We start from the raw sequence: 132,057 nt of genomic DNA, 5'->3' as shown, positions 1-132,057 counted from the left end.
CCATCGTATCCCAACCGATTTAGACCATCAGCAATGGTAACTTGCTGCCTTACGGATGGATGAATGGACCCCCACAAAGCACTCTCAGCTGTGCAGTGCACTTTTCATGTCTGGTAAGTCTTGTCACAGTTTGCGACCTAGCTATGTTTTGTGTTGTAAATCATCAACTTCATTAAATTCAACTTGTTCGACATTGTTACTGTCATCAGTTAGCCACAATTGCTTTCTGATCACCTGCCTAACATTAGCCAGCTAGCCATCTTTACATGACGACGGACACCTGAGGAAAGCATGAGGGAATGACGACAAAAGCTTCACACTGGCTACAGCCTAAATGAGGGCCATCCATATGTTTTTATCTACTATATATTTGCATTTTAATGAAATAACCTGCAAATCTATCTCTATTTTAAGAGTGGAGATTGGAGTTGATCTTTTGATTTCACTGCTAGCCTGCTAGCTACAGCAGTCTTGCAACTATTAAACTTACTCTGAACTAATTGCTATAAGAATAACAGGAAGCAGACTACATTTAGCTGATGCCAACTTCTGAATCTTTTCACAAGGAAAAGTGATAGTCCACTGAGCCCAGACTACGTGCCATCTGTCTTCGCCCACCTTACATCCCATTAGAAAGACACCTGTGACTACATCCTAAGCAAATTTGAAACCAGACAGGAGATGAAGAGGAAAACGAAAAGGGTAAAGGCTCCACTAGAGGCAGAGGAGGAGGCAGACGTCACAGGAGATCGACATGGAGGCGGGTGTCACAACAATGCCCGTGGATTTGGGTACACAGGGAGCTTGGAGGAAGAGGTTGTTAAACCCCAAAACTCGAGCAAAACTACTCCAATTACAAACATCACAACACAGGGAAGTACCTCATCTCTATCACCCCACTGGGAGTAATCTCTTTTGTTTCCAGAGGTGGAGTGGAAGGACCAGCGGCTAACAAATAACTGAGAACTCTGGGTTTATTGACAAACTGTCCCCAGAAGATGTTGTGCTGGCAGACAAAAGGCTTCACTGTGAGGGAGTCAGTGGGTTTGGTAAATGCCCATCTAAAGATACCTGCCCATCTAAAGTTACAACTGTTTCCTGCAGAAGTGGAATTCACCAGGGTGTCTTGCTGCTGTTAGAATACATGCGGAGAGAGTGATAGGACTTGTGAGGAACAAGTACACAATCCTCCAAGGAACGACGCCAATTTTAACCTGGACAAGATTGTTCAGGTGTGTTTAAATCAAATTGTATTGGTCGCGTACACAGTTTAGCAGGTATTACGGGAGGTGAAGAGAATTGCTTATGTTCCTAGTTCCTATCAATCAATGCACTAAATGTCAACAAGCATATAATAATCCAATATTTTAGTACAGAATAGATATACTGAGTGCACAAAACATTAAAAGCCTCAATTCGTCGGGGCATGGACTCTACAAGGTGTTGAAAGCGTTCCACAGGAATGCTGGCCCATGTTGACTCCAATTTATTTATTTATATTTTTACCTTTATTTAACTAGGCGAGTCACTTAAGAACAAATTCTTATTTACAATGACAGCCTACCAAAAGGCAAAAGGCCTCCTGCAGGGACAGGAACTTTGTATATTTTGTTTTAAAGAACAAAAATAAAATATAGGACAAAACATTCATCATGACAAGAAAAACAACAGAACACTACATAAAAAGAGACCTAAACAACACAACATGACAACAACATGGTAGAAACACAACATGGTAGTAGCACACCATGGTAGCAGCACAAAAACACCACACACAAAACATTATTGGGCAGCACAAAGGGCAAGAAGGTGGAGACAACAATACATCACGCAAAGCAGCCACAACTGTCAGTAAGTGTTCATAATTGAGTCTTTGAAGGAAGAGATTGAGATAAAACTGTCCAGTTTGAGTGTTTGTTGCAGCTCGTTCCAGTTGCTAGCTGCAGTGAATTGAAAAGAGGAGCGACCCAGGGATGTGTGTGCTTTGGGGACCTTTAACAGAATGTGATTGGCAGAACAGGTGTTGTATGTGGAGGATGAGGGCTGCAGTAAATATCTCAGATAGGGGGGAGTGAGGCCTAAGAGGGTTTTATAAATAAGCATCAACCAGTGGGTCTTGCTACGGGTATACAGAGATGATGAGTCTCAATCCATGTCTCAATTGTTTCAAGGCTTAAAAATCTTTCTTTAACCTGTCTCCTCCCCTTCTACACTGACTGAAGCAGACTTAACAAGTGACATAGCATTCACCTGCATTCACCTGGTCAGTCTATGTCATGGAAAAAGCAGGCGTTCATAATCTTTTGTACACTCAGGGTATAAATAGTATGTAAACATTATTAAAGTAACCAGCGGCTAATAACTATGTACATTACGTAGGGCATCAGTCCCTAAGGACACATCACTGCACTCTATACTCCTCTGTAAACTGGTCATCTCTGTATACCCGTCGCAAGACCCACTGGTTGATGCTTATTTATAAAACTCTCTTAGACCTCACTCCCTCCTATCTGAGATATCTACTGCAGCACTCGTCCTCCACATACAACACCTGTTCTGCCAGTCACATTCTGTTAAAGGTCCCCAAAGCACACACATTCCTGGGTCGCTCCCCTTTTCAGTCCGCTGCAGCTAGCGACTGGAACGAGCTGCAACAAACACTCAAACTGGACAGTTTTATCTCAATCTCTTCATTCAAAGACTCAATCATGGACACTCTTACTGAAAGTTGTGGCTGTTTTGTGTGATGTATTGTTGTCTCCATCTTCTTGACCTTTGTGCTGTTACCATGTTGTGTTGCTAGCATGTACTGTATTTAAGAATATTTATAAGTATAAATGAATTGTCTGTAAATAGCTTTGTTGTATCTTTCCTATATATATATATACATATACTGTATATAAATAATTATTTGTTATATCTTATGTTGTTCTTGTCTATTACTGTTCTGTACTTTGTCATGTATTTTTACGTTTTATGTGTACTAATAAACTTCTGGTGATGGCTGTTTAACAGTCTGAATCCCTGGGAATAGAAGCTGTTTATCAGTCTTTCGGTTTGCGGATGGTGCAATTGACGTACCAGGCTGTGATACAGCCCAACAGGATGCTCTCAATGGTGCATCTGTAGTTCGTGAGGGTCTTAGGGTCTTAGGTGCCAAAACAAATTTCTTCAGCTTCCTGAGGCTGAGCTTCTTCGTTTTGTTGACGTTGAGGGAGAGGTTATTTTCCTGGCACCACTCTGGCAAGGCACTCACATCCTCCCTGTGGGTTGTCTGTTGGAGATGTGCGTGGCCACACAGTCATGGTTGAACAGGGAGTACAGGAGGGTGCTGAGCAAGCACCCCCGTGTTGAGGATCAGAGTGGCAGAGGTGTTGGTGCCTACCTTCAACACCTGTGGTCAGCCTGTCAGGAATACCAGGACCCAGTTGCACAGGGAGGGGTTCAGACCCTGAGCCCTGAGCTTAGGAATGAGCTTGGAGGGCACTATGGTGTTGAAGGCTGTGCTGTAGACGATGAACAGCATTCTTACATAAGTATTCCTCTGGTCCAGGTGGGATAGGGCAGTGTGCAGTGCAATGGCGATTGCGTCATCTGTGGATCTGTTGGGGCTATGTGCAAATTGTAATGGGTCTAGGGCAGTGGTTCCCAAACGTTTTATTGTCCCTTACTCCTTCAAACATTCAACCTCCAGCTGCGTACCCCCTCTAGCACTTGGGTCAGCACACTCTCAAATGTTTTTTTTTTACAATACATTTATTAAACATAAGAATGAGTGTGAGTTTTTGTCTCAACCCGCCGCGTGGGAAGTGACAAAGAGCTCTTATAGGACCAGGGCACAAATAATAATAGAATAATCATTTTGCTCTTTATTTAGCCATCTTACATATAAAACCTTATTTGTTCATCAAAAAATGTGAATAACTCACCACAGGCTAACGAGGAGGGTGTGTTTGAAAGGATGCACATAACTCTGCAATGTTGAGTTGTACTAGAGAGAGTCTCAGTCTTAAATCATTTTCCACACACAGTCTGTGCCTGTATTTAGTTTTCATGCTAGTGAGGGCCGAGAATCCACTCTCACATAGATACGTGGCTGCAAAGGGCATCAGTGTCTTATCAGCTCGATTTTCCAAGGCAGGATACTCTGAGCGCAGCCCAATCCAGAAATCTGGCAGTGGCTTCTGATTAAATAAAAATTTCACAGAACCGCTTCTTGCAATTTCGATGAGGCTCTCTTGTTCAGATATTGGTAAGTGGACTGGAGGCATGGCATGAAAGGGATAACGAATCCAGTTGTTTGTGTCATACGTTTCGGGAAAGTACCTGGTAATTGTGCACCCAGCTCACTCAGGTGCTTCTCTATATCCCATTTGACATTGTCCGTAAGCTTGAGTTCATTTGCACACAAAAAAATCATATTAAATGATGGAAAGACCTGTGTGTTGTCCTTGTTAATGCAGACAGAGAAGAGCTCCAACTTCTGAATCATAACCTCAATTTTGTCCCGCACATTGAATATAGTTGCGGAGAGTCCCTGTAGTCCTAGATTCAGATCATTCAGGCAAGAAAAAACATCACCCAGATAGGCCAGTCGTGTGAGAAACGTGTCATCATACAAGCGGTCAGACAAGTGAAAATTATGGTCAGCAAAGAAAACTTTAAGCTCGTCTCTCAATTTCAAAAAACTTGTTAATACTTTGCCCCTTGATAACCAGTGCACTTCTGTATTTTGTAAAAGCGTTAAATGGTTGCTGCCAATATCATTGCATACAGTAATGCAGAAAATACACGTGAGTTCAGTGGCCTTGCTTCCACAAAGTCACTGTAGTGTCCAAACCGTCTTTCAAGTTGTCAGGCATTCCCTTGGCAGCAAGAGCCACACGCGTTACCACTCCACTATGTCTTCCTGTCATGGCTTTTGCACCATCATTACACCATCAGTACAGATCGCTTTGATGTTACAAAGCTGTTAAGTACTTAAAAAATATCCTCTCCTGTTGTCCTGGTTTCCAATGGTTTGCAGAAGAGGATGTCTTCCTTAATTGACCCCTTGTAAACATAACGGACATATACCAGGAGCTGTGCCAGGCCCGCCACGTCTGTTGATTCATCCAGCTGTAACAATTTTCACTGTAGTGTCCATACCGTCTTTCAAGCTGTCAGGCATTCCCTTGGCAGCAAGAGCCACTCGGTGGAATTCACTTCCTTGTATGCGAATCAGTAATTGTTTCGAAACATCTCCTGCCATGTTACTGATGCATCGTGAAAGAGTGTTGTTTGATGAAGGCATTGTCTTTATAGCATTTTGGGCCTTTCCCCCCAGCATTGTCCCAGCCATATCCGCGGCAGCAGGAAGAATTAAGCTCACCATATAAGACTCTTCTAGCCCTTTCTCATTAATGGTATCTGTTGCTTTTATACATGTCTTACTACTCGAAGTCATCTTAGTTCTCGTTCCAAAAACACATTTTTCTAATTGTCATGTTTTATTTATAAATGTCTGCACAAGAGTGAAGGTTTCCCGCAAGAGAGTAACGGTTAATGTGATCGGATGTTAATGTTGGATGTTGTTATTTCACTGAACACTAACTAGATGGCAAAATGTTATTTTTGGCAGTGAAACGAGGCTACACAGGTGAGGAAAAAAACATCACCCAAATGTATAGCGCCATTGTAAAATTGAAATGGACTGTTTGAAAATGTGAATCACATTTTTATTTGGCGTACCTCCGACGGTATTGCACGTACCCCTGTTTGGGGATAGCTGGTCTAGGGTATGGAGTTGGTATGGTATAGCTGGGAATTGGTATAGCCTCTCAAAGCACTTTATGATTAGTAATTTAGTTCAGTTACCTTGCTTTAATTCGGGGCCGGCAGCTTTGCGAGGTTTATCGAGCTTAAATGTCTTATTCACGCCGGCCATGGAGATCGGGAGCACTCTGTCCTCATAAGCGGAGGGGGCCCACATCAGTGGCTCTGTGTCATTTTCCTCAAACCAGATTCTGTGTGGACAAATTACTTACAGTATTACATTGTTGTAACAAAATCATCTACCTGTGTGTTACATAATTTTTTTATTCCATGTTCACATTTTTGTTATTTAGCAGGCAGTCTTACCAGAGTGACTAAGGTTAAGTGCCTTGCTCAAGGGAACATTGGCAGATGTTGTCACCTAGTGGACTTGAACCAGCAACCTTTCAGTTACTAGCACAACGCTGTTAACCGCTAGACTACCTGCCACCCTTGTCTTGTGCTAACAGATTTCATGCTGTAGGCTTCCTAATTTCCAATCATAAATCCGAAAATGTAAGAAATATGGCTGATTAACTTTTTCCTTGTGGAAATAGTCCCATTATTTCGAGTTAATCGAGTAGAAAGAGAACGTTTTAGTCAAATGCCAACTCTGGAAAGGCAGCATTGATCTGTTTGTCCAGAAACACCACATCAAACATGAAAAGGCATCTGGAGGTTGTGTACAAAGGCACAAAGCTAGTTGCCAAAAGCTAATTCCCAAATCCATGAAAGAGTAGAAATCTATACACATTTGTGACAATAAACAGAAGCATCAATAATATTTCCAAGTGTAATTAAAAACGGCAATAATTCACATACTCTCAGTGTTCAAAGCACTAGGAACACCTGTGAAAGGTACGATCCCTTATTGATGTCACTTGTTACATCCACTTCAATCAGTGTAGTTGAAGTGGAGGAGACAGGTTAAAGAATTTTAAGCCTTGAGACAATTGAGACTGGGTTTTTCATGCTCATCGGTGCCCCCTGTGTATCAAGAACGGTCCACCACCCAACTTTCAACACCATGTCGAGTCCATGCCCCGATGAATTAAGGTTGTTCTGAGGGCTAAAGGGGGCTGTGCAACTTGGTATTAGGAAGGTGTTCCTAATAGTTGGTATAGTCAGTGTGTGTGTGCCATTCAGAGGGTGAATGGGCAAGACAAAAGATTTAAGTGCCTTTGAACGGGGTATGGTAGTAGGTGCCAGGCGCACCAGTTTGAATGTGTCAAAAACAGCAACGTTGCTGGGTTTTCACGCTGAACAGTTTCCCATATCAAGAATGGTCCACCACCATAAAGGACATCCAGCCAAGTTGATACAACTGTGGGAAGTATTGAAGTCAACATGGGCCAGCATCCCTGTGGAAGGCTTTCGACACCTTGCACAATTCATTCCCCGACAAGTTGAGGCTGTTCTGAGGGCAAACTCAATATTATGAAAGTGTTCCTAATGTTTTGAACACTCAGTGTATATTGCTATGAATGTGAGTAGGGTGACTCCCCTAGCAGGTACTGAACCCAGGCCACCACAACGAGGCCACCAGCATCTTTAGCTGACTCCATCAAGATGATTTAGCAATATGCAAGAGACTATGGTTGAATTACAGGAATTGGAAGGTCAAGAAATGTCTGAGAATGGAATTCTAAATGCAGGTGTATTTAATTAATATTATAAAAGGTATGTATTCACATACAATACATAAAGCTTAGGTTACAAAGCATTAACACGCATTACAGGGCATTATTTCATGCATGATCAGAGATGGAAAGAGAGAAAAATAACCCATGGCACCCAAAGCGTTTGGGGGAGAGAGAGAAAGAACGCGAAAGAGAGAGAGTGACCACAGCAGGTCAGGAACAATAAGAGAGTGAGAGACAATCAACCCTTTTATATCCATTTGACCAGGTTTAGATTCTAGATCTGAGCTGTTGCATTACTGTTAACTTCCAATCAGACATCAGACCTACGGGATGTTATCACAACAGAGATAGCACAGAGAGAATTCCTGAGAAGACAATTAAACCTCTTGCATAGAGTGTTGATAAGAGTCACTTCCAACATTAGACAACTATACAGATAGCCCTTACATAGCCCTTACATTACAATGAGTCAATAAAATCAATGATGAGAGAATAGTCAGATTAACTAATGCCAGACATGGACATGGACATGGTCACAGTCACGTAGCAGGAAGATTGGAGTACTGTGAACTAAGAAGTTGTGAGTTCAAATCCCAGGGGGAGACATGTTGAATAATAATTACTGAATAAATGAACATGCACAATGTAATCAAGGTGTGTCAAATATGTAAAGTAAGTTGAAATCACTGTGTGTGTGAGTATTTCTAGTCTTGCCAACAGACAAAGAGCTATCAATGGTTCACCAATCAGGGCCTTTATTGGCTTGGCAACAGTAACAAGACTTGATGTGTAAAGTTTTTTTTACACATAAATGTTCTTGCAACGTTCCAATGAAACATGTCTTGAACATTTTATGTTCCGTGTATGTTTGGTGGGACGTTGATGGAATATTCTCCTAACCCACAGAAAACTGGACAGATTAATGTTTTTGCCATGTTCCCATGAAACATGTCTAGAACATTAATATCTTATATTCAGAGAACATGGTAACCACGCTCTGGGTAAATTCTATTTGAAATTAGTGAACGGTCTCTTGGAGACATGCCCTAGACATCACAGGAACATTCCTATGAAAACGTTAGTTAATGACCTAATGAGAATCTTAAGGGAACGTTCTCTAAAGTTGTGGGAACGTTTGTTGTTAACTGGGGAGAGAGCCGTAAAGAAACTTTGTCTCATGAAGACGATACAGCTGCCCACTGGGTTCTATCACACCGCTTAACCACTTAACAACAGGAGACAAACAGAATAAAGGATCAAATAAAATAGCAAAGCTCACAAACAAACAACCAAAACACAGAGAAATAAATTTTCCAAAAACAAAAAATCAGATTCAGCTGTGTTTAACAATCGTTGGCATTAAACATACACTGGTTGATATATGCCTACCGCATTGAGAAATAGCTTTTATGATATCCAAAACCTTGCTTCAGTGGTTTTCCTCTCTCGAAAGTGTGTGGCTTTTGGAGGAAAACAAAATGGCCACTCCCTCCAGGAGACATAGGGTCAGAGAGGAATGCTCTTTGGAAACCACAATGTGAGTCCCTTCTAGAATGCTCCAGGGCTGAATCTCATTTTCAAAGAGAGAAAGAGAGACAGAGAAACAACAAAATGTAAAAGATGTTTGGTTCCGATTATGCCACGCTCCCGGTCCCATTCTTGCAGGTCACGGGATGGGATTTAGAGGTGGGCATGCACAGAAATTTAACATTGGCGTCTGTCACGGCACTGGAAATAGCATCTGGAGGATGGCCAGACCATTCCAGTATCTGCTGGTGTGGATCCATTTAGGCTTTAGCCGGTGGTCAAACTTGTGGGAAGAACACAATGGCTTTTGGAATATGTCAAGTTCAACATTGAAGTCATGCCATATTTCCTCCAATGATGGATAAACAATATTTGTATATCTATGGTTTTCTCTGTTAAGGCACCCAATGGCTCTCTTGGGCCTCACAGTGGCTGATAAATCAAATCAAATGTTATTTGTCACATGCGCCAAATACAACAGGTGTAGTAGACCTTACGTGAAATGCTGATTGAGTCTGTAATACCAACATGTTTCAAGCAGACCACCATAGTTCCTGTACCCAATAACACAAAGGCAACCTGCCTAAATGACTACCGACCTGTAGCACTCACGTCTGTATCCATGAAGTGCTTTAAAAGGCTGGTAATGGCTCACATCAACACCATTATCCCAGAAACCGAAGACCCACTCCAATTTGCATACCGCCCAAACAGATCCACAGATGATGCAATCTCTATTGCACTCCACTCTGCCCTTTCCCACCTGGACAAAATTAACACTTATGTGAGAATGCTATTCATTGACTACAGCTCAGCGTTCAACCCCATAGTAGCCACAAAGCTCATCACTAAGCCTTGGATCCTGGGATAAAACACGTCCCTCTGCAACTGGATCCTGGACTTCCTGATGGGCCGCCCCCAGGTGGTGAGGGTAGGTAGCAACACATCTGCCACGCTGATCCTCAACACTGGAGCCCCCCAGGGGTACGTGCTCAGTCCCCTCCTGTACTCCCTGTTCACCCATGACTGCATGGCCAGGCACGACTCCAACACCATCATTAAGTTTGCAGACGACACAACAGTGGTAGGCCTGATCACAGACAGCGACGAGACAGCCTATTGGAAGGAGGTCAGAGAACTGGCCAGGTGGCGCCAGATTAACAACCTGTCCCTCAATGTAACCAAGACTAAGGAGATGAATGTGGACTACAGGAAAAGGAGGACCGTGCACACCCCCATTCTCATCGACGGGGCTGTAGTGGAGCAGGTTGAGAGCTTCAATTTCCTTGGTGTCGACATCACCAACATACTAGAACGGTCCAAACACACTAAGACAGGCGTGAAGATGGCACGACAAAGCCTATTCCTCCTCAGGAAACTAAAAAGATTTGGCATGGGTCCTGAGATCCTCAAAAGGTTCTACAGTTCCAACATCGAGAGCATGGTTGCATCCCTGCCTGGAACGGCAATTGCTCGACCTCCGACAGCAAGGCACTACAGAGGTCTAGTGCGTACGGCCCATTACATGACTGGGGCTAAGCTGACTGCCACCCAGGACCTCTACACCAGGCGGTGTCAGAGGAAGGCCCTAAAAATTGTCAAAGACCCCAGCCACCCCAGTCATAGACTTTTCTCTCTACTACCGCATGGCAAGCGGTACCGGAGTGCCAAGTCTAGGACAAAAAGGCTTCTCAACAGTTTTTACCCACAAGCCATAAGACTCCTGAACAGGTAATCAATTGGCTTCCTGGACTATTTGCATTGTGTGCCCCCCAAACCCCTCTTTTACAATGCTGCTACTCTCTGTTTATCATATATGCATTGTCACTTTAACTATACATTCATGTACATATGTACATACTACCTCAATTGGCCCGACCAACCAGTGCTCCAACCAGTGAGGCACGACATTCGCCCTAAGGAGCGTGTCCTCAGTTTAATGCCACCTGAGTCAGCTCTCCATACTCGGCCTGAGAAGCGTGCTAGCCATCTGGTGAAGACTGTACCGGCTCCATGCACCAGGTCTCCAGTACGCCTCCCCAGCCCTGCACGTCCTGTGCCAGCTCTCCACACTCGCTTTGAGGAGCGTGTTATCATTCCGGTACAATGTGTGCCGGTTCTAAGCACCGTGTCTCCAGTGCGCCTCCACAACCCGGTACGTCCTGTGCCAGCTCCCCGCACTTGCCATGCGAAGGTTGTCATCTGTCCAGGACATGTTGTGCCAGCTACATGCTCCAGTCCTCCTGTGCGTCTCCCCAGCCATGTACGTCATGTGCCAGCTCCACGCACCAGGCCTCCTGTGCGTCTACCCAGCCCGGTACGTCCTTTGCCGGCTCCCCGCTCCAGGCCTCCTGTGCGTCTCCCCAGCCCGGTACGTCCTGTGCCGGCTCCATGCAACCGGCCTCCAGTGCATCTCCCCAGCCCAGTACGCCCTGTGTCGGCTCCATGCTCCAGGCCTCCTGTGCGTCTCCCCAGCCCGGTACGTCCTGTGCCAGAAGCCTCCAGTGATGACCCGAAGCCTCCAGTGATGATACATGGCCCGAAGCCTCCAGTGATGATCCATGGCCCGGCGACGATCTACAGTCCGGAGTCCCCGGTGACAATCTACGGTCCGGAGTCCCCGTCAACGATCTACGGTCTGGAGTCCCCGGTGACGATCCACGATCCGGAATCCCCGGCGACAATCCACGGTCCGGTTCCTCCGGCGACGATCCCCGCACCAGAGGCACTACCGAAGCTGGCAGATCCGTGAGCGGAGCGCGGTCTACGTCCCGCAACGGAGCCGCCACCGAGGCTAGATGCCCACCCGGACCCTCCCCCATTGAGTCAGGTTTTGCGGCCGGAATCCGCAGATTTGGGGGGGTACTGTCACGCCCTGACCTTAAAGAACCTTTTATTTCTCTAGTTTTGGTTAGGTCAGGGTGTGACTAGGGTGGGGTAGTCTAGTTTTTTCTTTTCTATGTTGGCCTGGTAATGTTCCCAATCAGAGGCAGCTGTCTATCGTTGTCTCTGATTGGGGATCATATTTAGGCAGCCTTTTCCCACCTGTTGTTTGTGGGATCTTGATTTTGTATGGTTGCTTTTTAGCCCTACAAAGCTGTACGTTTCGTTTGTTACTCTTTCTTTCCAGTACCACTTGCTGTGTGGTAGCAGAGAGAACAGTCCATGAATAGGGTGGCTGGAGTCTTTGACAATTTTTAGGGCCTTCTTCTGACACCACCTGGTATAGAGGTCCTGGATGGCAGGAAGCTTGGCACCGGTGATGCACTGGGCCGTACGCATTACCGTCTGTAGTGCCTTGAGGTCGGAGGCCGAGCAGTTGCCATACCAGGCAGTGATGCAACCTGTCAGGATGCTCTTGATGGTGCAGCTGTAAAACCTTTTGAGGATCTGAGGACCTATGCCAAATCTTCCCTTTGTAGTCTGTAATAGTTTGCAAGCCCTGCCACATCTGACGAGTGTTGGAGCTATGGTAGTACCATTCGATCTTAGTCCTGTACTGTACTTTGCCTGATTGATGGTTCGTTGTTGTGTAGACCCCAGATGTGTAGGGCTCTGAGCCTATTCTAACCAAACCAAATCATTCTGAATCTGATCAGTGCTAAATTAGTCCAATTGGAGAGCAGAAAAATGGTGGATGAAAGAGGCCAAAGCCAGAGACCACAACCTCAATGAGGAGGGAGGAGGTCACATTTCTGGGTCTCGAGTCAACATGATAAGAAATTGGAGGAAGAAAAATCATCCTAAAAAATTTGATGAAAGATGAATCTTCCTTCAACTATTATAAACCTCAGTTCACAGTGATATGCAGTAAAATGTTGATTTTCCTCTAATAATCCAAAGTCTATTTTCCATCCTAATGTTAGGTCTTATAAAATGTTGTAAAAGTGACACCTCTTCAATTCACACTCTATAAAGATAATTGAATAGATCAATGGACACTACTGTGTGGTCCTGTAGTTTACGTTGCTGGAGTGGCGCTCGACCTGCAACTGTAACCAAGGAGACATTAGTTTCAGCTGACTGGAGTTGTTTACAGTAGTTGCCCCAGGCCTCTCCATGGCACTAAGTGGAAACTGTCGTCATTGAAGTGAGACATTGCTCTCCCTATCTCTTTCTTGCCTGAGGCAACCGAGGTGCACCCCCTGAAGACTTCTTCAGCATTTGATAGGTCACATTTTCCTAACTGAACTACAGGGTATTAACAAAATACAGATGCCTATTTGAGAGAGGAAGAGTGTAAGGCAAAAAGATCATGACACTGCAGAACATTTTCCAAAGTGCTTTCAGTTGGTATGAAAAAAAATAGAAGATCTGTTATGAATGAGGATGTTGGACTAGGTAGACCAATTGTGTTCCCATTTCATATTGAATGCAACTTGCTGTGACTTGATGACTGAATCAAAATGTGCTGCGTTCTTTAATGGGGTAATTGAAATCTGTAAGACAAAAAGCTATTGTGTAAGTGTGAATTTGTTTACATCTGAAATACAGGCATTTTGCCTACAGTTAGCCTGCAAAAAAACTTTTAATAGAAATTGGCTGCAAAAGTACATTGTGTTTGTGATCCTTCTAGTATTTCACGCAGAGGATTAAAATTCAACACAACACCATGTAGCTTATCAGAATAATGTGTACTATACACTCGCATTAAACACACTCAAAAAATACTTCAGCACACTCACACACAAGCCACTTCTGTTGGCTGGTGAAGAGAAAATAAACAGGATGGTTGTGGTTTGTAATTGTCAAGCAGCAAAACAATAGCATTAATAAACCTCATATTGCTGAGTGGGACAGGAAAGACAGAAAAGAATCAGCAGGGAGCAGCAGTGATTCATACACTCTGAAAGTACAAAAACGCACATTTACATCTGCTATTTCTACATTCATTTCAAGATATGTGTCACGCCCTGACCTTAGAGATCCTTTTTATGACTCTATTTTGGTTTGGTCAGGGCGTGAGTTGGGGTGGGCATTCTATGTTGTTTTTCTATGTTTTCTTTTCTATGCGTTTGGCCTGGTATGGTTCCCAATCAGAGGCAGCTGTCTATCGTTGTCTCTGATTAAGAACCATACTTAGGTAGCCTTTTCCCAACTGGTGTTTGTGGGTAATTGTTTTCTGTTTTTGTGTCTGCGCCAGACAGAACTGTTTTGGTTTCATTTCGGTCTCTTTGTTGTTTTTGTCTTTCAGTGCTCTGTTCTATTAAATAATCATGGACACTTATCATGCTGCGTTTTGGTCCGATCCTTCCTACTCCTCATCCGATGAAGACAAAAATCGTTACAATATTCAAGATATAGTATACAAATTGATTATGGAAGATTATAACTTATAAATGCCTCAGGAGCTTGGTTCAACTGTCTTACCCCACCAGAATGCAAAATATAAGCTTGTAAACAAACGAATCGTTAACAAACCCTGCATAGCCTAAAAATATAGTTTAAACTGTAATTTTGATCTTATGGATGGTCAGTCCTTGCATCCATAGCTCTGTCTATGAATTTGAGAGTGGTTACATTTCTCCAGCCCCATCCCTCAGCTATTTACCAGATGAGTGGTGGAGTAACTGCTTTGTTAATGTTGCAACTGCAGATTGCTTTAAATTTTGGCAAAAAACAATTACATCGATTTTGTGATTGTTGATGGCACTACAAGCTCTTGACCAGTATAGCTGATAGAGATAGCATTCTAGTCTGGAATTGATTAGAAAAACACTGTATATCTTTTCAGGTGCACAAGGGTCTTTAAGGACAGCAGGGTAGGGGAACGTAAAGTGAAAGAGAAATTCGCTTTGGTTAGGAATTCTCATGAACAATCACCGGACGCAAAGCCAGTTCCTGTCTAGGTAGCTGTCGATATGGAGCAGCTACCTCTAATCCTGGAGGTCGTCCGACCCTGTGCCGCGAGAGCCAAAGCAACCCATCTGGCTTTGATTCCGCACCACATTTGGTTACTTAAGACAAACATTATGAATAGGATCAGCAGATACACTCCTAACACCTGACGTGAGGTCAGTTTTGCATTTTCTCGCCCTAATGGTGAAGGTTAGAATTGTGGGAGTGTAAGCTGATCCTAGACCTCACTGGTGGCTACTTACTTCTATGGGACTTTCTGTCAGTTTTCATCAGCCAACCATCTTAACTTCCATGAACAAATTCCTAATCCTCTAGACCAGGGATTCCCAAACACTCAGGCACCCCTTCCAGAAAAATTTGCAGGTTTAAAGCTTATTTCTTGCAAATCTACACATTTTGTCAATGGGTGCAGAGAAATTGTTGCTGTTTTAAAGCTAATTCTTGCAATGCCATGTCTTACACTTATGTATGTGACTCAAACATTACAACACAATTGATGGGCAAAAAAATATCGCAAAAAATTATACTATTACAACTTTCAATAGTAAGTCGAAAGCCGGACTGAGTTCCTAAAGTTTGCGAACCACCGCTTTAGACAGCTGAACCACCGCACACACAACTGTTCTGAAATGAAATCTAGCTGTGGGCCATCTGTTGAAAGTCTTTTCAGAGTAGTATTCATACTCAGAAGAGGCCATGCCGCTTACATACCCTCCAGTCTACACCATATCTCACATTGATGCATCACCATCGCTGCTTCCACTAAATCCCATTCAGTTATGCAAGAAATTTGGAGAAGGAACCAAAAGTATTCACTTTGGTGATCTATTCTTTTAATCCTGGAGGTCGTCCGACCCTGGGCCGCGAGAGCCAAAGCAACCCATCTGGCTTTGATTCCGCACCACATTTGGTTACTTAACTAAAGATAATCATATAATTATTTCCCACAGGCCTGCAGCTCAGAATAGAGCCTGTACTAAAAACCTAATAAGGTAGCCATTCGCATCAGATTTTGTGTTAGTAACATCCCCCACCCCCCCATCTGTCCGTCAAAGTGGTCCGGTCCAATTATCACCTCGTTTGGCAGTTGGTGCTGTGGAGGCCATAGAGCCTTGGCGTTCAGGGTTTGATGAGTGCATTCAAAATGTTCAGTTCAGAGTCTTAGCTACAGTGCGTACCGGTGCAGTTGTACCAAACAACCGCTGTTTCTCTACACATGGCCAGCGATAGGGAGGGAGGGATGGAGCAGAGGGATGGGGGTCAAAGGGGAATCAGACTCATAGGAAGGGATTTATTCTTCCACTCCGCTACCCAGATGAAAACAGTTCATGTTTCCTGCACTTCTGAAATGAAACAACCCAACGAGAAGCGAATAAGGCTCACGGTGCTATTTGCGTACAACCGAAAAAGAGACCAACATTTTTCTCTCTCTCTTGTCCCCATAGCTACACCATTGCCGTGAGGCAAAACTGAACTGTAAGACACAATAACCACTGCTGTGCTGCTGTTTTGGAAAGGAAAATACATTCTTTTGCATTTTTTTCTCATTTTCGCTTGATGTTTTTTTGACTGTGGAAAAAAAATGGTGGTCTCATTTTATACAATTTCCGAATACTGCCAGGAGAAATGCTTGGTTTGAATAGACCCACTGTTCTGCTCTGCTTGGCTCTGTTCTGTGCACAGTTTCACTCCCACTAGGAGTCTGTGATGCTGGGTCCATGAGCTCTACTCTTGTGGCTCTTGGGCGCAGTCCAAAGTTAAGTTAAGCAGCATTACCCCCTTTCCTCACCTCTGCTCCATGGTGTAGACACATGTACTGTAAATGCACTCTCCGTGACACACATTCTGTATAGTGCAGACAGAAATGTTCACATGCACACACACTCACTACCCCTACACGTACGTGCATACCCACACCCAAATGTGTGCACATGCAAGTAAGCGCGAATGCACACACAGACAGAGACAGATAGGCAGACACACAGACACACATTACAGACACACATATTAAAGTTTCACCTCACTGTATACATTTGCATGTAAACTCACTTCCGCACACTTAAAAACATCGTTTTGACAGCTCCATTCCTTAGACGGGCGACCATCCAGGAGCCAGATTGAGAGGGCAAGTTTTCTATCAACGAGACAGAGGGCTCAAAGACTCTTGGCCTTCATAAAGTAGCTGTGCCGACGTGACACCGTTGTAAACTCGCCAGGCACTCTTAAAATCTTCCCTCTCATAAGTGGCTTTTAAGGTCTGAACGATGAAATAGTATACTCTACATCTGCTTCAATCTAAGGCCAGATATACAGTATTTTATCTCTTTTAATTTGTCTCTATCACATACTCATATGCTGGCGAACACACACACACACACACACACACACACACACACACACACACACACACACACACACACACACACACACACACACACACTGCTTTCCTTTTCAATCCCATATCTACATCTCATACCTTTGAGTCATCATGGCCATTGTATATTATATTAATTCAACCACACAGCCAAGCCTTGGTTCTTTATAGACTACCACATACAATCATGCACTGAACCACACACAGTACTCTTTGTCAGCAACATCCCACACATGCAACTACCCACTAACAACATCTGCACTCCACAGCTGAGTCATATTGCTAGCTTAACCATCTGAGTAGAACTGAAAGATCTGGCAACGAAGATGTTGAAGAACACAACACTACATGAATCTGCTCTTCCTCCAGTTTGCATAATGTTAGACTAATGTTACCCCAGTCCCTTGATCCTACTAAAAGACAAGATGTTGCGCAAGTTGGACATCTCTCTGGTTTCACAATCATCTTTAGGCAGGCTGATTCCTTATACTAGTGATATGGAGAGTTTTACTACCATCATGTGCAAAGATCTTTGGCTTTGCATGGGTATGTTGTATGACAGATGTAGGATATTCATTTGATCACCCTTTGCAGGAGAACTTTCATGTGATGCAGGAAATGTAAAGCTTGTATTGTAATTGACGTTTAAAAAGACTTCCAAAGTGTGTAATTTCCACTTTGAAATTTCAGACTTGAAACTTGAACCCCTACAAAAATTTCCATTAATTATAATCCACATAATAATTCACATTTCCAGCGGCTGCAGGATTATTTTCCTGCTGTTGCTAACTGGCTCAAATTAAGATCCTACATCTGTATTATGTGACTGTCCTGGAGATACAGTAGGTGGACTTGTAGATTACGGGCCGGTTCTCATCCATTCTCTCCAGTCTGACTTCCTGAGTCCCAATGCCTGTGGAGATTGCCTCTCCCTATAGAATACTGATTTGGTTCCTCTCACACCAGATGAGGAACACATGTCTAGAAATCCGGTCGTTCTCTCTTCCCAGTTCTTTTCTCCCTATCTTTTTATGGAAAAGACAAACAGAGGAAGGAGCATTCTCCCATGGTCATTTAAATAGGCTCCTGGACAGAACGAGGCCCATGAACTTAAACTTAAGCAGGTTTTATTGATTTTGGTACAAGGTGTCATGTGAGTGGCAATGGCCTGAAATGGCCTGCTCTTAGTTTTGCCCTGCTGAGCCTGGTCCTTTAGAATGACAAATGGCCTTAAGACTTCCAGTACTGTGGTCCTTGTTGACCTTTTTACGTGCAGTAAAGTCTATTGCCACAAGATATTCTCACCAGTATACATTACAAGTTGTCTATTACAGAGCACTTTTTTCTCCTTCTATAATTTATTCCATCTTTATTTAGCCAGGGGAGTTGGTTAAATACTTTTTTAAGTTAAAGGGATACTTCAGAATTTTGGCAATGAGGCCTTTTATCTAATTCCCTAGAGTCAGATGAACTCGTGGATACCATTTTTATGTCTCTGTGTGCAGTTTGAAGGAAGATGCTAACTACAGCTAGCGCAATTGCCAACTAGCATTAGCACAATGACTGGAGGTCTATGGGTATATGCTAGCATGCTAGTAGATACCCATAGACTTCCCGTTTTATGCTAATGGTAGTTAGCATTGGATCGCAAAACTACCTCTAACTTCATACTGGACACAGAGACGTAAAACTCTGGGGAAGTAGATAAAAGGCCAAAATCCGGAAGTATCCCTTTAAGTCGATCAAAAAGCATCGATGATGTTTGGGTGGTAGATCAAGAAGTGAGACGTTTCCAAGAAGGCAGAGGGATGGGGAGAGTGGAATACTGTGACCCAAAAGGGTAGACGGTTTGTGTGCTATGTCTTTTCATGATTGTAGGTTAGGTGTGTTTTCCGGCGCCGACAGAGATGGCCGCCTCGCTTCGCGTTCCTAGGAAACTATGCAGTTTTTTGTTTTTTTACGTGTTATTTCTTACATTAGTACCCCAGGTCATCTTAGGTTTCATTACATACAGTCGAGAAGAACTACTGAATATAAGATCAGCGTCAACTCACCATCAGTACGACCAAGAATATGTTTTTCGCGACGCGGATCCTGTGTTCTGCCTTACAAACAGGACAACGGAGTGGATTCCATGCAGCGACCCAAAAAAACAACTCCGAAAAAGAGGGAAACGAGGCGGTCTTCTGGTCAGACTCCGGAGACGGGCACACCGTGCACCACCCCCTAGCATTCTTCTTGCCAATGTCCAGTCTATTGACAACAAGGTTGATGAAATCCGAGCAAGGGTAGCATTCCAGAGGGAGATCAGAGACTGTAACGTTCTTTGCTTCACGGAAATATGGCTCACTGGAGAGACGCTATCCGAGGCGGTGCAGCCAACGGGTTTCTCCATGCATCGCGCCGACAGAAACAAACATCTTTCTGGTAAGAAGAAGGGCGGGGGCGTATGCCTTATGGCTAACGTGACATGGTGTGATGAAAGAAACATACAGGAACTCAAATCCTTCTGTTCACCTGATTTAGAATTCCTCACAATCAAATGTAGACCGCATTATCTACCAAGAGGATTCTCTTCGATTATAATCACAGCCGTATATATCCCCCAAGCAGACACATCGATGGCTCTAACGAACTTTATTTAACTCTCTGCAAACTGGAAACGATTTATCCGGAGGCTGCATTCATTGTAGCTGGGGATTTTAACAAGGCTAATCTGAAAACAAGACTCCCTAAATTTTATCAGCATATCGATTGCGCAACCAGGGGTGGAAAGACCTTGGATCATTGTTACTCTAACTTCCGCGACGCATATAAGGCCCTGCCCCGCCCCCTTTCGGAAAAGCTGACCACGACTCCATTTTGTTGATCCCTGCCTACAGACAGAAACTAAAACAAGAGGTTCCCACGCTGAGGTCTGTCCAACGCTGGTCCGACCAAGCTGACTCCACACTCCAAGACTGCTTCCATCACGTGGACTGGGACATGTTTCGTATTGCGTCAGATAACAATATTGACGAATACGCTGATTCGGTGTGCGAGTTCATTAGAACGTGCGTTGAAGATGTCGTTCCCATAGCAACGATTAAAACATTCCCTAACCAGAAACCGTGGATTGATGGCAGCATTCGTGTGAAACTGAAAGTGCGAACCACTGCTTTTAATCAGGGCAAGGTGTCTGGTAACATGACCGAATACAAACAGTGCAGCTATTCCCTCCGCAAGGCTATCAAACAAGCTAAGCGTCAGTACAGAGACAAAGTAGAATCTCAATTCAACGGCTCAGACACAAGAGGCATGTGGCAGGGTCTACAGTCAATCACGGACTACAGGAAGAAATCCAGCCCAGTCACGGACCAGGATGTCTTGCTCCCAGGCAGACTAAATAACTTTTTTGCCCGCTTTGAGGACAATACAGTGCCACTGACACGGCCTGCAATGAAAACATGCGGTCTCTCCTTCACTGCAGCCGAGGTGAGTAACACATTTAAACGTGTTAACCCTCGCAAGGCTGCAGGCCCAGACGGCATCCCCAGCCGCGCCCTCAGAGCATGCGCAGACCAGCTGGCCGGTGTGTTTACGGACATATTCAATCAATCCCTATACCAGTCTGCTGTTCCCACATGCTTCAAGAGGGCCACCATTGTTCCTGTTCCCAAGAAAGCTAAGGTAACTGAGCTAAACGACTACCGCCCCGTAGCACTCACATCCGTCATCATGAAGTGCTTTGAGAGACTAGTCAAGGACCATATCACCTCCACCCTACCTGACACCCTAGACCCACTCCAATTTGCTTACCGCCCAAATAGGTCCACAGACGATGCAATCTCAACCACACTGCACACTGCCCTAACCCATCTGGACAAGAGGAATACCTATGTGAGAATGCTGTTCATCGACTACAGCTCGGCATTCAACCCCATAGTACCCTCCAAGCTCGTCATCAAGCTCGAGACCCTGGGTCTCGACCCCGCCCTGTGCAACTGGGTACTGGACTTCCTGACGGGCCGCCCCCAGGTGGTGAGGGTAGGCAACAACATCTCCTCCCCGCTGATCCTCAACACTGGGGCCCCACAAGGGTGCGTTCTGAGCCCTCTCCTGTACTCCCTGTTCACCCACGACTGGGTGGCCACGCACGCCTCCAACTCAATCATCAAGTTTGCGGACGACACAACAGTGGTAGGCTTGATTACCAACAACGACGAGACGGCCTACAGGGAGGAGGTGAGGGCCCTCGGAGTGTGGTGTCAGGAAAATAACCTCACACTCAACGTCAACAAAACTAAGGAGATGATTGTGGACTTCAGGAAACAGCAGAGGGAACACCCCCCTATCCACATCGATGGAACAGTTTTAAGTTCCTCGGCATACACATCACAGACAAACTGAATTGGTCCACTCACACAGACAGCATCGTGAAGAAGGCGCAGCAGCGCCTCTTCAACCTCAGGAGGCTGAAGAAATTCGGCTTGTCACCAAAAGCACTCACAAACTTCTACAGATGCACAATCGAGAGCATCCTGGCGGGCTGTATCACCGCCTGGTACGGCAACTGCTCCGCCCTCAACCGTAAGGCTCTCCAGAGGGTAGTGAGGTCTGCACAACGCATCACCGGGGGCAAACTACCTGCCCTCCAGGACACCTACACCACCCGATGTTACAGGAAGGCCATAAAGATCATCAAGGACATCAACCACCCGAGCCACTGCCTGTTCACCCCGCTATCATCCAGAAGGCGAGGTCAGTACAGGTGCATCAAAGCTGGGACCGAGAGACTGAAAAACAGCTTCTATCTCAAGGCCATCAGACTGTTAAACAGCCACCACTAACATTGAGTGGCTGCTGCCAACACACTGACAATGACACTGACTCAACTCCAGCCACTTTAATAATGGGAATTGATGGGAAATTATGTAAATATATCACTAGCCACTTTAAACAATGCTACCTTATATAATGTTACTTACCCTACATTATTTATCTCATATGCATACGTATATACTGTACTCTATATCATCGACTGCATCCTTATGTAATACATGTATCACTAGCCACTTTAACTATGCCACTTTGTTTACATACTCATCTCATATGTATATACTGTACTCGATATCATCTACTGTATCTTGCCTATGCTGCACTGTACCATCACTCATTCATATATCCTTATGTACATATTCTTTATCCCCTTACACTGTGTATAAGACAGTAGTTTTGGAATTGTTAGTTAGATTACTTGTTGGTTATTACTGCATTGTCGGAACTAGAAGCACAAGCATTTCGCTACACTCGCATTAACATCTGCTAACCATGTGTATGTGACAAATAAAATTTGATTTGATTTGATTTGATTTGATTTGGTGGACAGTGACATGTGGTGTGAAAGAACAAATTCTTATTTACAATGACAGTATGGCTAAACTGTTCAAGTCTCCAACACACTCAAGCAGAATGCGACACAGCCGAGACAACAACACTCTCATAACCTATAATCAAACCCCCTCTGTTTTCTCCAGATTGATCTCTTTTGTTATTCAGTTGGTGTTTGCTACATAAGGGGAACCAGATCCACTTGGGAACACATTGTACTGCTCCTCTGTATGTCTGATATGAACTGCCCCGCTTCTCCTGAACAATGTGTCCTATCCGCTTACAACCCTCCTTTACTATATTTACAGATGATCTTCCTAACATCAAGACCAATAGGCCATGCCAAAGGCCACATGTGTGAATGTGTGTGTTCTATGTGTGTATCAGTGGAGGCTGGTGCGCGGAGCTATAGGAGGATGGGCTCATTGTAATGGCTGAAATGGAATCCAAGCTGGAATGAAGTCAAACGTGGTTTCCATATGTTTGATATCGTTCCTTTTATTCCATTCCAGCTAATACAATGAGTATGTCCTCCGATAGCGCCTCCCACCAGCCTCCACTGGTGTGTATGTGTGTGTATGTCTGTTCATATGTGAATGCATGACGCAGCGTGTATGTGTGTGTGCATGTGAGTATGAATGTGTGTATTTGTATCCCATCCTTCCATGCTTATCACCCAGCTTGGCAGCACAAGAGGCTTCTAGACGATTAAATTGAACTAAATCAAGTCCAGACAGCCAGGCAGCAAGAGGGTCCACAATATCCAATGCCAACCAAACTGCTTTATTCACGCCAACCATCGGCAGCTATTTATTAGCTTGGCAAAATTTAGCAGTAGAACAGCTCCACTTTAAACCATAGGAGTCTGGAGCCTATTTGTGATGCAAATGTTCTGCTCACAACTTCTAGGCAGTGTACAGCATCCGTATTAGGGTCCCTGTATTGCTTCCAATGTGGGTGTACAAAAGAAGTCAGTTGGAATATTTTGAACCTGTAAGTACATCTGTGATATTACTGAGCCAGACACAACAAACTGAGAAAATAAAATGGAGGGTGGTGCTGAGAGAAGTAGGGGGGAAATAGCTGAAATATGGGGGGGGTTGCTGACTACTAATGGCATTTCTATGAAAACACAAGCTTCATCCAATGTATACTTTTCCCAATGTATACTACTTACTAGTGTATCCGAAAGAAGAACACCTTCAGTTCTTAGCCCTGTGGGGAAACTTGACTTCTGTCCCCAGGACTCGCCACCTCTGGGAGTGTACAGCCTGCCCTGAAATGGTTTATTTTTAATTAAGTGGGGCCCTCCAACTAGGGGGAGTAAAATGGACCAAGGGGTACTGTCTAGATATGGATGGGATCCATTGACAAGCTTTACTAGGTTGCCATAAGGTTATCTGAGGCACTTTGGTGGTTCAATTCTCTACCATTGGATTTGGACTCCACCTCATAGATTTAAAAGCATTGGAATGATCTGAGCATGGGTTAGAGGGAGTTTCCACCATATTTCCTACACCAATCGCATGCATTTAAATCTATGAGATGGAGTGAACGAATGCACTATATTCAAACCGCAACCAGTGTTTAGACGTTTAGTGCCAAAGGTTTACCTGATAAGGACACTCAGCAGCTGGACCCTAATGAGAGATAGATGGGAGAACTGGGGGGAACCAGTATAAGACACCATGTGTTTTTGCATGTGAAAATTCCACTCTGCACTGTGTCTAGGTGATGTGGGATGTGTTCATATATGGTAATGTTAGAGTTTGCTACATTTTAAGTCCATTTGGGTTCAATTGTCACGCGCTGACCTGAGAGAGACGTTTTATGTCTCTATTTTGGTTTGGTCAGGGTGTGATTTGGGTGGGCATTCTATGTTTTGTTTTCAATGTTTCTTTATTTCTATGTTTTGGCCTGGTATGGTTCTCAATCAGGGACAGCTGTCTATCGTTGTCTCTGATTGGGAATCATACTTAGGTAGCCCTTTTTCCCCTCCTTTCAGTGTGGGTAGAGGCATTATAGCCAAAGTTAAGCATCAAGTTAAGCCGTCCTTGGTTTGCTGGCTACATTTTCTATAAATAAAAGGAATATGTACCCACCACGCGGCACTTTGGTCCACTTTATACGACACCCGTGACATAAATGTGAGGGAACAAGGGTGCTGTATTTTTTACTTTAAGGAGTGAGGTTAATTCTAAATTCAAACTCATGCTACTTATAGTATTATTACCCTGACCTGCTGCAGACATACAGTGTATCTGCCAGTCATTTATTCCAGTTGGCAAAGCAAATTAAGATACAGGAGAAGATGAAAGCCATAAAGTGTCCATACATTTATAATTTAAAATCCAACAACTAAATTATCATCTGCAATAGAAACATACACTGTATATTTTTCCAGTTATGATGTAGCCATGTAGCGTTACCAAAAATGTATGTTGCATCAGAGGCCAATCAGAAAGGCCAATCAGAGAGGCAAATTAGAGAGGCCAATCTGTGAAGCCGGATGCCCCAGAATCAGATACAGTAGTGCAGCTCATTGAGGTTGTGCAATATAACACTCTGGTTACTGATATGAAACATGATATACTATATGCTTGAGAGAGTTCTCACTGCACATTTCTGCCACACTAATCCCATTCACTCTTAATAACCTCTTAAAATGGTATTAACATACCGAACATTAAGAAGATCAAATGCAAATTAATCTAATTGAAAGAAATCGACCGGTCTGCAATCTAGAGACACTTTCATGTCCAATCATGTGCAAATGTTGCTTATGTAATAATATATTTTCTCTCAGAATCAGATTTGGCCAAAGAAGGACAATGTGGCAGTCAGTGACAATAAATATTTTTCTGTACGAAGGCCATATGTAAGGACGGCCATGTCACACCAAATACCCAGACCAGCAGACAGCCAGCCCATGTCTCTTTGGTGAGATGACTCCCTTTCCAATCACACGTCAGAGAGAGAGAAAGAGAGGGAGAGAGAGAGAGAGAGAGAGAGAGAGAGAGAGAGAATGCAAGGGGCACTATCCATTTTTAAGAGCTAGAACCATCTGTGTCTCACTTCCCTTTGGGAGACGGTGCAGACCGTAAATTACGAAGGAGAGAGAGGGGAGAAAGACTTTTCCATGGACCGGTGGAGAAAATTACAGGCCGGGGGAGGAGTCTTTCTGATTTTTTACCCTGAATGTCCCTCTTTTGTTTCTGTTTTTATGGAAATGTATTCCTATGGAAATGCATCCACATTGGACAACAACAACCAATGAAACATTCAACTGAATGGACGAACAGACAAATACACTGATTTGGTGACTGAGTTTATCAGGAAGTGTATAGGAGATGTTGTACCCACTGGGACAATTAAAACCTACCCTAACAGGAAACCGTGGATAGATGGTAGCATTCGCGCAAAACAGAAAGTGCGAACCACAGCATTTAACCATGCAAGGTGACTGGGAATATGGCAGAATACAAACAGTGTAATTATTCCCTCAGCAAGACAATCAAACAGGCAAAACGTCTGTATAGAGACAAAGTGGAGTCGCAATTCAACGGCTCAGACACTAAACGTTTGTGGCAGGGTCTACCGACAATCACAGACAACAAAGAGAAAACCAGCCACGTCGCAGACACCGACGTCTTGCTTCCAGACAAGCTAAACACTTTCTTTGCACGCTTTGAGGATAACACAGTGCCACCGACGCGGCCCTCTACCAAGGACTGTGGGCTCTCCTTCTCCTTGGCTGATGCGAGTAAGACATTTAAGCGTGTTAACCCTCGCAAGGCTGCCAACCCAGATGGCATTCCTAGCTGCTTCCTCAGAGCATGCTCAGAACAGCTGGCTGGTGTGTTTACGGACATATTCAATCTCTCCCTATCCCAGTCTGCTGTCCCCACATGCTTCAAGATGGACACCACTGTTCCTGTACCCAAGAAAACAAAGTTAACTGAACTAAATGACTATTGCCCCGTAGCACTCATGAAATGCTTTGAGAGACTAGTCAAGGATCACATCACTTCTACCTTACCTATCACCCTAGACCCACTTCAATTTGCTTACTGCCCCAATAGATCCACATATGATGCAATCGCCATCACACTTCACACTGCCCTATCCCATCTAGACAAGAGGAATACATATGTAAGAATGCTGTTCATTAACTATAGTTCAGCATTCAACACCATAGTAACCTCCAAGCTCATCATTAAAATGTAAGCCCTGGGACTGAACCCCACTCTGTGCAACTGGGTCCTGGACTTCCTGACGGCCTGCCCCAAGGTGGTGAAGGTAGGAAACAACACTTCTACTTCGCTGATCCTCAACACTGGCGTCCCACAAGGGTGTGGCTGCGTGGCCAAGCACACCTCCAGCTCAATCATCAAGTTTGCAGATGACACAACAGTAGTAGGCTTGATTACCAACAATGATGAGACAGCCTACAGGGAGGAGGTGAGGGCTCTGGGAGAGTGGTACCAGGAAAATAACCTCTCACTCAACATCAAGAAAACAAAGGAGATGATTGTTGACTTCAGGAAACAGCAGAGGGCGCACCCCCTTATCCACATCGAAGGGACCGCAGTGTAGAAGATGCAAAGCTTCAAGTTCCTTGGTGTACACATCACTGACAAACTGAAATGGTCCACTCACAAGAAGAAAGGAGGCTGAAGAAATGTGGCTTGTCAAATCAAATCAAATCAATCCAATTTTATTGGTCACAAACACATGGTTAGCAGATGTTAATGCGAGTGTAGCGAAATGCTTGTGCTTCTAGTTCCGACCGTACAGTAATATCTAACAAGTAATCTAACAATTTCACAAACACTACCTTATACACAAGTGTAAAGGAATGAATAAGAATATGTACATATAAATATATGGATGAGCGATGGCCGAACGGCATAGGCAAGATGCAGTAGATGGTATAGAGTACAGTATATACATATGAGATGACTAATGTAGGGTATGTAAACATTATATAAAGTGGCATTGTTTAAAGTGACTCGTGATACACTTAATACATCCAATTTAGAATTATTTAAGTGGCTAGAGATTTTGAGTCAGTACGTTGGCAGCAGCCACTCAATGTTAGTGATGGCTGTTTAACAGTCGTATGGCCTTGAGATAGAAGCTGTTCTTCAGTCTCGCAGTCCCAGCTTTGATGCACCTGTACTGACCTCGCCTTCTGGATGATAGCAGGGTGAACAGGCAGTTGCTCGAGTGGTTGTTGTCCTTGATGATCTTTTTAGCCTTCTTGTGACATCGAGTGGTGTAGGTGTCCTGGAGAGCAGGTAGTTTACCCCCGGTGATGCATTGTGCAGACCTCACTACCCTCTGGAGGGCCTTACGGTTGTGGGCGGCTCAGTTGCTGTACCAGGCGGTGATACAGCCCGCTGTTGCGCCTTCTCCACCATGCTGTCTGTGTGGGTGGACCATTTCAGTTGCACTGTCTGAGCTAGAAGCACAAGCATTTCGTTACACCCGCAACAACATCTGCTAAGCACGTGTATGTGACCAATAACATTTGATTTTTTTACATTTTGAAACAGGAATTACATTAAACCTAGGATGACTCTTTGCAATGAACAATTTTCCAAAGTCAGTGGGTGATATAAACAGTTAAAGATGTGATGTAGCGATACCAGTAGTTGCAGAGGAGGTTTTTCGATAATCTTTTAAACTCCATAATCTGTCCCTGTCCCTGTCCTATGGTCCCTGTCCAGGATGGTTTAATGATTACAGTAGACCAGGCCCTGCCAGTGCCAGAGGTGAAAAGGTGATGGTGGCATAGCGTGTGTGTTTGTTGTTCTTCTCATCATTGACCTAGATAGAAGGCTACTTTGGGCCCATTGCAATGAAAAGGCAGAATTTAACACTCAGCTGTATGTTAGCGCTGCATTTCTTAAAAGGTAGGGTGCATTTGTTTCAGCTGGCGTTAGCTACTAGCCATGCAAGCATTTAATAACATTCCAAACCAAGTGTTGACACAAGTGAACTGTTTCACCGACTCTCCCTGACCGGTGAAACGGCTTCTCCGTCTGAGAGCCTCTCCATGGCTCTTTTTTGACAGTGGTAGCTAACTCAGCCGTCAATCGCTCCGTCTCCGCTCTCTCTACTTTATTTCTGCTGGCTTTTTTTGTTGTGTTATGTGGGTTCCTGCCTGTGCTAGATTAGTTCTCTGGTTAGATGGCGTTATGTATTTCCAAAACTTTGGTTTACATTAATGTAAGCTAAGTGTTGATGGCAACTGGCTGACTCACGCAGTGCTAATGTAATGTTAACAAGCGGGTAGGGCTAATGTTAGCAGGCTAGTCGGGTTACAGGCGTTGGTAGTTAACTCAGCCTTCAATCAGTAAGTCTCCACACTCTACTTTATATCTGCTGGATTTTTTTGTTTGTTCTGTGGGTTCCTGCCTGTGCTAGACTAGTTGTTCTCTGGCTTACTACTTAGCTATGTCAACTGTGGTGGTTGGCTAGTAGGCTAAAATAACTAACTTTAGCTGGCTGGCTAAAATAACTGCATATTCCGGTAAGATTCTTTTTTAACTGCTTAGATGGCGTTATGTGTTTCCAAAACGTTGGTGAACAGGCAGCTGCTCGAGTGGTTGTTGTCCTTGATGATCTTTTTGGCCTTCCTGTGTCATCGGGTGGTGTAGGTGTCCTGGAGAGCAGGTAGTTTACCCCCGGTGATGCATTGTGCAGACCTCACTACCCTCTGGAGGGCCTTACGGTTGTGGGCGGCTCAGTTGCTGTACCAGGCGGTGATACAGCCCGCTGTTGCGCCTTCTTCACCATGCTGTCTGTGTGGGTGGACCATTTCAGTTGCACTGTCTGAGCTAGAAGCACAAGCATTTCGCTACACCCGCAACAACATCTGCTAAGCACGTGTATGTGACCAATAACATTAGATTTTTTTACATTCTGAAACAGGAATTACATTAAACCTAGGATGACTCTTTGCAATGAACAATTTTCCAAAGTCAGTGAGTGATATAAACAGTTAAAGATGTGATGTAGCGATACCAGTAGTTGCAGAGGAGGTTTTTCGATAATCTTTTAAACTCCATAATCTGTCCCTGTCCCTGTCCTATGGTCCCTGTCCAGGATGGTTTAATGATTACAGTAGACCAGGCCCTGCCAGTGCCAGAGGTGAAAAGGTGATGGTGGCATAGCGTGTGTGTTTGTTGTTCTTCTCATCATTGACCTAGATAGAAGGCTACTTTGGGCCCATTGCAATGAAAAGGCAGAATTTAACACTCAGCTGTATGTTAGCGCTGCATTTCTTAAAAGGTAGGGTGCATTTGTTTCAGCTGGCGTTAGCTACTAGCCATGCAAGCATTTAATAACATTCCAAACCAAGTGTTGACGCAAGTGAACTGTTTCACCGACTCTCCCTGACCGGTGAAACGGCTTCTCCGTCTGAGAGCCTCTCCATGGCTCTTTTTTGACAGTGGTAGCTAACTCGGCGTTAATCGCTCAGTCTCCGCTCTCTCTACTTTATATCTGCTTGCTTTTTTTGTTGTGTTATGTGGGTTCCTGCCTGTGCTAGATTAGTTCTCTGGTTAGATGGCGTTATGTGTTTCCAAAACTTTGGTTTACTTTAAGCTTGTTGTTGATAGCAACTGGCCGACTAACTTAGTGCTAACGTAATGTTAGCAGGCTGGTAGGTCTAACGTTAGCAGGCTAGTAGGGCTAACGATAGCAGGCTTTGGGCCCTACTTTTGGCCCATCCATACAGTGCCTTGCGAAAGTATTCACCCCCCTTAACATTTTTCCTATTTTGTTGCCTTACAACCTGGAATTAAAATAGATTTTGGGGCAGGGTATATCATTTGATTTACACAACATGCCTACCACTTTGAAGATGCAAAATAGTTTTTATTGTGAAACGAACAAGAAATAAAACTTGAGTGTGCATAACCATTCACCCCCCAAAAGTCAATACTTTGTAGAACCACCTGTTGCAGCAATTACAGCTGCAAGTCTCTTGGGGTATGTCTCCATAAGCTTGGCACATCTAGCCACTGGGATTTTTGCCCATTCTTCAAGGCAAAACTGCTCCAGCTCCTTCAAGTTGGATGAGTTCCTGCTAGTGTACAGCAATCTTTACGTCATTCCACAGATTCTCAATTGGATTGAGGTCTGGGCTTTGACTAGGTCATTCCAAGACATTTAAATGTTTCCCCTTAAACCACTCGAGTGTGGCTTTAGCAGTATGCTTAGGGTCATTGTTCTGCTGGAAGGTCAACCTCTGTCCAAGTCTCAAATCTTTGGAAGTCTGATGCAGGTTTCCCTCAAGAATTTCCCTGTATTTAGCGCCATCCATTTTTCCTTAAATTCTGACCAGTTTCTCAGTCCCTGCCGATGAAAAACATCCCCACAGCATGATGCTGCCACCACCATGCTTCACTGTGGTGTTCTCAGAGTGATGAGAGTTGTTGGGTTTGCGCCAGACATAGCGTTTTCCTTGATGGCCAAAAAGCTCAATTTTAGTCTCATCTGAGCAGAGAATCTTCTTCCATATGTTTGGGGAGTCTCCCATATGCCTTTTGTTCAACACCAAACATATTTGCTTTTATTTTCTTTAAGCAATGGCTTTTTTTCTAGTCACTCTTCTGTAAAGCCCAGCTCTGTGGAGTGTATGGCTTAAAGTGGTCCCTATGGACAGATACTCCAATCTCCACTGTGGAGCTTTGCAGCTCCTTCAGGGTTATCTTTTGTCTCTTTGTTGCCTCTCTGATTAATACCCTCCTTGCCTGGTCTGTGAGTTTTGGTGGGCGGCCCCCTCTTGGCAGGTTTGTTGTGGTGCCATATTCTTTCCATTTTTTAATAATGGATTTAATGGTGCTCCTTGGGATGTTCAAAGTTTCTGATATTTTTTTAGAACCCAAGCCTGATCTGTACTTCTCCACAACTTTGCCCCTGACCTGTTTGGAGAGCTCCTTGGTCTTCAGGGTGCCGCTTGCTTGGTGGTGCCCCTTGCTTAGTGGTGTTGCAGACTCTAGGGCCTTTCAGAACAGGTGAATATATACTGAGATTATGTGACAGATCATGTGACACTTAGATTGCACACAGGTGGACTTTATTTAATGAATGATGTGACTTCTGAAGATAATTTGTTGCACCAGATCTTATTTAGGGGCTTCATAGCAAAGGGGGTGAATGCATATGCACGCACCACTTTTCAGTTTATTTTTTACATTTTTATTAATTTGAAACAGGTAGTTTTTTTTTTCATTTCACTTCACCAATTTGGACTATTTTGTGTATGTCCATTACATGAAATTCAAATACAAATCCATTTAAATTACAGGTTGTAATGCAACAAAATAGAAAAAATGCCAAGGGGGGTGAATACTTTTGTAAGGCACTATTTTACATGTAGTTATGTTTATGCTCCCTACCCTTTAAAATGCTACTAAAAGAAAATGACAAACTTGCTTGCAACAACAAACCCACATGCCTTCTCAAACAGCTACAACTGTACATTAAGTCTTCTCTTGAGTTGGGCACGGGATGGAACTGTTGAACATTTGATCTTGTGGACGTTTGTAGGGGAAGGGTGTGTGTGTGTGTGTGTGTGTGTGTGTGTGTGTGTGTGTGTGTGTGTGTGTGTGTGTGTGTGTGTGTGTATTCCACATCTGTTGCTATGGGGTAATTATGTTAGGGACAATAGAGGATGAATCACAATAATAGTTTTTTTCCAAAATCATAATAGATAATGTACATTTTGTAATGCCAATCCTGGTTATAGGTAACAATCCTTTGCATGAGCTGCCTATATATTTACACATATTACTCATTAAATGTGGAAATAAATTAAGATATGCATTATTTTTCATTATATACTGAACAAAAATATATACGCAACATGTAAAGTGTTGGTCCCATGTTTCATGAGCTGAAATAAAAGATCCCAGTAATGTTTCATACGCACAAAAGCTTATTTCTCTCAATTGTTGTGCATAAATTTGTTTACATCCCTGTGAGTGAACATTTTTCCTTTGGCTAGATAATCCATCCACCTGACAGGTGCTGCATATCAAGAAGCTGATTAAAAAAGCATGCTGATTAAACAGCATGATCGTTACACAGGTGCACCTTGTGCTGGGGACAATAAAAGGCCTCTCTAAAATGTGCAGTTTTGTCACACAACACAATACCACAGAGGTCTCAAGTTTTGAGGGAGTGTGCAATTGGTATACTGACTGCAGGAATGTCCACCAGAGCTGTTGCCAGATCATTTAATATTAATTTCTCTACCATAAGCCGCCTCCAATGTTGTTTTAGAGAATATAGCAGTATGCCCAACCGTCCTCACAAAACGCAGACCATGTGTAACCATGCCAGCCTAGGATCCCCACATCCAGCTTCTTCACCTGCGGGATCGTCTGAGAACAGCCACCCGGACAGCTTCTGTTCTGTGGGTGGCACTGTGTTCTCTTTTTAAAGGCCCTAGGATACTGGTGGACAGGGGTGATCTGCCAGTCACTGGAACGACAATCCAACTTGGGATGGGGGGAGGTTTTAGCGGGCGGAATAGTGGAGAACAATTGGAGGTTTACTCAGCAGCAGTGCAAATAACATGACACAGCTATATGGAGAATCATTGTGGTACTTTTTAATGGTACGTTTCTAAACTTACAATTTGATAAATAGAGTTGAAACTTGTATCTCATAATGGTAAATGGTGAAATAGTATAGCCAGTTATAACTGTAATGACTTAGCAGATAATAAGAAAAGACTATCAGTATTTACCCGGCTAACAGAGGAGGAATATAATTTGTATTGTCTCATGGACTGACAAATACCGCTGTACTGTAGCTCGGCCACCTTCCACCACAGATATCTCTAGCTTTAACAGACGGATTTTGATTGGGATTGTTTTATTATGCCATTTAGTTTTCCACAGGGCCACAGAAATTGACTCAAGAGGGTTAAGGGAGCAGGACATTTTGGAAGCAATAGAGAACATCTGTGTTGTTGATCTTAACACATATTGATGGTTTAAAGATGCACTATGCAGAAATCGCTCCTCCATTTGCTGGTTGCTAAAATTCTAATAGTTTGCCTAATTTGAGTTTGTAACAAAACAAGCAAGTATAGCGTAGAGAATCATTGCACCATCTAAATATATTTTCCATAACCAAACATGTTGTATTTTCAGCTGTTTTAAGCTGGTGTTCAAAACCAAAAGTAAGAAACAAAACTTAAGCACAGGAAGCATAAAACTAGCGCACATTGAACAGATCTACTGCTTCTTAGAATTGCTTTCAATGAGAATGACAGATCTATAACTCACACTTCTATGTGGATTTGGTCACATATTAACTTACATAATGCATCTGAGTCTACTAATGAAACCAAGCATCAATTAAATTAATGAACCCAACATAATAAAGAAATCAAAATCAAAATCTGTCAGTTTATACTAGAGATATCTGCATCAAATGCATCTCAATCCTATGGCGGCCCTACCCATCTGCGGTGGAAGATGGCCAAGGTACAGTGGTGTTTGTCAGACCCTGAGACATCCCCCCCAAAAAAAAATCGTGTTTTTTTTTCTCACAAAATGTCTGTATACATTTGGCCTACAAACTAATATGATCACTCTCTGGAAAGATGAGTCTCTCATGAACACAATGAATTTTGCGGTACCAGTTTAAAAAAATGAATGGAAGTATGGAGGTAGATTTGTGCCTACCCAATAAAAGGGGTTGAATACATCTCTCCTAGAGTTTTAAGAAATGGGCTATAGTAGTAAAGGTCAAATTCAATATTTTATCAAATAATTCATTTAAAAAATAAATTATATCTAAAGGGGTCCTAAAATTTAAAAGCTATCTAAGAAAGCTTTTTTTAAATACATACATTTTTTGGGTCGGCACAGAACCAACTCTATACTTCCATACATTTTTTAAACTGGTACCGGTCACCTTCAGACGAGTCCCGTGATACTTGTCGCAGAGCAAAACAGAGACCACCGTCTTGTTCGTGAGAGTCTCATCTTTCCATAGAGACAGACACTTCAAAACCTTATTCCTTATGATACAATGTTTTACTGTCTTTTTTTGCCATTTATAAATGTGTTATTCAATTAGTTTCTATGAGCTATAGTAGTAAAGCCCCCCCCAACGGCTTAGACTTTGAGGTTAACGAGAGATCACCTCAGGATAGAACTGTGGCTAACATAAGCCCTTCATGTTTTTGGTTCTTGATTTGAAACAGGCCTTCTGAAGGCTTTAACTTTGGCAAACATGGAGTCCAACTAAAATAGCCTGACATTTAAACGGGTATGCTTCGTGAAACAATGAGTTTCAGGCTACTAACAACCCATCTATTTGCAAAAATGTCTAAAAACATGTTTTCACCATGTCATTATGGGGTATTGTGTTTAGATGGGTGAGAATTTTTATTTTTTTTCATTTAGGCTGTAACGCAACAAAATATGGAATAAGTCAAGGGGTATGTATACTTTCTGAAGGCACAGTAGTTAATTATAGTAGCCTTGGTGAGTAACCCCCACACATCAGACATATAATCCACCCGCCCACCCCATCCCTGTCCTTATCACGATCGAATGGTCCCTGTACAGGACTGCTTAATTATTACATTAGACAAAACCCTGCTAGTCCCAGCGGTGAAAAGGTGACGTTGACACAGTGTGTGTGGTTACGGATCATTTCGTCATTGACAGGAATAGGTATCTCAGTTTGGCCTGTTAACAAACACAGGCTGACCCAAATATAGGATCTACCTAAGGTTGCCATTTTTTGGGGTAATTTCTCCAAAATTCCCAAGTTTTCCAGGTGGATGTTTATCAATAGGTCTTGTGATATGTAGGCCTTACAAAATTATGCAAGCACTTGACTGTGCAGATAATGGGGTAAACATGGCAGTTTGGTAATAAGGGACAGTTGGTGATCAGTAAATAGGTACATTATTTCAGCTTGTTTTCAGCTATTTGTTCAGCGTTAGTTGATTGCAATATACTACTGACTGACTGAGGGTGTGTGTGTGTGTGTGCGTGTGCGTGTGTGCGCATGGGTGTGCGCACAGTGAGATGCATTGAGCTGTCTATTGTAATGGGGGTGTTGATGTTGTGCTGACTCACACGACTCATTATGAGATGCACTGAGCTGTCTATTGTAATGGGGGTGTTGATGTTGTGTTGCCTCACACTGACTCATTATGAGATGCACTGAGCTGTCTATTGTAATGTGGGTGTTGACTCACACTAACTCATTATGAGATGCACTGAGCTGTCTATTGTAATGGGGGTGTTGATGTTGTGTTGACTCACACCGACTCATTATGAGATGCACTGAGCTGTCTATTGTAATGGGGGTGTTGATGTTGTGTTGACTCACACTGACTCATTATGAGATGCACTGAGCTGTCTATTGTAATGGGGGTGTTGATGTTGTGTTGACTCACACTGACTCATTATGAGATGCACTGAGCTGTCTATTGTAATGGGGGTGTTGATGTTGTGTTGACTCACACTGACTCATTATGAGATGCACTGAGCTGTCTATTGTAATGGGGGTGTTGATGTTGTGTTGACACACACCGACTCATTATGAGATGCACTGAGCTGTCTATTGTAATGGGGGTGTTGACTCACAGTAACTCATTATGAGATGCACTGAGCTGTCTATTGTAATGGGGGTGTTGACTCACAGTAACTCATTATGAGATGCACTGAGCTGTCTATTGTAATGGGGGTGTTGATGTTGTGTTGACTCACACCGACTCATTATGAGATGCACTGAGCTGTCTATTGTAATGGGGGTGTTGATGTTGTGTTGACACACACCGACTCATTATGAGATGCACTGAGCTGTCTATTGTAATGTGGGTGTTGACTCACACTGACTCATTATGAGATGCACTGAGCTGTCTATTGTAATGGGGGTGATGATGTTGTGTTGACTCACACCGACTCATTATGAGATGCACTGAGCTGTCTATTGTAATGGGGGTCTTGATGTTGTGTTGACACACACCGACTCATTATGAGATGCACTGAGCTGTCTATTGTAATGGGGGTGTTGACTCACACTAACTCATTATGAGATGCACTGAGCTGTCTATTGTAATGGGGGTGTTGATGTTGTGTTGACTCACACCGACTCATTATGAGATGCAGTGAGCTGTCTATTGTAATGTGGGTGTTGACTCACACTAACTCATTATGAGATGCACTGAGCTGTCTATTGTAATGGGGGTGTTGATGTTGTGTTGACTCACACCGACTCATTATGAGATGCACTGAGCTGTCTATTGTAATGGGGGTGTTGATGTTGTGTTGACTCACACTAACTCATTATGAGATGCACTGAGCTGTCTATTGTAATGGGGGTGTTGATGTTGTGTTGACACACACCGACTCATTATGAGATGCACTGAGCTGTCTATTGTAATGTGGGTGTTGACTCACACTGACTCATTATGAGATGCACTGAGCTGTCTATTGTAATGTGGGTGTTGATGTTGTGTTGACACTCATTATGAGATACACTTAGCTCTCCTTGGCATTCATGACGTTTCTGTTGTTTCGACAGTGACTGTATCATACATGACCTGCTGACTTGTCTTGAGACCAGATCTGAGCTAATGGAGTTAGTTAGCTTCGGATTTGATAATAGCACTTCTAAGTCCATTTGCTGATTAATAATATAACTTTTTTTTGTAATTTTGTTTTATTAACCTCTTGAGCTTATGGCTCAATACTGCCCCCGTTGGAGGAAGTGCGTGCCCATAGTAAACTGAAAATATTTTTTTCCAAAATTGCTAATATATGCATATAATAATAATTATTGAATAGAAAACACTCTAAAGTTTCTAAAACCGTTTAAATTATGTCTGTATGTAAAGCAGAACTCTCAGGGCAGCCTTTCTCCCAAACTCTCTTTGTCAAGAGAAAAGTTGGGTCAACTTTGAGCTCATCGCCCCCACCCTTCCCAGGCAGCTACCGATCTGGGAACAGTATGTATTTGTTCAGCGCGATGTCTGCTTTCAATTGGCACGTTCATTGTTTGAATTTCGCGCTCCCTCATCCTTTGGCGGGCGAAAATGCCCGGTTCACTCTCACATACATGCACTCTATTGCGCGCGGCCGATTTGACTTTTCCAATAGACACCAGTTGAAGCCGGTTCGTTTGTTCGCGATGATCATTGTTTTACATGATAAAAACATCATTTTGCTCGATTCTGCACTTAGTTTGACCAGTTTAGTCAACATATAATATGTAATTTTGAAGTTTGATTGCGCAAGAGTGCACCAGAAGGAGCAGAAGTTATTTTGGGTGCATTTCAGCTGAAGCTGTTAGCATATGCTAATACAAAGACGCACAACTTGAAACCAAACGATGTATTGGGTATGACTCCTTCTACGTCTTCTGATCGAAGAACATCAAAGGTAAGGGAATATTTATGTGGTTATTTTGGGTTTCTGTGGACTCCAAACGTAGAGGAGACACTGCTAATATCTGAGCGCCGACTCATAGCATAGACTAGTGAACGAATTCTGTAACGTTAAAAATAAATGTAACACAGCGGTTGTATTAAGAAGAAGTGTATCTTTGTAACTATATGAGAACATGTATATTTAGTCATGTTTATTGCTTGTTATCTGACGTTATCTGTCCGAGCTATCATAATTTCTCCGGACATTTTGAGTAGCATTTTTGAAATGTCGTCATTGTAAACAGAGATTTATGGATATTAATGGCATATTATTGAAAAAAAAAAAATGTACTGTGTAACTGTAATATTACTGTCATCTGATGAAGATTTTCAAAAGGTTAGTGAATTATTTATTTTTTAATCCTACTTTTAAATTTTATATTTTCTGGGACAAAATGGCCGCTTGCATTTTGTTTCGGTGGTGGTCTAATATAAATGTGTGCTATGTTTTCGCCGTAAAACATTTTAGAAATCTGACTTGCTGGGTAGATGAACAAGGTGTTTATCTTTCATTTGAGCTATTGGACTTGTGTAGGTGTGGAGGTTAAATATGTCTAAGAATATTTTCACATTTTGCTGATTAATAGCTTGAGCCGTATCACTTTTTTTTGATAATTTTAGCATTAAGAGGTTAAGTTGTTTGTTTCAGTGGTTTAACATAAATCACAGAGGTTCCATAGGTCCAGTACATTTCCAGCCTGTATATCTCTCTGATAGATATTGTGCTGTTTGTTTTGCTTAACAGTGAACTTTCCAACTAGCATTATCAGGACCGCTGGTTTCCCAACTCTACTGCTGGGAAGTAACACACCCCCTGGGGGAGTCACCACTGGAACTCCTCCCACAGAATGTGCTAACCCTAGACAAGATAAAAGTCAGGGTTGGAGAGTGAAGGCACTATCACAGACCCAAAATCAGTGGTGGAGATGTGGGTCGGCAACTTGCTGTGTCAGGCCGCTCTGGTTGTAGCCCTCTCCTTACCTACCTTATCTGATGGAGCTGCTCTACAAGTGTTGTCAGCTCCTAACCTGCTTCGTGTGGGCAGTAATGAGAACATCTTTGTGGAGTCTCAAGACCATACAGGAGGTCCCCTGAATGTTAAGATCATGGTGAAAAACCACCCTACGCAGAGCAAAGAGCTGGTCTCTAAATCAGTGGTTCTGGATCAAGCAAACAACTTCCAGGCTATGACACAACTGGTCATCCCAGAGGGGGACCACTTTGTGGATGACCCCAAGCAGAAGCAGTATGTGGTCCTGCAGGCCCAGTTCCCTGACCACCTCCTGGAGAAGGTTGTCCTGGTCTCCTTCCAGTCTGGATACATCTTCATCCAGACTGACAAGACCATTTACACACCGGGCAGCCCTGTCTACTACAGAGTGTTCTCTATGACTCCTGGCCTGGAGCCTCTGACCAGGGAGATATTTGAGGACAAAGAAGTTGCCGAGAACAAAGAGATCGCAGTCTCTGTGGAGATCATGACTCCTGAAAACATCACCATCTTCAGGGAGATCGTCAACCCAGATAAGGGAGTAAAATCTGGACAGTTCATTCTCCCTGCGATCGTCAGTTTCGGGACATGGCATGTGGTCACGAGGTTCCAGAGCACTCCTCAGATGACCTTCTCCTCTGACTTTGAAGTCAAGGAGTATGTTCTGCCCAGCTTCGAAGTTAGTCTGACCCCAGGTAAAGCCTTCTTCTACATCGACGACAAAGACTTGACCGTTGACATCACTGCTAGGTATCTATATGGTAAGGAAGTGACAGGGACAGGCTATGTGGTGTTTGGTGTCATCACAACAGAGAATGAAAAAAAGAGCTTCCCCGCCTCTCTGCAGAGAGTAGAGATCAGAGAAGGTAAAGGAGTGGCTTGTCTGAAAAAGGAACACATCACACAGACTTTCGAAAACATCCATAATCTGGTCAGACAATCCATCTTTGTATCAGTCAGCGTGTTAACAGAGGGTGGGGGTGAGATGGTAGAGGCAGAGAAGAGAGGGATCCAGATCGTCACTTCGCCATTCACCATCCTCTTCAAGAGAACTCCCAAATACTTCAAACCTGGCATGCCCTTTGATGTTTCGGTTTACATTACGAATCCCGACAACTCTCCAGCCAATGGAGTGGAGATTGAGGTGGCTCCAGATAATGCTAAAGGGGTGACCAGGGCTAATGGCTTTGCCAAAGTTACACTTAACACCATGGCATCGGCCAAAGAGCTGCCAATCACTGTGAAGACCAAGGTCCCGGGTATCCTCCAAACCAGACAGGCGGAGGCCACTATGAAGGCTCTCCCTTACAGGACTTCCACCGGGAACTTCCTTCATGTTGGGGTTGACTCTAATGAGCTGAAAATAGGAGACCCCATTAAGATCAATCTGAACCTGGGACCCCTCACCATACAAAACCATGACCTTACATACATGTTCCTGAGTAGAGGTCAGCTGGTGAAAGTGGGCAGATTCAGAAGACAGGGCAATGCGCTGGTGACACTGTCAGTGCCCGTCTCCAAGGAAATGCTTCCGTCGTTCCGCATCATAGCGTACTACCATGTGGGAACAGATGACCTGGTGGCAGACTCTGTCTGGGTTGACGTCAAGGTCTCTTGCATGGGCTCGCTGAAAGTGACGTCGACCAGGCACAAGGCATCCTATGAGCCTCGTAAGGCTTTCAGTCTGACCATCACTGGAGACCCGGGAGCTAAAGTAGGACTGGTGGCTGTAGACAAGGGAGTCTACGTTCTCAACAACAAACACCGTCTCACACAGACCAAGATCTGGGACACCATAGAGAAGCATGATACAGGATGTACAGCTGGAGGGGGAGCAGACAATATGGGGGTGTTCTATGATGCTGGTCTGGTATTCGAGACCAACACCGCTAAAGGGACTGGGATCAGAACAGACCCCAGCTGTCCTGTTAGTTCCAGGCGGAAACGAGCAGTGACCATCAGTGACGTCATCACTACTATGGCCAGTAAGTACAATGGTCTGGCCAAGGAGTGTTGTGTGGACGGGATGAGGGACAACACCATGGGGTACACCTGTGACAGACGGGCCCAGTACATCATAGATGGGGATGTCTGCATCAAAGCCTTCCTCGTCTGCTGCAATGAGATGGCCACAAAAAAGGATGAATTCAAACAGGATGCACTGCTGCTCTCACGCAGTGAAGAGGAGGATGATGATGCTTTCATGCGGTCTGAAGACATTGTGTCTCGTAGTCAGTTCCCTGAGAGCTGGATGTGGGAAGACGCCAATCTTCCTGAATGCAACGCCCAAGATAAGCACTGCGAGACCACGTCTATAATAAAGAACAACTTCCTGAAAGATTCCATCACAACCTGGCAGATAACAGCCATCAGCCTGTCTAAAACTCATAGCATCTGTGTGGCAGATCCGTTTGAGATGATAGTTCTAAAGGATTTCTTTATTGACCTAAAGCTGCCCTACTCAGCTGTCCGCAACGAACAGCTGGAGGTCAAAGCAATCCTCCACAACTACAGCGAAGACCCCATCACTGTGCGTGTTGAGCTGATGGAGAATGGCGAGGTGTGCAGCTCGGCAAGCAAGAAGGGTAAGTACAGGCAGGAAGTGAACATGGACGCCATGTCCACCCGGGTTGTCCCCTATGTCATCATCCCTATGAAGCTGGGCCTGCACTCCATTGAGGTCAAGGCATCAGTGAAAAACTCTGGCAGCAATGACGGTGTGAAGAGGGACCTGCGCGTTGTGGCTGAGGGAGTGCTGGTCAAGAAGGAAAACAACGTACTCCTGAACCCGGTTAAACATGGTGGTGAGCAGACGGAACACATACCCAGTGGAGTGCCCCGGAACCAGGTGCCAAACTCTGATGCTGACACACTGATCAGTGTGACAGGTGGAGAGCAGACCAGTGTGCTGGTGGAGCAGGCCATCAGTGGAGACTCTCTGGGCAATCTGATAGTTCAGCCAGTCGGATGTGGGGAACAGAACATGATCTACATGACCCTGCCTGTCATTGCTACACACTACTTGGACAACACCAAAAAGTGGGAGGATATTGGCCTGGACAGAAGGAACACAGCCATCAAGTACATCACCATTGGTTACCAACGTGAGCTGGCCTACCGTAAAGAAGATGGCTCCTACGCTGCCTGGATCCACACAAAGAGCAGCACCTGGCTGACAGCGTATGTAGTCAAGGTGTTTGCCATGTCCAGTACATTGATCAGTGTTCAGGAAAATGTGCTATGTAGTGCTGTCAAGTGGCTGATCTTGAACACACAACAGCCAGACGGCATCTTCAATGAGTTTGCTCCTGTCTACCACTCAGAGATGACGGGTAACGTGAGGGGTTCGGACAGTGATGCATCTATGACAGCCTTTGTTCTCATCGCCATGCAGGAAGCAAGCTCACTGTGTGAGAAGTCTGTCAACAGCCTACCAGGCAGTATGGATAAGGCAGTAGTGTACCTCGAGAAGCGTCTTCCCCACCTCACGAACCCCTATGCTGTAGCTATGACTTCCTATGCTCTGGCCAATGCAGGGAAACTCAAAAAGGAGACCCTACTGAAGTTCGCCTCTCCACAGCTGGACCACTGGCCAGTCCCAGGTGGTCACCAGTACACGCTGGAGGCCACTTCGTATGCCCTGCTTGCCCTGGTCAAGGTGAAGGCCTTCGAAGAGGCCGGCCCAATAGTCAGGTGGCTTAACAATCAGAAGAAAGTGGGAGGGGGATACGGATCCACACAGTCCACCATCATGGTGTTCCAGGCTGTGGCTGAGTATTGGAGCAACGTGAAGGACCTGAAAGACATTGACTTGAACATCAACCTAGAGGTGGCCGGCAGGGCATCAGTCACCAAGTGGTCCATCAACAACAAGAACCAGTTCCACACTCGTACAGACAAGGTCAACTCCATAGACAAGGACTTGACAGTAAAAGCCTCAGGAAATGGTGAGGCGACCTTGTCGGTGGTGACACTGTACTATGCCCTGCCAGAAGAGAAGAACAGTGACTGTGAAAGCTTTGACCTCTCTGTCACCCTCACTAAGATGGACAAAATAAGCCACGAGGATGCCATGGAGTCGTTTATGCTCACTGTTGAGGTGTTGTATCGTAACTCAGAGAGAGATGCGACCATGTCTATCCTGGACATCGGCTTGCTGACCGGCTTCATCGTAGACATAGGTGATCTGAAAATGTTGTCCAAGGGGAGGGAGCGCTACATAGAGAAGTTTGAGATGGACAAAGTTCTGTCTGAAAGAGGATCTCTCATCCTCTATCTGGACAAGGTGTCCCATAAGTTAGCAGACAGAATATCCTTTAAGATTCACAGAGTACAGGAAGTAGGAGTTCTACAGCCTGCTGCCATCTCTGTATACGAATACTACAACCAAAAGCACTGTGTCAAGTTCTACCACCCACAGAGGGAGGGTGGAACTCTGAGCAGACTGTGTCTTGGAGACGTGTGCACGTGTGCTGAAGAGAGCTGCAGTATGCAGAAGAAAGATGAGCCTGATGTCAACCGCATAGACAAAGCCTGCGGCGCGGGACTGGATTATGTTTACAAAGCTACGGTGGTGGACTCTAAGCTGACGACACACGCAGATACATACACCATGAAGATCGATGACGTCGTCAAGCCAGGTACTGATGAGGTAATAGCGGGAAGGAATCGTGACTTCATGGGACTATCTTACTGTAGAGACGCTCTGGGCCTAAAGCAGGGGAAAACATACATGATTATGGGGAAGTCTGAAGACCTGCACAGAGTGGAGGAAAATGGACTGTTGCAGTACAAGTATGTCCTAGGAGAACAGACATGGATAGAGTACTGGCCCTCACAACAAGAGTGCACGTCCAGAGACTACAGAATAGTCTGTCTGGGCATCGATGAGTTCATTAACCAGATCACAACGTTCGGCTGCCCTGTTTAGTTTCTCTTCTTGTTTTGTTAAATTTAAATTTTTGTAACATTTCAATCCAGGTTGCATGCCCTGTCATAACTCATTGTAACCTTGAGAGTGTACGACGATGAGTTTGACCACTTTGAATATATTCTGAAGCTGACCCGTAAATGATGTACACTGTGCACAATAAAGCTGTTTGGGAAATAAAATGAAAAAAGTTAACCTATGATGATGACGACTGCAAATGGCACACTTCCACTTACATTTATATGTGCCATTTGCAGTCATCTTCGTCATAGATTACTATGCCATAGCTACATTTTCTATGCCTTTATTTTAGCACTAAAATGACACCTGCCTGCTATAATAAGCATGAAAGAAATGCATTAAAAAAAACGTTGTCTCATTCCTTTGTGTGCGTACCACCAGTCATTTTGTGGATTTAATTGTTTATTGGTTTTAAACACCAATCAAAGACTACTTCAGTTTAAAGTTGAGTGGGATGATAACTGTTTTTGTTCTCATTCTGGTCCATATGGTAAATCAGTACTATGCATCTTTCAACACTTCATCATTGTTTTTACCAAATGCGATCAGGATTAGCAAACATTTTCTCCTGCCCCATACTTTACTCAGCAAATAAGATGCACTGTATACAAGTAAGTCAGGGTAATAGACACTTTGATCACTGCTTTTACCGATGTGGAAACTTGTTTATAGAAACAAGATGATTTATAATCAGAGGTTAATTTATTATGAGCAAGGTTTTTACATTAGGGGTACAGACAAAGGACACTGACGCTTACCAGGAGGAAGTGTGTCTCTGTGATTGACGGGAGATATGCAGTATGTATTTTAGTAGAAAACAGTTGTAGTGGGATCGCACGCACACACACACACACACACTGATGCGGAACCTTTTATGTAAGCCTTGGGGATGACACAGCCGGAGTGTTTGAAGGACATTGCAGTCTCAATCAGTGAAGATTAAAGACAACAATATCAATAATCACCCCACATTAACCATAGCCCAACATCCTCACTTCCTGAACCCAGATGACAAAGCCTGGTGCTAACATGCGTCCTTTGTCCTGATCTTGTCAACATTCTGATTGTGTCCACATTTTTTGACAGGTGTAGACAATCAAAATACACATTGTGAACTAATTGTAATCATATCTTTCTGACCACATCCGGAGGTAGTCAGGCAAGCAGGCATTTAATTTTTATTTATTTTATTTAACATTTACATAACTAGGCAAGTCAGTTAAGAACCAATTCTTATTTACAATGACAGCCTACACTGCATTGTATCTTACAAGTGTACAGATCTGGTTGGTGAAACAATTTAACTCATTATTATAGCCAAAGTAAAATGATTGACTAAGGATGACATTATTTTGAAACAATATCTCTCTTTAATACATGGAAGGACTAGGAAATATCAGCACAATGCTGAGAGAATGGACAGATAACACATTTCAATACCATTTCATATTTTAACAAACCTAACGCAATGGTCAATCTAAGCGCAGGCAATAGTGCTATAAGTTCAAGGTCCCTCACTGGCCAATCAGAACGTGCTCCAAGGCGAAATATGTAGTTGCTTCAGGTTGTGTATTTACAGTTTTTTATGTATTGCCTTGGAATCAACTCCAATTCCAATGTTAGTCCATTGTAGTTTGTTAAATGGCTTACAGAAACGAAATAACAAACTATAGACCTATCCCATCTTTGCTAAATAGGCTAACTTGAACCCATTTGCAGTCCACATTGTTCTAAATAATTGCATGGCCTCAATCTCATTCACACTGATATAGGGGCTAGGCCTAGTGTAAATTCGTTATGGCGGAGCATGGACATGCCAAACATTGTCAATAGGCAAGATTAAATTCATTATTGATAAGGCCTAAAAAGAGAACAAATAATTCTAATCAAATTCTAAACAAAAGGAAACAAATGGTTTTAAATAGGAAAATGGTATGTTTGAATCAATGTTATTGTTTCGAATCAAATAACATACAAATAACATCAAATAACATACAGTCCCAGTCAAAAGTTTGGACACACCTACTCATTCAAGGGTTTTTCTTTATTTGTACTATTTTCTACATTGTAGAATAATAGTGAAGACATCACAACTATGAAATAACACATGGAATCATGTAGTAAGCAAAAAAGTTTTAAACAAATCCAAATATATTTTATATTTGAGATTCTTCAAAGTAGCCACCATTTGCCTTGATGACAGCTTTGCACGCTCTTGGCATTCTCTCAACCAGCTTCACCTGGAATGCATTTCAAATAACAGGTGTGCCTTGTTGAAAGTTAATTTGTGGAATTTATTTCCTTCATTATGCATTTGAGCCAATCAGTTGTGTTGTGACAAGGTAGGCTTGGTATACAGAAGATAGCCCTATTTGGTAAAAGAACAAGTCCATATTATGGAAGAACAGTTCAAATAAGCAAAGAGAAACGACAGTCCATCATTACTTTAAGACATGAAGGTCAGTCAATCCGGAAAATGTCAAGAACTTTGTGCTGTCGCAAAAACCATCAAGCCCTATGATGAAACTGTCTCTCATGAAGACCGCCACAGGAAAGGAAGACCCAGAGTTACCTCTGCTGCAGAGGATCAGTTCATTAGAGTTACCAGGCTCCGAAATTCCAGCCCAAATAGTTCAACACATCTCAACATTAACTGTTCAGAGGAGACTGCGGGAATCAGGCCTTTATGGCCGAATTGCTGCAAAGAAACCACTACTAAAGGACACCAGTAAGAACAAGAGACTTGCTTGGGCCAAGAAACACGAGCAATGGACATTAGACCAAATTTGAGATTTTTGGTTCCAACCCCTGTGTCTTTGTGAGACGCAGAGTAGGTGAACTGATGATCTGTGCATGTATGGTTACCACCGTGAAGAATGGAGGAGGAGGTGTGATGGTGTGGGGATGCTTTGTTGGTGACACTGTCAGTGATTTATTTAGAATTCAAGGCACACTTAACCAACGTGGCTACCACAGCATTCCGCAGCGATAGACCATCCCATCTGTTTTACGCTTTGTGGGACTATCATTTGTTTTTCAATAGGACAATAACCCAACACACCTCCAGGCAGCGTAAGGGCTATTTGACGAAGAAGGAGAGTGATGGAGTGCTGCATCAGATGACCTGGACTCCACAATCACCCGACCTTGTTACGCAGGGTGGAGCAGGTGAAGACTCAGACGAGGAGACAAGTGTAAGTTAGCCAAGGTATTTATTGAAAAGTGGGGTGGGGGTGGGGGGGTGCAGGCCAGGGGGAGCTCGGGCAGGTAAGCAGGTCCAAAGCGGAATCCAAGGAAGCAGTAGGGCGGGGGTCCAGGGAAGCAGGACTGACGAGACGAGGGACTGACAACAGGGACCAGAGTCAGAGCAGACGGAATGAGCAGAGACTACAATCTGGCAGTGTGGAAGTGGCAGGGCTGAGTATTTGTAGAGGTCTTGATTATGGAACAGGTTGCAGCTGGTGGGGATCTGCTCTGACTCCAGCACACCTGTCTCCACTCACACAATCAGATACACCCACACAGAGAGAGGAATGGAGAGAGCAATGGGGGAGTGGCAGAAGGTTAGGGAGACACAGGATGAGAAGTAGAGGGCGTGGCAGGGGCAGATGTAACATACCTCAACCCAATTGAGATGGTTTGGGATGAGTTGGACCGCAGGGTGAAGGAAAAGCAGACAAGTGCTCAGCATATGTGGGAACTCCTTCAAGACTGTTGGAAAAGCATTCCATGTGAAGCTGGTTGAGAGAATTCCAAGAGTGTACAAATCAATATATTTCGATTTTTTAAAACACTTTACTTTTTAAACACGTTACTATACGATTCCATGTGTGTTATTTCATAGTTTATGTCTTCACTATTAATCTACAATGTAGGAAAAAAAGTACAAATAAAGACAAACCCTTAAATGAGTAAGTGGGTCCAAACTTTTGACTTGTACTGTATGTCTAATTAAATATTAAATTCAGCATAATTTCAACCGCCCAGTATACACTGAGCATACCAAACATTAGGAACACCTTCCTAATGTTGAGTTGCACCCTCCCATTTTGCCCTCAAAACAGCCTCAGTTTGTTGGAGCATGGACTCTACATGGTGTCGAAAGAGTTCCAAAGGAATGCTGGCCCAAGTTGACGCCAATGCCTTCCACAGTTGTGTCAAGTTGTCTGGATATCCTTTGGGTGGTGGACTATTCTTGATACACACAGGAAACTGTTGAGCGTGAAAAGCCCAGCAGCGTTGCAACTCTTGACACAAACTGGTGCACCTGGCACCTTCTACCATACCCTGTTAAAAAGGCACTTAAATCTTTGGTCTTGCCCATTCACCTTCTAAATGGCACACCTAAACAATCCATGTCTCCATTGTCTCAAGGCTTAAAAATCCTTCAATTGAAGAAATTGAAATTGATGGAACAACCTGTTTGTCAGGTTAAGTAAATGTATTTAAGTTTAAGCTTATCCTCATTTCAATGTTTACAACACTGGTTGAAATGAGATGAAAACAGTACCGTTTGATGACCTTTTGTTTTCATCCAATGTATTTCCCACACTGATTCCATGTCACAATACGTTGACAAATTACACTGAAACAATTATGATTCAACCTGTGTGTGCCCAGGTGGGAAGGTCCAGGGGGTCAATCTTTTGTGGTTTAGGAGATAGAAGGTACTTCCAGTTGTGTTGAAATACCTGTCATCAGAGTTGAATATGAGAGAAACAGCATGCCTGCTCACTTTTCAAGTGCTCAACTCTGAGGAAGTACATTTCCTTTGCTGCTCAACTGGAAAAGTAACTTGTGTCAAATATACTGCAAGCCTTGACCACCACTTCTATCACGACTATGATCACTTCCTGTCCCTTTGCTAAGTTTAGGGCAATTCCAGTCCTCGTGGGACTGATTGGTGTCACAGTTTTGCCCCTGCCCCAGCTAACACACCTGACTCCAATAATCACCTAATCATGATCTTCAGTTTAGAATGCAATATGATTAATCAGCTGTGTTTGCTGGGGATGGCGAAAAAGTGTGACACTAATCAGGCCCTCAAGGACTGGAGTTTAACCTGACCCAGTAAGGTGAGCAGCAGGGCAGTGTGGGTAACCAGAAGTGGGTGTCACGCTGTGATTAGATTATTATTTTTGTTTTAATCAGACCAAATGGGAGATAACTCAGAGGCCACTCCCCTACTCCTTCAAACTCTCCTGGGTCCCAGAGCAGCTGCTCTTACTATGATCCGAGAGGTGGGAGTCATTTATATAATCATTTTTCGATGGAGGATAAATTAAGAATGGTAAGATTTAGTGCTGGTCTAGAAACATGAACTGAGCAGGCCACAGGTAGGAAGATGAAATTATACAGTAACATATTGTCTTGAAAATGTAATTATTTAGTTTAAAAACTGAGGGTAATTGAAAGTTCACACCCAGAAAGGTTTTTCAAACCATTTGAAAAATGTTTAAACTACTGGATCATATGGTGTCAACATTCAAACCAGGTTATTTTTCAATTTAAGCGCTAAAGTTGGGTGGGTGGTGGTGGTGATATGAAAAACAACTTGTACCAGTTAAAAGTAGTGTGTTACAGAGCTGCCTTGCATAACCCAGTGGAAAATAAGACACTACAGGTGCAACCCAGACAGCTGTGCAGGGAGTCCGCCTGTACTACTCCACTGAATTATAACCCTTGTACCGAGGGCCTGATTTAGCTAGCCAATAATAACACAGGCTTGTGCTATGGAGGAGCTCCTTTCTACTTTACATGTATCTGGCCATCATATTCTTTCCTTTATTGGAAGGCATCCAAGAGGCAGTGCTACAGCAGCACATTAATACTGTAGCCATAGAAATAGAATGACTAGAACATTACACTTATGGGTGCACTTAACAGTATCGCAATGATTGTACTCTGCTACTGAAGGTGCAATGGGATTACTAGAATGAGTACACTCAATATGAGGTAATTATATTTCTATGACTGTAGATGTCAAGCCTAGTCCTGCTCCCTCCCTCCGGCGCTCAACGTCTCCGGGTCGACTAACCAGCAGTCCTGGCAACCCACATTGCGCACACCTGCTCCCCATCACTAAGCACACCTGGACTTCATCAACACCCTGATTAATCTCCCTTCATTTAGCCCTCACCTACTTGAGTCATCAGGTAGTATTTGTTCTGTTTTCATTTCCAGACGCTGCTCTTGTTTTATTACTCTCTATGTTCATTATTATTAAACTCACGATCTGCACCTGCTTCCTTTCTGCGTCGTCGTTACAGTAGCCTGCTACTAATGTGCAGTGAAATATAGTTGATACCCAGCTATCCCTGCGAACTGAAAATAACCAACACCCTGCAAGCTGGCAAAATTGAAGCCTGAGGCTGTGCTGAGCTAACGGCTGGGGATGTCGTAAACCATGTCCACTGTCAGCGTCAAAATTAAGAGACAAACAGATCCAGCAAATCAAGGCTGTGTCACCGGCCGAATCCGAGACGTGAATATCATGGTATATGGTGCAGTGAGTCAGTGATAACATCGGGCCGGGCTCCACAAGGGGGCTTAGCCCCCTCAGTTGAAACTTGTGCCACCTCAGTTTACATTTACTCTATCTATATAAAAATAGCAACAACAAAAAATCCAATGATTGAGTTGTCACTCAATTGCGTGCGAAATCTGTATCTGTGCTGTATCAGTGTCATGGAGAGTGTGTATGTTTGTGTGTAGGGGGGCTACGGAAAGCCACGGGGTGGTTAGGTATGACGCTGCTCATCTGGGTAGGCTATGTGAATAGTGGAATACACCTCCGCCTGTAATATTTGATTTAGATTTATAAAGACTGGGTCAAGTTTACAGTTCAAGCTGCTTCACTCAACTCTGCCTCACGCCCCACCACTACAGAGTTTAGTAAGCTTCTTAGCCAGCTGTAAAAGCCGTTGGTGTTATTAGCCTATTTCACTCTAACCAGCTAATCTGCCACTACCGCAATGGATATCAGAAATCAAACCACTGAGGCCGCCGCCAAGCCCAGCAGTGATGATGCTTCCCGAGCTCCAGCTAGCCTTCCATTAGTACCGCCAAGATAATGGCTCCACAGCCTGCTCCACCTACAACTGTTCCAGACGATCTTGGAACAGAGGAGCCAGCCCAGGTTAGCCTATAGAATCCTACCCTAGCTGCAGGTTTTCTGTTCAAAAATGTTGTTTTAGTAGCAACTGGTTCATAGGAAGAGAGTGGCTGGAATACTCGGTTACTGCAGATGCGTCACTTCTTGGTCAAAAGCACTCAATGGTCTCAGCATTTGAACTTAAATGTTTATTGTGGTATAGCGTGATATAAGAAGAATTCAGTATAATTTCAATGCAAGAACCCAAATGGGTATAGCTATATATGGGTATGTTTCATCATAGAAATAGCCTACATTCTACTTTTATTTTTAGCCTATTGCTTTTTGTGGTTGTAAATGGAACTGTATGTATTGGAAACGTGTTTTATAGTAGGCCTGCATTGCTTAATTGATTACGAGGGTGGGTCGAATTTGGTCCACCAAAATGTCTTGGGCCTTATTGCAGTATTGCTGAGCTAATGAGCTGCATGATTTTCCATGTTTTAAGCTGTCTGCATCTGGGTCTTATCCTGAGTTCTGATAGTACAAACTGGCCAAGACTGATCCAGCAGACTCCGACCAGCTCCACAATGCTGTCTCCCTGCAAGGAGCCACCATTAGAAGACAAGAGGAGTTACAGCAATGTCCTATGGAGGGACTCCATACCCTGGCAGAACGCCATGACCAGGCATTCGATACATTGCTGGAGCAATTCTGCAGATTCCCTACTTGGCAGCGGGTCACACCCGTAGTCTCCCAGCCTAACCCGGTGTCCCGAGAACCCTGCTTACCTCCAGCTATGCTGGAGATTCAGGAACCTGCCGGGCTTTTCTCTCCCAGTGCTTCATCATTTTCGAGCTGCAGCCTTCTTCGTTCCCCTCAGACGGATCAAGGATAGCGTACATCATAACGCTGATGTCCGGGAGGGCATTCGCCTGGACCACAACGGTGTGGGAGTAACAGTCCGCGTCTGCCTCAGTCTGGAAGAGTTTGTGGCGGAAGTTTGGAGGGTTTATGATTCTCCGTTGTCCGGGAGAGAGGCTGCTCGTAAACTACTCCAGCAGTACTCTGGTGGGCAAAATTGAAGCCTGAGGCTGTGCTGGGCTAACGGCTGGGGATGTCGTAAACCATGTCCACTGTCAGCGTCAAAATTAAGAGACAAACAGATCCAGCAAATCAAGGCTGTGTCACCGGCCGAATCCGAGACGTGAATATCATGGTATATGGTGCAGTGAGTCAGTGACAACATCGGGCCGGTCTCCACAAGGGGGCTTAACCCCCTCAGTTGAAACTTGTGCCACCTCAGTTTACATTTACTCTATCTATATAAGAGGCACTTTTCCTCTCCCCTTATTCGCGTCCATTTCCATGCCATGTTGCTGTCGGGGAGCCAGTCGAAATCTCTCTGGGTTCTCATCGACTGGAGCTGATGAGAGTACTTTGGATGCTACCCTGGCGTCCAAGCTGGGCATCCACACTCAGCCCCTCTCCACTCCCATGGATGTTAAAGCGCTGGACGAATGCTCTATAGGCCGGGTCACTCACAACACCACTCCCATTAACCTACGAGTATCAGGAAACCAAAGCGAGGCAATCCAATTTATGCTGATTAAGTTTCCTCAGGTTCCCGTGGTATTGAGATTCTTGAGGCTCCAGCGACACAATCCCATCACAGACTGGACTGCTGGTGCCATCATGGGCTGGAGCCCGTTCTGCCACACCCATTGTCTGAAGTCAGCGATACACCATCCCATCTGGTTTGCGCATGTGGGACTATCATTTGGTTTTCAACAGGACAATGACCCAACACACCTCCAGGCAGTGTAAGGGCTATTTGGCCAAGAAGGAGAGTGATAGAGAACTGCATCAGATGACCTGGCCTCCACAGTCGCCCATCCTCAATCGAATTGAGATGGCTTGGGATGAGTTGGACCTCCAGAGTGAAGGAAAAGCAGCCAACAAGTGCTCCACATATGTAGGAACTCATTCAAGACTGTTGGAAAATCATTCCAGGTGAAACTGGTTGAGAGAATGCCAAGAGTGTGCAATGCTGTCATCAAGGCAAAGGCTGGCTACTTGGAAGAATATAAAATACATTTTGATTTGTTTAACACTTTTTTGGGTTTCAACATGATTCCATGTGTTATTTCATAGTTTTGATGTCTTCAATTTAATTCTACAATGTAGACAATAGTACAAATAAAGAAAAACCCTTGAATAAGTAGCGGTGTCCAAACATTTGACTGGTACTGTATCTATAAAGCTCAAGCTTCACTTCTCAACAACACCAGTCTGTTCTAACTTAACACCAACATGCTTTTATTCACAATGTCGTGCACCCAAAGTTAACATTTCATTTCTTCAGAGGACTGCAATGTGTGTGCCGGTTGTCACAGACCTAAAGGACCGGAGGGCCCACACCACTCTACATCAACCCAGGGGGACCTCATCAAGGAGTGGCCCAAGGAAATGCCTGAGTGAAAATTAACTCCAAAGGTTGGTCAGAGGCCATAAGAACTCGAGGGTCCACACTCATCAAAGAGTTAATATGCCTGCATGAAAATGAACTCCAAAAGTTGTGACAATGCTCCAGCTGATACCTTTCTAGAGTCAGCTACTCCCCATGGGACGTGGGCTCTAAGACTTCCCTGGAACTTCAAACAGCAACTCCATAACAACAGGCACTGTAGGGAGGTGATAGGTTCTAGTGTGTGTGTGTGTGTGTGTGATGGATTTGGGGCAGCTGTTATAGAAACCCTTGTCTCTCATCAGAGCAGTTGAAGCCAGGTCTGCTTGGAGGTGGAACACCACCTACAGGGATAAAGAAATGGTCTCATTTGGAGTACCTTCCTTTCTGTGGCATGCCATTAATGCATTGCCATCAGATAGCAGCTGTGTAAAGGGGTCCTGTTGTTGTTGCTGAGCAGATAAAGGGTGCAATGTACTGTAAGAGGTGTGTGTGTGTGAGAGCTTGTGTGTGTGAGTGTATGCGTGACTGTGTGTGTGTTTGAACATTAAACAGAAGTTGGTCTCTCTGGTTTTTCATGGTTCAGATGCAGGCATGGCTTGGCCCCTCACTGACCTGTCTACCTCGTTAAATCCGGCAGGCGCAGATGACACGTTTGCGCTTCCACACAGTTTACAAGATTCCACGGGTCAAAAGGTGCAGGGGGTTTACGACAAGAACAACAGCGGACGCAAGTTGTACCACGTCGTGAACGGGAAGTGAGGCAGACTTAGACATAACTGCCAAAGGCATCAGGCTTTTTACAGTAGTTGGATAGGTAATGGGTAGTATAACAGACAACGAAGGTTGATCTTAGAATACCCAGATAAAATGACAAACAAAGTCATATAGTACTGAATTAGCTCTGTTTATTCCTATATTACCGTGCTCTATAAGGCTAACTCCTATGGACTTCTCCACCCTGTGAAGAGGAATGCGATCTAAGAATAGGGTTGATATGGCAACACCTCCAGTACACCTATCAGCAGGCAGGCCGGGCAGCTCTCTGTCCGCCGACGAGGAGATAATAGACCGACAGATCAAAGTGACATTGCCAAATCTGCACCGCCACCAAGCCCTGCTATCGCAGGAGGATGAGTGGCAGGCCCTAACTCTGACCGACAGGCACCTTTATCCTCCTCCATGTCCATCAGAGCCTCGTAAATATAACGAACACACATTCTCTCTCACACACCTCCTCTTCTTTTCACCCTCCATTCTCTGAGAATGAATTCAGCACCTTGGCATTGCCCACTGTCCCTTTCATTACTTGCCTGCTGACATCCTCCTAAAAATAGTGCCCCTCACCCTCTAGGCAGCACTATGGGCAACTGGGTCTTGACTTAGTGGATCAAGAGAGGGAACACACTAAAGCTTGACTACAACTATACCATTTCTATTGACTATTTTATGACTGTCTTTTAGATATGTTTGGGATTTGAATGTGTGAATCGCTATCTCTCTATATGACACACACTGTCTTTCTCTGGTTTCGCCTTTAGGCTCCACCATTGACTAAGAGCAGCCGAGGTTGGCTGGAGGAGCTATAGGAGGACGGGCTCATTGTAATGGCTAAAATGGAATAAATGGAACAGGATCAAACGCATCAAACATATGGAAACCACGTTTGACTGTTCCATTAATTCCATTCCAACCATTACAATGAGCCCGTCCTCCTATAGCTCCTCCCACCAGCCTCCAATGACTGAGAGAGTGAACATGTGTGGGGATATGTGACCTGGGTTTTGACACCTCTGTGTTGCATAGCTGCCCTCTGCTGGGCCGGATGAATACAGCTGTTAAATAGATTTTCTAGTGACTATTCTAATCTAAGCAACTGCGTCAGTCGGCTAGATGTTATCCAGTGAGAAGATTTATACGGTTAGATAATGTGCTCATAAAAATCTAGTTGATACTCTATAGGGACACGTAAACATTCTATCAATATTCACTGATCCAACTACACAGGAGAGGTTAAGTCAATAAGAAAACCATTACGTCATTGTTTCAAGACATGAATCAGGCACTACCCGAGAAACCAAACTAAGTTAGCGAGTCAAAGACAGAGAAGAGATTCTCAAAACTTTAGAGGCATTACAGTGACTTCTCAACACACCAGTAGTGTGGCGAAGGCAACTCTGTGTTTGAAGTAACAAGTCAAACACACTTCTCCCTAGCCAAGTCCATTACTGTCTAGCAATAAGTCATAGACATTATTCATTAGTCTCGCCACAGTGCGTTAGCGGTTCTAAGTCATATTAGTCAAATGAGTTACGTGTGATGAGCGGTACTGCATGCGTTTACGTTGGGGAGCGGAGGGACATAAATCGTGATGGTAATAGAGTCCAGCTGCTTTTTGCAGGGAAAACGAATGACAAACAGCAAATGGCGAACGTTCATCAACATTGTCAGCCCCCCTCTCACCACCAGAATGTGGGAACAGTGGGGGGCTGATGGGGTAAGGGCATGGACACCCTTTTTGGGAAAAGAAGACCAAATTGAAGGGAACAGCTGAGCTAAGTCACTGTACCCCCCCCTAAAAGACAGCCTCTCTCTCTCTCTCTCTCTCAACCATCTCCAGATCTGGTTTTCTGGTGGTTGTGTGGCATTGTATTTTGTTGCTCAGGCTGTCAACAGTGTGTCTAAATGAGTTGGCATTGGACTTTGAAAGCCAGCTTAAAAGGGGGAAATATTTCCTAACTGTACTACTTAGTGAAACGTTGTGCACTATGTCCGATTTGTCGGTTTCTGATAAGTGACGGCCATTGAGAGAATCAATGAGCACATTCAACCTCAACATACTCTACAGTGTGTCTGTCTCTTCAGCCTGGTCTCGCCAGTTTTGTAACAATAGCGTTTTCTTTGTCGTCTTTTTGCTGGTTTCAAGTGTCATTCCAAATCTCAGCCAACAAACGAAGGAAAACTAAACCACAGACAACTGGACAACAATTTCCTCTTTAATAAGACTCCGATACTCCCTCTGACCCTTTAACACACAACACAATATATTTATAGCATATACACACACCAGCATTTCATTTTCAAACGCATTCGAATCTGTGGAATCTCAATGGAGGAGGCAACGTATCATGCTTCTTGCTCAGGTTTAGAAAGAAACTCAACTGCACGGTGACTTTTTTTAGATGGTGGGATGGGATGCCCTTGTGTACATTCTGTTTCAACACTGATTGAACTGAATGGATCACTGAATCCGGAGTACCCATGTGCGTGCTGTTTTTCGTTCAACTGATCCTTGTTCATTTCTATATTCACTTCAGAGTACAATCAATCATAATTGAGGAGTGGAACGGCTAAAACAGATAACCTGTCGACACAGGACTCCTTGGAGACAGCTGTGCTGCAACAACGTAATTCTTACATTGTCAAAATGTTGTCAAACGTCTTCTTCGGTATTTTGGAGACCTATTTGCAGGGAAGCTCCATTTACAGAACATTTACAAAAAAATGTTTACAGAGGCGATATTATGTTTTCAATACATATTAGTTACTGGGCAAACCTTGAAAGGCAGGAGTTAAGTAAACATTGGGTTTCCTTTTCATAAATTCAAACACTATTCCACAGACCCCTCCCTCCTTTAGTCCAACGCTCATGTTTTCATTTACATTATTCACATAAAATTGTACCTAGTCTTTACATTTCTCTTCAACTTAAATAAACTAAACATTAGAAACAAAAAAGCCAACTCATTTCTCTTTCAACTCATAATAATCATTATAATAATAATAATTACTCATTAGTGTCAAATGTGTATTTTTTTCCCCCTCAGGACTGGTGAAATCTACCATGGACGATACTGTTGGAAGAATGGAAGAATTGGTGCTGTGATCTCTTCTACCATCTACAAATGGTAACACTGATGCACCCTGTCGGGTGGTGATGATGTCATGTCCTGTTTTGTATTTTGCTTGTGTCTTTTTTTGCTTCTTCATCTTCTTCGGCCCTTTTCCCAGGCAAAGTTTGTTTTTTTGGGGCCTAGAAAGCAGTCTGTGATTGGTTTGGCACATGTCATAGGGAAAGTGCCCATTTGGGAAGAAAGGGGCTCTCTACCCATACGAGCGCAGGCTGGGTTCGGGAAGGTGGGGGGGCCTAAGAATTGCCTTCGTGAGTGGCACACCTCACAGGACCTCTGGAGAGATAATAGACGGAGAGGACAAGATGAGGGTCAGTTTCAACACAGTGATACGCCACACAACAAGGGAAAAACACCAGCGATCCAAAACGGTGTCCATTTTGAGCCGTTCTGAATGCGCCATCTGAATGGTGTGCCAAAATGGTCGCCAATTTGAGCATTTGTAAATGTGTGAGGAGGACCCACCCTCACTGACCCTGCTAATGACAAGGCGTATAAACCCTTGACCTGGCTACAATACTACATTTGAAAAGGTCCTGAGTGCATGTCACGCAGGGCATGAACCCATAAGGCTTTATAGGCGTGTTTTTATAGGGAAATGAAGAGCCTAATCAAACCAAGCAGCAGATGCTCCAGACAGAATCCTGACTCCTTTTAATGGCATACCATCAACGAACATTCAGTCGCCCATCATGTGAGTGAGTGATAGCTAGCTAGCGCTACGAGTGTGATAAACACAGCGTGATTGACGCTAACAGTAGCAATAGATTGACAGAGGCACCTGTCAGGCTGCTAAACGGTCCACCACAATAGCTCACGAGTATCGCCATTTGAATTAGCCCCCGGAGGTATGTTTAGAAATAAACATGTCCCCGATTGCCAATCTATGGAATTACATCGTAACATTCAATCAGCGTCGATGCATTAATCTCCCCAGTCACAAACCCCCAGCCCCACGGCCATTAACCAAATAACCCCTCCAAGTCATCATGGTAAGAGAGAGCGGGGTATGCAGACAGGGCAGATTAGAAATGTGATGTTAACTTGTGAAAGACTGAGACTGTGACTTGAAGGCAGTGTGAGTGGCAGAGTGAATTCACTCTGATTAAAGTGGTTCATATTGTTGGAGCTCGTGTGGCTGAAGCTCTGCAGCTGGGTGACCCTCTTCTGTTAGCTTTGGATATAATTTATGACCTGCTGGCAGGCTGGCAGGTGGGGACTTAGTCCTAAGGGGAGGGGCAGTAATGCTGACCACGCCGCGGGGGGGTGGGGGATGGGGGTACATAACTGGCCCGGGGTTCTGTTTCCATCCCTGGCAGCTAGCTAGCTCCCCAACACTCATGGAATTCAACACTGGGTGTTGAGTGCAGCAACCGGAGCTCCGGGAGCGAAAGCCGTCGGTATTAAGATACCTCACTCCCCCTCCTCCCCTCTGTGTCCCCTTAGGCCCTCTGGGGGCTGGAGGATTCCCTCTGTCACCCTCTACCTCCCTTTCTCTCCCCCTCTCTTTCCCTAGGGACACTCACGTACGCACGGGTGACGAATTGCAACTGAGACGGCACTAAACTGACCTACTCAGTCGGATGGCTCTTCATTGCCAAGGACAACACTACGAACCCATGGTTCCGCTTTATGGCACGTTGTGAACCCTGGCCCTAATGTGAGAAGTCAACCGCCAGAGTAGATGCGAGACCATGCGAGACCATTACTGCTGTAATTGAACCCCAGCTTAATCTATAGTTAAGAACACCGTAAAAAAAAAAATCTTTCAAAGTCTTCGGAGGTTGAGGACACTGAGATACGATTCCTTGCTTGGATCCCTGCAAATATTGGCAGAGCTGATATAATATTATTAGGTTAAGTTGTCATTTGAGAGCAGTTTCCAAGACACAGATTCCAAGACACAGATTAAGCCTGGTCTTAGACTGAAAAGCATGTTCAATGGAGATTCTCTATTCAAATGCATTTCAGTCCAAGACTAAACATAATCTGGCCCTTGGAGTGCCCTCTCTCTCCCTCTGTCAATGTACCTGCGACATGCTGAGGCTTCATGGGGCCCACTTTTTTCAGGAAGGGCTCCTCACTTTCAAAGGCCAGGATTGGCTCAGTGGGCATGTCGCTCTCTGATTTCTCCCGCCCCCCATTGCTGCTGTTGCCTTGATTGGCTAGCTGGATGATCTCCTCAAAGTGTGCGTTGTCCCCCTTGCTAGGCAGGCCATTCTCGTGACTGGCTGGCTGGACACCGTTGACCACATGGACCATGGAGCTGTGGGAGGGAGATGGTTACGGTGGGAGGGAGGGTGAAACATAGTTACAGATCAAAAGGACTACGGCCCCAAGGGGTTCAGTTGCAGATTTTCCCCTCGGACCTGTTCAGGAAGATGTAACATTATACTGTAGATATAACGTAGATAGAAATGTCTACAAATGTGTAGAACAGAAATGATTGTCAGATAGATAGATATAGAGCTGTCGCCATTCTATCTATCTGCAACATTCATAACGTTTGACATCACGGAACTGAAGTCCTCAAACCTTGAATTACACTATCCCTCACAAACAAACAACATATTTCAATAGATAAATAAACCATATCTCTACTCTTCTACTGTAGGCCTATGTATTGAGGCTCTCTGTTTTCTTTTGTGGTTTGAAACTATACAAAATCAGCACAAGTCTTGATTAGAAGGCATCCAATACTGCTGGTTTCTGGTTTGCTTCTTTTCTAGAGCACATGGTGGTCTTGTTATAACAATAGTACACGGCTCGCTGTTTTACATTTCTAACACAAGAGGAAATAGAGGACATGGTTGTTGAACCTTTACCTGTCTCTCTCACCACTATGGTCGTTCTCTGTATTCTTGTTGATCTCTGGGCTTGGCTGGTAATCAGCAGAGGCTGCGGAAACAAATAAAATCCACTGTAAAACACACACTCAGTTCTCCGGGCCACCCTGAAGCAAGCACAGACAGAACTCAATATGCAGGAGGGATCCAACCAGCGCTGGATTCATGATTACATACTGCCGCTGTGTGTGTGTGTGTGTGTTTGTGTGAGTATGTCCAAAGGCCTGATTGGAGAGGAGCAACGCCACCCGACTTGCCTGGACTCCCAACCACATCAGTGCCTCCAGAAATGGTTTCCACCATGCTGGAATCCTGGCCACATGGACCCAAATCCCCTATTCTCCCCCTACTCATCCTTCTCATCTGTCAATGTTATGTGCGTACGTGTGTATGTGCGTGTGTCTCTGGTCAAATGGGGATGGGGGTTGTATTTATTGTGTCTTTTATGTTAGAAGAAAACTGAATTGAATGTGGTGAGTTGTCCATTTACAGTCACTAATCCAACCCTGCAATGCAATGCATTGCCATAAAATATCCCCATAAACTGAAAATCCCCCAGACTGGGTTTGGACTGCAAACAATAAGCACACACATGGGTTATACTGTCCTAAATGAAAGTAGTGAGGCTGGGATTCTAACAATGGTATTAAATACTCTTCATATGAGAAGGGAACACAATGCAGATGGCGATGAAACAAAGACCAACATTCTACGTAACAGGAGAGAGGACCCTTTTGATCCATTTTGTCCGTAACTATCGCACTTTACTAGCAGCACCCTATATTTATTTGATTCATGCTTTTAGCCTAGTCTAATTAGATAATTGTGCTGTTTTTGACTGTGCATGTTGTTTTATTGTTTTATTGTTTGAGAGCTCTTACGAAACGTGTATTTTGGTACTTACAAACGGGTTAGATAAACTTGACTTGACAAAGTACTGAAGCTAAACTGAGAGGGGGAAAAGGTAGAAGTTCAGTCCCTGCATTCTAATCAACAATATTCCTATTATATAGGAAGAGGAAGGGAATAGATCGGTGAGCTACTTCTTTTATTTCTATATCGGGCCTAAATGTAAGCAAAACAAATCCTTCTTTAATTTATGGGTGTGTAACTTGGAATTTGGCCTAAATCATGGGGATTTGCATTATCATTTTGAGTGAACGAATGTCAAAGTTAACATTAAGACTGATACAGCCATCCAATCAAAGAAGCCATATTATCCCACTGGGCACACACTGGTTGAATCAACGTGGAATAGACGTTGAATTGACGTCTGTGCCCAGTGAGATTTAATTAGTTTAATAAACAAGTCAGTATCTAGAGCTGAACTTCTCCATTAATGTGGCAGTGAAACAGGCTGGAAAAGGACCAGGGACACAGCCCACTGATATTTGAATCCGTTCCCCGCGGATATCATTGATGAATTAATCTAAATCATGATGTTTTTATTTAACTAGGCAAATCGGTTAAGAACAAATTCTTATTTACAATGACGGCCTACACCGGACAAACGTGCGTGATACAGCCTGGATTCGAACCAGTGTCTGTAGTGACGCAGTGCCTTAGACCGCTGCACCACTCTGGAGCCCAATTCACTTACAATACATTTCCTTTCAGGATTAATGAATTGTTTGACTCTGAGTCCAAACATCGATTTCCTGAACACGAGCAATATAATGAACAAAGATGGCCGCCGTTTACACTGCTTTTCATTTTCTGCTTACCTTTGCTGCTCTCGGCCGCTTTGCCATTGACTTGAGAGGGAGGTGGGGACTTGGTGTCTTTCTATACAGAGATAAAGTATCACGTGTTACATGTATTTTAAATCGAGTGAAGTGCATTGCCATTGTGCCTTCACAACAAACATACCTTTTCCCCGCCGTCTGTCTTGCGCGTCCTCTTCATGATCTGCTCGAGACGCTAAGGAAGAAGGCACAACGACAACAACGGTCAGAGAGAGGGAAAAGACTAAGAATGTTAACAAGATGGCGGATGCAGATTAAGTGCTCAGTTCCCATGGGTTGAATCCAGTAATACAGTAACTGTGCAGTAACTTAACCTCAATGGACTCCTTGTTGGCACCGAACAGCTAAACAAAATCCTACCTGGTACAAGATATTCATTTTTATTTAACCTTTATTTAATTAACCAGGCAAGTCCGTTAAGAACAAATTTTTATTTACAATGATGGCCTAGCTGAATGCAAGATAGCCATGATGCTAAGAGAAGAGCTAGCTGCCATAAATCAAGTAAAACATTCAGATATCCTAGATTTGAGGCAGCTCTGATGTTGAGTTGTGATACATGCTATTGGTAAAGTGGAAGATTAGGTGATCCATGTGTGTCACAGGAGGTTGGTGGCACCTTAATTGGGGAGGACGGGTTCATGGTAATGGCTGGAGCGGAATAAGTGGAAGGGTATCAAATACATCAAAAGGGATACCGAGTCAGTTGTACAACTGATGCCATTCCATGTGTTCCGTTCCAGCCATTATTATGAGCTGTCCTCCCCTCAGCAGCCTCCACCGGTGTGCGTGATCCATAGAATCCATACTCAGTCAGGTATGTAACAGCAGCTGTGGACCAGTGTGCAGAGGCGTGTGACTCAGCAGGGGTTTGGGTAGAGGACATACTGTTCTTGTGCAGTAAACACCACTAGAGCCTGGCTCAACACACAATGTGGAGCTGCTTCGGCCAGCTGAGCTGCATGGGCCGAGGGAGAGGCGGGGAGAGAGAGAGAGAGCGAGAGGACCGAAGGGGGGAGAATAGGAGAGTGAGGGACGAAGGTGGACAAGAGACAGACGGAAAGAGAGGGTGAGTGAGAGAGAGCAGACTCAGAGAGTTGCAGCATGGTCCGACTGCGAGTGAACGCCAGGTGCGGGCAGAACACATAACCCTGGACCGCACACTGAACTGGGCCAGTTAAGACTCACTCTCCACCATAACTGTTTATATATAGCCTGAGGTCTTGGACCTAGTATATAATCTTCCGCTCAAACAAACAGAGACTGTAAGCCATATTAAATCAAAACAAGTAGCCAGGAGAAGCCAGCATCATTCTTTTTGGTGACAGAATAATGAGAGTTGATATTATGTTCAACAAATCCTTGTCTAACTAGTGAAACAAAAAGAAATGTAACCAGAAGCTAAATCAAGCATGCTTCCCTGTTGCTACTGGAACAATGTGACTTTTGACTGATCCCGCAATAATAACAGTTTTGATTGAATAAGGCCCTGTGTGTGCTTACTGTAATGTAAACATTTCCCTCTGTGCCTTTTGGAATATGTACAGTACAGAAGAAATACAGTAGTCTGCAAGTCTGTTTCGGTGCCAGTCTGTTTGGCAGGACAATTCTATAAGATGGCAATAGTGCAGAAACAGTCTGTTTGGCGTGACAATGGCTGGAATTCGATAGGAGTTGGCTATACACACAGATATGGGTACCAGGGTAGAGAGGACGCTGGTGGGGTATACTCATGTAGTAGAATGAATGCCTGGACCTTTTCTTACCTTCTTCCTCTCCAGTCTCTCCTGCTCCTCCTTCAGGAAGTGTTTCTCTCTGTCCAGGCGCTGTTTCTCGGCCTCCTCCTTGGCCTTAGCCTCAGCCTCCTCTCTCTGGAAAGCATACAGATTACAATGTGGTATGCCCTTCCCTTATAGAGAAAAATAAAAGAAAAAATCATTTCACATGTGTTTTTGGGACACATGTGCTTCCGCGGGCGTGGTTTCATGTTATCACGTGTTGCTTTACGTGTTGTCACATGTTATCGCATTAACTTCACATAAAATCACGCGGGATCACATGAAAACGCTTTTTTGGGGGGGGGGGAAACACTTCACATGGGACCACATGTGAGATTCATGTGAAATCCGTAAGGGTTACCATAGAGATACATTATATTATTGACTAAGATGACGGCCCTTTCAGTCACACTGCTGGGAAAACCAATGTCCATTCTAGTGTTGACACTTCACTGACAGCGCACTAGAGGGTATCAAAGGTTCGCAGCCAGAGAAAAGCACCACGTAGACAGGGACAGAAACCACACAAACCCAGGGGCAGCTCCTATCTCTTATCACTCAGTCCATGTTGACACCTTCAAACAAACACTTCTGTGAATCACAGTGTTTTCCGGCTCACTGACTGACATCTGTTCGTCGGGATCCTGGACCTCGACTGCTCCTGAGCAACGGTGGTGAAACCAATGGTAAACACGGGAAGTTGTCGGGGAGTCAAACAGACTCAGGCCTTTTCTGCTGATCTCCCAAGAGTGAAAGGGGCCATTCAATGTGCCAGTTCAATGTCTGTAGCCATTGGGAAAATATTGACCGACGCTAACGACAAATCACATTGGTTGAAATTGATTTGAACAAATATACGAAACAAGGTTGGTTATGAGATATGTCTTATCAAATGAGGTCAGGTAGATGACAAACTTGGCTAAAGTAGTGATATGGGACAGACAGGGTTACAGAAGGCTCTCTGTCACAAAGCAGACGGACAGACAGATGGACAGACACAGCCCCTCCGTGTGTATAGACTAGCCCCCTTCGTGTATATAGACTAGCCCCCTCTGTGTGTTTAGACTAGCCCCCTTCGTGTGTATAGACTAGCCCCCTCTGTGTGTTTAGACTAGCCCCCTTCGTGTGTATAGACTAGCCCCCTCCGTGTGTATAGACTAGCCCCCTCCGTGTGTATAGACTAGCCCCCTCCGTGTGTATAGACTAGCCCCCTCCGTGTGTATAGACTAGCCCCCTCCGTGTGTGTAGACCTAGCCCCCTCCGTGTGTGTAGACCTAGCCCCCTCTGTGTGTGTGTAGACCTAGCCCCCTCTGTGTGTGTAGACCTAGCCCCCTCTGTGTGTGTAGACCTAGCCCTCTCTATCTGCTGGCAGTTGGGGGTGCTTATTCACCTGTTTTTGTAGGCGCTCATTCTCCTCCTGCTCTGCCCTGGCTCTCTCCTGCGCCTCCTTCTCCTCATCCACACGCTGGGCCTCGTCTCTCAGGCGCTGCTCCTCAGCCATGAGGCGCGCCTCCTCCTCTCTGTGCTGGCTCTCCTCTGCCTCCCGCAGCTTACGCTCCTCTCGCAGGACCCTGAGCCAAGGGCGACAAGCATTTAGCAATCCTACCTATAAAGCAGTCTCCTCCCCGCCTTTGCTGTGTCGCCATGAGTCTAGCGAGCAATACAACCTATAATGTATCGCCAGGGGCACTCTATCCAACCAGTCTACCAATCAAAGCATAGGCTTATTTACAAATGTGCAGTGCCTTCGGAAAGCATGACTTTTCCCACATTTTGTTATGTTACAGCCTTATTCTAAAATGTTTTTTTTTTTAAACTAAATCCTCATCAATCTACACACAATACCCCAGAATGACAAAGCGAAAACAGGTTTTTAGACATTTTTGCAACTGTATCAAAAAAAAAGTATTCAGACCCTTTGCTATGAGACTCGAAATTGAGCTCAGGTGCATCCTGTTTCCATCATCCTTAGATGTTTCTACAACTTGCTGTGGTTTGGAAAGGCACACACCTGTCTATATAAGGTCCCACAGTTGACAGTGCATGTCAGAGCTAAAACCAAGCCATGAGGTCAAAGAAATTGTCCGTAGAGCTCAGAGACAGGATTGTGTCGAGGCACAGATCTGGGGAAGGGTACCAAAACATTTTGCAGCATTGACGGTCCCCAAGAACACAGTGGCCTCCATTATTCTTGAATGGAAGAAGTTTGGAACAACCAACACTCTTCCTAGAGTTGGCCGCCCGGCTTAACTGAGCAATCGCGGGAGAAGGGTCTTGGTCAGGGAGGTGACCAAGAACCCGATGGTCACTCTGACAGAGCTATAGAGTTCCTCTGTGGAGATGGGAGAACCTTCCAGAAGGACAACCATCTCTGCAACACTCCACCAATCAGGCCTTTATGGTAGAGTGGCCAAACGGAAGCCACTCCTCAGTAAAAGGCACGTGACAGCCTGCTTGGAGTTTGCCAAAAGGCACCTACAGACTCTGACCATGAGAAACAAGATTCTCTGGTCTGATGAAACCAAGATTGAACTCTTTGGCCTGAATGGCAAGCGTCACGTCTGGATGAAACCTGGCCCCATCCCTACGGTGAAGCATGGTGGTGGCAGCATGATGCTGTGGGGATGTTTTTCCGTGGCAAGGAATGGGAGACTAGTCAGGATCAAGGCAAAGATGAACGGAGCAAAGTACAGAGAGATCCTTGATATACAGTGCCTTGCGAAAGTATTCGGCCCCCTTGAACTTTGCGACCTTTTGCCACATTTCAGGCTTCAAACATAAAGATATAAAACTGTATTTTTTTGTGAAGAATCAACAACAAGTGGGACACAATCATGAAGTGGAACGACATTTATTGGATATTTCAAACTTTTTTAACAAATCAAAAACTGAAAAATTGGGCGTGCAAAATTATTCAGCCCCCTTAAGTTAATACTTTGTAGCGCCACCTTTTGCTGCGATTACAGCTGTAAGTCGCTTGGGGTATGTCTCTATCAGTTTTGCACATCGAGAGACTGAAATTTTTTCCCATTCCTCCTTGCAAAACAGCTCGAGCTCAGTGAGGTTGGATGGAGAGCATTTGTGAACAGCAGTTTTCAGTTCTTTCCACAGATTCTCGATTGGATTCAGGTCTGGACTTTGACTTGGCCATTCTAACACCTGGATATGTTTATTTTTGAACCATTCCATTGTAGATTTTGCTTTATGTTTTGGATCATTGTCTTGTTGGAAGACAAATCTCCGTCCCAGTCTCAGGTCTTTTGCAGACTCCATCAGGTTTTCTTCCAGAATGGTCCTGTATTTGGCTCCATCCATCTTCCCATCAATTTGAACCATCTTCCCTGTCCCTGCTGAAGAAAAGCAGACCCAAACCATGATGCTGCCACCACAATGTTTGACAGTGGGGATGGTGTGTTCAGGGTGATGAGCTGTGTTGCTTTTACGCCAAACATAACGTTTTGCATTGTTGCCAAAAAGTTCAATTTTGGTTTCATCTGACCAGAGCACCTTCTTCCACATGTTTGGTGTGTCTCCCAAGTGGCTTGTGGCAAACTTTAAAAGACACTTTTTATGGATATCTTTAAGAAATGGCTTTCTTCTTGCCACTCTTCCATAAAGGCTAGATTTGTGCAATATACGACTGATTGTTGTCCTATGGACAGAGTCTCCCACCTCAGCTGTAGATCTCTGCAGTTCATCCAGAGTGATCATGGGCCTCTTGGCTGCATCTCTGATCAGTCTTCTCCTTGTATGAGCTGAAAGTTTAGAGGGACGGCCAGGTCTTGGTAGATTTGCAGTGGTCTGATACTCCTTCCATTTCAATATTATCGCTTGCACAGTGCTCCTTGGGATGTTTAAAGCTTGGGAAATCTTTTTTGTATCCAAATCCGGCTTTAAACTTCTTCACAACAGTATCTCGGACCTGCCTGGTGTGTTCCTTGTTCTTCATGATGCTCTCTGCGCTTTTAACGGACCTCTGAGACTATCACAGTGCAGGTGCATTTATACGGAGACTTGATTACACACAGGTGGATTGTATTTATCATCATTAGTCATTTAGGTCAACATTGGATCATTCAGAGATCCTCACTGAACTTCTGGAGAGAGTTTGCTGCACTGAAAGTAAAGGGGCTGAATAATTTTGCACGCCCAATTTTTCAGGTTTTGATTTGTTAAAAAAGTTTGAAATATCCAATAAATGTCGTTCCACTTCATGATTGTGTCCCACTTGTTGTTGATTCTTCACAAAAAAATACAGTTTTATATCTTTATGTTTGAAGCCTGAAATGTGGCAAAAGGTCGCAAAGTTCAAGGGGGCCGAATACTTTCGCAAGGCACTGTAAACCTGCTCCAGAGCACTCAGGACCTCAGACTGGGACGAAGGTTCACCTTCCAACAGGACAACAACCCTAAGCACACAGCCAAGTCAATGCAGGAGTGGCTTGAGAGGATCTGCAGAGAAGAATGGGAGAAACTCCCCAAATACATACATGTGAAGATTGTAGCATCATACCCAAGAAGACTCAAGGCTGTAATCGCTGCCAAAGGTGCTTCAACAAAGTATTGAGTAAAGGGTCTGAATACTTATGTAAATGTGATATTTAAAAAAAATGTTTTTTATAAATTAGCAACAACAAAAAAAATGTTTTTGCTTTGTCATTATGGGGTATTGTCTGTAGATTGATGAGGGGGAAAAAACAATTTTTAATCTATTTTAGAATAAGGCTGAAACCTAACAAAATGTGGAAAAAGTCAACGGTTCTGAATACTTTAGATTTAGAATAAATCAGTTACCATGTGCTCTAGCTTAAAGAGTGAATCTTTGTCTTTGTATTACATTGGCAATAGCTGTGTCAGGAAAATAAAAAGTTCAACACAATCAGGAAATGAAACTATTTTGTAAGGAAATAGTTGCCTGCTGATAAAATGGAGAGGAACAGAGAGCAAAAGGAGCCCGTTGCCCAGCCTGACAGCTGTCACGACATAAATACCCAGTGGTCACATAGTAACTATGGTCAACGTGCTACAATAGGCTGACAGGTGAAATCCTTTTTAGCTCATAAACCTGAGCGGAGGGGGGGCAACTTAAGCCGTTACACAAATGTCAACAGCTCCACACCTCCGGGGGGGGTACTACGAGCACCACACATACTGTATCATAGACAGCGCTGAGTGGTCTAATTCTGCCGTGCATATGACACGGTGGAGAACTGTATTGTACCCCATATGTTGATGCTTTACACATGGAATTATTCAAATTGTGATGTGCTGCGATGGTTACTTCCACCCTGTCCCTTCAAGCTGGTAAGACATAGGTTGTCTTTACAGTAGAAAGGATAACGGTCGAATCCTCCAACTGAAATTTCAGGAATTTTGCAACCCGACTAGACACTGCTGTGGCTCTCTCCAGTGTGGGTTTATGTACTGTACATGAGGATGATATGATTCTCACTTCTCTCTCTCCTCCAGCTCGCGTTTCTCCTGCTCCTCCCGCTCCCTCTGCTCTCGGGCCTGCCTCCTCTTCTCGGCCAGGATCCGGGCGGCCTCCTCTGGGTTGTTAGTGCCCGCCATGGGCTTGGCTGAGGAGGAGGCTGGGGCTGGGGACGATGCAGGGACACTGGGGTTTGATTGGGCGGAAGGAGGGACCTCAACGGGAGCGGTGCTGGCCGTCGTGATTGGTGTACTCAGCGAAGGGGGCGTGGCCAGAGCGGAGGATACCACGATTGAAGGAACGGGGGAGCCTGGCGAGAGAATCGAGCAGGAAAAGAGGAGAATGGGAAAATACAATAAGAGTTTTCTAAAGACAAATCACTGTTCACACTATCGTCTTCTGATAAAACTGTGTAATTATATTAAGACAATTACACTAGACCTCTGGTCTAGATTCCTCTTGGTTGATGTGATCCACGCTGTGATGTTCTTAATTCAAACAGTGGCAAAGTATGGAAATGTTGGCCATTTTTGGATTCTGTAAACTTGTAATTATAGCATTTTTCAGTAATTAGCACCCCCTCTACTATTCCTCGCTGTGTGTGAAGGAGAGAAAGACAGAGAAGCTGTGTAACTCACTTAACGAGCTGGCATTGTCGGCGTGCCTAATTAACCACGCCGGTAATCATCCCGTGGTTGTACCGGCGCTACAGTGCACTGACACGCGCTCGTACGCGCACACATTCACTTTTTCCAGTTTGAGTTTCAAGTTCACTCTTCTCAGCCATGGGAACAACTGAGCCAAACCACAAAGAACTGAAGAAGCATAGTATGAACCAGCCGTGGCAGGGCCTATAGAAAACAGACACACTAAAAATCCAACTTGTGTCAGGGGGAAATGAAAAGGTACTGAATTATATGGGTATATAGTGTTCTCACGGCTTGTGTGCCAAGTGCATACAAATATATCAGATTCTAAATTATCTAGGGTGAGTGAGTCCATATTTTTCAAACCATTACAAGCCACACCATAACTAGACAGAAGACAGGACTTCCATTCACAGAGCTTAATGTCACTGGCTTAAAATGTGATATAACACAGGAACTACACTGGGGCATTGCAGAAGCAGTGGGTTGTTTCCCTGCTACACTGGAAGCTTAACTTAAGAGCAACGCGAGCAGAGGGCGAACCACTTTATCAAGTGAGCTACTTAGAAATCTTGAAAATAGAACCAGAGTCATTTGAGGCAGCGCAAGCCTGTCGCGAACCGCACTGCCTCTACCCGTTTTTCATTGAAATGAAAAGGAGTGTCTCACGCTCGCCAAGAGTTACACGTCTAGTGTTACAACTGAACTCATTCCAACAACATAAACAATACAACCCCCCTTAAAGTGAATGTGGTTACGCTGATTAAGCCCTTTTAAAATGATCCTGCACAGTTGTGATCCCTGTAAGAGGAGTACACTTTACTTACACTCTCAACCTGGGGGTACTAACTACCTACTGCATACTCACTCTTGCGTTTGGGCTCCTCGGGCGTGGCTGACCTACGGCCGCGGGTCTCCCTGGCCCTCTCCAGGGGAACGGGGGAGGAGGTGCGCCCATGGTCCACCCGGGCCGGGGTCCTGGCCCTCTTGGGCCGGGCCTTGGGGGTGGAGGGGCTAGCCCGGGCTGAAGAGGGGGGTTTGGGGGAGGCAGCGGGGCTGGGAGAGGAGGAGGAAGGTCTTGCTCTAGGAGTAGTGGCGGGTGAGGCAGCCCGCTGTCTGGATAAGGGACTAGGACTGGAGGGAGGGAGGTTAAGAGAGCTATTATGTTAGACATGAATACAAACAGTATGTCGGACAAATCATTAAAAATCATTAGAAATATGCAAATAATAATAAGCAAACAACAGGTAAGTAAAGGTTAGTCGAACATTTAGTCATATCCAGCCCTAGGGATGAAAAAATAGTCCATCTCTATACACAATCAAGCAAGGAGACTAGCACTAATACCAACACTGCAGTAATACTATTAAAATGGTTTCTGTTACATATGTGCCTCCCTAACCTCAAGTCTCAGACAGCAGTCAATAAACATGACCTCACCAGGTAGCAGGGTCAGACACGACACAGCCTAACACGTGTAACATTGTGTGGTCTGTGACAGAGCATTATGGGATGGTTTCCCAGCAGTAGACAGGGTAATAGTCGCCGCTCGGAGGGGAAAGTCCCATTATACCAGAGTGGTGTGTGTGTGTACTTCTCTTCCTTAAGGCATCTGGCATTCTCATCTCTCTCTCAAGTCAATCCCAAGGGCTTTATTGGCATGGGAAACATGTTAACATTGCCAAAGCAAGTGAAGTAGATAATATACAAAAGTGAAATATACAATAAACAGTAATCTCTCTCTCTCTCCCCTCTCTCTCTCTCTCTCTCCCCTCTCTCCTCTCTCTCTCGACCCTTTTGTTAAGTCAGAGCACTCGTTCTTTCTCTCTCTTCCCTCCATCTGTCAGTGAGCCCCATCCATTTCCATGTCCCGCGGCCGGCTATGATTAACGCGCTGGATAAATATCCTTCGGCTCGGGGGCCTCATGCTTTTAAGTCTTAGCCTGAGTTCACTTAAACGCACAGTCACGCTGGTTTTACCATCTGTACTCACAGTCATGGTTATCTTTGTCTCTTACTGTATCCCTAAGCTTAGCAAACACTCTAAGCTCTAATCTTAGTCTTATACCCTATTCACACTATAATGTCGACCCAATCTACATATGATGTGCTGGCTTGTATATGTTCTTTAAACGTTGTCCTTTCCAGCAGGTTTTCAACAACTATGGTGGATGTGTAACCAGGCCAATACAGTACAGCTGGGCTTGGCTTGGTTCGGCTCAGTAGTGTGTAAAGGGTGTTTAGTGCTGTACTGTGCCAAAGGCAGATACCGTAGCTCCGTGTGAGAGCAGGTTACCTGGGGTCCGGTCTGTGTCTCATGCTGGGTAAGGACTGTCTCTTCTTCAGCACCTTGTCTTTGCTGAGAGCACTCTTCTCCTTTTCGTTCTCCCGCTCCTTGTCCTTCTTCTCTTTCTTTTTCTTCTCTATCTGCAGAGAGACAGAGACACAAACCATCAGAAAGGTAATAAATGTGGATAAAAACATCTCTCTCTCCAAACCAAAAGATACACAGTACATTCGAGCTTATTCAAAGTGCCAAACGGTGTTCTATTGTGTTTAAACGGCAAGGGATGGTAGTAGTCGGCGCTCCAGATTTCGGACCCTGCAGGCCTGCAGGCAACAGGGGTCAAGTCCGGTCTGTCTGTGCCCTTCACTGTCTATGACCCTCTTTCGATGTGTATCTCTCTATCTACGCTCCTCTCTATCCAGTCAATGAAATTGAAAAATACGAAAGGAAAGAAAAAAGGATGGTTGACGTACCGGCGTGGAGTTGCGTCGGCGCTGGGTGATGTCGGGCGTGCTGGACGTCACCCTCCAGCGGTCGGAGCAGCGGTGGTGGGGCCGGTGGGCACACAGCGTCAGCGGGCTGGCCGAGGCCGAACGAGGGCATAGGGGCGACTCTGGAGGGGAAGGGAAGGAGAGGCACATAGAGAGCAGGCAAGAGAAGGAAGGAAGAGAAATAAATACGACACCCATCTCTGAAAACGCAAGCAGTGCACAGGCAACAAAGGTATTCATTTTCACGCAATCACTTCACATACCCGAAATTAGTGTTTCTCAAACCTCTTGTCGGTGCCCCGCAATCGTTTCACAATTGTGTCGTGTCCAGAATTATCGTAGTTCATAAGCTCATTCAAGGGTTTGATGATTAGTTGACAAGTGGAATCAGATGTGCTAGCTCTGACTGGAACAAATGATCAAATACATGGAAGTGCTGGGGGCCAAGAGGAGAGGTTGGACGAATGCTGTTCTAAATGACAAACAACCTCGCCAATAGCAGGTCTCATCTATCACAGTGAGAGTGTGATAACTACTTACGGCCTTTACCGTTGCTGAGCACGCTGGCGACGCTGCGGCTACGGGCCAGAAAGGACAGGGTGGGCGTCATCAGTCGGTCCACAATGCTGCTCTCCCACGGGCTCAGCTGGAGGCTACGGGCTGCGGGAGGGGACAAAACACGACCAATTTTATCACATATATTCAAAGTCCTACGCTGGCCTTAAGGGGCAAACCAGCTTCATTTTCAAAGCCGGTTTGTCTCTTAGAGCCACCGTGAATATCTCCACTTCTGTCTCGCCACGTCAGACGACCTCAGTATTAAAATGTACCTTATTACCCACTAGCTGTTTGATAACTATTGAAACCCCATTTTAGTAAATGACTCAAATGTAATGATCCAATATGGCATTCTCATCACAGTGTCACAGAAAGGCCTTTTGCTTCTCTTTTTTTTTTTATATACGAAATATCGACAATGAGCTAAGCTTTGCTCTCGGGTTAGCTTTCCCAGGTTGTATATTATAATGACAGATCAAATAAGACAATACCTCACCCGCATAAGCACTTGTGTCTCTAGTAAACACACACACCAGATAAAGCGTCAAACCAAACCCAGGCCTACGCCCCATTCTTATGCTCTATGGGGAAATGGTGGGTTCCATGTTCGACTGGAAAACTTCCAGACGCATAATAACATGAGAGGGAGGAAGAACACAACCTGCATGCCAGAGCAGTATAAAGTAAGCACTGCCAGAGCTAGCAACAACCCCTCTGGCTATCGAGGCAGCAGTTCAGCACATGGACATTGAGGAGAGGGAAGAGAGAGAGGATAGGGAAGAGAGAGAGGAGAGGGAAGAGAGAGAGGAGAGGGAAGAGAGAGAGGAGAGGGAAGAGAGAGAGGAGAGGGAAGAGAGAGGAGAGGGAAGAGAGAGAGGCGAGGGAAGAGAGAGGAGAGGGAAGAGAGAGGCGAGGGAAGAGAGAGGAGAGGGAAGAGAGAGAGGAGAGGGAAGAGAGAGGAGAGGGAAGATAAAGAGGACAGGGAAGATAAAGAGGAGAGGGAAGAGAGAGAGGAGAGAAGTCCACTGCAGAGGTTTGCTCTGGGTCTTTTACGGTGCACCAAATCATGTCCCACTTCCCTATTAAACCTGCCCCGAAGGACAATACGGTTATCCAGCAGAGAGGGAAAGAGAGAGAGAGAGAGAGAGAGAGAGAGAGAGAGAAAGTGGACGAGCGACTGAAGTTTTAAAAAAAGAGAGGAGAGTGAGCTTTTGATAGACAATGAGTGAGACAAAAGAACAGGGGGTAGAGGAGAAAGAATAGGGGTAGAGACAGAGAGGAAGAGACGAGAGAGGGGAAGAAGAGAGAAGTGATCGTGAAAGACAGGGTAGGTGGAGAGGAGGCAGAGAAGGAGAGGAAAAGAGGGAGAGGGTTACGCTTTCAGCAGAGTCGCCTTAATCTATTTTCAAGCATCACAGGTGTTCCTGTGGAGTTTTCAGAATGCATTTTCTCTGAAAACGCTGACTCATCCTTTAGTTGCCGACTTTTTAAAATTCTAAACACGAAAGTTCCTATGTGTTCACACTGGCACACTGCAACCTACTTAGACATGTACTTATGAAAGAACTCTGTACCCGCAGTGGTGTTCTAGGTGCACTGAAACACCTCTGACTTGTGTGAGTAGCTCTGAATATGAGTTACTAGATTCCGCATAGTAAGGTGTATTTACTTTGGGTTAGCCTAGGCCTGAAAACCCATTCATCCTCATCATCATCACCATCACCATTCAAGACATTGACCAAGACTTTCCAGTGAGTGAAAAAACATCTGCTGACACACAAACCAAAGAGCACGAAATGACCATCACCAGCAAATGAATAACCCAATAACACCAAAAAAATGTGGGACATAAAATATGAAGACAACGTAAATGAACCCATATATTCACACCAAAGTATGAAGTATATAAATGCAGGGACTGAATGCAGAGGGAGGGAGAAAAACCATAACCCATGAACCACAGAAAAAAAAAACTAGGGTGGATTTGAATTTGGAAGGTGAAAATGATTCGGTAGTCAACCATCGAACACAGACAGGCGATTGGATTGGAGACAGTGGGGAGGGGAAAAAATGGTGGACAAAAAAAAACGTGAGGGAACGGATATGAAAAGTGGGTGTTCCCGGAAAAGGGGGCCTGACGTGTCTTACTTCTGTTGGGGGAGGTCCAGAGGGTGGCGGAGGACTTGGAGAGTCTCTTGTTTATAACCGAGTCCACGTGTTTGGGCAGGTTGACCGCCGACACCGAGCATCTGCCTGCGAAGCCAAGAGAGTAGTCCACAGAGATGGTGGGTCACACTGTTTCACACAGGGGAGGGAGACCTCCAGGACGTGTCACGGTGAAATCAATCCCCCCCCCCCACACACTCGTACATACATACAGCAAACATCCAAATACCAAAACGGTGTATTTCCAGAGGGCAACTATTTCTGATTCAATAAAGAAACCAAATAATAAAATCTCTTGTGTTGAACGTTTCCCATCTGACAGTGTTATTTTACATTCCTTTCCACATGGAGATGACGGGAAACAGAATATAAATTCTAACTGTCAAAGTGTCATGTCAAAGTATACATCGAGGAGCCTCCCCCCAAAAATGTAATACAATCTGAAAACAGACAATTGATGGTAGAGGGAAATAGCGCAGCTTTTTGTACCCACTAAAAAAATATATATATATTTAAAGAAATATTGTGTTGAGTCTACTGGGCCATGCGTCATTCAGTTCGGTGTTCATATTCAAAATGGATACACTTGGATACACTTTTGGTGTGACTGTTTTCACAAACAGTCACACCAAAACACTGAAAACGACTGACTATCAATGGCCTGTGAACACATATGTCGAACCTGCAATGACATGGTTAGAATGTAAAAGAGTACACGTCCCATCATTGTCCCAAACCAGAGCTCTGCTGTACACAAAGTAGTAACAGTGTTTTTGTTACCACAACATGTTGTACTACACAAACGAATACCAACGTCAGTCAACACAACTGACACACATGTAACAACAACTGACACACATGTAACACAACTGACACCTAGTGGAGGGAAGTACTAAGACAACCCCCACTGATTAAACACCATCCCCCCCCCAGACCCTCTTAACAGAGACTAATGGAGTGAACATTGTGCCCTTCATTAAATGCCACTAGACATACGACAGTACAGTCTAATGTTAATGGGGGAATTGGTTGTCTCTGTCTCTGACCTAAATGTCCCTCGTCAGATATGGGTTGTAGTTAGAGATGGGCAGGGAGAGGTCTTTTCTCTGCAGGCCAATATAGCATTCTGCTGCCTCTTCCTAAATAACTCTATTGGATCCTCAGTAGTCCACTGTATCCTGTTTGTTAACGCTTGTTACGGTTCAGTCTTTTCCTCTTTTTTTCTACCTTTCGGTCTTTGGCAGCACTGGGTCTGAAAGAGGAGGCTGGGGGGTCCCAGATTTGTTTGGCTGTCTTGCCAACGTCTATGTTCATTGTGACCATAAGAGTTGGCATGGGGTGGAGAACAGCAGGAAGAGAGAGAGCGAAAGAGAGAGACATCCCTGCTTCATACATCTCTTACCAAGTACATTGCTGTTACCGACTCCATTTGACTTGAAGGGGGATTTGGCGACGTGAATCAATGCTAGCGAAACATGAATTGCCCACTATTCTGAGGTGTGTTGATGGTTGATAACGCCCCGCTAACTGCAGGCTCTAAAGTACCAGCAAACGGAATCACGTTGACCAATACTTTATCTGTATCTAGGGGCTAACGACCCTGAATGAAACAATAGCCCCCCCCCCACACACACACATATACACCTCAACCATGCCTGGACATCTCATTTTCACCTCAGCCTTGTCATTACCCAGCTATTTCCTTGCGGAATGAAGCCAATGTTCCCTCCGTCTACAGGGAAATTAGACTGCTGTAGTGTAGCACATCCCAGCAAGGGCTGATAGGGACATCAACCCACCTGTCGTGTGTGTGTGTGTGTGTGTGTGTGTGTGTGTGTGTGTGTGTGTGTGTGTGTGTGTGTGTGTGTGTGTGTGTGTGTGTGTGTGTGTGTGATATCTCAGAGTGATTTAACTGGAATTCAAGTTTGACTGTCACTAACTGACTATATAGTGTAAAGTGAGTGACCTAATTTATGGTTTACTTGAAATGCAAAACAACCGTAAGACTGTGAAAATATGGCTCGGTAGAATGTGAATGTCTGCACAGTCGTACCTTTTTCACACTACTGAAGCGAGCCAAAACGAGCTGTACTGCACTGGCCTGGTAACGCATCCACCATTGTTGCTGAAACTGTGCTGGGAAGGACCATGTGAAAAGAAATTAAACAACTGTTTTTTGGCTCGGCAAGATAGTGCCCAGTGTGTGTAGGCGAGGCAGTTGTCTTTTGAAGGAAGGAGAGGCTTCGGGCAATGTCTGGGTCGGTGGGCTCTGGTTCTGGGTTCCTGTTTCAGCGGTAGGTACTCACTTTCTCTCTGGCTGGAGTTCTGGCCGAGGCCTCCGGCCCAGGACAGTCTCTGCTGGCGGATCTCAGCCCAGGTCTTCTTCGTGGACCGCTGGAGGGCAGCCTTATACCGCTCCTTCATACCAAACATAGAGAAATACTAGGTTAGCACTAGTTAATAATTCTCTGACTCATTCTCTTCTTGTTACCCACCCACCGTATTCTCTTGTTTTGTTAAGGCGGGTGGAATTCCACCACTCTTTTAGTATTTTTGCGACCTTCATTGAGACAGTGTGAAAATAGATGGGGGAGCTGGGGATAGTAGAAGGGAAAGCAGGAAAGGCGAACGTGGGGATTGAGCCCACGATCATCGGGGCTCTAATATTGGCTTGCTGTGAGGAGTGTTACCACCCGTTCTGGGGTGAAGTTTTCCCTAGGTAACAGATCTAGGATCAGCTGCCCCTCCCCCAATACTAACCTTTGCCGTTAGTGAGGAAAATGCTAAACTGACTTAAGATTAGCGTCTAAGGGTACTTCACCCTTCTCCCTCACAACCGACCTTGTTCTTCTCTAGTTTCTGTTTCTGCCTCTCCTCCAGGGCGGCGCGACGTTTCTCTGTCTTGATCCGCTGCTCCTCCAGCTTCCTGCGCCGCTCGTCCAGCTGGCTCTCCCTCAGCTGCCGGGCCTTTTCCTCTTTCTCCAGCCATTGGGACTTCTTCGCCGCTACGGGAGAACCAAATCAGGAGGGTTAGAGAGGCAAGATAACAAAATTGGGATCAAGAGAGAACTCTCTCTCTCTCTTTCAGGCCCTGTTCAAATATTTCAAAAGTGCATCCTTCATTTCTCCCTTCCTTGAGGCAATCACTGATTGGAAATGACTGGACAAGTGAAAGCCACGTGGGGGAGCATTCTCTCTCTTCCTGTCCCACTTATTTGAGAATCTTATATTCTCTCTTTGAATAAAATACCCTTGCAGCTGATAGGTAGAGCCCTGTTGCACTGTGTTAGATGTTGACCAACATTTTAAAGTTGTTTTCCTATGGACAGAAAAAGAAATCCCTTGTGTTTTAATCTGTTTCAATAAAAAACAGTACTCCTTCCAAAACCAGATCTATGATAAATAGTATTTGAAGTACTTTTAAATAAAACACAAATGCCTCTTCACTCTGATGTTGACGGTGCTTTAAAATCTCAAATCCCACAAAATGTGGGTGTGTGAAGCAGTGTTTCTTTTCAACAGGGAAATTCCACTATCCCACAGATATAAATTGAATTACTTCACTTTGCACAGAGCGACACAGAGGCAGCGTTATGCAAGGTTCGGCTGATACCCTTGGACTGACACTTCACCACGTTAATCGCATCAAGCGCCGGTTTCAATAAACTGCACAATAAACTTTGATATGGTAAGCGTCCCCACCCCCTGAGCCATTCAAAGAGGGCTTATAAGGTGGTATTACGCCACCATCTTTATGACTGCCTCTGTGTCTCAAATAGCATCGTATTCCCTGCATAGTGCACTACTTTATGACCAGAGCCCTATAGGGAATTAAGGCACTAAATAGGCAATAGAGTGCCATTTGGGACACGCGGTGCTTCTCTCTCTTTGCACATAAGCGACTATATCTTTTGGCTTTATTGAATAAACCCCAATGAAGGATCAGCTTCTTTTGGAGGGGGGTGCTTGATGCAACAAAAACGAGTAGTTATCCGATTACATTAGGGGTATACTGGGGCAACATTGAAGGCAAACGCTTAGATTTATCGCAAAGCGCACAGCTGTGCTTTTATTTGAGAGGAGTAGGCTCTCCATGCCACAGCAGGCCAGAGGGCCCCAGCGCTAACAAAATGAGTTCCCATGTCTTATCTGCTACAGTGAGTGTGCATTTCGCTACAACGTAATTCAAATGTAATAACAGTAGTTTAACTCCAGTAATGCAAGGGCATATTATTAACTTCTGCCGAGGCAAAGCTTCGAGGGCTAGCAGCAGAGGTAATTGCGTGTAGACTGTCTCGGAGATTCAGCCTTGTGGAAATCTGAAGTATGGGGAGTGAGAAGGAGGGAAGAGAAGAAGGAGAAGCGAGGCTTCCAGTGTCCACAGAGGCTACATGTCAGGGCTGGCTATGGATGGAGATTTACACAGCTCTCGCCTCCACTGACTCAAAAGGCACAGCGACTTGTCACAGTGAGAGCAGGACAGACTGCACACCGCCCTCACACGTCAAATATGTGACAGTGTGAGTGTGACACTGACAAGGCCCACGTGAGATCTCGGCACATTGCCAGGGAGCAGCACAGTGGCCGGGCTAGCCTAGAACACGCATAGCATCGAGGAGTAGGAGAAAGATAACGCCATAGGGATTTTTGTTTTGAATGCTGATGTCAAATAGACAATTATTTTGTACGATAAATGGATACTTTCAGTTAATAACTGATCTTAGGTCATTTACTAACATCCCCATGTTATCTGATATCAGTTTTGACGTGGTTTGAATAGGATGGCGTAGTGGCAGTTGAGCCAATTAAAAAGTGTGTGTGTGTGTGTGTATATTGAAGAGATCAACAGCACTGCATTCCCCTGTGGATGTGACTTAAATACGATCTTCCCTACATTGACACTCAACATCTATGTCTGCTAGGCAGCGGCTAGAACCGGGAAATAATCAGTTATTGAGTCCTGTTCCCTCCCTGTCCACATGAAGTATGCATTACACTCTACAGAGAGCCAAGAACGGACAACTCATATGGTCACAGGGCCAAACACGTCTTCTTGCGACTTCGTGAACATTTCATGCACTACTCAGTAGAGGCCTATCAAAACACTAAAACATACAGGGAGAAAATCCGATCTCGTTTGAGGGGGGGAACACACACAAAAAAATGGCACTTTATAGCCTACATTTGAAGAAGACACAATACACTCCAGATGTTGATACTTTAAAAGACTGGCCTTGTTAGCCGGGATTGCCTCCTAGCTGGGATTGCAAACACAAGTTTATAGATTGAATCTCGGTGAATGAAGGAATTAGATCAGGGAGAAACCCTCTGTCTGGCCTCCTGCCCCAGTGAACTGACAATTAGACTGATCCATAATGGTATAACCCATTTTAGCCAAGATCTACTACACTTTACTACGATGATGAAGGCTGGATTTACCAGAAGGCATATAGGTTACTTCTATGAGGTTCTTTACTTAAGCAGCTCCCAGCTTTGTACTCCCAATTGTGACAACGGGACAACGAACATGACCTTTATAGTAAAAACGTGTCTCTCATGACAGACTGTTGACATAAATGTTTACTCATGAAGTAGCTGGCCAGGAAATGTGCGATTTGGATCTGGGTTCCCGGGATTAAGTATAAACACATTTGCCGTTTAGCAAGGGTGATGTGACTTTTGATTCCTATCCTCTCTTTATAATTCCTGTATAAAATGGCAAAATAACTGCATATAGTGGTCATAAATGATATGATTATACAGGTAACTGACAAAATAAAGGAAACACCGACATAAAGTGTCTTAATACGAGACGCCAGAACAGCATCAATGCACCTTGGCATAGATTCTACTAGTGTCTGCAACTATTTTGGAGGGATGCGACACCATTCTTCCACAATAAATTCCATAATTTGTTGTTTTGTTGATGGTGGTGGAAAACGCTGTCTCAGGCACCGTTACAGAACCTCCCATAAGTGTCCAAGTGGGTTGAGATGTGATGACTGAGACGGCCATGGCAAATGTTTTACATCGTTTTCATGCTCATCAAACCATTCAGTGACCACTCGTGCCTGTGGAGGGGGACCTTGTCATCCTATGGGGGCATAGCCATGGTAGCCAAAATAATGCCCCAAAAAACAGCCTGCCCAATAAGTTTGTACATGATGGGATGATATAATGCTTAATTAACTCAGGGACAACACCTGTGTGGAAACACCTAGTTTGTATCATTTACTCAACATGGAAGGAAAACACGTGATGGAAGTAGACACTAGGCTAACGTCCTACGAACATAAATGTGCACCAACACAATGTGGGGCTGGTACAATTACCATATAACCGTGTAACCGACGGTTACGGATGAAGACCGTCATGAAAATAAAATAACCCCCATAACTATATAATATATATATATATACAAATTTGTGGAATGAACAGCAGACTGAAGACCGGACGGCCGAGCATACATGAGGTTGAGTCTGTTTATGCGGTAACATGGACAATTTACAGCGTTGCGCTTTGTTGAAACAAGCAAGGTGTTGTAGCAAACGAGTCTTCGGTTGCCTAGGCAACGCCCCCTCCCTGCAGCAGCAGCTCACAAAGAAATAGAATAAATAGAATGGGCATGGATCCTCTAACCTTGGCAACTTGACTGATAAACTCATTGGTACACTCACAATGGCTGCCTGGTACCGTGAAGAAATCATTTCCATGGTAATGTAGAAAGTTCATTAAAAAAAAATTGTAGAGAGGGTGATTGAACAACAAACATACACAATTGTTCAAATCAATCAAGGTAACAGGTCAAAACTGCAGGTCACGACAACGAGAATCACCACCACCACCACCACCACCTACCACCATGGACACACAGGGTGTGATTTACCTTGTATCTGGCCGAGCTTGTCTGGAGGGGAGATGGGCGAAAGAGAAGACAAGAGCAACTGTCAATCATGCAAAGCAGTGCACATCACCAGGGTGTCACTAGAGCCAAGGACAGCGGGGCTTGTGAAACAAACAAACAACAACACTCAAGCGGGTGACAGGCAGCCATCTTGACTGACAAAAGAAACAGAGCCAGAGAATTGTTAAGGCAACTTGAAGCAGGGCATTGACTTATGCTACTATCAATTGAAAACAAGTCTGTATCAATTGACGTTAGGTTAAACATATATGTTCAGAGCTGGGAATCGTTAAAGCGTTTGTGAGTTCAAACAAAAAGGGGTTAGCTAGGCTATTGTTTTAATAAAATGCAGATGAACATGTATTTGGTGCTCGCACGTTGAAAACTGTAATGTTTCTTGAAAGCCAAATACTAAATCATTGGCTTGGTTTTCGTTCTCATTGAAGTGCTCAGCTTGAGCCACAGCCTAGGTTGGTTTGACGTTCCTTCAACGTTTCCCCAAATGTTTATGTGATACATGTGCACACCATGTGTTGGCCTGAAAACAAAGCCAACGCAGACACAACCTACAACTAAATCTGCCACCACCCCTTACCCCCCAACACTAGGGGGCATCCTCTCCCTGTGTACAGAGTTTCCTCCTCTCAACCTCCATCTCAGCTTACCCAGATATTTGGCCTTCTCCTCTCTCCGCTCCTTGGCCAGCTTCTGTCTGTCCTCTGACTTCACTGCGTCTAGGGTGAGAATGAGACAACGAGAGAAAGAGCGAGGAAGTGAATGTGAGAGGTCATTGTACACAGAGAAAAGAGCCCCAATCCAGCCCCACATCTGCAGAGCGATAAAACGCTGGAAGCTGGCAGTCAAATCTGGCAACTTTCCTAGAGCCAGAGCCAGATAGAGACTCCACCCTAGTGTCTAATAGAAGTGAATGAGCAATGTGGGAAAACACTCTGATTAGGACTGGTGGTTACACCATGGCACACCTTGTCTACAGTGTCCTGGTGAGGATTCATGATCGAACATGTAATTGCATTCAGTTAAGTAACACACCTAAACCTAGACAGGATATGGCTATAAACAGGGTTTATTTTTCACTTGTGCCAAGTCAACCATGTTCTTTCAGCATTCAATGTAGCCGTTTTAGTGGCTTATAGGAAATGCGAACCACATAAACAACCACGTTGGGGAAGGGAGAGATGTTCTTTGTCCAACTTCCAGACAAAAAAAAAACATTGTACATCAGAACAATCCATTTCTATAGAGGTCCTCTTCGATCTTCAAGCAGAGCTGTCTTGCAAGTCACTGTGTATGTTCAAAAGTCTCTGATTGGTTGCTGACTGGAAAAAGTGTTGATTCATCTTTTCCCACTGTAGCATCTCTGGTGTCTGCATTCCTCTGAGCACCTTAACTCATGCCTGGAGAGCATAGTCCTACTGTTACAGGAATTCTACTGCACCCTTCTGGGTTCTCTGCTATGGATTCCATGTGGAACACTGCCACCGAGCCATAACCAATTACCAATTTCACCCCAATTGCTTTTGAATGATAATCAAAAAAACAATTAATATAATTAGACGATCATGCCGCATATGATTCATTGCATAATTACGACCTAAGCAACAACTCCCTGGATGAAAACACCATACTGTAATTACTATGATGTCATTCTCAAATGCCAAGCACCAATTACTAACGTTTCGCGACAATTGATCGGCATTTAACTGGCCAAGTTGAATTCTACTGTGTGTGTGAAGGCTTCCAGCATCATCTTCCATCCATTCCTTCCATACACAGACCATATGTTGTACATCCATGTCACGATTCATACTTCAGTGGATTCTAACACATTAAAACACAATCATCACAGTGCTGAAACAATCCGCCAGACAGGACAGAACAGCAGCGGCCTCCCTATAATATCCTCTGACCCACTTTGAAACTACGTCTGTTTATGTATAGTGCTAGTGTGTGTGTGTGTGTGTGTGTATGTGTGTGTGTGTGTGTGTGTGTGTGTGTGTGTGTGTGTGTGTGTGTGTGTGTGTGTGTGTGTGTGTATGTAGGCCCTGACCATCACGATGAGTCACCTACAGGAGCCACCGAGACAGAAACAGAATCAAGCTGACCCAGAAACACTGCAGCGTGTTTGGGTTCCAGACTGTTAGCAGCGTACTCCTCAAATCTCAACAATATGGTTCTCTGTCATCTGTTTTACTTGCCTTTTTGAAAGGAATAGAGGAGCAGTTTGATCCATAGATGTCATGGCAGACTGTAAAGACAAAGTAGCTAGCTAGCGCACACAGGATTTGGTTCTGGGTTCCGAGTTGAATGTATAGGGAACTTTTGTCCGGGCATATCCAATGGGTATCCTTTAAAATGGACCACTTCTCTCATTGGACAAAGATGGGCATAGTTTTCTGGCTATACAGTGCCTTCAGTAAGCATTCATATTATTTTGTTGTGTTACTGCCTGAATTCAAAATTTAAATTCCTCACCCATCTACACACAATAGCCCATAATGATAATGGTGAAAACATGTTTTTAGAAATTTGTGCACATTTTTTGAAAATGAAATACAGAAATATCTCATTTACGTAAGTATTCACACGCCTGAGTCAATACAGGTTAGAATCACCTTTGGCGGCGATGACATCTGTGAGTATTTATTTGTAAGTCTCTAAGAGCTTTCTTTGCACACCTGGATTGTGCAATATTTGTCCAGAATTATTACAAAAATCTTCAAGCTCTATCAAATTGGCTGTTGATCATTGCTAGAAAACCATTTAAGTCTCACCATAGATTTTCAAGCAGATTAAAGTCAAAACTGTAACTTGGTCACTTAGGAACATTCATTGTCTTCTTGGTACGCAAATCCAGTGTAGATTTGGCCTTGTGTTTTAGGCTATTGTTTTGTGTACAGGCTTCCCTCTTTTCACTCTGTCAATTAGGTCAGTTAGTATTGTGGAGTAACTACGGTGTTTTTGATCCATCCTCAGTTTGCTCCTATCACAGCTATTAAACTCTGAATCTGTCACCCTTTGCCTCATGGTGAAATCCCTGAGAGGTTTCCTTCCTCTCCGGCAACTGAGTTAGGAAGGACGCCTTTATCTTTGTAGTGACTGGGTGTATTGATGCACCATCCAAATTGTAATTAATAACTTGCTCAAATGAATATTCAATGTCTGCTTTTTTTAGGTGCCCTTCTTTGCGGGGCATTGGAAAACATCCCTGGTCTTTGTGATTGAATATGTGTTTGAAATTCCCTGCTTGAATGAGGGACCTTGCAGATAATTGTATGTGTGGGGTTCAGAGATGATGTTGTCACGCCCTGACCTGAGATATCTCTGTTTTCTTTATATTTTGGTTAGGTCAGGGTGTGACTAGGGTGGATACGCTAGATTTGTATTGTCTATGGGTTTTGTATTGTCTAGGGATTTTGTATTGTCTAGGGTTTTTGTATGTCTAGGGTTTGGTAGGTCTAGGTATTTGTATGTTTATGGTGGCCTGATATGGTTCCCAATCAGAGGCAGCTGTTTATCGTTGTCTCTGATTGAGGATCATATTTAGGTAGCCATTTCCCGTTGGTGTTTGTGGGATCTTGTTCTATGTTTAGTTGCCTGTCTGCACTATTCATATCGCTTCACGGTTTGTTTTGTTAGTTTGTTCAGTGTTTCATTCTTTAGATAAAGTAGAATGTATGCATACCACGCTGCACCTTGGTCTCATTCGTATGAACATGACACATACATTTACTCCTGAACTTAGGCTTGCCATAACAAAGGGGTTGAATACTTATTGACTCAAACATTTGTTACAATTTCCAAAAACATGATTCTACTTTGACATTATGCGGTATTGTGTGGAGGCCTGTGACAAAACATCCATTTTAAATTGAAAGCTTTAACACAACAAAATTTGGAAAAAGACAAGGGGTGTGAATACTTTCTGAAGGCACTGTATTTATGTCCATGGGAAATCCACAAGAAAGTGTTACAGTAAAAACCAATTCTCCATAGCAACAATTAACAAGTGCCATGGAGAGGGGTTTGGGGGAGCTGTTTGGGGGAGCTGTGTGTGTGTGTGTGTGTGTGTGTGTGTGTGTGTGTGTGTGTGTGTGTGTGTGTGTGTGTGTGTGCGCGCGTGTGCGTGTGGTTGGCTGAACTGAAGCAGCAGGGCCCCCTGACAGTGAAGAGTAAAATCCCTGGCCCTTTAATGATCTCTTGAAAACCTCCCGGGAGGCAACGGACCGCCGGTGGCCAAGTGCCATGAGCTGTCAGACCCAAGGCTGAGATGTGCCAAAGTATAATTAAAGCGGACATTATGGAGGTAGTGCCCCCAAATGCATGCCTTGCCATTTAATTGAGCTAATTAAGAGCTGCAGACTGTTTCTCGTCCTTTTCCTCCTACCCTCGGGGTAAGATATAACACAGAAGTTAGCTTGCATGACTGAGCAGAAAGGCAACCTGATGGAGAGGAAGTGACAAAAGCCCTTTTAGAATGTGCTGTCTCAGAAGTGTGTTGACTTATTGGTGCTCAAATGCTTCCAACAGACCTTCCAGAGACATAACATTATAACCCTTGTCATAAGACACTACAGAGGCTTATGATAGGCTATAAAGCATTATACCTGTCGGCTTTAAGTAAGTTGCTACCAATATCTTTTACTTTACAAAAGCTGATCTGAGATCTGTTATCTACTGAGGGATCCTGCAGTTCAATTAGAATGTCGCTAAAATGAGTTCCTTGATCTGACTGTATCGGATCTGGCACACCAAAACCAGTATTCTAATTTGGTGTTACTGTGATCATCTGGGGAAGTTAGTCAGTAGAACTAATTTGGATTAGCTCTGCCACCTCACGCTACAGTTAAATAGACCATGACCACAATCAATAGATGAATGGGCAAAGAATAAAATGGGTAGAAAGGAAGTAAGACTGTTCACAAATCCCCCCAAACATATTTCTTAGTGTTTGCATGTGCTACAGTGCTGGGGCCAGGACAAGTAGTGGCATTGTGGAAACAAATGTGGTGGTGGTGCAACAGCGGGTCAAGCTAGGCTAAATGCCCCCCCCTGGCATCACTCAGTGAAATGTGATGCCCAGTCAGATTAATTCCTCCAACTTTTATTAAAGACCGGAGGTGATTAGCAAGCAGGCTAGCTATAGCCTGTTAGCGATTAGCCTGTTAGCAAATACATTCTTGTCCAGAGCGATTTACAGTAGTGAGTGCATACATTTTCATACTGTTTCCCCGTGGGAATCGAACTCACAACCCTGGCGTGCCATGCTCTACCAACTGAGCCACACACAAATAGCATTAGTCATCCACTCAACATTGCATCAGAAATTACAACAACAACAAACAAAAAACATTTTGGCCAAATTCTATAAACCTACTGCAAAACAATTCTAGCTTAATGGATTTTGTCATGTGAGCTGTAAGCGCTGTAACTAACTCCCTGCACCAGGTCTATTGGATTTACCTCCAGCACTGAAAGCCTGTGGTCAGGATAATTCTGGGCTGAACCATTTTTTCCCCCCGAGGGGTCGGATGACATCACTTGAATGCTGAGGTAATTGCTCAATAATCACAGGAAGATAGCCTTTATTACACAATCATGGACATCTAATGCTGTGTTTGTGTTCATACCCCTGAAAATGGTCATAAACTACTTCAAATGCTCTATGGTAGATAGAAACACATACTAATGGGCATAGGTAGAAAAAGTACCCAATTGTCATACTTGCATAAATGTAAAGAAACTTAATAGAAAATGACTCAAGTAAAAGTGAAAGTCACCCAGTAAAATACTTACTTAGGTAAAAGTCTAAAAGTATTTGGTTTTAAATATACTAAGGTATCGAAAGTAAATGTAACTGCAAAATATACTTAAGTAGTAAAAGTAAAAGTATAAATCATTTCAAATTGCTTATATTCAGCAAACCAGACGGCACTGTTTTCTTGTTTTGTTTTATTGACAGATAGCCAGGGGCACGGTTCCACACTCAGGCATCTTTGCAAATGAAGTATTTGTGTTTAGTGAGTCCGCCAGATCAGAGTCAGTAGGGATGACCAGGGATGTTCACTTGACAAGTGCTTGAATTTGACAATTGTCCTGTCCTGCTAAGCATTCAAAATATAACTAGTACTTTAGGGTGTCAGGGAAAATGTATGGAGTAAAAAGCACATTATTTTCTTTAGGAATGTAGTGAAGTAAAAAATAAACGTTTTCAAAAATATAAATTTTAAAGTAAAGTACAGATACCCCCAAAAACTTCTTAGGTAGTACTTTCAATTATTTTTACGAAAGTACTTTACACCACTGCTAATGGGCAGCCATTTTCACACCATTTCCTTTGTTACTGGTAACACCACATTATAGGGTGACTTACCTTTATTAGGTTTGGGGCTAGGACTTGAGCCAGGCATGGGCAACGTCGGTGTAGCAGGTGACTTCGGGATGACGTCCAGTTTTGTGTGGGTCCCCACTTTCTTTTCTTTGTCCTTTTTCGTGTAGGTTTCCATTATCTGGGCTGGGCCTGTTTGATAGGGGCTTGTCAACCCCTCAGCGTCTTCCTTTGTGGGGTTTGGGTCCTGAGCCGGGTGGGGAGCTGGTCGGAGAAAGAGAGAGGAAGAAGCCAGGTGAGAAAATGGCAGAGTGAGAAGCGTTAACACACCACAATATAGTGATGGAATTCAACCTGTCCTCATTCCAAAACAGCAGCTTGTCTGGAAGTGGGTCTGAGTGATGTTGTATTGATCTACTTTATAGTCTCTAGAAGGTAACAGGGGCAACAGGTGGAATCAAGGTTGATTAGGAAACCCCTTGTCCATGGAGGAACTTTATATAGCACAATGCTTATGATCATAAAATGCTTAGGATCCCATAACATGCGAATGATCGTAACGCAAATACCTGCAGTTCACTGTACATACATACTGTACCAGCATGTCATAGTATGAGATCAAAATGCATTGTGGTCTCTGCTGAGCTACTCAACTGACTCTCAGCCTCAATAATGTAAAACAATAAACACACAAGAATGATAAAGCACATCATGACAATAACAATATGATATACAGTGGGGGAAAAAGTATTTAGTCAGCCACCAATTGTGCAAGTTCTCCCACTTAAAAAGATGAGAGAGGCCTGTAATTTTCATCATAGGTACACTTCAACTATGACAGACAAAATGAGAAAAAAAATCCAGAAAATCACATTGTAGGATTTTTACTGAATTTATTTGCAAATTATGGTGGAAAATAAGTATTTGGTCACCTACAAACAAGCAAGATTTCTGGCTCTCACAGACCTGTAACTTCTTCTTTAAGAGGCTTGTCACGTTCTGACCATCGTTCGTATGTGTTTTCCTTGTTTTAGTGTTGGTCAGGACGTGAGCTGGGTGGGCATTCTATGTTGGATGTCTTGTTTGTCTATATCTATGTCTGGCCTGATATGGTTCTCAATCAGAGGCAGGTGTTAGTCATTGTCTCTGATTGGGAACCATATTTAGGTAGCCTGGGTTTCACTGTGTGTTTGTGGGTGATTGTTCCTGTCTCTGTGTTTGCACCAGATAGGGCTGTTTAGGTTTTCGCACGTTTATTGTTTTTGTTAGTTTATTCTTGTATAGTGTCTTTATAAATTAAACATGAATAACCACCACGCTGCATTTTGGTCCGCCTCTCTTTCACCAGAAGAAAACCCTTACAGAATCACCCACCACAACAGGACCAAGCGGCGTGGTAACGGGCAGCAGCAGGAGCAGCGAAAGGAGGAATGGACATGGGAGGACGTTTTGGACTGTAAGAGTATGGACTATACTTCTTGGGAGGAGATAGAGAGGTGGGCGGTCGACCCAGGGAGAGTGCCGGAGCCCGCCTGGGATTCGATGGAGCAGTGCGCGGAAGGTTATCGGAGAATGGAGTTGGCGAAGCAAGCACGGCGGCGCAGACGGAAGCCCGAGAGTCAGCCCCAAAAATGTCTTGGGGGGGGCTCACAGGGAGTATGGCTACGCCAGGTAGCAGACCTGCGCAAACTCCCTGTGCTTACCGGGGGGCTAGAGAGACCGGGCAGGCACCGTGTTATGCTGTGGTGCGCACGGTGTCTCCAGTGCGGGTGCATAGCCCGGTGCGGTACATTCCAGCTCCGCGTATCGGCCGGGCTAGAGTGAGCATCGAGCCAAGTGCCATGAAGCCGGCTCTACGCATCTGGTCTCCAGTGCGTCTCCTTGGGCCGGCTTACATGGCACCAGCCTTGCGCTCGGTGTCTCCGGTTCGCCTGCATAGCCCAGTGCGGACTATTCCACCTCACCGCACTGGCAGGGCGACAGGGAGCATTCAACCAGGTAGGGTTGGGCAGGCTCGGTGCTCAAGAGCTCCAGTGCGCCTGCACGGTCCGGTCTACCCAGTACCACTCCTACGCACCAGCCCTCCGGTGGCAGCTCCCCGCACCAGGCTTCCTGTGCGTGTTCTCGGCCCAGTACCACCAGTGCCAGCACCACGCATCAGGCCTACAGTGCACCTCGCCTGTCCAGCGCTGCCAGAGCCTTCCTCCTCTACAGCGCTGCCGGAGTCTCCCGCCTGTTCACCGCAGTCAGAGCCTTCCTCCTCTCCAGCGCTGTCGGAGTCTCCCGCCTGTTTAGCGCTGCCAGAGCCTTCCGCCTCTACAGCGCTGCCGGAGTCTCCCGCCTGTTCAGAGCTGCTAGTCTGTAAGGAGCTGCCAGTCTGCAAGGAGCTGCCAGTCTGCAAGGAGCTGCCAGTCTGCAAGGAGCTGCCAGTCTGCAAGGAGCTGCCAGAGCTGCCAGTCTGCAGGATGCCGTCAGAGCTGCCAGTCTGCAAGGAGCCGCCAGAGCTGCCAGTCTGCAAGGAGCCGCCAGAGCTGCCAGTCTGTATGGAGCAGCCAGAGCCGCCAGTCAGCATGGAGCAGCCAGAGCTGCCAGTCAGCATGGAGCAGCCAGAGCCGCGAGTCAGCATGGAGCAGCCAGAGCCGCGAGTCAGCATGGAGCAGCCAGAGCCGCCAGTCAGCATGGAGCAGCCAGAGCCGCCAGTCAGCATGGAGCAGCCAGAGCCGCCAGTCAGCATGGAGCAGCCAGAGCCGCCAGTCAGCATGGAGCAGCCAGAGTCGCCAGTCAGCATGGAGCAGCCAGTTAGCATGGAGCAGCCAGAGCAGCCAGTCAGCATGGAGCTGCAAGAGCTGTCAGTCAGCATGGAGCAGCCAGAGCTGCCAGTCAGCATGGAGCAGCCACAGCTGCCAGTCAGCCAGGATCTTCCAGATCCGCTATTCAGCCAGGATCCGCCATTCAGCCAGGATCCGCTATTCAGCCAGGATCCGCCAGTCAGCCAGGATCCGCCAGTCAGCCAGGATCTGCCAGTCAGCCAGGATCTGCCAGAACTGCCAACCAGCCAGGATCTGCCAGAGCCAACTACCTGCCTGAGCTTCCTCTCAGTGCTGAGCTTCCTCTCAGTGCTGAGCTTCCTCTCAGTGCTGAGCTACCCCTCAGTGCTGAGCTTCCTCTCGTTCCAGAGTCTCCCCTCAGTCCGGAGCCACCCCTCAGTCCCGAGCTACCTCTCAGTCCCGAGCTACCCCTCAGTCCCGAGCTACCTCAGTCCCGAGCTGCCCCTCAGTCCAGTGGGGCCCTTGGTGAGGACTACTTGGCCAAGGTCGGCGGCGAGGGTCGCCTATCTAAGGACGCGAGGCAAAGGGACTAAGACTTTGTTAGAGTGGGGTCCACGTCCCAGCGCCGGAGCCGCCACCGTGGACAGACGCCCACCCGGACCCTCCCCTATGGGTTTAGTTGTGCGGTCGAGAGTCCGCACCTTGGGGGGGAGGGGGGGGTTCTGTCACGCCCTGGTCTTAGTATTTTGTGTTTTCTTTATTAATTTGGTCAGGCCAGGGTGTGACATGGGTTTTGTATGTGGTGTGTTTTGTCTTGGGGTTTTTGTTAGGTATTGGGTTTGTATTATAGTAGGGGTATCTAGCATAGTCTATGGCTGTCTGGAATGGTTCTCAATCAGAGGCAGGTGTTTATCGTTGTCTCTGATTGGGAACCATATTTAGGCAGCCATATTCTTTGAGTGTTTCGTGGGTGATTGTTCCTGTCTTTGTGTTTGTTGTCACCAGATAGGCTGTTTAGGTTTTCTCACATTTATTTATTTTGTAGTTTATTCATGTATAGTTTTTCCTTTATTAAACAACCATGAATCATCACAACGCTGTATTTTGGTCCGACTCTCTTTCACCTAAGGAAAACCATTACAAGGCTCCTCTGTCCTCCACTCGTTACCTGTATTAATGGCACCTGTTTGAACTTGTTATCAGTATAAGACACCTGTCCACAACCTCAAACAGTCACACTCCAAACTCCACTATGGCCAAGATCAAAGAGCTATCAAAGGACACCAGAAACAAAATTGTAGACCTGCACCAGGCTGGGAAGACTGAATCTGCAATAGGTAAGCAGCTTGGTTTGAAGAAATCAACTGTGGGAGCATTTATTAGGAAATGGAAGACATACAAGACCACTGATAATCTCCCTCGATCTGGGGCTCAACGCAAGATCTCACCCCGTGGGGTCAAAATGATCACAAGAACAGTGAGCAAAAATCCCAGAACCACACGGGGGGACCTAGTGATGACCTGCAGAGAGCTGGGACCAAAGTAACAAAGCCTACCTTCAGTAACACACTACGCCGCCAGGGATTCAAATCCTGCAGTGCCAGACGTGTCCCCCTGCTTAAGCCAGTACATGTCCAGGCCCGTCTGAAGTTTGCTAGAGAGCATTTGGATGATCCAGAAGAAGATTGGGAGAATGTCATATGGTCAAATGAAACCAAATTATAACTTTTTTGTAAAAACTCAACTCGTTGTGTTTGGAGGACAAAGAATGCTGAGTTGTATCCAAAGAACACCATACCTACTGTGAAGCATGGGGGTGGAAACATCATGCTTTGGGGCTGTTTTTCTGCAAAGGGACCAGGACGACTGATCCGTGTAAAGGAAAGAATGAATGGGGCCATGTATCCTGAGATTTTGAGTGAAAACCTCCTTCCATCAACAAGGGCATTGAAGATGAAACGTGACTGGGTCTTTCAGCATGACAATGATCCCAAACACACCGCCCGGGCAACGAAGGAGTGGCTTCGTAAGAAGCATTTCAAGGTTCTGGAGGGGCCTAGCCAGTCTCCAGATCTCAACCCCATAGAAAATCTTTGGAGGGAGTTGAAAGTCTGTGTTGCCCAGCAACAGCCCCAAAACATCACTGCTCTAGAGGAGATCTGCATGGAGGAATGGGCCAAAATACCAGCAACAGTGTGTGAAAACCTTGTGAAGACTTACAGAAAACGTTTGAACTCTGTCATTGCCAACAAAGGGTATATAACAAAGTATTGAGATAAACTTTTGTTATTGACCAAATACTTATTTTCCACCATAATTTGCAAATAAATTCATTAAAAATCCTACAATGTGATTTTCTGGATTTTTTTTCTCATTTTGTCTGTCATAGTTGAAGTGTACCTATGATGAAAATTACAGGCCTCTCTCATCTTTTTAAGTGGGAGAACTTGCACAATTGGTGGCTGACTAAATACTTTTTTGCCCCACTGTACATCTCCCCCACTGGCAAACCAAAGCTTAGTCCACTAAGCACTCTAATAGCTACAAGATCTCGGTTCGCTGGTCTGCTTCTCTAACTTTACCCCACGCTCCTCTCCCAGAACGTCCGGCTGATTCATCGACAGTCAGGGCTGAGTGAATTCTCTCCCTGGCAGAACAAACAAGGCAATTGCCTGTCTGCCTCTTGATGATTCTACCGGGGAGGAGCGGATTGATTTAGAGAGGGGGGGACAAAATACATGCAGGTTCCTCTCTTTATGACAAAAGTCATCCTTAATTTAGCCAAACAGAACATTTTAAAGGTGTAGTTTCATACTAAAAAGTATTGTCTGTCTTTTTGAGTATACTGAACACAGATTAGGTGGCACAAAGTTTGTTATTGTGTGTGTACAGCTTAATTGGGCCTTGATTGTGTGTGCATTTCATCCTGTGACCACAATGGAATCACAGGTTGCACCTGCAAAAACCTTTAGGCATAGAAACAGTTGGACAGGGTGTTGGACAGCGTGTTGGTTGCGAGAGCTCTACGACTGGGTCAGTGCCTCAGTGGCAGTGTGACTCACACTTGGCAGCTTGAGCCGGAAGCTCCCTGCTCAAACATAACTTTGCCCAGGCTCTGGAGGCCTCACAAAGTCCTAGGGGGGAATATTTGGCTCCTTTGTCCACTCAGCACTGTCGTCCTACATTCCTTATGCAACACTCAGCATTGAGCTGAGTTTCTTCCACATAGTCTCTCAGGGTAAACACTGGGGCAACGTGCTTTAAATGATTCATTCAGGGCTAAAAACAATGACGGTGGAGCAGGTATGTCTCTTCTGTGCAACACAGTGGCAAGTATGATAATGCCACACAGCGCAGCAATGCTGGAAGAAGCAAATAGTGTATGACTTTGGGAAGTCATTATGATGTACTTAGTATCAAACCTAGTTGCATGTAGCCTATACAGTATAGCTATATTGTTTTGAATTGTACTCTGATACTGAACAGTCGGCGGGTATAGAAATTGAATGACTAGAATGGTCATGCCCATCTAGCCATTCTATTTCTATGGGAACAAGTCTCCTCCATATTGACATTGTCGTTCTCAGTCACCTGCCATCTGTCGTACAGTCTACCTCAATGAATCAATCAAATGTATTTATAAAGCCCTTCTTACATCAGCTGATGTCACAAAGTGCCGTACAGAAACCCAGCATAAAACCCCAAACAGCAAGCAATGCAGGTGTAGACCTGCACGGTGGCTAGGAAAAACTCCCTAGAAAGGCCTAGGAGACACACACCTGGCATAGAGAGACAGACACAGCTGACCAGACCTCCTCCATCACATACACTATGTATTTTTGTGGGATGCTGGCAGGCACCTGGCCGAGCGAAACCTGTGTGAATTACACATGTTATGGTCTGCTGGAGGCAGTGATGAAAATAAGACTGGCATTCGGGCAATCTGCTGCTTACCTCCGCAAATAAGAGAGTCAACAGGGAGGACCAATGCATTATTACCAGAAAAAAAAGAAGGACCCACTCCATGAAGCATAGCGTACAGTTGGGGAGAACAAGTATTTGATACACTGCCCGATTTTGCAGGTTTTCCTACTTACAAAGCATGTAGAGGTCGGTATTTTTATCATAGGTACACTTCAACTGTGAGATGGAGTCTAAAACAAAAATCCAGAAAATCACATTGTATGATTTTTAAGACCAACCAGCTGAGATGAGACAGATACACAGCGGTCTCCTTTTGAAAGCCTGCCACTGTTAAATAAGTACTGGGCCAGCGAGGTGGATGAGCTTAGTGATATACTCAGAGAGAGAGGAGCCATTGTATGGCACTGGGCCTGCTGCCAAACCCACTGCAATGACAGGGAGAAGAGTCAGAGGGTAAGATATATAGAGAGGGGGAAACAGAAAGAGGGCACAGAGCGAGGGCAGAGATAGGGGGGGAGAAAGATGGAGATGGAGAGGGGGAGAGAGCAAGAGAGAGAGGAGATATAAAAAGGGAGGTATATGGAGAAAGGGAGAGAGAAACAGAAAGAGGGACAGAGAGAGAGAGCGTGCAGAGGATGACAACTAGAATCCCTCATCACAAGGGGAGTTAGTAGGTGGCCAAATTAGATGCACACCACAAACCCAAGTGAAACCAAACAAATGAGTGAAAATAAGTTCAACCAAAACAGAAAGCCTAGCCTACACAGAATAAAAACAGAACTGCATGTCCTGACAGAATAACACTGAGTGAAGGAATCACACAGCTTCCCCATTCGAGAGCAAAAGTAGATGGCAGAGCCCATATATAATTGCGGGTTTGAGACTATTTTGGCTAAAGCCAAATGGGTGAAGTCACTCTCAAGTCTCAACCACCCCAAATTACCACCACCGGGCTTCCTTTTCCTTCCCCCTCTCTCCTCCCTCTTATGCTCTGACAATGTGGGAGCTTGTGATGTCATCCACATGGGACAGTGAGAAATCTGGAACTATGTAATGATCAAGCTAACCCCTCTTTCCACCCTGGCTCCATCACAGACTTCAGACAAAGACAGACCACATCTCAATGGATCAAACTGACTCACGAGGTGGAGACAAAGTGTCCCGAAGAGACAATATCACAATGCCCCAAAACCAAACTCCTGATGTGCCCTTTTGAGTGGATGAGAAAGTGTTTTTAATCCACTTTAACAATAGCTATGATTGCTTTGCATTTGATCTTTTGATAAAAAGCAATCCCTGCATCTCTCAGTGATCTAGTAGCCAGGTTAGAAAATTGCAGTCGTATTGAGCAAAGTTATTCAACTAATGTTGTGAACCCCCAGCCAACACATCACACAACCGCAACACTGGTAGGTGAAAAAATACACTCAACCCCCCTCTTACTATTTTACCCTACTTCACATATAGTCACACACGTACGTGTTACATTCCCTGGGCTAGATATGGCAAGGTAGAATCCAAAGGTCACAGTCTTTGACAGACAGGAACTGTGTTGCTCTCATATACCCCTGAGGGAGCATATCATAGCAAACTCATTAACACCTGAGGACTATTGTCATCAACAACACAATGGGTAGCAGTGCTGAGTGCGACCGCTCTGATAATCGGCGTTGGTATATACAGTGTAGAGTCTATGATGTAAATGTGCAAGAAAGCCCGGTCTGCAGGCACAGTGTGTAGGCTGAATACAAATGAAACCTGAGCGTAAGCGAAAGCGTAAGAGTTGGAGGAAATGAGAGGTGTTGTTTTGTGTTGTGCTGCAGGCCAGGGGAGGTTTGGCTAATTAATATTCCATGGTGTTTTGGTGCAGTGGATAGAAACGAGGGACATTATGGACGTGATATTCTGGCTGCCTGCATCCCTGCGCTTCCCAACAACAGAGAAAGGATGGCTGATACAAAGACCAAGAGAATAGACACTCTGTTGGTCTCACTGAATAATATTCTATGTGGTATTGACATTTAGTCATCCGTGCCCAGAGTATGAGTGCTGATCTAGGATCAGTGTGGACTTTGATATCATCATGAATAAGATGACATGGACAAACAGGACCTGATCCTAGATCAGCACTCATACTCTAAGATGCTTTATGAATACAGGCCCTGAGCAACAAGCCTGGTAACCCCATGCCAGTTACCCTGACCGCAAACAGGATTGGGGCACAGCACAGCAACCAAACGTTAACACGCTACCTGCAATTTAACTCGCTGTGCTTTTCAAAATGCAAATCCGATATTTGCACAGATGTACTCAATGAATTCCGACATAACCATTACTTGATTTACTGTCGAGTAACCATTCAAATGCTTCCTTCTGGCGTCGCACAGCGACCCAAGTCATCTGAGCGTAAACACGTCTAAAACAACTTCTAAAAAGGGAATGCAATAAGCATGTCATGAGGTAGACACTGCTGTCCAACCGGTGTGTTTTCAAGTGCGAATTGTCTTCGAAATAGCTGTTTCACAATCATTCCGCCACGTTACTACTCGCAGAATAAACTGGAACTTTGTTGAGTGAGCAATAGGCACGTTCTTTGTTTGGTCTCTCTACATTTTGAAGAGACCAAATACAGTACCTTGAAGCACTCCCTTTTCGCCATTACCTTCACAGTACTGTAACTGCAGATTTCAATGTTGAGGGGTCGCTACTTTCTATCAAACCTGGGTTCAAATACTATTTTAAATCTTTCAAATACTTTGAGATTTTGCTTCAGCCTGCCTGGAGTACACGATGGGCAGTTTTTGCACTTGTTTCGACTATTCTAAAATGGTCCCATTGTGCCAGTCAAGCTCAATCAAACACAGCTAAAGTACTTGAAATGCTTTCGAATAGTATTCGAGCACAGGCCTGCAATGGCTATATATAGACAAACAGTGAAAAGCAGAGGGCAGGCCAGGCCAGGGCCTAGAAGGTTGGACAGACGAGCATCAGGAATCTGAGGCATGCTGGTCCTGTAAACTGGGGCATCCAGTTCACGCCGTCTGTCTGTGTGTCTGCCCTGTACTCCATGACCTATCTCTCTAGGCCCTCTGTGTCCCCCGTGTCCAGCGTGTGTCAAACCAGTGTCTTATGTGTGTTTTTTCCCTGCAAGACACATAAGACAGGAAAGCTACTGTTACACTTACAACCCTTACAAAAACAAACACCGCAAAAAAAAATCACACAGGCACGCTCGTACATTACACACAAACAACCATGCTCATTGAATTAAATCTTACGTCTCGTCTTATCTTGAATGACATATTAAGAATCAACGGGCAGCAGAGCAGCTCTAATTTGTCTCACCGTGTCTTCCTGTCGGAGGCAGGGGAGAGGACTGAGGAGTGTTGTGGTTCCAAAATAAGCTATGTAGAGCTCTACGTTAAATAGCCTTTTCCAATCACCTCAATTATTTATGGGATGCTGTCTAAGCCAAACCTATATCGGCAAGGGACCACAAAAGCTCTCGAGGGAGAGACCAGTGCCCAAATGTGCATGCTCAGAGCAAGGTAATGCTAATACTATATCACTGAATGTTCTTCTTTTTTTTTTACATTTGCAAACATTTCTACAAACCTGTTTTTGCTTTGTCACTATGGGGTATTGTGTGTAGATTGATGATGGGAAGAAAAAAATTGAAAACAATGTTAGAATAAGGCTGTAACATAACAAAATGTGGGAAAAGTCAAGGGGTCTGAATGCACTGTAGTTAGGGATAAGCTAAGTTAGGGATAAGTCACGAGGCAACAGGATAGATAGTAAACAGCAGCAGCAGCAGCATATGTGATGAGTCAAAAGAGTGCAAAAAGGGTCCGTGCAAATATATAAATAGTTAACCAATATCTACCCATACTAACTTTTTAGCAGTCTTATGGCTTGGGGGTAGAGGCTGTTCAATGTCCTGTTGGTTCGAGACTTGGTGCATCAGTACCACTTGCTGTGCAGTAGCAGAGAGAACAGTCTATTACTTGGCTAGATGGAGTCTTTGACAATTGTTTGGGCCTTTCTCTGACACCGCCTGGTATAGAGGTGATATATACTGGGCCGTACTCACTCTACCAATGTTCACTCTAAGCTGCGCACGTGCGCAGTAGCCTCGAGACTGTATCAGCCCACAGAGCGAAGCACGAGATTGAACTTTCTAGAGCAGTGGTCGCCAACCGGTCGATCGACAAGGCATTCCTATTTGATAGCCAAATATTTCTGTAAAAAAACAAACAATAAAGCCTTGTGTTCCTATTTTGTTTTATCCATCTTGGGCGGTTAGCGGTAGGTGCACCCGATTCAGCTGCCCTGTGTGCTGGGTAGGCGAACTGTTGCCATTTTTAACCATTTCATGTGTCTGAAGGTGCAAACTCTGCCGTCCTTGCGGGCCCGGGGAGCAAATCAAGTGCACTATGGGCCTAACGCTGGCCAATCGGATGGCTCAGATTACCGTGTTTGCAGTAACGCAGCAGGCATAACAGAAAGCTACAGCAAACTTGATACTGTGATATTTCAAAACGTTTAAAACCATGACTAGAGAGAGACTGTCAACGAATACAGCAAAGAGTGAGTTCATGTTTAAGTTCTTACTCAGCACTGTCAACACTTTGTATTCAACACTTTTATCAGCCATAAAATGCTCATTCTTCCTATTTCCACTCAGAGCTACAACAAGCACTGCAGCAGTAATGAATGAGTAGGAACGTGTATCTATAGGCTTGCGTTGTTGTTATTATTAGTGGGTCTTTTTTTATTTTTTTTATTTGAAATATAATTTTTAAAAATGTCCCGAACAACAATGAATTGGAAGGGCAATTCAAGCTAATATGCGGTGATAATGTATTGGGCCTATAGCTTACTGCACAAACCTCATTGCTACAGTACTGTTTTTAATGGGTTAATGTTGCATTGGCTTACGTTTTTAAAGTCATGTTGTAAAAAAAACTGAGCTATAGATCTCGGCTTGCATTTTGACTCACAAAGTGATCTTGCCCCAGAAAAGGTTGTTGACCACTGTTCCTGTTAACACTATCAAAGTTTCCCTTTACCTTGGCAATTGTGATTGAATCAACGCAATACTAGCTATTTTCAGTGCAACATACTGAAACAAAACAAACTATGCAATATATTTTGTTGTAGGCAGAACGCATCGGAGTTGGATTCTATTGCATTGACACGGACTACTCAGCCCGTACTCTACACAGACCGGTGCGGCATAAACAATCAGAGCTGCAGTAGGCCTATATGCAAATAGACCATTGCCATATATGGATCTGTGCCATTTACTTAGAACTGGACTGTGTTTACAGCATGAGCGGTCGTGAGTAGATGAGCTTGTTTTGAGATCAAAGCAAAAGCTGCATGTAGCAACGTATGCACATTGAGCTTTTTATTGTCTTAAAGGGGCAGTGTAGTATTTTGAGACAGGCTTGAATAAGCTAAGTAGCCAATAGGAAGAGGGTAGCATGAGTTGTCTGAATGTCACGACTTCCGCCGAACTCGGCCCTTCTCCTTGTTCGGGTGGTGTTCGGCGGTCGACGTCACCGGCTTTCTAGTCACTACTGATCCATTTTTCTGTTTAGTTTTGTTTTGTCTGATTACACACACACCTGTTTTACATTCCCTCATTACATTCCCTATTTAACCATCTGACATACATTTCTGTTCTGTCCGTGATTTTTCATGTTGTTAGTGGTTGTGTTTGTGTTAGAGTTGTGTTGTATGTTCCTATTTGGAATTTTGCTTTATTCTTTGAGTAAACTCAGTTGGATTACTCTATACCTGTGTCCTGCGCCGGACTCCGCTTTCACTCTGCACCCAATCCCTGACAGAATCACAGACCATTCAAATGGAGTCAGCAGGTACAGCCAGCCCTTCTCTCCCAGTAGAGGAGCGCGTTCAGCAGCACGCGACCATGTTAAACCGGCTAGGGACAGCCATGGATCGCGTGTTGCAAACTATGGACAGATGGGAGAGAGGAAGCTTTCCTGTCAACGCTACTACACCTCCACCCATGCCTCAACCTACACCGATGTCCACCTCTCCGTCGTCAAGTCCCAGTGGGATTCAGCTCTCGCTCCCAAGAACGTATGACGGATCAGTTGCCGGGTGCCAGGGGTTCCTACTCCAGCTGGAGCTCTACCTGGCAGCTGTTTAGCCGGCTCCTTCCGGACGCGAGAAAGTGGGCGCTCTCATCTCCTGCCTGACTGGAAAAGCCCTGGAGTGGGCCAACGCCATCTGGGGAAGGGAAGGTTCGACTCTGGATGAATACGAGGACTTCTCCCGCCGCTTCCGGGTAGTTTTTGATCAACCACCTGAAGGGAGAGCGGTGGGAGAGAGATTGTTTCATCTAAGACAAGGGATGAGGAGCGCTCAAGAGTTCGCACTGGACTTCCGAACTCTGGCAGCTGGTGTGGGATGGAGTGAGCGGGCCCTGATCGACCACTATAGGTGTAGTTTACGTGAGGACGTTCGTAGGAAGCTAGCCTGCAGGGACACTACTCTCAACCTGGACCAGCTGGTGAACTTGTCTATCCGGCTGGATAACCTGTTGGCCTCCCGTGGACGTCTGGATCGGGGTCCGCCCGTTCCATTACCCAGCACATTGGATCCCACATCTATGGAGTTAGGAGGGGCTGCTATGAGGGGGACCGGAGGGGGGACCATTCCCTGCACCAACTGTGGCCGCAGAGGGCACACTGCTGGTCGGTGCTGGGGTGGTTCTCCAGGAAGTCGAGGTAGCAGGCGGAGCACTGGTGGGTCATCCCAGGTGAGTAAGCACACAACTCACCCAGAGCCCTCTGTTGCACACATGTGGTTACCTACAGAATTTCCTGAGTTCTCCCCACATTCCCAGCATAAGGCACTAGTAGATTCAGGCGCAGCTGGGAACTTTATTGACCGCTCCTTGGCACATAGATTAGGGATTCCTATTGTTCCTGTTGATGTTCCCTTCCCTGTACATGCCTTAGATAGTCGTCCTTCGGGGTTGGGGCTAATTGGGGAGGTCACAGCGCCCATTGCTATGAGAACACAGGGGGGTCACGAAGAGAGAATTAGTCTCTTCCTGATCGATTCTCCTGCGTTTCCTGTTGTATTGGGTCTTCCTTGGTTGGCCTTTCATGATCCTATTATTTTGTGGCAACAGAGGGCTCTCAAGGAATGGTCCTGTCAGTGTTCAGGGAGGTGTGTTGGTGTTTCCTTAGGTGCCACTACGGTGGAGAGTCCAAACCAGGTTTCCACCATGCACATTCCCCCCGAATATGCCGATTTGGCACACGCGTTCTGTCTCAGCGCTCGGGTACGCCACTAAAGCTCCGCCCCTGTGTATTCTTTTCGAAGAAGCTCAGCCCGGTGGAGCGAAACTATGATGTGGGGGACCAGGAGTTGTTAGCTGTTGTCATGGCTCTGAAAGCGTGGAGACATTGGCTTGAGGGGCTAGACACCCTTTTCTCATTTGGACTGACCACCGCAATCTGGATTACATTCGAGCAGCGAGGAGACTGAACCCTCGTCAAGCAAGGTGGGCCATGTTTTTTACCCGTTTCGTTTTCACCCTTTCCTACAAACCAGGTTCCCAGAACGTGAAGGCAGATGCACTGTCCCGGCTGTATGATACAGAGGAGCGGTCCACAGATCCCACTCCCATAATTCCAGCTTCTCGCCTGGTGACACCGGTGGTATGGGAGGTGGACGCGGACATCGAGCGGGCGTCGCGTGCAGAGCCCACTCCCCCTGAGTGTCCAGCTGGGCGTCTCTGTACGTTCCGTTTGATGTCCGCGATCGTTTGATCTGTTGGGCTCACACGTCACCCTCCTCTGGTCATCCTGGCATCGGTCGGACGGTGCGCTGCCTTGCTGGGAAGTATTGGTGGCCCACTTTAGCTAAGGACGTGAGGGTGTATGTTTCCTCCTGTTCGGTATGCGCACAGTGCAAGGCACCTAGACACCTGCCCAGAGGGAAATTACAACCCCTTCCCGTTCCACAATGACCATGGTCACACCTATCAGTGGATTTCGTGACGGATCTTCCCCCATCGCGGGGTAACACCACGATTCTGGTCGTTGTGGATCAGTTTTCTAAGTCCTGCCGCCTTCTTCCTTTGTCCGGGCTCCCTACAGCTCTACAAGTTGTGGAGGCCCTTTTCACCCACGTATCCCGGCACTACGGGGTGCCTGAGTATATAGTTTCTGATCGGGGTCCCCAATTCACGTCTAGAGTATGGAAGGCATTTATGGAACGCCTGTGAGAATACTAGAGATTGCGTCATCTGTGGATCTGTTGGGGCAACCTGCGAATTGGAGTAGGTCCATGGTGTCTGGGATGATGGTGTTGATGTGAGCCATGACCAGCCTTTCAAAACATTTCATGGCTGTGAGTGCTACAGGGCGATGGTCATTTAGACAGGTTACCATGGTGTTCATGGATACAGGCACTATGGTGGTCTGCTTGAAACATGTAGGTTTTACAGACTGGGTCAGGGAGAGGTTGAAAATATCAGTGAAAACAATTGCCAGCTGGTCAGCGCATGCTCTAAGTACGTGTCCTGGTAATCCGTCTGGCCCCGCTGCCTTGTGAATGTTAACCTGTTTAAAGGTCTACCTCACATTGGCTACAGAGAGTGAGATCACACAGTCATCCGGAACAGCTGGTGCACTCATGCATGGTTCAGTGTTGCTTGCCTCGAAGTGAGCATAGAAGGAATTTAGCTCATCTGGTAGGCTCGCTTCACTGGGCAGCTCACGGCTAGGTTTCCCTTTGTAATCCATGATAGTTTGCAAGCTTGCCACATCCGACGAGCATTACACCTGGCGTAGTAGGATTAGATCTTAGTCCTCTATTGACATTTTGACTGTTCGATGGCACGTCGGAGGTCGTGGCAGGATTTCTTATAAGTGCCCGGATTAGTGTCCCGCTCCTTGAAAGTGGCAGCTGTAGCATTTAGCTCAGTGCGGATGTCACCTGTAATACATGGCTTCTGATTGGCTGATTGGGATTTGTACGTACGGTCACTGTTGGGATGACGTCGTCGATGCACTTATTAATGAAGCCGGTGACTGACGTGATAAACTCCTCAATGTTCCTGGAACCTTTTCCAGTCTGTGCTAGCGAAACAGTCCTGTAGCTTAGCATCTGGTTTATCGGACCACTTCCGTATTGAGCGAGTCACAAGTACTTCCTGTTTGAGTTTTTGCTTGTAAGAAGGAATCAGATAGAGTTATGATCAGATTTGCCAAATGGAGGAGGGAAAGGGAGAGATTTGTATGAGTTTCTATGTGTGGAGTAAAGGTGATCTAGAGTTTTTTCACCTCTAGTTGCACAGGTGACATGCTGGTAAAAATAAGGTAAAACAGATTTCAGTTAACCTGCAATACAATCACTGGCCACTAGGGGCGTCCACTCTGGTATCAGAATACAGAGGTTTGGTCTGTTTAAAGAGGCTGAGGACATCAGGGCTTTGCTGCACTGCATCTTTTCCAGGTCCAGAGGTAAATTGTACATTCACTGCTCTGCCTCTTCTAAGTGGCTTTCCATATCATGGTCTGGCTGGGAAAATGGCTGCATATAGTAGCTGCTGATGCCACTGAGATGCCAATTCCATCAATGTGAGTGAGTCATACCAAATACTTGTCTCAAATCAAAGCACTTTACATAAAAATGACTGATGTGATATATTTGATAAAAAAATGACAGAAAAGCCCCCAAGGTCTGACAATCAAAAAATACAAAAAACATTTACGCATGCGTGCTTCCATTTTCAAAGCCCCAAATACATATGAAAGCTGTAAATGCCATCAAACAATAAACAGGTCATGATTGTGTCCTTGACAAGTTGATCCCTGTAGAATGTAAGGTATTTCATATCTCAACACTGTTCACTCGGGCCTTAAGTAACTGCCTAAATAAGCTGTGCCAATCTGGGTGCCTGAGGCCCTGGCAGTTCGGACTGTGTGTGTGTGTGTGGGGGGGGGTAGGTTGAGGCATGGGTTGTGTGTGTTCCACACCCTGTCTTGGCTACCTGTTCTTCAAACTCCGGCTCATGTGATTGTGAGATTGTGAGGCGGCGTCATCATGCAGTCATTGAGGAACAAGGAGCAATGATGTTGTCTCATCCACAACGCAAACATATGACTCAAACTCCAAAGTATGACAAAAATTACTCCCAAAAACATTACTCAATTACAGCTGAGAGGAGATTGTGTCTTTGGAAGCAAACCATCACATAAGGCAATGGGAATGTGAAACTAAGAAATGCCCTAGCCTGGTCCCAGATCAGTTTGTGCCGTCTTTAGTGCCTTGTCACACCAAACAATGACCATAGGATTTATCAAGAAAACATATATCGGACCCGCTATCCACAGCAAAGAACATGGGTTTTACCCATGTAGATCCTGGTCCCAGGACATCAACCAATTAGATCAGATACAAACACAGCCGGTCACTCATCTGCACCCAAACATCAAATCCCGAGTTCATCATGGGCACCGGCATGGCCCAGGACATGATGGAAATATAGGACAGGGGGGGAATTAAATATTCATAGATCCAAGCATTGCTCTCTCAAGCACATCTCTCTTCCCGTCTCCTGCCAAACCAGGCAAAATAGGACCGAGCACAGCAAGACAACCACTGGTAATAAATCAGGGCTAGTGATATGTGGACTTGGAACTGACTCGCAAAATAGAAGCCCAAGCATAAAAATAGACTTCAAACTGAACTTGCCAGAAAAAGAGCACTGAGTAAACAGGGTGGGAACTCTCTCTTGGTTCTCTTGCAAAAATGGAAATGAGGCAAACAACAGGATAGGAAACCGCATCGTGTCCCGAACCGTGAAATCAGAGAGTGAAAAGGGAAAAGGGCTGCACCGAAAAAAGGGTAAAAAGGAACTCGGGAGGCCGCAAGAGAATAGGTCTGCATCTCATTTGAATGGGACAAGGAACTAATGAATCACCTCACCGTCACCCCCCTCACTCCTCTCTCGGCCCCCACACTCTCACCCCGGATGGGGTGATGTAAGGGGCTATGAAGGGGCCCCAGACAAATTGGAAGAGCAGTGTAAACAACAACAACAAATTCTGTGCCAGAAGGCTCTCACTGTGTGTGTGTGTAATAAAAGTTCCAACTATCGGGCTTGCCAGCCTGCGAAATGAGTGTATTTGTACTTTGTTTTCAAGTTCCTAGAGTTCAAGCAACGATGGGTGCGAGAGAGAAATAGATAACAGATAAATCGCTAACTCAGGTGTACACAGTTTCATTCTGCATTAGCAAAATCAACACAACATTGCAGGTTACTTTTTAATAACTCCACAAAATAGAATTGCTTGCTTGTGCCTGGCATTTTGCTAACTGCTTTCCTCCCAAGCTCTGTCATCCTTTTCAAAGACATCGTGGTGATGAAATGCCCAGCAGACGCACACACACACACACACAAACAAACACACACACACACACACACCAGTATTTGATTGGTTGAGATACCCAGCAGTAATAGGGAGTGATAGGACCTTCACACTCAAGTCACCCTCAACTGGATAACTGGTCCATGCAGCTTGGCTGCCATCCATTCATAACTGAGCAGTCTATCTAGCAGTCAGCCATGGCAACCTGCTCCACCTCCCCCTTGGAGGTTGGGAGCAGCAGCCCAGATTAATCCTCCACTGGTCTATGAGAGGTGGCCTCATGGCACCAAATACACCCCTGTCACAACGCGTTTACACAGAGGCGGGACGGGGCATTTAGCTAGGAGGAGTAACTGTTGAGTAGCTGTAAATGGTGCGGACTTAAGTTTTGATATGTACAAGCCCTCTACAAACTCAACTGACTGTGCCAAAGTCCCCTTAATTGAACAGTCAATATTTAATAGAGCGTTTGAAGACAGACCTCAAGATGTACCTGACTAGCAGGGATATCGTTGACAACGCTGTTCTAGGAAGTGAGTAGTGACTGGCTGGCTGGGTAACATACAAAATGGACGTATCAAAAACAATACGAAAAATACATGAAAAAGGGAAAGAAAATGAAAAAACGGTAACAAAGAGTAATGCAATAGTGAAATTAACGCAGCATCACATTCCAAGCCCAACACAGCCCTATCAGAGACTTAAACTGGTAGATAGAGGGGGTTTACATCAGATAATCAGATACAGTCTAAACAGCCATGCTTACAATAGAGACTTCAATCGCATGACCTTGTTGTTGGCCAGATGGCCATTACAAAACCCGGCTGTGCCTGGATGGCTGGTTCGTCACGACAAAACCGCATTGAACATCTCTGCTTTCTGCTATTCCTCTTCTCTCTGTACATCCCCAACGAGTGACACAGCCAAAATTCCTATCCTCTCCCAGAGGGTCAGCAGTGGTTTTGAGCCAGCAGACGGCGAGACGAACAAAAGAGCTGGTTCAAACTGTTTCTCTGTGGAAAAGCGGACGACAACGCTAAATTCCACACGCTTGCACATGCTGTGGCGAGATCGGACACGGATGAAAACCAGGCGCCATATTGGTGTCATTTCGTGTTATTGTGACTTTGTTGACAGATGCTGGAGATGTCTGGGACTATGGGTGTTCCCGCGTGAGGGTGTTTCGTTCAAACATAAGTCCTTCTCAGGGCCATTACTTCAGGCAAACGACATCAGGTTCCAGCAGTAATCATGTGAACAGTCTCAACACCAAACATACAATAAAGGAGAGTCCAAAAGTCCTTGTTCGTTACTGTATGGTGTTAGGGTTTTTAAGGTCCCGCCCAACTGTTCAGAGATTCTCTGCATAATGGCAAGAGCTCTAATTATAGCTTCCACAAGAACACAACAGACCATAAGAGTAATGTGTAATCTCTCAAGGTCTAGACTCTTAGAAAAAAAAGTTCCAAAAGGGTTATTTGGATGTCCCCATAGGAGAACCCTTTTTGGTTCCAGGTAGAAACAATTTTATGTTCCATGAAGAACCCTCTGTAGAAAGGGTTTTACATGGAACTCAAAGGGGTTCTACCTGGAGCCAAACGGATTCTACTTGGAACCAAAAAGGGTTCTTCAAAATGTCCTGCAAAAAATATGAGGTTTAGTGCCAAAAGGAGCCCTTGTTCAATATTCTCCAATGGGAGAAATGTTTTTCCTGTAGTCCCGCCCATTAAGTGCTGTCAATACATATCACCCAACATACCAGTTACAGCCCATCAGAGCTGCTAACAGGGGAAAGGGTCTGTCTGTCCGCCTATCGGCTCTTTCACAACAGATGAGATCATTACACTGCCTGACACACCAGAGCGTTCTTTGCGCTCAACTCAGCTGTGAGTTAAAAAACACCATGGACTCAGTTATGGCTATCATAAACGTTACGCAATCAACATCTAGCCCGCAACATCGCTTGTTGCGTAAGTCTGCTGAGCATCATGATCTACTTTTACGTAATGACGTTCGGTGGCTAAGCAAGGGTAATAACGCTGTCAAGAGAGCAGCCCGTGTGAGCTCAGGGAGGAGAGAGTTGCTTTTGCTTGCTCTGGCGAAAACGCTTGATTTGAGCCCCCCCCCAAACAAATGCTCCATTTCCCTACACTGCGCAACTACATTCAGTCATCATCAGTACAGATCAGTCCTGTGATGTCTGAGTTTTTAGATAAACTGAAAGCTAACTTTGCAACGAGATTTGACAAGTTTAAGTCCCCACAGAGGTTGTGCTGTTTGTTATAGGGACCCGTTCTGTACTGATACGGGGTGAGAGAGACTTCTCCGCAAAAGCTAGTTAACTGAGACGTGCCATGCATAACAGGTTTCTATATGTAAAAAAAACAAAAAAAACAACTAGACAAAGAAAAGCACAAAATAATAAAGAAATAGAAAATAGAACAGAATATGATGCTGGTCAAGTGAGATATGCCATTCATAAAATGCTTCCTGTGTGTAAACAAAAACAAAAGATGAAGTTATGTCTGTAAAAAGGACAGGAAAGTAGAAATGATTTAATGTGATGCAGGTCAACTGTGTTATAAGTACAAATGTGTTCCATTATTTAAACAATTTGATGCACTGAATAAGGCTAATCTTAAAGCACTTCAAATGAACTTTTAGCAACATTTAACTTGAATAAAAGTGCTTTATAAGATTATAATTGTGCTAGTGAATCATTTTTCTATACCGGTCTTAGGAAGAGTAATCTCATGTAGAAAATGTCTGGCCCCCTTGTAAAAAAAACTTTTTCAAATCTGGCCCCTGTAAGAACATGTTTGAATAGCCCTGGTGTACAGCCTCCATCATCCACAACATGGGAGGCTAGTGAAACTTGTGACTATTTTAGGACAGTTGGCAACTATCTTCCATGGAGCCAAGATTCGGGACTATGAACCTGCGGATCAATAATACAACAGGACACTTGGTGGACAGTCAGAGGTTGAGTTCAAAGTGCTTTATAAACCAATAAACGACTACCACAACATTTGGTTCAAGATATTTCTGACAAGATGGCCACCACCACCAACTGATCTTTCTGATCGGTGCAGGGGGGAGAACACATTGAGGTGGCCTATAAGAACAGTACCAATTCCTTTAGCTGAACTGGGCCTGGGTCTAATATTAGCTGATGGGTCTGGTGACTGGGACTTTAAGAAGACCAAGAGAGCACAGAGCAGCCTGTCTGGGCTATTTTGAGAGGAGAGGAAATGGCAGGATAGGAAGCAGCTATGGAGTTCAGAGCTAGTTTCTTACCATAGCCCTTCGCATTCAGCAACGACCTAGTCAGGGAAGTGGGGTACAGCTGTTTGGTGATATAATTAGGCCACGGCACCACGCCATGCGCTCAGAGTTATTCTGAAGTTACTTAGGAGTGACAGAGATAGAGAAAGAGAGAGAGAATGAGGGGGTGGGAAGAGAGAATTAAAAAGAGTAAGGTTTGTAAATAGCCGATGTGTGCGTTTCATGGCCCCTCGTGTTTTGAGAGTGAGGGGTCAGGCGGTCAGCTATTAGACAGCATGTGGCTCTGGTATTCGGTCACTTCCTCTCTGTGTTCTTTTGGTTTGAAATTCCTATGTAGCACACTGTCGAGACCTTACAACAGTGTTTGTCCAATGTTTTGGATGACACATTCATGAATGCATGAGCTCTTCAGACAATCTACATTTACAAACCTGGATGTATACAGCAATTACCATTACTTTATAGGGAACCACTCCACCATAAATTAGCTGTTTGTATTAGATTGTATGTTACATTTAACTCAGCCACTCAATTTACTTCAAAGCACTTCGTTGTCATCTGCTATTAGCCTTTAATCACTATATCTGAAGCTTTGGAGTTAAAGTTCCAATGATAGGTCTAGAACCATCTGAAACATCAATGGTCTCTCATTTCAGAAGGCTACTATTATGTGGGGAAGACCAAAGGGATTGAAGAGGCTACCCTAACTGCCAGGCCCTGTTAAAAGCGTGACTAATAACATATTTAATGGGGCTGTGAATGCGCATGAATACACATACAACTTAAGTGCTTAAGAGACCAAATTAACTTCATAAGCATGGGTTGACAAAAAAAAACGATCACATAAATTTTAAAAGCAATGGTCTTGCCCCCGAATTAACATAAACAATGTTTGGTTCTAGTTCTGGCAGCAAAATTCAGAGCATAAAAGGTTGAAAGGTACAAAATAACTATTGTATAAAAATAACTAAAAAATAACTACTGTGTATGTAAAATGTGTATAAGATGTATAAATTGAAGGTAAAAGCCGAAGTGTTTATTAGTTTACTCCAATTGGGGGATCGGCGGTAGGGTTTGCGGGGAATAATAATAAAGGTATATTCTTTTAAAAAGTATGTATGTCTATATAGGTATGTGTATGTATATATGTGTATATGTATGCATGTGTGTATGGATATATATATATTTACCAAACAAATATATGGGGGATTGGAAATGATGCAGACAATTACATTGATGGAACCAATATCCTTTCCCAATATTAAGCTGATCCACCCATTTAAAAAACATTTAAAAAGCAATGGTCTTGCTCCCGAATTAACATAAACAATGATCGGTTCTAGTTCTGGCAGCAAAATTCAGAGCATAAAAGGTTGAAAGGTAACTATTTCCACCGTTTTCACTCTAAACATTTATGTTTTTGTTTACCTTTTGAGCGTGTCTGAGGCGGAATTCCACAAAAGTGCATCAATAAAACCTATTATCAGCTAAATATAACGACGCTTAGTCGTTACCTTAAGTGGGGTCAAAAGTTCCCAAAAATAAACAGAAACTGTGTCTGATTAATTCAGTCAAAAACACTTACATATCCACACACAGCCTGATAAAATATTGTGGAACCTTAAGAGTTTGCACAGTTTGAGTGCTGGTTTCCAGTGAGGTGGGCTAGAGGGCTACCTCCACTCCCCTGTGAGAAGTCAGTGTCTGAGGTAAGTGTGAATGGTGTGATTTACACCAGCTGGGTGCTGTAGAGGGGTCCATAGCTGACATGATGCTATCTCTATGTGTGCGGATTCAGAAGTTTAGCCCTGGTGAAGATATCTTTTCACTGAGCTCTCCTTCATCTCTTTACCTCTTCTCCCCCATCTCTTTACCTCTTCTCCCCCATTTCTTTACCTCTTCTCCCCCATTTCTTTACCTCTTCTCCCCCATCTCTTTACCTCTTCTCCCCATCTCTTTACCTCTTCTCCCCCATCTCTTTACCTCTTCTCCCCATCTCTTTACCTCTTCTCCCCCATCTCTTTATCTCTTCTCCCCCATCTCTTTGCCTCTTCTCCCCCATCTCTTTGCCTCTTCTTTACCTCTTCTCCTCCCTCATTGAAACGCTTCCTCTGAGGGAGAAACACCACGCTGAAAACATACACAAAAGCACACACACACACACACACACATGCCCGCTAGCACGCGCGAACACACAAACAGGGAGGCCCCTGCACTGGAAGAAAGAGAGAAATGCCACCCAAACATTGTTAGCATTGGGAGAACATTAGACTCTCTGGCGACACAGACGTGCCTATTGTTTAAAGACCTGACTCCAAACACTACGAATATGGCATGACTTCTGTCACTCCGTGGCCTCTCCCTCTCTTTTCTTCTTCTCTCTCCCGTCCTCATTCAAAACCCACCTTGTCTGTGCATCATGTGGGAGAGGACTACTTCCTAACCCTCTATCCTTCTAAATCATCCTCCCTCCTGCACCAACAACATACCAGCATTACTAGGGCCCAGAGGTTTCCCTGGTTAGGTTGAGTGGTCTGGAAAACTCCTGTTCCTATACTACAAACTTAGAAGGGTAACCCTTTCCATCAGCATGCGAGCAACGAGCCATACCTCTTAAATAGGATCGCAAAGTAAAGCCTTCTCCTTATTCTGCTGATTTTATTTCCAAATTCTATAGGGGATTTAGGATTTGCCTAATCCTTTTAACCATGCAAATACTTTTGAATTCTTCCCAAAAAGTAAACCCGATTAAGATGTTGGGAAACAGGGCATTTGATTGGCAACGTAATCTTGGGTAGAAGAACCATTCATATGGAATTAACTGGATTATACTGGATATAGAGTGTTCATCCTTCCGGACGGTCTTCCTTCTGCACTGTAACCGGTAATAAACAAATGAGATGATAAAACAGAGGAGTGAAATGATAAATGAGATTATATAACGAACAAGACATTCTATTGGCTCGCCATCTCTCTCATCCTCCCTCAAATCAAGAGATTGAAAATGGGCCCCCTTTCTGAAATCTCACCCTGTGAGCAAATTGAAATCTTCAGAGGATGAATTATTTCTGTGCTAGCCGGAAGCTCATCGACACACACAGCAGCAAAAACACGTCTTTACTCGACCAGCTTTGAAGTTGATGAAGCGAAGGGACACTGCAACAACTAGGCTATAGTAGGATGCAGTCCACATCAAGGGGGGACGACGACAAAGTACGGCACTTCAATCCGGCCCGCAGGACATAATAAAAAAATAATACTAACATTTTTTTTTATGCTTTAGGCCGCTGCGCCACTCGGGAGACCCCAGCAAATTCATTTTAACAAACAATTGGTCCCCTGAAAAATGCGTCCCTCCGATGAATTTCAAAATCCTGATGTGGCCCTCGAGCCAAAAAGTTTGCCCCCCCCCTGGTCTACATAGTCTCATCCACTCACTGACTCATTCACAACTATGCAGGAATAATGTATGGTAATATCCATATGTCCAGTTGAAATGAAGTATTTTCTGAGGAAAGTAATACGAAACAAGTTGATCCAACAATGACAGTGTTAGAAGCTCAAGATGATCCATAAGATGATCACATCCCCACAAATATTACCCCATATATCAAATCTGACACCTAAAATGTGGCTAGAAGACCAATCTTAGGCTACATCTCTATACGACAGCAATGTTTACATTTGTGATCACCCTTACACATATATATTTTTTTAAATCAGGTGAAAAAAAACATGTTTTTCAGAAATGTTTGAAGTTTCAAATTTACATTTTTGTGGATTTTATTTACCCAACATGTATATTTTTCACATTTTCACCACTTTCAGCTACATCTGGTCTCCGGTCCAGGGCTGACCAGAACCAACCCTGTTTAGCTTCAGAAGGAAACCAGCAGTGGGATGCAGGGTGCTATGTTGCTGAAAGGAATGTACCACAACTTGCAACTATAGAAAAAAGGCAGGAAAAGCAAAGGCCAGGGTAACATAACCAAAGATAAGTCAAATTGCAGGAAAGAGGGAGGCGTTTCATTTAGTTGCTCATACATTTAAAAAGAAAACTGAAATACAAAATGTTGCATCCATTTACAATGAATTTGCTCTCGCATTTAAAAAGTATTTCCTTGCTATACTATACAGTGTTTGTTTACATTTACTTTGTTTACAAACATTGGAGTTTTCTTACATGTGAAACTGAAAATTGGATTGCACGTGCAACACAGCATTCCTAACCTAGTCTACAATGTCTGCTGTGTGGATAATGGAATTCATTGCTCTTGACAATCAACAGTTCACGGTTGTGGGTGATGTTGGACTTCGCGACTGGTCGAGCACCAGTACACACTAACGTTACCAAGTGCGATATTTTTCAGATGTTGCCCTACCGGAGTAACACATAATAGCGTCCCTGCTGTTAGCTTCACGACATATTATGGAACGTTGTTTGGAGCTTTGCGTGTCAAAAAAGATGCACGTCAAATAACACTATTTGACAATAACCCTATTTGAAGCGTTAAATAAGCTTTTAATTTGAAACGCCAAATAACACAGTTCTATTATAGAATGTTGTGTGTTCTGCAAGCCAAGTGCCACCACTACTATCCGTAGCACTGTCAAAGCTGTACAAAAAAGACTGCAAACAAGCAAACACCGGCCACGAACGATGTGTTGACAATATCGCGTTGGTAATAAAGCATTTTTTGATCGACCGCAACTTCTGGGGTAGCTAGCTAGCTTTAGCTTGGTACCTAGCTAGCACCAATACAACCAGCCTGAAAACAATCACCAGTAGAAACTGCAGTCATTTTCACTACTCTTAGCAATGATTTTGGAATCCTTGTGAGTAAGTATTAGATAGGTAGCCACTTGTTGTTTGCCTATTGAAATTGAACTTCAGTTCATGAAAATAAATAGCTAGCCAGCTACTTAACCCTGTTGCCCAAAGCTAATGTTATAAGCAGCCAGCTAGCTTCATCTGGCTAGTGAGGCTCGACCTGACCGGGCTATGCGTTGTGAAGCTAGCCACAGTAAGTATTAGGCACAATAGTGGAATTTGCGGTTTGCCTTCAAAATAAAAGTACCTATTTCAAAGTGATGCAGAAGGTCACAATTGGTGGAATCATGCCATATTTAGACAAGATAATGTTAAACAAGGTTGGAATGTGAAGCAATGAAATGGGGTATCAGTCTACTCTGTGTTACCCACAGAACACAACTGTGAAGTGTTTATGCAAATATTGCGTTGTAGCTCTTATCGCGGGACTGTGACTGTGAAATCATCTCCCCAATTGGCCTATTGTGAGTATTGACATTCATATTGCACTGTACAGCTTTACACAAGGATTGGGGATCAATGAAGCGGGGTAACAGTCTCCTCAATACCCAATATATTTTTTCCCAACATCCTCCTCAGAGTTATCAGACTCCAAAACATCCACGCAGTATTGTTTTTCCTCTGGAATATTGTTCAATGCACATAGGTTGACAATAAATGTGGCTAAATTCACAGTTGTTTCAGAGTCCCGCAATAAGAGCTACGATGCTAATGTTCTCTGGGTGTCACTGAGTAGACTGATACCCCATGTCATTGATCCACAATCCATAGGTAAAGCTGTACGATGAAATAAGTATGCCCCCAATGCAATGACCCCAATGCAATGACCAGCACTGTCGGTGTGCAAGACAACTTTTCCAGCATCATAGCATACATATCGATGAATCGTTGTGACATATGAAATACGAGTGATAGTGTAATCAATGTGTAATAACTACGTAAAAAATGCATGAACGCGTTAAATTATTATGTGATGTGCAGTCATATTCAGGTCCTGATTGGTCAACAAGCTTATTTGACACTTTAACACTATTTGACGTGTATCTTTCTTGACAGGCAAAGACGCAAACGGCGTTCCATAGAAAGCCTGGCTGAGAATGAAATAACTGAACAATGAAACAGCACAGCAAGAAAATGGAAGAAATAGGTTTGATCATGTTTTACGGGTAATGCGGACATACGTAAATACCAACAAAATAACTTTTTGGTCCGTGTGGTGTGTGTGTGTGTGTGTGTGTAACCTTTATTTGACTAGGCATGTGAAAAATGTTAAATATTGGTTATCTGTATCGTTTTTCTTTGGCAAGGAAAATATTGGATATCGGTATCGGGCAAAAATGTCATATCGGTGCATCACTACTGGAAAGTGTGTCAACGTGAGACTCTTAGCCCACCAATCTCTAACTAATTCACAAATATACTCACTAATGCAGCTTTCTCTCCAGGAAACGGTACACTGGCTTTACAATTCACATATTCTCCTAATTACGTAAGAGCAGCTCCTGCAGCTGAAGCTGTGTCTGCGTAGCTAGCTGAGTGATCCTTATTCACTGCAGGCCTGATAGCCTGACAGGGGTGGTGGTACTTGGGCTCCCTGACGGGGTTACACAATAGAAAAAGTCCTGTTAGACGCTACGATTTGTTTCCCTGCCAGTCTGCTGAGACTCTTCATCCTCCAGGATGACGAGCGTGTTTGTACAAACTAGGGTTAGTAACAGTAGGCTACAACATGGAACTCAGTGAACAAGCTATAAAGCTTTAGGCAGAAGACACACTCGCTCAGCTAGGCTCAAATATCTCCATAACAATGCAAGTACAGTCACAGCAATATTTGCTATTGATTAATGAGGCAACTTACATGTATAGTGCCATTTGGAATAAACGCACAACAAACAGTATTCACCTTGAAGTTCACTGATCTGTTGGTTAGATCTTGACCATTACAGTGCATCCGCAAGTGCGTGACCCAATATTACACACGTTGTTAAGATTTAAAGTAGGCCTAAACTGTGATACTATGGCCGACCCTCAACTAGTTTATAGGAAGTTACCATTAGCTGTGCAGTTACACACTTGACATTTACAGTCAATATCAGAACAAGCCAGTACGAAACACATCGATATTCACATAATCTGCCTCCAGAGTTCACACGTCAAGATGGCTTCTCCTTACTTTGCTCCTCACAGGTACCTGACAAGTTATTCAGAAGGCCTGAATTCTATATGATATATCCTGTACTGTCTGTGACGTCTAAAGCCCTCTCTGATGGGTAGAGCATACTCCGTGTGTGTGTGTGTGTGTGTGTGTGTGTGTGTGTGTGTGTGTGTGTGTGTGTGTGTGTGTGTGTGTGTGTGTGTGTGTGTGTGTGTGTGTGTGTGTGTGTGAGTGTGTGTGTGTGTGTGTGTCATGGTTAGAGTGCACTAGCAATGGTATAGCTAGCCACGAAAAAGAAAGAAAGCTCTTGATTCCAGTCAGCCCGCCTCAGATTTGCAGGTTAACAACAGAGAACGGATTAGAGAGAAAGACCAAATGGTTGCCGACTCCAAGGGCATGGAACGAGTGGCAGACTGGCGGTGCAGAGAAAAGGAGAGCTCAGAGGGGCGAATGCCTGAATGCAAATCTAGGCTGCGTCCCAAATATTCCCTATATAGCACCCTACTTTTGACCAGAGCCCTTACAGTGCACTACATAGGAAATAAGGTGCCATTTGGGACACAGACCCTAAAGAAAATAAGGATTAGAAGATGTCCTGACGGTCCTGACGGAGGCAGAATTCCACAATGCCTGGGCCGGACTAAAGAGACTACTACAGCAGCCCCACTGCAAGGGCCTCTGATTCACAGTTCACACCAGTGAGTGGATCCTATCAACGGTATTCTATGCGACTTGGTAGTTGAACGTAGTAGCGTTAGCAAGAATACACAATGCACTTCAGAGGCACACTCTGCCAACACGAATGGGTAACTCCCTGATTCTTCTGAAGGGAGGACACAGAAAAACATATCTGGCTTTGGTTAGCAACAAAGGTGGTCTGTCCTCCAAGGTGTGAATGAATGACTGCCACAATAACCTATTCAAAATTCTCCAACCAGACCAATATAAACGACGATGACATTAAAATATTGATTGAGTGTTCTGAAGTTGGGGAAAATCCCTTCTATAAATGTGCTCGCACGAGAACAGAGTTTGGCTAGGGCTTGACAAGTAGCTCACCCTTCATGCTTGAGGAATGCGACGATAATGCACATAATGAGGATGGCGCGTTTCCTGAACACGGCCTTCAATGACATAGCCAGATTGGTGTGTGCTGTAGCCAACTCCTATTGTCATTGTCATCCAAGGACCATATGAGGTTGGCAAGACCACACAAACAGATCTGGCACCAGGCTATCAATGACATAGCTGCTAGATAGATACATCAGGGTCTGGTCAAGGTTTCCACGGTCAACAGGGTGGAGCTCCATTCTTATGAATCTCAGCCAAAACAAGTAACAACTCACCCATCCAGCAGCCCACAGGAAGTAGGAAGGAAGCTCATGGTTGGACACTGTTGGCCATGGTGTGTGTGTTTGTCCTACTAGCAGAGCAGGGTAATGGATCAATGCAATGGCTCTAGCTCTTAGACAACCACAGTTCTAACCAGTGAACATCACCTCACCTGCATTGTGACACAACTACCTCCTCTCATGAATTGCCTGAGAATCTGGGTAATTCCATCTTCCTTCTGGGGAGTTTTCGTTTTGAGGATCTTACCTATCTGCCCCCGGCCGCTTTATTCTTTACTGGGAGTGTTATTACTCACACAGAGGTAATTGGCCAACAGGCTATTACACAAAATAGGGCCTGGTGATTGTCGGGTATGTATGATTCAGAGAGAAAGTGCATTGTCCTCTATTTCACAATAAACCTATATTCATGTATTCAAATAGAGCTGCTTATCTGGCTGTGTGAAGTGGAACATTAAAATAGCCACTGACACTCTCTTAATTGGATGGCACCAATGGCTGTGCTCTGGTCTTCAGTCTAAAAGTCCTTCACTCGCCCATAATTATACTTCATAATAGTCCTTATGCATTATGATGACACATGAAAAGCCATCGAGGCGAGGAGGCATATCCCGAACAATGCGACAATCCATGCAACTCTGATCATCTCTCATCTGACAAATACAGGGTTACGGTGTGTGTGTGTGTGTGTGTGTGTGTGTGTGTGTGTGTGTGTACGTGTACCCGGAATGCACAACTGCACTCATACTCCTGCCACATCCGTTTTGACCGGTCACTGTTAAACACTCTTATGCAAAAGCCCACTGACAGAATACTGTTTATAATATCCAGTGGATAACTTTGTCCTTGAACACTAGCTCTCCGGGACAACACAGTCACAGATTGTAATTTGCACATTTATAATCATAGCACTTCAAGAGTAAATAAATCAATCTGGCCAGATGATGAAGTTGGCTCCTGCCTGCACTTTGGCTCTGCACTTTTGATTAAAGGGCATCTGATCACAGTAGGCTAAATCACAGTACTCATGTGTATTCATTTACAGATCAGAAGGCACCTGGGTTAAAGATATATGAACCATGAATCCCTGCATTAGAACTGGGCTAGTCAAGATCAAATGGCACAGAACAGAAGCCATTCATTATCTGGTTGATGGGTGCTCATGTGATAAACCGGTTGAGGGGAAAACGGAACGGATGCCAGACCGGTGACCTCATAATGTAAACATAGGAGGGGGGGGGGATTACCTCATCAAGCGCGCTGTATTAATTATTATTAATTTAGTTTTGATCGAATGGACAGTGTTTGGGTCAGGCTGTTAGAGACACTAGTCATACATTTGTTGAGAAACCTGTTGAGGAAAATCCAATGATTTAAACCCAGTATATTCTCATGTGTTGTTGTTGTTGTCATACGGATTAGAGAAGAATTAACAGCGTGGCAGTAGACTAGGCTGTATTGTGGAAGTAGACTAGGCTGTATTGTGGAGCCTTTTTGGACGGAAGCTCTGCTTCCTCTAGTTCCTTCCTTTTGACTAGGCTAATAATCAACATTTAGACAGATCGTCGACATGTGTTGTTACACGTTTATAGCGTGGAAATATCCCGTATTAGACTACTCCACACATAGCCTAACAATGATACAGATGAGAAGAAATTAAACTCGTTTGATCTCAAACAATGTCGCATTCACACGCACAGCGACCGTGCAAATAACCGATATGATGATCATTCGATTAAACAAAAAGTTTTGTCGGGAGATAAGTGAGAAACGTGAGAAAGGCCACCAAAAAATCCTCAAATTCATTGACAGGTCGAACAACAAACGTTTCAACGCGCGTTAAATGTCCACGAGGTTCAATAAAAGAATAGGTAACTTACATATTGCTTCAGGCAACGCATTTTCCACCAAATCGGTGTCGAGGTCTTTGCTTTGCATTTTATTCATTCAATCATGCGCTTTTCGGCTCGTCCTCTCCCGACCGTATGTATACTCATTCCTCAGACAGAAGGGAAACTTGGTTGAGTCACTCTAGTTGCTCACCAGCGCGCACAGACTACCCCTATTTCCAAATGGAAAACGCTGGAGACGCACCGGGTAGGCAGCACTCTTTCGGAAAAAAACGGTGCCACACACAGAATAACAATGTGGTTGGTTTGGAAACTATTTTGGCTGCAATACCATCAACGTTCCTAAATTTCTTAGGATCAGAAAGATATAGAGGGGGAGGAGAGAGGGGAAATAAGTAAACCCACACAACAGCTGACGGTATGCTCATTGTACGGACAGTCGGATGTTGGCCTCCGGATCGGACTGTTCCATAGCCAGTAGGGGTGTGAATATGTTATGGAGCACGTTTATTTTCAATCTTTATACCGCATTATCTAATTCACAACGAATAACATATGTTTTGTATTATTATGTTGTAATTACCTATATTTGAATATGTACATGTTTAAACGTGTTTAATCAAATACTTCACATATGATACAAATGTATACCCCTTTCATTCCAAATGGAGCCAGCCGTCTATAAAAGAATACAACCTCTGGTCCATTCCAGTGTAAAGTATTTCAATGCTTTTCATGTGTTGAATGCCTGACCACTGCTTCAACGATGCTATAACCCAAACAATATTGAAAACAAATGTTTTTAAATATATTTTTTAGAGGTCACATATGGTAGCCTAATTATTATACTATAACCCCCTTGGGTTGTGCCGTGGCAGAGATCTTTGTGGGCTATACTCCGCCTTGTCTCAGGATGGTAAGTTGGTGGTTGAAGATATCGCTCTTGTGGTGTGAGGGCTGTGCTTTGGCAAAGTGGGTGGGGTTATATCCTTCCTGTTTGGCCCTGTCCGGGGGTATCATCGGATGGGGCCACAGTGTCTCCTGACCCCTCCTTTCTCAGCCTCCAGTATTTATGCTGCAGTAGTTTATGTGTCGGGGTGCTAGGGTCAGTTTGTTATATCTGGAGTACTTCTCCTGTCTTATCCGGTGTCCTGTGTGAATTTAAGTATGCTCTCTCTAATTGTCTCTTTCTTTCTTTCTCTCTCTCGGAGGACCTGAGCCTTAGGACCATGCCTCAGGACTACCTGGCTTGATGACTCCTTGCTGTCCCCAGTCCAACTGGCCGTGCTGCTGCTCCAGTTTCAACTGTTCTGCCTGCGGTTATGGAACCTGTTCACCTGTCCCAGACCTGCTGTTTTCAACTCTCTAGAGACAGCAGGAGCGGTAGAGATACTCTTAATGATCGGCTATGAAAAGGCAACTGACATTTACTCCTGAGGTGCTGACTTGCTGCACCCTCGACAACTACTGTGATTATTATTATTTGACCCTGCTGGTCATTTATGAACATTTGAACATCTTGGCCATGTTCTGTTATAATCTCCACCCGGCACAGCCAGAAGAGGACTGGCCACCCCTCATAGCCTGGTTCCTCTCTAGGTTTCTTCCTAGGTTCTGGCCTTTCTATGGAGTTTTTCCTAGCCACCGTGCTTCTACACCTGCATCGCTTGCTGTTTGGGGTTTTAGGCTGGGTTTCTGTACAGCACTTTGAGATATCAGCTGATGTAAGAAGGGCTATATAAATACATTTGATTCAATTTTATTTTATTTATTAGTGCATCACCTGGTAGACTACCCTATCAGGTGACGCACACGGACTAACAAAAAAAAAACACAAACTATCACACACACACACACACACCTCATACTCACACACGGAACAGCAGCGATGGCTGTGCATGTCATATAGAGAGACATTGAACCACTGGTCACTTCTCGTTTTAACACTGAGTATTTATAAACTGTATTCGCAACATTGCTCATTCTAATATTTATACTACTGTACTTTGTATTCAGCTACATTGTTTATACAGACCACATATGTATTAATGTAATGGATTATTGACATAGTTCACTCTAATATAGCCTAGGAGGAGTATTTCTGTCTGTAATAAAGCCCTTTTGTGGGGGAAAAACTCATTCCGATTGGCTGGGTCTGTCTCCCCAGTGGTGGGTGGGCCCATGCCCAGTCATGTGCAATCCATAGATTAGGGCCTAATGAATGTATTTCAATTGACAGATTTCCTTCTATGAACTGTAACTCAGTAAAATCTTTGCAATTGTTGCATGTTGAGTTTATATTTCTGTTCAGTATATTTTGGCACACTTATTGTCCTGCTATTGACCATGAAAAAGTGAAACCTGAAGTATAATTCACTCTCCAGAAGTGTTTAAATACTCATCTCTCGCCAGGGGCGCAACTTTGGATTTAGAAGTGGGGAGGACATAATTATATATATATTTTTTTATCCAGTCGAATAAACACTCCAAACAGACTACCCGACCGCTCAGAGGCGTCCGCATGGGCCTAAAGCACACCATTGCCACGTTTGGTATCACATTCCAATTATAAAACTGGGGGGGACAAAGATGCCATTTCAGAATGTGTCCCCTTCCTCGTCCTCGTCCCCAGTGAAAGTTGCTACCCTGTCTCTGGCAGAAATTAAAATGAGACTGCTGTCTAAATTCAGTTGTTATTTTATGTTGGCATGGCCAAAAGTCCGGCTAAGATGTTGCCCTATGATTAATGCCTTAGTCTTAGTCTGCACAATTTCAAAACAACGTCAAGACACCACAGTGACCACTCTCTCTGGAACTACACGTTTGTAGAAGTTTGTGAAAGACCCCAAAAGTTCAAGGCCATCATCAATGGAAACTGACCATATAAAATGCGACATTGCACCATGTGAGAATGATATTCTCTGAACACATGTTTTGTGCAAAACTCTCATGTGTGCATCTCAAGTAGGCCTAGACTGACCCTAGTCCCTAGGAATTATGTTACCAACATGCACAACCTAAATCTCTTGACCTTTGACTCAGGAGTGGTGTGTACACTCACTTTAATTAGGATTCTCATCACAGTGTGTAAAAGATGCTGATTCCTTCGACCGTTCCAGTCTGAAGGATTAGACATTTGCTGGGGATTTGGACTGTGAGGGCACATGCAGTGAAAACAAGAGAAGAGGGTGCACAGCAGCACAATTATTGGCACATGGTTTAGCATACCAACACACAATAATTGGCATGAAACATGTTTCTCCTTTATAAATCAAATCAAATTTTATTTGTCACATACACATGGTTAGCAGATGTTAATGCGAGTGTAGCGAAATGCTTATAGTAAAATAATGGAACATTTCGGCAAATTATATGATAAAGTTATCTTTCACACATTGATATGATATATAACGTTCTTTGTAGAGAGACAACTCCAGTCAGTGTTCTTGTGTGTGAATCTGACCTTTTGTTTTACTGTGATGGATCTGATTTATATCAGGACTTGTTAAACAAGTTCCACCCAAGATAAGAGTTTTTACTGCAATGTTTGCGCTTACAGAAACAACATGCCAATCTGTGCCAAAACAATGCTGGAGAAGTATAACAAAATGAAACGTCTTCACAATTCTTTCGTATGTTCTAATACAGTATTCCAATCATATTTGTTGTGCAGTCTAATGGGGCTTATAAGGTCCTTTAGCTAACGGCGACTGCATGCCAAATAGAAGCAGAGTGGAAATACGTGTTTAGATTTCTTGATTTCATTAGTTCATCGTGCTACTGAAAAAGATACCAAATGTACAAGCTTCTCCATAATGGATCTCTCCACTCGTTCCAACTGAAGCACTCTATCCCCCGCCTGTAGATTTCAAGGAGCATCTGCCAAGGAGGGGGCTGTGATGGGGGGTAATCGGCACACATGAGAGGGGACCCCCCCACACCAAAAGAAAAAGACCCAGTAGGGCTCTTTTGTGCAGCTGTTCAGTCGTTTTAGCACAAACCCCAAGAGCCACCTGTCACTGCAACTAGAAAGGAGCTTGTGTGTGTGTGTGTGTGTGTGTGTGTGTGTGTGTGTGTGTGTGTGTGTGTGTGTGTGTGTGTGTGTGTGTGTGTGTGTGTGTGTGTGTGTGTGTGTGTGTGTGTGTGTGTGTGTGTGTGTGTGTGTGTGGGGAGCAGGGGGCTTGTGTGTGTGTCTGAGCACATGCTTGATTGTTTGTTTGCATATCTGGCAGTTCATTTTTTGAAGAGGGAATTTCAAATGAAAAGAGAGGAGACAGAGATATTCAGTTGGACTTGGCTTGGGATGAATCCCGAAACCTATTCAACAATCTTTCATTTGCTTTATGATTTGGTCCCAGTAGTATACCCAAGAGCCTTTTACAAAGATAGGAGATGAATAGGAGCAAATGAAGCACTTTCTGTTGCCTGTGGAGGTCTTTACCACATATACGAAATGAAGATGAATTGAAGACAGATGTGAAAAATAACCTATAATAGGATCGAGGGAAGAGCATGACGTTTCATTTTCAGGAGATGAAGAGTAAATTAAGAATGTATATCCTTCTGCCTTGCAGTCAGGCATAGGTTCATGTACAGTGGAGAGCAATATGCTTATAAACGTGTGAGATTACTATTAAAAATGGGACAAATACTTTACATTTGATGTTATTAATTTGATATAACATAAGAGCTCATGTTACATAGACTGGGTTGGAGATGCTCATAGCTCAATGTTGCACAGTGCAATAATCTACAACCATGTTGGCAAAACAGGTTGACTTCGTATGTTCTCTTTCTGTATACTAGAATGTGCTACTGTGAGTGCTGCAAGCTGGAGCCCTAGAACATTGTACAGTTAGACCTTTCAGCATGACTTCCCTGCATGCAGTATTTGGAGAGATTTGGGAGTTTAGTGCAACGGTTTAAAAGGTTTATTCATGACCTCTTTAGAGCTCCCTGTTTTGGCTTTGTCATTGCAATCCCAATGTTTCTGCTAATATATCAATTTTTCTGTACTCGCACAGAACAGTAAAGAGCAACTTGCCATGGGTAAATGAGGAACAATGCTTTTCTCAATTACCTCTCTCCGTGATAAACTACTCTTCATACTTTGGACTGCGTTGTAACTACCCATGGCGAAACAGGGATGACATGGCATGTGAACAATTCGATCAACAGTACAAAAGCACTCTTTGCTTATTTCATCCTCTTTATTCAACTTGAGAAAACTTTTAACATCCGTGACTGTTTCACATGGACTGTAGCTGAACAAATGTAACATTTTCAAAACATAGCTTTATTTGTCACATGCTTTGTAAACAACGGGTGTAGACTAACAGTGAAACGGTTACTAAGGGGCCCTTCCCAACAATGCAGAGAGAAAAAAGAGAAATAGTAGAAAAAAAGAGAAAAAAAGAGAAGATTAAAGGATCAGTGTAGAGTTTAGCACACAGAACAACATTGTGTTTATGCCATTTGAAATGTGTCAATCTTTGCACAGGAAGCAATGGAAATCTGGTCCCGGATCTGTTTGTGCTGTATAACCAACTTATGGTTGTTATCAAGGCTATAGAGCACAAACAGATCTGAAACCAGGCTAAAAGGATCTCATTGGTTTCATCACAGATTTCTCGGTTGTGATGACAAGAAAAACACACTTTTAAAGAAAGGTTTGTAGATTTGGCCATTCTATAGGCCCATAATACATAACTGTGACAATAACAGTCGAAGTAATATAAACGTTTTAGATGGTCTCCTACCTGGAAGTTACTGATTAAGCTTTTTCATTTTAAGAGCCTTTTTCTACTGCCCTCTCAAACCCAAGCTTGAGGGAGAAAAGTAGTCCTTTCATTCTATGTGCTGGAGCACACTTCTTTTTAGATCCCCTTTTCAAGAGATCTGCAAATGCACCTAATCTTTTGTACCCCCTCTTTCCAGGGTATTCAGACCCCCCATCCTTTCATCTGTCTCTCAATGACCCCACACACGCAGTCACGCACAGGATTAATTTTTTGGATAAATCTTTTGAAAAACACACATTTGCTACAGCCTTCTAGTGCCAGTGAACTTATTGCAACTGATTATCTTGATAGATCCACTGCACACCCAGGGCATGACGTAAAGTCCTCACTCTGTCTTAAAGAACATGGGTATGACTGTTTCTCTGTGCGCTGAAGTAATGGTTGGTGATAAGGCTACACAAAGGAGTCAGTGACATTTGTTATAAAGTTGGCCTCCAAAAATACAGTACCAGTCAAACGTTTGGACACATCTACTCTTTCCAGGGGTTTTCTTCTTTAAAAAAAAAAAATCTTTAAAAAAAAAACTAGTTTCTACATTGTAGAATGATAGTGAAGATCAAAACTATGAAATAATACATATGGAATCATGTAGTAACCAAAAAAAGTGTGAAACAAATCAAAATATATTCTTCAAAGTAGCCAACCTTGAATGAGTAGGTGTGTCCAGACTTTTGACTGGTACTGTACATGAATAACAAATGAATACAGAGTCATCTTATGCAAGATTACAAAAATGACACATTCGCAACTGTGTGTAAAAAGCCAGATTCTTCTCTGAGGAAGAAACATTAGATTAATTGGCACAAGTGCAAATTATGATTAGACGCCGTCCCAAATGGATTAAGTGTCTTCCTACAATGCCCAAATCTAATTTATCTCGGGGTAAAGAAGACAAAACACTGTTTGAGTAGCTCCAACTACTGAACAGCGAAGCCACCTGATTGTTCCATAACACCTGTAAAACAGAAACACAAGTTGTCCTATGAAAGAAGCTTTGAACAATGAATAAAAAATAATTCCATGGTTGAATTACATTGGGTTGACTCGATTACATTCAGTTGACTCACCTTATTTTGGTGGAACACCCTCAATGTACTTTTAAAGGTAGTCTCATCCATGGTCCATTCTATACAGCAGTATACTTCTGGCGTTCTCTCTCTTTATTTGCTTGAGCTGACAGCGTGATAGGAAAATGAAAGGGCCCAGAAGAAAGCACACGGTTGGAGGAGTCAGGAGGCCTATGTTCTTATAGAAAGCATTTCCATGTGGTGGTAATGAGCCATTGGAAACAAGGTGGGGGTAGAGAGGGAGAAAATGGCCTGACATGAGGGCTTCCATTAGCTTTCTGCATGTAAAGGGGTCAACATAGAATTCGCTAGCAGGGCTGGCAGAGCTTAGCGCAGTGTCACAATGGTCGTTTTTCGTCACACGTTTTAGGAAGCGTCTGTGCAAACTGGTGAGACATACGAGAGCCTTTACAACCACTCAATGCAGTTGTATTCGGACAAACACGCAAAAGACAACAGCTGGAAGGAGATCAAAATCAAATCAAATCAAATCAAATTTTATTTGTCACATACACATGGTTAGCAGATGTTAATGCGAGTGTAGCGAAATGCTTGTGCTTCTAGTTCCGACAATGCAGTAATAACGAGCAAGTAATCTAACTAACAATTCCAAAAAAAACTACTGTCATACACAGTGTAAGGGGATAAAGAATATGTACATAAGGATATATGAATGAGTGATGGTACAGAGCAGCATAGGCAAGATACAGTAGATGATATCGAGTACAGTATATACATATGAGATAAGTATGTAAACCAAGTGGCATAGTTAAAGTGGCTAGTGATACATGTATTACATAAGGATGCAGTCGATGATATAGAGTACAGTATCAATGTAGGGTAAGTAACATTATATAAGGTAGCATTGTTTAAAGTGGCTAGTGATATATTTACATCATTTCCCATCAATTCCCATGATTAAAGTGGCTGGAGTAGAGTCAGTGTCATTGACAGTGTGTTGGCAGTAGCCACTCAATGTTAGTGGTGGCTGTTTAACAGTCTGATGGCCTTGAGATAGAAGCTGTTTTTCAGTCTCTCGGTCCCAGCTTTGATGCACCTGTACTGACCTCGCCTTCTGGATGGCAGCGGGGTGAACAGGCAGTGGCTCGGGTGGTTGGTGTCCTTGATGATCTTTATGGCCTTCCTGTAGCATCGGGTGGTGTAGGTGTCCTGGAGGGCAGGTAGTTTGCCCCGGTGATGCGTTGTGCAGACCTCACTACCCTCTGGAGAGCCTTACGGTTGAGGGCGGTGCAGTTGCCATACCAGGCGGTGATACAGCCCGCCAGGATGCTCTCGATTGTGCATCTGTAGAAGTTTGTGAGTGCTTTTGGTGACAAGCCGAATTTCTTCAGCCTCCTGAGGTTGAAGAGGCGCTGCTGCGCCTTCCTCACGATGCTGTCTGTGTGAGTGGACCAATTCAGTTTGTCTGTGATGTGTATGCCGAGGAACTTAAAACTTGCTACCCTCTCCACTACTGTTCCATCGATGTGGATGGGGGTGTTCCCTCTGCTGTTTCCTGAAGTCCACAATCATCTCCTTAGTTTTGTTGACGTTGAGTGTGAGGTTATTTTCCTGACACCACACTCCGAGGGCCCTCACCTCCTCCCTGTAGGCCGTCTCGTCGTTGTTGGTAATCAAGCCTACCACTGTTGTGTCATCCGCAAACTTGATGATTGAGTTGGAGGCGTGCATGGCCACGCAGTCGTGGGTGAACAGGGAGTACAGGAGAGGGCTCAGAACGCACCCTTGTGGGGCCCTAGTGTTGAGGATCAGCGGGGAGGAGATGTTGTTGCCTACCCTCACCACCTGGGGGCGGCCCGTCAGGAAGTCCAGTACCCAGTTGCACAGGGCGGGGTCGAGACCCAGGGTCTCGAGCTTGATGACGAGCTTGGAGGGTACTATGGTGTTGAATGCCGAGCTGTAGTCGATGAACAGCATTCTCACATAGGTATTCCTCTTGTCCAGATGGGTTAGGGCAGTGTGCAGTGTGGTTGAGATTGCATCGTCTGTGGACCTATTTGGGCGGTAAGCAAATTGGAGTGGGTCAAGGGTGTCAGGTAGGGTGGAGGTGATATGGTCCTTGACTAGTCTCTCAAAGCACTTCATGATGACGGATGTGAGTGCTACGGGGCGGTAGTCGTTTAGCTCAGTTACCTTAGCTTTCTTGGGAACAGGAACAATGGTGGCCCTCTTGAAGCATGTGGGAACAGCAGACTGGTATAGGGATTGATTGAATATGTCCGTAAACACACCGGCCAGCTGGTCTGCGCATGCTCTGAGGGCGCGGCTGGGGATGCCGTCTGGGCCTGCAGCCTTGCGAGGGTTAACACGTTTAAATGTCTTACTCACTTCGGCTGCAGTGAAGGAGAGACCGCATGTTTCCGTTGCAGGCCGTGTCAGTGGCACTGTATTGTCCTCAAAGCGGGCAAAAAGTTATTTAGTCTGCCTGGGAGCAAGACATCCTGGTCCGTGACTGGGCTGGGTTTCTTCCTGTAGTCCGTGATTGACTGTAGACCCTGCCACATACCTCTTGTGTCTGAGCCGTTGAATTGAGATTCTACTTTGTCTCTGTACTGGCGCTTAGCTTGTTTGATAGCCTTGCGGAGGGAATAGCTGCACTGTTTGTATTCAGTCATGTTACCAGACACCTTGCCCTGATTAAAAGCAGTGGTTCGTGCCTTCAGTTTCACACGAATGCTGCCATCAATCCACGGTTTCTGGTTAGGGAATGTTTTAATCGTTGCTATGGGAACGACATCTTCAACGCACGTTCTAATGAACTCGCACACCGTATCAGCGTATTCGTCAATGTTGTTGTCTGACGCAATACGAAACATCTCCCAGTCCACGTGATGGAAGCAGTCTTGGAGTGTGGAGTCAGCTTGGTCGGACCAGCGTTGGACAGACCTCAGCGTGGGAGCTTCTTGTTTTAGTTTCTGTCTGTAGGCAGGGATCAACAAAATGGAGTCGTGGTCAGCTTTTCAGAAAGGGGGGCGGGGCAGGGCCTTATATGCGTAGATATCACGGATATCACATTTGATCACTGATACTGATATCAAAGAAACATGGAGAAAGCTTTGGGACCGGTATGTTTGCAAGGGTGAAGGAGATGAGGAGTGGGGCTGCCGCTGGTGTGTGTGTCCCACCGATTGTCTGACACCTGGATTGGTTCGTGTTCACATGAAACACCGTCAGACAGACACCAATAATATGCCAAATACGGTATGTGCTCTTGTCAAATCCAATCTAATTGCATTGGTCGCATACACATATTTAGCGGATGATATTGCGGGTGTAGCGAAATGCTTGTGCTCTGTCATGCAGCCGGGTCCTTTTGTACAGTGTGTGTGTTTCCAATCCTATGTAGATAGACATAGTTAGATTGTGTGGAATTTGCTCTTTTCTGGCTGGGAGAAATTGTGAGTGGGAAATATTCAGTGTTGTTATCATACTGATTATCAGGGCTAGTTCAACAATCTGAAATAAGACAGTGTGGTGTGTATGTGTGCCAATTAGACTGAGATGTTTATAAAAATCTGTAATTTTGAGTAAGCACTTTAACTCAAAAGGAGCCTATGAAGATATTTTAAGATTGCTTGCAATTTTTCCCAATGTATTCGCCATCTGCTTATAGGTGGTGGTGTGGGGTGGTGTTTTGGACAGCCCAGAAACAGAGTTTAGCCCTGATGGCCCATCTACATCTTCATTGCCCTTTGGTTCGCCATCGCTCTGCCCGGCCTGGTTTGTCACCTCCTCGGCCCTTTTCCCCAACGCCCAGGCCCTTCTCACCAGCATGTTTTTTTTATATTGACTTATTTCCTAATTCATTTCCCCTTTCATCACACTTTTCACCTGTGTATTACATTGTTTCACGTTGAACTGTTTTCCTAAATAAATATCAAAAAGGTCTGCAAATGTATTTGTCTGGTTATTTACACTAAGATATTACTGTTCTGAATCAGACACTCAGTAAACTTCTACTGCTTTGTATTGTACATGAGCTATGTAGATGAGGTTAATGTATTGGGGGTCTGTCCTTATTGCCTACAGCTGGACACTCATTCTCACCACTGTGCCATAGCAATAAAGTAGCGTGTGTAGCGTGTTGATGACTGCGTCGTCAGTGTCTGCAGTGCAAAGGTAATTGTGGAGGGCCACGCAGGCCTTCACAATGGTCTCAGCTTTCTGTGGGGCAACCTCAAGGGCTCGTTCCAGGATCCTCCATCTTGCAGCAAGGATCCCAAAGCAGTTCTTTGAAATTGAGAGTGGTGGTAGTTGTAGATATTCTTGGCTTCATCAAGGCCTGAAGAAACTTTGAATAAAATAATTATTTCCATTAGTATTGAACAATGACACGATGGCTATCAAATGTGTTCTGTAACAACCGTGTGGCCATGCTTTGAACATAGGCCTTTATCCTTTTACTGGGAGAGCCAGATCCCTTTTATGCGAGACATATAATTATAACGTCTTTAATGGTATAATTGTCACATCATACTGTATGTACAGTACAGTCACATGTATTTAGCATATCTTACCTGGATATGGTTGCACTAGGTTCACCATCAGAGGGGATGCTTTGTCACCTACAAAGACGTATGGGCTCAGTGTTTGGGTCCGTCGGCAAGCACCCTGGCCTCGGTAGCGGCAACTGGCCAAACTTTCTCCAGACTATGCAGCAACGTTGATCATGGTGAAGCCCATTTTGCCAAATAGGGATAAGCAACAAAATCCTCCTTCAGGACATGCATCATGGCACAGCGCACTTCCGTGACTATGACACAAACTGTTGAGATTCCTAACTTACAACTCACAGCAATACTTTGCTGTGTGCTGCCAATCGCCAAAAGCAGACAGCCTTCCTGCATTAATTACAGGCAAGCTGTGAGTTCTCTCGCATACACGATGTGAGGGGCAAGCCGTTGAAGCGAGCCGTCAAATC

At 44.4% G+C, this 132,057-nt stretch overlaps 2 protein-coding genes across 8 annotated transcripts; one reads left to right on the top strand and one right to left on the bottom strand.

Annotated features, from left to right (window-relative positions):
- Nucleotides 1-38,938: 38,938 nt before the first annotated feature.
- LOC112246615 (complement C3-like) lies at nt 38,939-44,347 on the top strand. Its single transcript, XM_024415058.2, has one exon. It carries the CDS (start codon nt 38,974-38,976, stop codon nt 43,966-43,968), a length of 4,995 nt encoding a protein of 1,664 aa, XP_024270826.2. The 5' UTR covers nt 38,939-38,973; the 3' UTR covers nt 43,969-44,347.
- A 12,177-nt stretch (nt 44,348-56,524) lies between these two features.
- On the bottom strand, nt 56,525-120,679 carry LOC112246613 (MAP7 domain-containing protein 1-like). Of its 7 annotated transcripts, none has more exons than XM_024415050.2 (19): nt 120,278-120,679; nt 88,705-88,923; nt 82,979-83,047; nt 82,296-82,316; nt 78,251-78,414; nt 77,716-77,827; nt 75,392-75,496; nt 73,235-73,345; nt 72,668-72,807; nt 72,204-72,334; nt 70,776-71,041; nt 69,282-69,570; nt 65,220-65,400; nt 63,818-63,922; nt 62,176-62,226; nt 62,031-62,091; nt 60,286-60,358; nt 59,491-59,726; nt 56,525-57,736 (listed from the first exon to the last, which is right to left on the bottom strand). In XM_024415050.2, the coding sequence occupies exons 1-19, from the start codon at nt 120,342-120,344 to the stop codon at nt 57,726-57,728; spliced, it is 2,412 nt and encodes an 803-aa protein (XP_024270818.1). In that variant the 5' UTR covers nt 120,345-120,679; the 3' UTR covers nt 56,525-57,725. The 7 variants fall into 7 exon arrangements, with proteins under 7 accessions (XP_024270818.1, XP_024270817.1, XP_024270825.1 ...); XM_024415049.2 differs by having other exon boundaries at nt 73,226-73,345; nt 120,278-120,678; XM_024415057.2 differs by lacking the exon at nt 120,278-120,679 and adding an exon at nt 107,541-107,854 and having other exon boundaries at nt 73,226-73,345.
- Between the last annotated feature and the right edge of the window lie 11,378 nt (nt 120,680-132,057).

The sequence above is a fragment of the Oncorhynchus tshawytscha genome, linkage group LG03, assembly GCF_018296145.1.
Source record: "Oncorhynchus tshawytscha isolate Ot180627B linkage group LG03, Otsh_v2.0, whole genome shotgun sequence".
Classification (NCBI taxonomy): domain Eukaryota; kingdom Metazoa; phylum Chordata; class Actinopteri; order Salmoniformes; family Salmonidae; genus Oncorhynchus; species Oncorhynchus tshawytscha.
The sequence above is the reverse complement of the archived record's forward strand: the minus strand, read 5'-3'. Positions and strand labels throughout refer to the sequence as shown.

What these genes read in the sequence shown, in the direction of transcription:
- LOC112246613 (XM_024415049.2), bottom strand. Translation starts at nt 120,344, where the DNA reads ATGAATAAAATGCAAAGCAAAGACCTCGACACCGATTTGGTGGAAAAT. An exon ending in GCTCAGCAACGGTAAAGGCC is followed by an intron (nt 72,808 to 73,225) that starts GTAAGTAGTTAT and finishes CTTCCCCTCCAG; the next exon opens with AGTCGCCCCTATGCCCTCGT. An exon ending in ATGAGCGCCTACAAAAACAG is followed by an intron (nt 63,923 to 65,219) that starts GTGAATAAGCAC and finishes TATGCTTTCCAG; the next exon opens with AGAGAGGAGGCTGAGGCTAA.
- LOC112246615 (XM_024415058.2), top strand. Translation starts at nt 38,974, where the DNA reads ATGTGGGTCGGCAACTTGCTGTGTCAGGCCGCTCTGGTTGTAGCCCTC.